Source organism: Equus caballus, chromosome 13 (genome assembly GCF_041296265.1).
Source record: "Equus caballus isolate H_3958 breed thoroughbred chromosome 13, TB-T2T, whole genome shotgun sequence".
Lineage (NCBI taxonomy): Eukaryota > Metazoa > Chordata > Mammalia > Perissodactyla > Equidae > Equus > Equus caballus.
The window spans coordinates 53,365,424-53,500,224 of record NC_091696.1 but is presented as its reverse complement, the minus strand read 5'-3'; the positions used below and the strand labels follow the sequence as shown (position 1 = coordinate 53,500,224).

The 134,801-nt window shown below is 60.3% G+C and overlaps 6 protein-coding genes and 1 non-coding gene across 48 annotated transcripts in view; all 7 read left to right on the top strand.

Moving 5' to 3' along the window:
- Window positions 1-35,593, top strand: part of RAB11FIP3 (RAB11 family interacting protein 3) — an 81,000-nt gene extending 45,407 nt beyond the window's left edge. The window contains exons 3-15 of one of the 7 annotated variants that reach the window (XR_011424424.1): window positions 3,030-3,118; window positions 10,222-10,433; window positions 14,984-15,133; window positions 16,819-16,953; window positions 20,955-20,990; window positions 25,310-25,403; window positions 25,791-26,715; window positions 29,874-30,014; window positions 32,048-32,129; window positions 33,007-33,144; window positions 33,414-33,569; window positions 33,723-33,863; window positions 33,942-35,593. Coding sequence is in view for 3 of the 7 variants with exons in the window: in XM_070231279.1 (XP_070087380.1) it covers window positions 3,030-3,118; window positions 10,222-10,433; window positions 14,984-15,133; window positions 16,819-16,953; window positions 20,955-20,990; window positions 25,310-25,403; window positions 26,612-26,715; window positions 29,874-30,014; window positions 32,048-32,129; window positions 33,007-33,144; window positions 33,414-33,569; window positions 33,723-33,863; window positions 33,942-34,055 (1,592 nt within the window). In the remaining 4 variants the exon portion in view is untranslated. Of the gene's footprint in view, window positions 1-3,029; window positions 3,119-6,565; window positions 6,872-10,221; window positions 10,434-14,983; window positions 15,134-16,818; window positions 16,954-20,954; window positions 20,991-25,309; window positions 25,404-25,790; window positions 26,716-29,873; window positions 30,015-32,047; window positions 32,130-33,006; window positions 33,145-33,253; window positions 33,570-33,722; window positions 33,864-33,941 lie in introns of those variants that run through there. The other 6 variants (XR_011424425.1, XR_011424422.1, XM_070231279.1 and 3 more) reach the window with 6 other exon arrangements.
- A 4,888-nt stretch (window positions 35,594-40,481) lies between these two features.
- CAPN15 (calpain 15) lies at window positions 40,482-66,160 on the top strand. Of its 11 annotated transcripts, none has more exons than XM_070231273.1 (14): window positions 40,586-40,704; window positions 50,468-50,759; window positions 54,283-54,356; window positions 58,768-60,217; window positions 61,076-61,284; window positions 61,362-61,545; window positions 61,628-61,851; window positions 62,614-62,739; window positions 62,832-62,984; window positions 63,399-63,560; window positions 63,642-63,874; window positions 64,018-64,184; window positions 64,296-64,474; window positions 64,541-66,160. In XM_070231273.1, the coding sequence occupies exons 4-14, from the start codon at window positions 58,790-58,792 to the stop codon at window positions 64,716-64,718; spliced, it is 3,243 nt and encodes a 1,080-aa protein (XP_070087374.1). In that variant the 5' UTR covers window positions 40,586-40,704; window positions 50,468-50,759; window positions 54,283-54,356; window positions 58,768-58,789; the 3' UTR covers window positions 64,719-66,160. The 11 variants fall into 11 exon arrangements, with proteins under 11 accessions (XP_070087378.1, XP_070087379.1, XP_070087373.1 ...); XM_070231271.1 differs by having other exon boundaries at window positions 64,018-64,190; XM_070231277.1 differs by lacking the exon at window positions 50,468-50,759 and having other exon boundaries at window positions 40,482-40,704; window positions 64,018-64,190.
- MIR9140 (microRNA mir-9140) lies at window positions 45,274-45,408 on the top strand. The gene has a single exon (NR_128174.1). It is a non-coding gene; the product is annotated as a microRNA mir-9140 (primary transcript).
- A 6,428-nt stretch (window positions 66,161-72,588) lies between the features above and the next one.
- Window positions 72,589-78,398, top strand: PRR35 (proline rich 35). Of its 4 annotated transcripts, none has more exons than XM_070232561.1 (3): window positions 72,589-72,882; window positions 76,132-77,258; window positions 77,526-78,398. In XM_070232561.1, exons 2-3 carry the CDS (start codon window positions 76,168-76,170, stop codon window positions 78,157-78,159), a joined length of 1,725 nt encoding a protein of 574 aa, XP_070088662.1. In that variant the 5' UTR covers window positions 72,589-72,882; window positions 76,132-76,167; the 3' UTR covers window positions 78,160-78,398. The 4 variants fall into 4 exon arrangements, with proteins under 4 accessions (XP_070088662.1, XP_023472501.2, XP_070088663.1 ...); XM_023616733.2 differs by lacking the exon at window positions 72,589-72,882 and adding an exon at window positions 73,020-73,139; XM_070232562.1 differs by lacking the exon at window positions 72,589-72,882 and adding an exon at window positions 73,322-73,362.
- Window positions 78,399-79,718: 1,320 nt separating this feature from the next.
- NHLRC4 (NHL repeat containing 4) lies at window positions 79,719-81,966 on the top strand. Its single transcript, XM_023616734.2, has 2 exons — window positions 79,719-79,991; window positions 80,514-81,966. Exons 1-2 carry the CDS (start codon window positions 79,837-79,839, stop codon window positions 81,493-81,495), a joined length of 1,137 nt encoding a protein of 378 aa, XP_023472502.2. The 5' UTR covers window positions 79,719-79,836; the 3' UTR covers window positions 81,496-81,966.
- On the top strand, window positions 81,866-99,392 carry PIGQ (phosphatidylinositol glycan anchor biosynthesis class Q). Of its 21 annotated transcripts, none has more exons than XR_011424414.1 (13): window positions 84,348-84,920; window positions 86,019-86,174; window positions 88,076-88,774; window positions 90,611-90,742; window positions 90,891-91,011; window positions 93,043-93,169; window positions 93,520-93,673; window positions 93,801-93,912; window positions 94,616-94,696; window positions 95,343-95,457; window positions 97,002-97,063; window positions 97,915-98,455; window positions 98,639-99,392. XR_011424414.1 is itself a non-coding variant. In XM_070231263.1 (12 exons), the coding sequence occupies exons 3-12, from the start codon at window positions 88,086-88,088 to the stop codon at window positions 98,065-98,067; spliced, it is 1,746 nt and encodes a 581-aa protein (XP_070087364.1). In that variant the 5' UTR covers window positions 81,866-81,966; window positions 86,019-86,174; window positions 88,076-88,085; the 3' UTR covers window positions 98,068-99,392. The 21 variants fall into 21 exon arrangements, 13 of the variants coding, with proteins under 13 accessions (XP_070087364.1, XP_070087367.1, XP_070087361.1 ...); XR_011424413.1 differs by having other exon boundaries at window positions 84,687-84,920; window positions 95,319-95,457; XR_011424418.1 differs by having other exon boundaries at window positions 84,687-84,920; window positions 95,255-95,457.
- A 6,608-nt stretch (window positions 99,393-106,000) lies between these two features.
- On the top strand, window positions 106,001-134,149 carry RAB40C (RAB40C, member RAS oncogene family). 3 transcript variants are annotated; one of them, XM_023616723.2, is made up of 7 exons: window positions 106,001-106,227; window positions 106,805-107,018; window positions 125,633-125,693; window positions 126,216-126,276; window positions 130,758-130,835; window positions 131,186-131,408; window positions 132,187-134,149. In XM_023616723.2, the coding sequence occupies exons 2-7, from the start codon at window positions 106,877-106,879 to the stop codon at window positions 132,465-132,467; spliced, it is 846 nt and encodes a 281-aa protein (XP_023472491.1). In that variant the 5' UTR covers window positions 106,001-106,227; window positions 106,805-106,876; the 3' UTR covers window positions 132,468-134,149. The 3 variants fall into 3 exon arrangements, with proteins under 3 accessions (XP_023472491.1, XP_023472493.2, XP_023472492.1); XM_023616725.2 differs by lacking the exon at window positions 106,001-106,227 and adding an exon at window positions 106,588-106,673; XM_023616724.2 differs by lacking the exon at window positions 106,001-106,227 and adding an exon at window positions 106,639-106,697.
- The last annotated feature ends 652 nt before the right edge of the window (window positions 134,150-134,801 follow it).

Genomic DNA, 134,801 nt, shown 5'->3' with positions numbered 1-134,801 from the left:
CAAGCGACACGCGTCTTGACCCAGTTTGCAGGAAAGTGCAAGGAGATTCTTACTGCCTCAGCCAGAGGCCTTGTTTCAGGAATAGAATGAGATAGGGAGGGAATTGTTACAAATAGGCCACTGTGCTGGCTCACCCCTCCCTGCAGGCTCTGCGAGAATAAGGTAAATGCACGTTAAAAACTTCCCCTTAATTGAAAATTGTTTTGGTTCTTATAGAGAAAACTCCTAGAAGAATGATGTGTAGTTCCCATCGAGAGTGTAACAACACCAGTCACATTCGTGTCTCCCTCTCTGCCGTGCGGGGCAGACTCCTGGAGCGTTTACCTCCACTGGGATCTGAGCACGTGTCCGCTGTGTCTGAAACCATGGGCTGTGCTTTGAGAAACTGAATTCTTTTTTGTTTAAGATTTTTTTTCTCCCCAAAGCCCCCCGGTACATAGTTGTGTATTTTTAGTTGTGGGTCATTCTAGTTGTGGCATGTGGAATGCCGCCTCAGCATGGCCCGATGAACAGTGCCATGTCCGCGCCCAAGATTCAAACTGGCAAAACCCTGGGCTGCTGAAGCGGAGCGTGCGAACTTAACTACTTGGCCACGGGGCCGGCCCCAAGAAACTGAATTCTGTGTTTCAGTTTTGGGAAGTGCAAGCAAGACTGTTAACATTCAAAAGGGGAAAGATAGGCCAAGGACAGTCTAGTCTTCTATAAAATATGCGTGCGGCCTCAAACAGCACTGGGGTAATTGGTCCTCGCCCACTCCCTTGCCTCAGAAACCGGGAACTCTGTCCACAGCAACCCTCTCCCCCGTCAAGGAAAGCACATGGAGTCCTGCTGAGGTCCATCTGTCCCGAAGGCCCACACCTCCCACGTGGGCATCCCAGCGCTGCAGCCGGTGGGTGGGCAGCTAGTGTGGGTCCAGAGGGCAGGGCTGCTCCGCTCTGGGTCGGGCCTGCCATGCCCTGAGGCTCCTTCACTCTGGCCACAGTCTGACCCCCTCAGATACAGTCACGTTCCCAGGGAAAACAAGAGAGAACAGTAGCAACGAAAGTGCCCACGGTTCTTAAAACAAAGGCCCAGCAGCGCTGCATTGGCAGCGGCGTCTGATAACACTGGGTCCTGAGTGTTTGAGTCGCACACTTGTTGAGGGGAAGCACCGTTACTCTGTTTGAACTGAGAGAGCCCTCTAGAAACAGGGCAGACAGCTGCATCCGGCTCTTGCTCTGTAGGGAGGGTCTTTCAATGTCCGTGCTCCCTTCCCGGTCACCCAGGCTGTCGTGGTGACCTCAGACCCTGACCCTTCAGAACCCAGCAGGGGGCTGTGGTGGCAGACGACAGAGTTTTCCCCACGTGTCCAGATGCCAAAGAAGAGTGTCCTGGACGAGGAAGCCAGCGTTGACCGTTTCAAAGTGCTTTCCCAGGAGGTCCAGGGGAGCTTGCTGTCCCATTTGGCCTGAAAAGACTCCACTTCACTTTTTGAATAGGCGATTGATGTTATGTTAGATTGTGTGGGGTATGCCAAATGAGTAACTGACATGTCCCAGTGCCTGATATATTTTAGACAAGCAGTCACTACTATGATCCGTTTTCTGCTCACGATGCTCCACACCCAGTGTGTGGGTCTTCCTCACCAAGCAGTTCTCCAGTTCTCTGTGGACGCCACCCGGGTGTCCTACGATTTAATTCATTGTGATACCAAATGCTGGAGTTAGCACAGACCCCACTTCAGGTGCCCTGGTCACCACACTTGACTGCCAGTCTGGGTTCCCACGACTCTTCCTCAGGTTGGGTAATTTGCTTGAATAGCTCACAGAAGCCAGGGAAACACTTTGCTCACTGTACCAGTTTATTATCAAGGCTATTATAAAGGCTACAAGTGAAGAGCCAGATGAAGAGGTAAATAGCAGAGATCTGGAAGGGTCCGGAAGGCGGGGGCTTCTGTCCCTGTGGAGTTTGGGGGGCACCACCCTCCCCGCATGTGGATTGTTCACTAACCTGGAAGCTCGCCAAACCCTCTCATTTGGGGTTTCTTATGGAGGCTCCCTTACATAGGCATGGTTGGTTAAGTCGTTGGCCGTTGGTGATTAGGTCAGTCTCCAGCCTCTCCCCTCCCCAGGTTAGAGGTTCGGGGTGGGCTGAAAATTCCAACCCCTTAATCACATGGTTGGTTCCCCTGGCAACCAGGCCCCCACCCTCCCAGAGTCGCCTGTTAGTGTAAACCCAGGTCAAATTAAAAGGGGCTTCTCTCATCCCACCACTCAGGAAATCCCCAGGGTTTTAGGAGCTCTGTGCCGGGAATCACACAGAGACCGAATGCATACTTCTTATCTGACAAGATGACAGTAGTGCGACAACACCAGGAAACGTACACATCTTCCCTCACTTGCATGCCCTTTGGAACGTGCTGCACCTGGACATTGCTGCGAGATTGTGGGTGCCGGGCCCGTCCCCACAGAAGGAGGCCGCTGCTGTGGGGACTGGTCCTGTTTGAGAAGTCATGTCTCCATTGCTTTTGTCAGAATTGCGTTCTGTCCATCATGAGAAGATAGATTTTCCTTTAAACTTTTTCTTATTATAAAATTAAACGTGTATTGTAGAAGATAAAGTTAAGCAAAAAAAGAAAAGCAAAACTGCCCTTTAGTCCAGCACCAGGGACAAATGTTACTTTGGTATCATTTCTTCATACCGACGCCTCTCCAAACACGTAGAAATTTTTTAAAAACTTACGTCTGGCACCTAATGCTTTCTAGAGCCATCGGCAGTGTCACAGAGCTTGGTGTCCCACCTTTTTTCTTTCACGGTGCTGTCCAGCTCTTGGACGAATCAAACCTTTTATCGTTTGGCCTCCACAGCCCCCTCAGAACTCGGAGTGTTGTTCCAGTGGGGACCCGCCTTCCAGTCTCGCCACACCGCTTTCTTCTCGGGGGTACCCCCGGCCAGTCCGCGGCCCACTCGCTTTCACCACTCCTGCACCTCCCCTTGGCCCCCCTGGGGAAGGTCTGGGTGGCCTGCTGAGCCTGGTCTTCTCTTTGCAGATTCCGATGGCCAGCTCTGCGTCGCGCCAGCCCAGGACGAGGCGCCACCAGCCTGCTCCGATGAGTTTGACGACTTTGTCACCTTTGAGGCAAGTGGGTTTCATGGGAGGGCTGAGAAGGACTTTGACGTTGCTTCTTCCTTTAGCGCTCTAAACCCTGCTTCCCTCAGTGTCCCCAGGGCATCTCTAGAAAGCGCGTGGAGGGCCTGGCAGCGTTCACTCTCCGGCCATGCATGCTGGTGGCACTCGTGGCCGTGGTGGTGGCTGATGTGGCTGCCCCAAGTGCTGTGCACCCAAGGCCGTGGCAGGAGACCCCCTCGGGGCCTGTTGTCAGCAGAGGGATGGGCTGGCACTTGGGGCTCTCTGGTGATGTTGCTGTCACCTTCTGCCAGGCCACCGAGCAAGGCCAGAGCAGGGGACACGTCGGTTTCGTTTTATCAAATTGCAAACCATTTTCTGGGTCTAGGGACATTTCACTAGCACCTCCCCCTCCTTCATCCCCTGCCCCCGTATGACTCCAGGGCCGCTGTGGTCGCATCACCCATGGTTGTGGGTGTCTTGTCCTCTGCCGCAGCAGGGAGAAGGTCTGCGCGCACGGCCACAGGAGACGGGCTGCCGTAACTGCGTCCCCCAGCTGGGGGCAGATGCCAGGAGAATCTGAGTGGCTGGAGCTGGCGTTTTTTCTTTTCTAAAAAGACGCGAGTCACCCTGAGCATTGAAGAGCTGTTGGGAAGGCAGTGGGGACCTCTCGCCCTCGGCCTTCCGTTCGTTGCCCAGCGAGGGGCGAGGGGAACAGGTTGGGCCTGAGGCCTTACACTTCAGTCCTCTGCCCCTTGGCTCCTTTGTCAAATGAGAGGCTGCACAGAATGGCTGGTGAAAGCCCCTCTGAGCTGAGCACTAAGGTACCACCGGATTCCACCGCTTGCCCTCAGTGTCTCAGGTCCCTGCTCTGGGAAGCTGCCCCAGGCGTCCAGCAGCCTCAGAGAGTGCAGGTCCATGTCCTGACTGTCTAGCCAGCGCAGAACCCAGGCCACCTGGGAGTGTTCACCCATCACAGCTTTGTCCCAAAGTATCAGCAGACCTGAGCCCCCGAGGGCAGGGCCCACCCGTCTTTGTCCCCCGTTTGGCTGAGGTTGGTGTCTTCATCCTGTGTTTAACCCAGGAGTGCCAGGCTCGGTCCTGGCATATGGAGGTCAGGTGCCCAGCTAGCACTTGTGCTGGCTGCGAGGCACAGTATGGCTGGGCGGGGGCCTCGGGTGTGCAGGACTGACATGTCAGCTTTCCAACAAACAGTCAGACCCCGTGACCATGAAGAGGCTGCTTTTGTGGCCTGCATAGGGCCCAGCTCCCTTCACAACGACGCGTGGAAGGCCCTTTGCGTTTTGACACACCTTGAGTTTTCCAGGAATGCATCTAGGTCAGGGGCAGAGCCGCCTTCTCTGTTCGGAGTGTCTAGGGAATTGCGTTCCCCGCAGTTGTAGTTGGTGAGTATCAGGCCCTTTATCGCGTCTCCTGGCAGAGTCAGGCCTGCGCAGTTATGTACTAGTACTCCCGCTTTATCACCCGTGTCTTTCGTTTCATTCCTCTTATGTTTCTGTTATGTTTCTGTGTAGGTGGGAGTAGTGGGCTGAATGGTGGTCTCCCAGAAGATCTGTCCGCCTGGAAAGAGCTCTTGCTGGGCAAAGTGGGTCCTAAATCCAGTGATGAGTGCCCTTAGAAGAGAAGGGAGGTGACACACAGGGGAGAGGCGGTATGAGGACGGAGCAGAGGTTGGAGTGATGCGCCACAAGCCCAGGACCCCCGGGAGCCACCAGAAGCCGGACAGGCAGGAAGGACCCTCCCTGGAGCCTCCGCTGGGCTGACCCCTTGATTTCCAACTCCTGGCCTCCAGAACCGTGGGGGGCTACGTTTCTGTTGTGTTAAGCCCCCAGTTGATGGTAATGCGATATGGCAGCCCCAGGAAACGCATTCAGTGAGTTTTGTTACTTGGGATCATAAAGAGGCATCAACACATTTGTACTGAAAGGGGCCCTTTGGTCTGAAAGGGTGAGAGCCACTGGTGTGGGCTGCCTCCCAAAGCCTGGGCTGAGCGGGCAGGGGTGCTGACCCACCCCGGCCCCTCCTGTCCTCTGCTGGTGGACCCCGCAGCTCTGGTGCTGGGCCTGTGGGGTGGGCTGGCTCCCTCCTAGTGCTTGGTGCCTCTGGGACCCCAGCGTTTCAGAGTATGAAAGGAGTGCTGCTCAAGTTTCTGGATCCTAGTTTTTTCAGAATGGAGGAAACATTTCTTTTTGAGTTTTTTTGGTCACTTTAAAAAAATTTAATAGGCTTTATATTTTAGCAGTTTTAGGTTTACAGAAAATGGAGCAGATAGTACAGAGTTACCATTGCATCCTCCCACGCACGCTCCGACTGGTTCCCCATCACAAACGTCTTGCAGTAGGTGATGGTACATTTGTTGTAACTTATGAACCAATATTGATACTTTGTTACTAACTGATGTCCACAGTTGACATTAGGGTTCTCTTTTGGTGGTATATGTTCTATGGGTTTTGACAAATGTGTATGACATGTATCCACTGTTGTATTATCATACAGAATGTTTTCAAGGCCCTAAAAGCCATCTGTACTTCCCTAATTCTCCCCTCCCTCCCGACTAGCACCCAGCAGCCACTGATGTTTTTACTGTCTCCGTGTTTTGCCTTTTCCAGACCGTCATACGGTTGGAGTCACAGAGCATGTGGCCTTTGCTGACTGACTTCTTTTGCTTAGATATACGTTTAAGATTCCTCATGTCTTTTTATGCTTTATAAGGTTTTTAGATGTAAGTTTTAGGGGAGTGGAAGTAGGTACTGTGAAATTTATAGAAAGATTGCTCCTTTTTTAAAAAAGCTTGCACATCATGTAATCTTAAAAAGCCAGTAAAAATATGAGCGGAGAGTGTGCGTTATCTCCAGATGTCACATGTGGAGATCTCTGCCCGTGATCTTCTGAGATAAGTAAGCTCTGTATTGGTCTTCTGGCTGGGCACACGACGTTGGTCAGGGGTACCCTGGGTGGTTAACTATGATGCACTCCTGCTCCCAGGTCCTGACGCTCCTGAGTTTCCCCTGAGCTTGTAACAGAACTCCCAGGAGAAAATTACTGATGTGGAGTTTCTGAGAAGAAGGTGAGGAGGTGAGGGGTGAATTAAGGTTTGTCCCTGGTGTTCATGGGATGGGAAGAAGCTCCTCATCTGAGACTCTGAGCGAGGCAGGGGATGAAGTGCAAGTTTCCCAGGATTTTTGGAAGGGCGGTGGGAAAGTCACAGAGAGATCAGGTGCAAACAGGGACAATAAGAAATGTGCCTCCTGTGCCTTCTTTGTCCCTCCCTCCTTCTCCCACTCGCGGCATCTAGAGAAGAGAGCTGCCTTCATACAGTGACGGGGAAATATGTCCTGTGCAAACTGTTATCAGAAAGGTTAGAAAGTCAAGAACAAAAGCTGTTTTGTTTTGAGATCTGACTAACTGCTTGTTAAACACTCAGCGAGGACACTTCCTGAACTTTGCCCCCTCCTTAGCCAGCACAGCAGAAGGTTTAATGGAGCGTGTCTGGGAGCAGGTTAAACTTTTTTCGAGGCAGGGATGTACCTTCAGGTGAACACATAGGTTTTGCAGAAACCCCAGCAGAACTAGCAAGAAGGAAGGCCACGTTGTTGTCGATTGAGAGAAGCCAGCCACTGGTCTGGGCGGAAGTCCCCATCTTCCGACACGATGGGGAGGCCATCTCCAAGAGCACTCCCTTCCCGGAGCCAGTGTGCGGAGCCAGGCCTCAGCCTGTGAGGCTGCGCGGGCCAGCGTCTGAGGGTAAGAGGAGGCTGCACCACGGAGGGACACGGGCTCACAGTGTTTCCAGCAGTCAGTTTCCCTTGGAGGGACCTTGACCTGGATGGTGGGCACCCCGGGCAGGGTTGGTCACACCTGAGTTCCTCGCTGATGGCTCAAACACAGACTTCCTTGTCTGTGCATGGGTGATCCTTGGTAAATGGTGATGGTAACGTTAACACAGAGGGAAGTTTTCTAAGATGCACTTCGATTTTCAATGAGTTCATCTTAACATGTGTCATTTCTAAACATTTTAAAGTTGATAGCATAGACTCCTGGGCTTCTGAGCAAAGCTCGGTCCGGTCGGGTGGCAGATATGAACCCATGGGGCATATCTGTGAGCTGTTCCTGTGTCTGTCCGGTAGACCGTGGTGAGTGTGCACCATGCTGTGTGAGCTGTTCCTGTGTCTGTCCGGTAGACCGTGGTGAGTGTGCACCATGCTCTGTGAGCTGTTCCTGTGTCTGTCCGGTAGACCGTGGTGAGTGTGCACCATGCTCTGTGAGCTGTTCCTGTGTCTGTCTGGTAGACCATGGTGAGTGTGCACCATGCTGTGTGAGCTGTTCCTGTGCCTGTCTGGTAGACCGTGGTGAACGTGCACCATGCTCTGAGATGATTTTTTGCCTCTCTTGGAGGGCAGCTGTTTACCCAACTGCCCTGGAAAACCCCCTGGCTTGCTGACATTTATTCATGGCAGCCTTGACCAGTAAAAGCTGATCCTTTGGGTGAGCGGCCGGGGGCGGGGGGAGCACCTATGCAATGACTGTCCCTGTCCTCCTGGCCCACTCAGCCCTCTTGGGCTTCATCCTGGGTCCTGCTCACTGAGCCGACAGTCCCCTGTCCCCTTGGGGCCACTCCATGTGCCTGCAGGCCGCTAGGAAGCTCTGGGTAAGAGGCTGTTTACTGCCCACACCCCCACCAGGGTGTCTGAGTGTTTGTAGCAGTGCTGTGGGGATGGGACCTCCAGGACCCCGTTTGTTTCTAATTTGGGGCAAAGTAAGGAGTAGATGCAAACATACAGCCTTTTTTGAAGTGGGAACCATTCATTTCTGTGTGACTCTCCATCAGTGCAGGAGGAGTGGGTTTGCTTTAGAATGAGGAGTTGAGGTGGGAGGCATTCGCCCTCCTGTCTGTTTACAGGCTGGTGAGCTGCCCAGGACTGAGCATGGGCATGCCCCTCTGTGGCCATTGTTTGTGTAGCGTCTGCCTCACGTCCCCGTGTCGGTGGGGAGTTGCTTCCATCCTGAACTGTGCTGTCCAAGCTCTAAGGAAGCTTGTGCTGCAGCCCCAGCCTCAGCCGCACTATTGATGGGAGCTCCCTGTGGGTAAAATTAACAAGCCCAAGTGCCCGGCCCTCCTTCCCTTTCTCAGGGGCAAACACTTAGCTTGGCGTTAAATCAGTTTGCTCTTAGAAGTGCTGAGCTGCCCATCGAGGGCATGGAGTCCATGCTGGTGGGAGCGGAGCATCCTGCATCTGTCAAAAGTGCCAGCTGTTGGCTTTTTAAAAGCTGGCCTCGAGAGTCAAGTTCTGTTCACTACAGGAAACCATCTCAGAGGGTCTCTGCCTGGTGCAGGTTGGGGTGTGTGGGCCCCGCCTGCTTCCTGGTCTGAGGACTGAGAGATTGAGGTGAGGGAGTCTCCATAGGACCGTCCTGCAGACAAAGAGCAGTGTTCTTTGAGGAGTTTCCGGCTAAATCCGGAATAGCTGATCTGGTCTGTGGCTATTGTTTGGAGTCAGGGGGAGCTTTCCTTGTGCTCTCGGGTGATTCTTGGGCAGTACCCCCATGTGAGTGTGCAGTGCCACCCCTCAGAGGACAGCAGGAATTGGCTAGGGATTTTGTGCCTGCTCTGCTGTGCCACCCTCTACGGGCCCAGCTTCTGGCAGACTGCGCCTGTCTGGCCCGGACAGCCCGTCTCTGCCTGTGCTGCCCGCAGGTGGAGTGACCAGCCGGCCTGCGCCTGCTCAGTGACGGTGAGCAGAGCTGGAGGGGGCGCCTCTTCAAGTGACTCTCTGGTTTCAGATTTTGAAGTGAACATTTTTTATGAATTTCTTAGTTACCTTAGGTTCAAGGAAGATTGGGTTTTCCCTTTGAAATATAGATGCTGTCACTGAACACCTGCAGTAGGTACATCTCATGTCATTCCCTACTTCATTCCAGCTTCACAGGTGGCTCCGCTCACCAGTGACACGTGAGCCCACAGTCTTTCCGTTTCTGATCCTCACCTGCCTGTGTGGTCTCTCTTGATCCCATGTGGTTGTGATGAGAGATCAGCATTTACAACTCCACTTTACAAATGAGGTAACAGGGCTCGGGGTGGTTGAGTCGTGTGTCCAGGATCACGCGTAGACCGAGAGTGGACCCTGAGCCTCTCATCGGCCGTAGCCGGCTCCCATGGGCTCGGGTGAGGATCCTGAGGGGGTGTAGCCGGGCAGGGCCCTCTGGTCGCCCTCCAGGTTAGCCGTGGCCTGGTGACCTTTTGTTACCGCAGAGCATCTGAGCACTGTCCCCCTCTCCTGATGCCAGAACCAGAGCGCAAAGGGCACCTCTCTCCAGCTGCTTTTCTGAAATCTTATTTGTTTGCAAATTGTTAACCTCAAAATCTTCTGAGCATGAAGTGTTTTGGCTCCTTTACCTAACCAGTACAATTGCATTTTAATTAAAGTCGAGATTATAAGTTGAAAAAATGGCCTGTTTAATGGTTCTTTAGTTTCATTTGTACAACCCACACGTATTTGCAGTCTACTATATGCCAGGCACTATGCTAGGCGCTGGGTCCATGAGAGTGAAAACAAAGACATGTTTAGCAGGAAGGTGGACATTTAACCGATGAACATAATTCATCGGTTAAATAATTGATTAATTAGCATTTTGAGGTTAGACCACATAATTGAATTTCAAAGCCATAGCCTGAACATATGTAACGTATTGATGATGACTTTTTAATTTAAAAAGGCATATTCTTACACTGTGGAATGTTAATTCTTTGGATACAAATAATTCCAATGTTGGAAGCCAAAAATGGGTAGTTCTGCTGGGGTTTATTATAACACGTCGGGATGCTTTCTGTCTGTTTTAGGTATATTTATGTAACTAACAAAAAATTACTCCAATAGTTTTCTCTGCTCCTGGACATGTGCCTGTTTTTCAATTTCTAAATATCGAATTGTTTTGTAAGCTGAAGTTTCTGCTTAGAAATGTAGTGGGGACTCCTCCCTGCAGTGGGGACGACCTCACGGTCTCTCCATGCCCACAGCAGTGCTCTTACTGTGCTGCACCCCACACGGGTGTACTCTTTCCCAGGGGCCGGACTGACCCTTGGCGCTCTCTCCTAGGCCAACGAGGTAACAGACAGCGCGTACATGGGCTCCGAGAGCACCTACAGCGAGTGCGAGACCTTCACCGATGAGGACACGAGCACCCTGGTGCACCCCGAGCTGCAGCCTGAAGGGGACACGGACAGCGCGGGTGGCTCGGCCGTGCCCTCTGAGTGCCTGGACGCCATGGAGGAGCCAGGCCACGGGGCCCTCCTGCTGCTCCCAGGCAGGTCTGTGCTCTGCCTCTGCTCGCTGGGACACCGTGCAACGGCTCTGATGGGCGAGGCGGGTCCATGGAGGGGTTTGTGTCAGAGAGTGGTTTAGAATCGTGAGGGGGCCTCCAGGAGAGTGTGGACCCTGCAGTGAGGCCTCCAGTCCAGGTAACAGCCCACACCCAGTGGCCCTGAGCATACCTGGTCACAGCTGACCTCCCTATCTGGGGCTGCTCCTCCTGCAGATGACACTGGCTGTAAGCATTGCACAACTTCTTTGGCTGTTGAGGTAGAAATTGTGGGAGAAAAACTTGGGCTCAGTCTTTTGGGTTTTGTCATCACAGTTCTTATAAACCAGGGCAAGACACGGTATTCAGGGAATGTCTTCCTGCAGGATCTGAGAACCCCTTAATCTTCACAGTACCCCTAGCTAGGCCTGCTCTTCTCATCTCCCCCCACGCCCCGCCCCAGGTGCGTCCCTGCATTTGAGGACCAGTGAGGGGAGGAGGCAGGCTCGGGAAGTGCCACGGGGCCACGTGGACCCGAATGAGAGCTCGTGGTTTTGCCCTGTGCTGCTGGGGAAGCCACCCTGCTTGGCAGCCTTGGAAGTGGTTTGGTTTTATTTTGCTTATTTTGTTTCATTGTGGGGTTTTTTTGCCCTCACAGGGTTTTTGGTCTTTTCTCTTTAATTGGAGTGTTCCACCCTGATTCGTGAGCACCCCTGTCTAAGTGTGCAGACGCGCCCGCAGCCGTGACCCCCCCACCCCCAGGTGCCTAGCTCCGCACAGCAGCCTCCCTTTGCCTGGTTTTGTCCCACACTAAGTGTCATCACACAGTGGGCACCCTTTTTACACCTCGCTGCTTTCACTTCATATTGTGGCTGTGAGAGCCATCCACATCTTTGTTCACAGTTGTAAATTGTTTACTTCCGTTATTAGGAGAGCATTCCATTGTGTGGATATGCTGCAGCGTTTTAATGTACTGTCAACAGCATTTGGGCAGTTTACAGTTTTGGGTTTTTGTTTTTGTTTTGTTTTGTCTTTTTGAGGAAGATTGTCCCTGAGCTAACATCTGTTAGCCACTCTTCCTCTGTTTTATGTGGGATGCCGCCACTGCATGGCTTGATGGGCGGTGCTAGATCTGCGCAGGGATCCAAACCTGTGAACCCTGGGCTGCCAAAGCGGAGTGCAAACTTAACCACTACGCCACCAGGCTGGGCCCTTACTGTTTTGGTTTTTTGAATAAAGCTGCTGTAAACATTACCTGTCTTCTGGTGGCCTGGTTTGTGCCCAGGAATGGGATGGTGGTGCACCTGGAGCACGCACGTGTGCTTTGTTACTGCACTTACTGCAGTTCAGTGACAGGGAGGGGAGGGTCGCTGCCCGTCCGCCGGCTGCCTGTGGGGCTCTGCTTGCTCCAAGCACCTGGCCTTGTCTGCTTTCTCGTGTTTGTTTTCTGGGGGGCGTGGGGTGGAGCATCCGTGCGGGATAGTTCTCATGTTCACTTCCCAGGTGACCCATGAGGGTGAGCACCCTTTCTTGCGTTTATTGCCCATTTGGAAATCCTCTTTTGTGAAGTCTCTTACCCATTTGTTTATTGCAGGGTCTGCAAACTTTTTCTGTAAAAGGCCAGATAGTGAGTGGTTTTGGCTCGCAGGCCACGTGGTCTCCGCGGCTACGATTCCACTCCGCTGTTGAGGCGCGAGGTGGCGCATAGATGCACGCTCGTGGTTCTGTCCCAGTCCTGCTCCACCAAACAGGCCACGGCTGGGACCCGGCCTCTGCCGTTTTCTTCCTGACTTGTAGGCGTTCCTTGTCTATTTTGGGTGTGGGTCTTTGGTCCAGCACGTGTATCAGAGGTGTCTTTTTCCAGCTCCGTGGGTCGCCCTTCCACTTTCCTCATGGTGCCTCTGAGGAACTGATGTTTTTAATGCTACTTCATTCAGTTCATCCATTTTTCCTTTGGGGTCAGCGCTTCTGTGCTCTAAGAAATCTTTGTTTACTCCACATCACCATGTTTACTTCTGCTTTCCTTTAAAAACTGTCTTGTTTCACCTTCACATTCAGATCTGCGATTTCTCCATTACTGATTTTTTGGGTGTGACATGAGGTAGGGGCCATTTTTCCCATGTGGATGTCCAATCGACTCAGCCTCATTTTTGAAAAGTTTCCTCCTTCCTCCACTGTCTGGGTGTCGCCTAGGTCCCACGAGGTGGCTGACTGTGTGGCCTGTGTCTGGACTGTCCACTCTGTTCTGTGTGGTGTCTGTCCACTCTTGGGTCAGCACCACGTGTCCTTGCTCCACCCTTGTCATAAGTCGTGCCGGCTGGTGGTGTGTGTCCTCCAGCCTGTGCTTCACGGTCACGGTGCACGTCTTGGCCCTTTGCGTTTGCACGTGGATTTTAGAATCAGCTTGTTACTTTCTGGAGAACAGCACCTGCTGGGGTTTGGGTTGGGATTGTGCTGGATCTGTGGGCGAATTTGGGGAGAATCAACATCTTCGTAATATTGGGTCTTCCGGTCTTTGGATGCAGTGTCTCTCTCCATGTATTTGGCTTTTCTTAAGCCTGATTGTCTCCTTCAGGAGTGACCTCCTGGTGGAGGTGAGGTGGGATATGTATCCACGTTGGGCCAGGCAGGCCCTTGGGCTCTGCTGGGACCTGGAAGTACACTTTCCAGGGCACAAGCCCAGCGTGCGTGGAAATGGAGCATGAAGCAAAGCCACTCTAGGTGCCTTGTAGTGATGGAGAAGGAGACACCACGACAGTCCAAGCGTGAGGATAAGACACAGAGGGGCTGGCAATGCTCCCTTTGTTGCTTTCTTATCAGTGTTTTTCAAGGTAATAAGCTAAATTTTTCTAATTTAATTTAACTTGATTCAAGTAATCAAAGAAAGCTGAAGAAATGCCAAATCTGGGAAATCATCCTGAGGTCTTAATTTTTCTCAGGAAAGTTTCAAACTCTAGGCTCTTGTGCTGCATAACACACTTGCCCTCGTGATTTGTCGAAATCATGTTAATGTCCAATTTGAGGAATATTTTCTGTTTTGAAAAGCTTATCAGTGGCAAGGATGCTGACTGTAAGCTAATGTCACTGGTTTTCTGTCGACTCAGTACGGAATCGCCATCCGGTTCCGTAACAGCTGCGTGACCCCCGGCCCCTCATTGTGACCCGTGGGGCCCTTATTGCTCTCCCGGGAGACATGAGGAAAACTCTCCCCTGGGAGCAGCAGCTACAGGGAGGCTGGGCTTTGTGCCTGCCCTCTTTCCTTCTGAGGGAATAGCAGGCTTTGTCCTTGCAGCCCCAAGGACGTGGGTGCTCCAGGCAGGAGGGGCTCCCGCAGTGACTCACCCTCCTCTCCGAGAGCAGTTTTCTCTCCTGGGGTCTGGGCTCATTGATAAACAAGCAGCTAATCTGACAAAACGGAAGATGGAGTCTTCTTGTGTGTGCTGAATTTAAAAGGGTGACTGTTGGAAGGAGTGGTTCCCTCTTGTCTCCGTGTGAGCAGATGAGGGACTGAGGGCAGACAGGGACTTGGAAGCACTCTGTTGCGAGCGGTCAGACGTCCCGAGGTCACCGTCTCAGTTTGCTCGGGCGGGGGCTTGAGAATGCACCAGGGTAATAGCACATGCGTTTTCGTTGCTCCTGGGGCACGTGCAGAAGTCATCGTGGTTCGTCCTGAGTGGCTTCAGGACTGCGCAGTGGACGTGCGCTCCGTGGGCAGGAGATGGGAACCTGCTCAGCTATTGAGCAGCCGTGTGGGCCCCGGGGAGCACAGAGACCACTGCCGTCCCTGACTCGGGGGCACTGGGTGGTCCCTTCTCTCCAGGTCTCGTTCCCTGGACGGCAGATCCTCATGGGGATTAGTGCTGATGAGTTTAACCTGTCACTGGTGCAGGGGAGCGGCCGTCGGCACAGCTCTGGGAGAGCACAGGGCTGCCAGGCTCGGCTCAGCCTCTGCCAGCCGAGGGGCAGGGGTGGCAGCTGTGCAGCTGAGCCCCCAGGACCCCATACCTGAGCGCCTTGCCTAGCTCCGCAGCCCTGCTCCCTGGAGGGTGAGCACGGAGCGGTGATCTCCCTCTCAGAAGGGCTCAGGTGCCGGCACACCTTCACTTCCCTGGTTGGGAGCTGCTGCTCTGGGTCTTACATGACAGCAGAAGCTTGTGCTCACGTCAGCCGGTGGCTGTGTGAGGACAGTGTGCCTAGACGTGGGTCTGCTCTCCAGCTGACGGTCTGCCGTGCAGGGCATTGAGCACTTGCAGCTTGGCTGTGTGAGCCTGTCGTGCTGGGAGAGCACAGCGAACACGAGGCTGCCAAGACTGATTGCGGAATAAAGAACATAAAAAATCTTGCTTTTGAAATCATCTTTTGGGTATGTTGGGCTAAGTAAAAAATGTTAAAATCCATTTCACCTGTTCGTTTCCTTTTATTCTTAACATGGCTGCTGGAACATTTGAATTCACGCGTGTGGCTCGCGGCACATTTCTACGAGAAAGCCCCGGCCACGCCCCCAGCCCTGGGGCTGCCCGCGGGTGAGTCAGAGTGTGTCTTTCTCTTCTGCCCCCGCAGATCCCACCCGCACAGCCAGTCGGTCGTCACGGTGATGGGTGGCGAGGAGCACTTCGAGGACTATGGCGAGGGCAGCGAGGTGGAGCTGTCCCCGGAGACCCTGTGCAACGGGGAGCATGGCTGCAGGGAGCCCACGTTCCTCAGCCCCTGGTAACGCAGCCTGCTCGGTGCTCCCCCTCCCCCCATCTCCCCTCCTTTGCTTGTGAGGAAGTGTCCCTTTGGGTGCATAAATTGGTGAGAGCGCTTGTTTTATTTTCTGTAATATAATTAAACATGCCGCAGTCAGTGTGAAGATTCATACCTGGGTGAAGGCTGGCTCAGGTGTCTCGTCCAGCCGTGTTCCCGGATTTCCGAGGCCTCAGCTCAGGCACGTGGCACGGAGCCCATCGGTTGTGGATCGCATTGCGGTTTATAGGCGACACTGAGGCAGCTTTGTGTGGGTCTGTGTGTGAGAACAGTCACGCTCTGCTCTCTTAGCAAGTTTCATTTATACAAGACAGTGTTGTCAACTGCAGTCACCATGATGGGGCGTTAGATGCTCAGGCCCCATTCCTCTGTAGCTGGGCGTTTGTGCCCTTTGACCTGCCTCCCCAGGAGGCTTTGGCATCACAATCGGTTGTTTGGATTCACATCCCCAAACTGTCCAGGATGTTCTGGCTTTGAATGAACTGAACTGTGGTATCTGGAGGGCGAGGCCTTCCTCACGGAGCTGTTTGCTCCCCGGCTCTCCTTCCCCTCAGGGCTGCGCAGGGAGAAAGCCGTCAGTTGTGCTGTGTCCCGTGGGCCTTGCAGCCCGTCGCTGGGGGCGGCCGTCAGAGGACATGCCTGCCTCTTAGATGAGGAACAGCCTGTCCGCCAGTCTCTTTGTGCTTGGTTCTTGAAATTCTCCATCTTTGCCAACAGCAGAGGCTGAGTATCTTTAAACCGGCGACTGAGAGGTTCTTCTTCACCCAGACTGTCACCTGGGCCAGAGGACCTGGGGCGGGCAGTGCCGGGAGGGCTGCTTGACGGGGCCCCCCTGCGTTCTCCGTGTGCCCTCCCCGAGACTGCCCGCCAGCCGTGCACCTGCATCTCTGGGAGCTGTGCGTGAGCAAACAGCGTGCTTGCTCCGAGCAGCCCTCCCATTCCGATGCCACGTTCATGGGGGTATTGAAATGAGGGCCCAAGGACCTGGCCTTGCTGTGTTGGTCATCTCTTCCCGTTTGTCTAGTTTGTCCCTGTCTCCTGCCCACTGTTTCACTGTTCATGTCTCGAGTGTAACTTCTGCGCTACAATTGAGGTTTCGCTTCACCCTTTCTTTAAATTGCACTCCCGCAGTGGCTTCCAAAAGCCCAGGGGCTCTCCTGCAGCAGCTCCTCACCAGGGCCCCAAGTGCCGTTGGAGTTAGAGTGCAGGGAGGCTGGTGGCATTCTGAGTTTCCAATGAGGTTCTTAAAAATGACAGAATCCCTGCTGCCTCATCATCCGCACGTAGCTTTGGTCCTGGCGGCTTTGAGAGCAGTTATAAGATAGTTGCAGCCCAGGAAGGAAGACTTCACGGGACACTGGGTGCTTCACCCCCACAGGGATGTGTTTCTGATGAAGGAGACACTGCGGTGTCCTCACTCACTCCGTGTTAACGAGGGGCTTTTGTTTACCATGAAGCCGACACTGCATCTGTTTCCTCTGAGCACCTGGGTCCTAGAGGTGACGAGGGAGGGGGGCTCATGCAGCCTAGAGGCCAGAGCCACCGTCCTCACAGCCGCTCAGCCGACAATGCTGTTGTCCGGCCCCGCGTCAAGTCACGGGCGGCCTGCGGTACTGCCCTCTCCTGAACTGATGCTCTCCTCTCTCCAGCGCTGACCCGCTTGCTGCAAAGCTGCGCAGCATCCTCACGGATGAGGCTTTTGAGTTTTATTGTAGCCAGTGCCACAAACAAATCAACCGCCTTGAGGACCTCTCTGCTCGCCTGAATGATCTTGAAAAGAATAGGTAATTGACAGAGTGCCTAGCCTTGCTCCTTGTTCAGGGGCGAGGGGACTCTGCTGCCCGCAGCCCCCACCCCGCCAGCTGGCCGCTCTGGTGCCCCCTCCGGAGGCCGGGCCAGTGCTGTGGTCAAGAGGGAAGCGGGCGGACAGCAGACTCCCCTCATGCCCTGCCCTCCCCTGCATGCGCTGAGCCTGTGTTTAGTGCCTGCACGCTCCTTGCTCCTGTGTGCATGCCCAGTCTCATCCGCTGCTCGGTCCCCACGAGTGGAAGCGAGCTTTGGACGCTGTGCGTCCTGCATGGGAAATCCAGCATGTGAAAGAAAGACTGTGCTGGGAAAGAGAGACATTTTTCATTTTACTGGAAAGATTTCTCTAATTGAGGGTCACGTGAAACAGCTCCGGGAAGTTCAAAGTAAGATTTGGTCGGTAAAAACAGATTTGTAAACAGCTATCAGAAGTGTAGTTTACATCAGGCGTGCATGCTCCAGGTGAGCACCTCCCTGAACTCGTTTGTGTAAGGCTGCCCCAGACTCCGTTACCAGAAGAATCCAGCTTTGCTACCCTGTTTTTAAAACACGCAGCCAGGACCCCAGCACGTGCCTGCTGCCCCCTGCCCTCTGCCAGTCCCTGTTTGGTTTCTTTTTTCCATCTCCCGGTTCTGGTTTGTGTCGAAGCTCTTGGCTTCCCTCTCTAGCCCCTGTACACAGTCGCAGCTCAGGTGAGTGTCCCGGGAGGAGACAGGTCCTTTTGCTGGCTCCTCAGAACTTTGCAAACTCCGGTTATAGAAAGCATTTTTGGGTGGTTTGTACATATCAACATGTCCTTTAAGGATGTCGTTGACTTGGCTGTTGTGTGAGCAAGCCCCTGGGTGGGCCCCTCTGAGGAGGGTCTGGAGAAGAGGCGGCGTGCGACCCACAGAGAGCTCTCATGCTGGGCAGGAGGGGTCACCCGTGCTGATCAGTGATGTGGACTCCTGGGCGGCTTCCTGGAAGAAGGGGCCTTGAATTGGCAGGAGGATATGTAAAAGATGGGAGAAAGTAAACAATCCTGATGGTTTCAGCATGTTTAGCATAGCCTTCTAGAAGCCACTGACCTATCCTGAGGAACCTGCCCCTTTAGAGCCTTAGCTGAGGCCAGCTTGGTGCCGTGGCCGACGGCCCAGTTGTGCCTGCTGTCCTGCCCTAGTTCCAGCTCCAGCACATGTGATGTCTTGATCCCTTTTCCTCAAGTTCTGTGTAACACTCGAAACACAGGCCGGAGTCCAGCAAATGCCCAATGGACCAGGTAGAGAGGATCACGGCGTGCGTGGCCAGTTGGCAGCTTCAGAGGGGAGCCTGGGGGTCCCAGCACCCTGATGAGGAGCTAGAAGTGTGCTTTAGGGGGGCCTCCCAGGGAGATTTGAGGAAGTGTGGCATCTGCTGATTTCATAGACCTGCTGGCCTCTGCTTCAGGGAAAGCTGGTTTTTGCCTCATGTGTGTTTGTCTGGGTGTCGAGTGCTTCAGGAAGATCACTCGACTGGCTGGTGAGGGGTCATTCGTCCTTCCCATATGAAGACTTGCCCTCCTGCTAAGTGGGTCTGAGTACAGGTGTGTCGTCTCGGTATTTGAGAGTAAACTTGGAGACACGCATCTTGTCTCTCCTCCTCCAAGGACTATTGACGTGGAACTGATCTTTTCCCATGTTGGGCACCTGCCCAGGATGGCCATGGTCACCTCTGCTAGGTTTCGGGGGGATGAGAACAGACTGGGACATGGCTAAGTATGACCAGCATGTCCAGCGGGGTCTCACTTCCAGCTACCCATTCCCTAAGAAAGACTCTGCCAAGGGGTTCCTGTACCATTAAAATCATTACAATCAGGACACAGCTGTTAGTCAGGAAGTTTCCCCCTAAGCACCGAGTTGAGGAGATCTGAATCTTACCTGTTGGTTTCCATAGAATTGCCTCAAAACATGCATTTGGTCATGGTTGGTGGGTGATAAAAAGTGATCTAGGGGCCGGGCTGGTGGCACAGTGGTTAAGTTCGCACATTCTGCTTCTCAGCGGCCCAGGGTTCGCCAGTTCAAATCCCGGGTGCAGACATGGCACCACTTGGCAAAAGCCATGCTGTGGTAGGCATCCCTCGGGTTTTATAGAGGAAGATGGGCATGGATGTTAGCTCAGGGCCAGTCTTCCTCAGCAAAAAAAAGAGGAAGATTGGCAGTCGTTAGCTCAGGGCTAATCTTCCTCAAAAAAAAAAAAAGTGATTTAGTCCACACCATATCTGGGAGCCTTGACACCAGATGTAATTTCTGCCCAGTGAGCCTCAGAATGTGCCGACAGTGTTTTTTATTTTCCAGGTACCTGGGAGCCTCTGTGAAAACAGTTCATTTTGTAGAAATTAAGAAGTCTGCTTTCCCCAGGGGTTTATTTTCAAATTCTAAACCCCATCGCTTTACTGCTGGTCCAGTCCCTGAGAGGTTGATTGGCAAACTAAGTCTGTCCTGTCCCGTGTCTCAGGGAGTCTCAGTGGTCTCAGCATGAAACAGATTTGTGTTAAAATGTACAGTGTCAGTCAAGGTCCAATCAGGAGAGGGGAGCCACTGCGTAATTTGAACATGAAAGTTGAATGGAAAGAATGACTGACTCTAACAGAGATTGGGGTGACAAGGCATCAGCTAGTAAGATAAAGAGGACTCGGAAGAAGGCAGGAGCAGCTGTGTGAGGAGCAGCACCCCCAGGGCTGAGACGGACCCTGCTGCACAGGGCATGGGCCTGGCAGGCTGGGCGGCAGAGATGTCACCATGGTGCCACACTGGCAGGACTTGTTGAATCTATCTTCTAGAACTTGCTGGAAATCTGCCCTCTGGCTGCCGGGAAAGCTGTTCCCTGGGAAGGGTCTCAGCAGAAGCACTCCACTACAAAACTGCCTGAGGGGATGTCGAGGGAGGCTGCTGGCCCCTGGGGGCTGCTGGGCGCCGGCACCCAGCAAGCTGCTCAGGCGAGATTTTGAAGCGTGACTGTCAGAGCCTCAGTTGAAAGCAAGGTGCCACCAGGGAGCCCCAAGAGCCTGCAGTAACCCTTCCTCCCACAATGTCTCCCCAGTGTGCTCAGCTGACAAAACCTCACCTTGCAAAGGGCCCGGATCCATTTCCACAGAACAAGTAAAAAGGATGAATTTTGAGCTGAGAGGCAGTGAATTGGTAACTGGTACAGCATGTATTTCTCCCTAAGTAGACTTTTCTACCCAAACCTTAAGGGAATCACAGGTGTGTGAGATGAGTGAGCTGAAGAGAGATGCAGCCTGTCTGGCTCTTCCAAGTCCAAGACAACAGTCATTCTTGTGCTTGGAGAGATGACTTTATCTTCTTGTAGGTTGAGGCTAATAGTTTAGCAGTTAAATTGGAAAATAAAACTGTGGACTTCAGAAATGAGAGGGAAGGTAAGTTGGGCCCTTTTTGCCACTGCAGATAATTACATCAGACGGACCATTTGTGATGCTCTGTTTTTACTGCCCCGAAATGGCAGTGGGAGAGGTTTTTCAAATCACTGCCAGGCGGGATTTTAGAGTGTGAAGTGTGGGTGCCTCAGTTAAAACCGACAACAAACTTTCGTGTTACAAACAGGCCCGGGTCACATTTCAGGCAGGGGCCTCTGGGGGCCAAGCATTTGGAGGGCAGTTTGGCTTTGAAAGCTTCTGGGATGTGGCACTGGCAGATGGCTCGGACCCAGCGCAGCGAGCTGGTCTGCCTCTGAACTCAGGTCTGGTTGTGGCTCCATCTGAAATTTCTTTGCGGGTGGAGTAATGCCACTTGCTGAGGCCTTGACAAGCCCCTGAGTTGCTCCCGTGTCTCTGGACGTTTTGCTGAGTGGGCCTTTCTGTGCATGGAGCTGCCTCGGGGCAGGGTGGTGCATGCCTGTGGACGCCCCCAGCCCCGTATCTCTCCAGCCTGAGTTTCCTGTTTCCTCCCGTTCCTCCCTGTCTGTTCGCTGACACTATTTTCCTGTTTATTTTGATTTTGCACAGTCCAGCGAAGCGGCTCTCCAGCAAGAAGGTGGCAAGGTAGGAGACCCTTGGTTCCTTACTGAGATGTTCTTCTGAAATGTATTGCTAATCGTAGCTCTTTAAGAACATGTTTAGAAAATACTATCTTCCAAGGTATTTTTTAAAAATTTTGAAAGTCACGTCTCACAGCTTGGGATTGAAAATAATTTGAGGGAATGGATTGTGAAAAGAATTTCCAAAACTTGGGGTTGGGACCAGGCTTTGTAACTGGGAAGTTTACGTTGAAAGTTTTTGGCGCTCCTCCTGGCTTATTGTCTTTACCAAGAGGTCTGGAAAGCGCCAATGGCCCTGCGTGTCCGCAGTAGGTTAACCCACCAGTAGGGAGGGTCAGCGAGGGCCCTGGCCTCCCAGCCCCAGAACATGACGGGGCCCAGGTCTGGGTCTGCTTCCTTCAAAGGCTGTGCCCTCGCTGCCCTGGCTGGTTCCCCGAGGTGAGGAAAAGGTAAAGGAGATACCTAGCTCCGTTTCTAAAGAACGTGCTTTTTTGTGGCCATTTCTTGCTTTCTCTGTTTTGGATACTCCCTAAGGGCTTCCTACAGTGAGAGACAGCTCGTGTATTCATTTTCCCCCCTGCCGGGCTGGCTCTGAGGGCAGGGTTCACAGGGTCTGTGAGGTGCAGCATTCCTCACAACGCATCACTGTTTCCTTTCTAGGGAAGTCATTGCTTCTCCTGGAGGCAGTGATTGCCTTCATATTTTCATTTGCTGCTTCTGTGCTGCTCCCCTGCCTCCACTGCCCAGCCCCTAACAGGGCCGTGAGGGAGCCCTGCCCCTGTCTGGATGTCGCCCCAGGGTGCCTGCCCTCCACACAGGTGCCGTGCAGGCTGCAAGGCTGGGGCTGTGCTTTCTCTCCCACTGATTCCCCTAGTTGTCTCAAGTGTCAGGTCATCTCGCTCTCTGATTTCATCTTCCTTTCTTTATCTCCCTCTTTTTGTCCAGCACATCTTCCCATATCTTCTCGGGAGGTGAATTTTTGGGAACTTCCTGGCTATTTTACTCTGTGGTTTGGCTTGTTGTGGAACTCTAGGTTGGACATCATCCCCCTATAGAGTTTCGAAGGCTTTGCTCCTCATCTTCTAGCACCAGCTTCTACTGTGAGCGCAGATGCTTTCTGGTTTTCCTTTTCCCTCTCCGGAAGCTTTTAAGTGTTTCTTTATCCCTGAGGTTCAGAAATTTTAGGGTGAATCTTGTGAGTCCTTTTTCTCATTAATTATGTAGGGCAGGATGAAAGACATGTTGCTTCAATCTGGAAGCTTCTGTCCCTTAGTTCTGGGGACCTTTCTTGAGCCATTTCTCTGATGCGTCCTCCGCTCCATGTCCCTAACCTTCTGGAGTTCCTACTCGGGCCCCTTGTGTCTCGTCCATACCACCCTGTGCCTCTGCTCTGCTCTGCCTGCTGTGACGCACTGCCAGCTCTTCCTCCCATGTCTTCCCTGGGTCCTTGCCCGGGTCCTGTCTTTCTTGTTAGAGGTTTCCCTCAAACGGCGGGTGGTGTGTCTGTTGGTATGGGAGCGATTGCTTGCACCCGGCACATGGCTGCTGGCAAGCGTGTGGCATGGACAAGACCCCATGTTGGAAGGTCTTTCCTCTGATCCAGCTGGCCGGTTTCCCCAAATGGAGTCCCACCTGTCTGCCAGTATTGGGGAAGCTGCCCTGGACCTCCATGGAGCTGGCCGAGTGTGGGTGCTCTCCCTATGAGCGGGCCCTGTGTCCCACGTCAGGGCTCCGTGGGGTCTAGGAGAGCCTGTCTCTTCCAGGGGAGTGGGGACCACCTCCATCCTCCATCTGCGCTCGTCTCTGCTGGCCCTTTCTCAGGCGCCGGTCCTTCCTGGCTTCTCCTGAGGATCAGCCAGCTTCCAGCGTCCCCTGATCAGCTGCAGTCCTCCTCCCTCTGCTTTCCAGGGCTTGGTGCCTGCGATGCCTCTGTTCTGCTGCCATTTCCTCTTCTGCACTTTGTCCTCGGGGATGTAAACTTTGGTTTTTCTTGTCTTGTCATCTTAAGGGCCTAGCATCCAGAGGAAGCAGAGGTGAACGTCATCAGTCCACCTTCTCCACTTGTTTTCTCCACCTCCTCTTTCAGAAAAGCCCTCAGGAATGTAGTATTAATTCCAGACCACACTTTGATTATAGTTTTAGCATCACTTTCCCTTTCACGCCCATCTTCTACCCCAGACAGGCCACAGCTGGTGAAACTAAGGAAGGTAAAAACCCGGCTGAGTCGTCTGTGCTCAGCCCCCACGTTGGAGATGTGGATGGACCGGGGCCTGCAGCTGTTGGGCGTTGTATCTGCTCGCTCCTTTAAAACACCCTCTGAGAGTTTAACTTCTCTTGACAGACACCCTTGGGTGTAGAGAAGCCCGGTCTGCAGGTACCTGTGGTTAGAGTTCACAGACAGGCTGCAGTCTGTGCACACACATGCATGCAGCTTTCATCTGCTGCTGCCCTTTCATCCTTAAACTGCCACCAGACTTCTAAGGAAACTCGAAACAACTGTTGTCCTTTCCGTGTGCGCGTGGCATGGGGGCTGGACTATGGCTTTGGAGCCACCAGCTCTGGCTCTGTGACCTGGCTGCGCCCAGCCTGGATGGAAATGGCTCTGGGGTTGGTGTGCCTGTGAGGACCCTGAGGCACCGGCACAGAGCTGGTCTCAGGACGGCAGGTAGTGCCAGCAGGGCCGGCGGTGCCCCCTGAAGGCAGGTCCCCGGTCAGGTGGCAGTTCATGTGCAGTTGGGCACCTGCCAGACTTTACCTGCCCCCCTTGGGGGTGGATCAGCATTTCCCACAGCCTCTTCTCCTTGTGTGTCTCCCGAGTGGGAGTGGGTTTACATAAACAAGCCCCCCAGCCCATGCCAAGGAACCTTGGCCTCACATGCTGGGCGCTTGGGGACTACGCACAACCTCCCTGTCCCCAGGTTCAGCCCTCGAAAGCACCCTGAGCCCCTGGCAGGAGCTCAGGGTCGTGTGACAAGTCCCAGGCCAGGCCCCTTCTCAGGGTGGTCTCTGGGTCTGGGGTGGGCAGCTTCCCACCGCAGCAGTGGCATCAGGAGCTCGTGTTGGGGTCAAGGTCATAGGTGTTCGAGAACACTGATCAGACGAGTACACGATGGCCTGTCCACCATTCTGTCTTTGGGTTCCGTGCCCTTCAGGGAATCAGATGAAATCCACCGAAAGGTGCTCCTATGTCCACCCGGGGCAAATGCAGGGGCCTCGCGGTCCCCGGGGTGAAGATGCCCTCTTTTCTGCTCCCGTTGGAACATTTCCGGAAAAAGAATTTTAAAAATGTACAAGCCCAGTCAGTACTAAGAAGGAACTAGAACTTCATACATTTGGTCATGTAGAAACCTGCAGTGTAACTTTTAATAGCATTTTATTGAATTCTTACTCTGTGCTGTGTCCTTATTGGAACTGTTCACATATATAACCTCATTTAAACCTCATAACAGCCTGCATTTTATGGGAGAGTAAGGCTCAGAAAGGGTGAGTGGCTTTCTCAAGGTCACACAGCTGTGAGCATCAGACTGTGGCACTCAGAGCCTGGATTGGTACCTGCAGACTTCCGGCTCTGCATAAATCTCTAAGAGTTTTACACACTCCAGGTACATTACAGCTGATACAGTGTCACCAAAACTAACAAGGCTGTCGCTAGGGTGACTCTGAACATGTGTTTGCTGAGTATCTGCTAAGGCACCAGGGGCTGAGGAGTGAAGGAAGTAGGCTGTGGACCCGCAGGGGATTTTGGCAGGGCCGTGGGGACAGTGTCCACCTGAGTCCTGGGCTGTGGGACACCCGACATGGCCCATAGGGCTGGAGACCTGTGTCCACTGGTCCCGGTCCTCAGAGCTGCTGCCGCAGAGGACTGTCACACCTGTGTGCCTGCCCAAGCTTAACCCCAAGAGAGACCCTGAGCGAGGCCGCCGGTCTCTTACTGTTACTGCCACAGGGAGAACTTTTGAAATCAAACATCAGGAACGTGTAGGTGACGTTGGTGCAGGAGTCGTAATCTGAGTTACTGTGCCAGGGCCTCGGGGGAAGATGAGGTCGTCTGGTCTCACAGGGAGCGTGACATGGTGGTGTTTTACTGCCTGAGCACAAAGTGCCCTCGTCCCATAAGCTGGCAGGGAGGGAGGCAGGGCTGTCGGGCTCCAGAGAGCAGCCACCAGCTCACCCCGGCCCCTCACTGGTGACTCTGGGGTTTGCTCCTCAGACTGCCCTGGAAATGCTGGTGTTTAAAGGACGCGTCCCTGGCTTTTCCCCCTTCCTTTCCGCCTTGAGTGTGCTGAAGGGCCTGCTCTGGACAGGGCTGTCTCTACTCCACAGGCACCTGCACCAGTCGGGGGCCCTGACCATGGAAGCCCTGCAGGACCCGCCCCCGGACCCCATGGAGGGCGTGGAAGAGGACATTGCTGACAAGGTAGGCCCTGGGAGGGGACCGGAGGGCACCGTGTGGGTCACACAGCCGGTCTGGGGTGTGCCGGCCCAGCTTGGGCACAGGTGCACACTGGGGTGGGCAGAGTGAGTTGCGTTTGGGGTGCCGGTCCCCATCCTGGCTAGCGGCTAGAGCAGGTGGGAGGAGGCAATGGCGCCTTCAAGGGCTAATTTGACCCCCCCCAGCCTGACATTGCCCCGCAGTTTCCTCAGGGCCCAGGGCTGTGGGATGGAAGGGCATTTCCTGTCATACATGGAGGAGTAGCCAGAGGACGGGCAGGGCAGAGAGCACTGTCGGTTCACATTTGACCATGTGGGTTCAGGGTGCACCAGGGCCAGGGCGCCGGATGGACGGGCTTCTGGGTTTGGGCAGGTGGGCATCAGCCTGCAGCGAGCACACCCAAACCTGGGTGGACGGCTGTTCCTGGAGCGCATGGAGCACCTTCTGGGCTGGAGCACTGCGGCCTTGCAACAGGAAAGTCCCAAGCTCCCCAGGGACCTGCTCCAGCAGAGGGGAGAAGGGAAGGCAGGACTCATGGCCCACCTCTTCCCTTCCCCCCACCTCGTCCCGTCCCCCAACCTCTTCCCGTCCCCCCTCACCTCCTCCCGTCCCCGTCCATCTCCTCCTGTTCCCCCTGCCTCCTCCTGTCCCGTCCACATCCTCCTGTTCCCCCGTCACCTCCTCTTGGACCCCCTCTCTACAGCACTGCCAGCACCTCATACTCTGTAGAGCCGTCCTGGCTCTCATGCTTGCCTTCACCCCTCCTCCTCCCTCTGTGGGTATCTGTCTCTCATCTAGTTAGTGAGCTCGCTGAGGAGGAAGGGACAAACCCCGGCCTTTCTGTCCCTCAAGCCCCCTGCATGGGCCACCTCCGTGACTGGGTCTGGCAGAGCAGCGGCCCTGCCTGTGGGACCAGGAGCCTCGCTGCCCTGTGCGCCATTGCGGCCTCACAAGGTGCTCTTGGGACACCTCAGGCCTCTGGGCCCCTGGTGGCATCTGCACTTGTGGTTTTGAGGCCACAGAGTGCTCCCCACCTTATGCCCATAGGGCTGCACCGCCTTGTGTATGGGGACAGTCTCCACAAACGAGGTGGACCCCCCTCCAGACCTGTGGATGCTGCCTCCTGAGCAGTTCACTTGGGGGCGCCCACTCTCCCACCTCCTTGATTCTCAAGCCGCCGTCTTGCTCCCGAGGTTGTTTTCCTGGAGAAGCGGGTGTTGGAGCTAGAGAAGGACACCGTCGCCAATGGGGAACAGCACAGCCGGCTGCGGCAGGAGAACCTCCAGCTGGTGCACAGGTGAGGGCCTCTGGGGCATGACCCTACCCCCCTCATTCTCGTCACCTCACAAGAAAGAGTCTCGGCTGGTGGGGCTCTCACTTGGAGCTGCCCCTCCATCCAGCCCCCGGGAGCCCACTCGGGATGGTGCCACGTGACCTTCCGAGCACGTACGTCCTGGTCTGCCCCGCATGCACAGGGCCCCAGAGGAAAGGGGGCACTGCCTCTCCGTTCAGCAGCAGCGGGGGCAGCACTCTCACTGCCTGCACGGGCACCTGGACTCAGGGCTTGGGTGCAGCAGAGGCCGCACAGGGTAAGGCTTGCTGGAGTCTTGCTTTGTGGGCCTCCAACTCGTGCCCCGCTGTGAAGAGACAGCCCCTACACCACCCCTCCTCAATGCAGGTGCATTCGCTCTGGCGGTGGCTGTGCTCGGCCCATGCCCCTGCCGTTGCTCACACCCAGGCAACCTCCCTGAGAGGCGGACACTGCCTCTGTCCCCATCTCACAGATGCCGAAACCGAGGCTCAGGGGCTTAGGTTATTTCCCCGGGCTCAGGGACAGCTGAGGGGCTTGGAGGGTGGGCACGCCAGTGTATCCAGAGCCCCTGAAGTGAGAAAGGAGCAGTCGTTGAGGATGCGGTGGGACTGCAGTCTGACTCCGACTGGGCACGAGTGCTAAGGCAGAGGGAGTCGAGCGGGAGGAAGAGGAACTGCGACGTTTGCACAGAGGAGGGGGCAGCTTTCCTACCCGTGTCTGGCAGAGGTTCACAGAAGCCTGTGGAACCTTCAGCATTTGGAAAGCAGTCGGCCTCGTAGCCTCCCGCCCGACTTGCAGTGATGCGTTCTGGTGCAGAGGACGCAGACGCAGCAGGAGCGTCAGCTCTCCAGGCTGTGCCGCGTGCAGGGGCACAAAGGGCCCTGCAGGGGCGAGGCCAGAAAGAGAGGCAGGAAGTGCGGCACATATGGGACCCATGCACGACATTCTGTCCTTGCCAGCTGCCGGGGCCTGAGCCTGGCTCTGCCACACACCCCGTGACCTCCGGCCAGGGCTCCGTCCCTCGCAGCCTCCGTGTCTTACCCACGACCCCAGTGGGTGGACTCCAAGCACTCTGAACAGTGCCGGACCCAGGCCCACACGCCTTCACATGGCACTCGCACTGTGGCCTGGCCCTTCCGAGGCTCCCGGGGCCGCCTACCGCGACGTTCCCGTGTTGGGTGGTGCTGACCTTCCTGAGCTGTCCTCCAGTGTCAGCAGGTCTGTCTGCTCTGCGGGTGCAGAGACTCAGAGTGCCCCATCTTACAGCAGGCAGGGCTCACACGTGGCTTTAACAGTAAACACAAGTTCTCTTGGTCAGTCAAGACCCTGGGCCTGGCAGCTGCCTGCCCCCAGGTTCTCACGGGAGGCCTGCCCCGCCTGCTGCAGGGCAGGGTGGCTCGGCCACGTCCATGGAGAGGCTGGGCTCCGGCCGCGCTAAGTGTGTGCTGCACCCGCAGAGACGTGGTTACTCCCGGTCCTTGCCTGGGGAATCTGTGGGGACCGTCAGCCCCTTTCTTGAGCCGATGGTGACGCTTATCCAGGGTGACAGGCATTTATTGGCTTCGCATGGCCGTGGTGGAAAAACCCCCTCGGTGCCTCGCCTGCCCTGTGGCCAGTCCCCAGCCCCCGGTAGCCACATCCAGTTCCTGTGGATGTTTCCTCTGGTGTCTGCCCTCGTTCTCCTCAACAACATGCTTCTGCTGCTGTTTCTAGATGTTTCCCATTTTTAATCCCGTCAGCCCATGCTGCACAGCTATTCTCCTTTTCCTGCCATCCCAGGAATCCCGCACTTTGTGTTCGGTTTTTTATTTTCTGGATTCCACGTTTTCTTCTTTTTGTACTTACTCACTTTCTGAGGAGGATGCCTCTATCCTTGCCCGGGAAAAGGGGCACAGGAGCCAGTTCCTGGAGACCTTGTGTGTCTGGAAATGTGTCCTGTCCCCCACAGTTGACAGCGTGGCTGGGTCTGGCATTCTAGTTGGAGGTAGGGCCCCGGAGCACTGGCAGGCGAGCTCCGTGCCTCTGAGCCGAGCTGCTCCCGGGGCTGCAGCCTTATGCTCCCCCTGCACACAGGCCTCAGCATTTCCTGTGCTGGGCGAGTGGTTTCCAACCTGTCAGTCTGGAAAACGTGTCCCCCGGCTTCAGGAAGATTTCTAGAATTATTTCTCCGTGCAGTTTCTTCCATTTTCTTGCCTATCTGAACTTCTGTTAATCAAACCTTAGACCCTTGAGGCCTTTTCTCTCATTTTCTTTACTTCCCTGTTCTCTAACTCCATCTGTCTTCCTTTTTTATGTAATATTCTTCGGTAGTTTTCTCCTTCACCTTTTCTGTTGAGTTTCGCCTTCTTTCTTCTCGTAGTTCAGCGTCTGAGAGTTCCTCCTGGGGCATTGCTCCCGTCTCGTGGGTGTGGGTCTCACTCTGAGGGGGTGAGTTACAGGCTTTGCCTGCACGACCTGTTTCCTTGGTGGGAAAAGCTCTCCTGTGGTGTCCAGTGGTCTCTAGCCGTCCGTTCACTCTTAGGTGTGAGGTGCTAAAGAGCAGATGAGAAGCCCTGTGTGCATGGACAGCTTGGGGGCATGGGCTGCTCTGGCCGTGGGCTGTGCTGGCCCTGGGCAGGGCCTGGAGCCCTCTGTGGGTGGGTGTGCTGGTCTGGGAGGAGGCCAGAGTCGGGGCCCCCATGTGAGCATTCCCTTTGTCTCGTGTCCTTGCTGTCACCTGCCCTTACCTCTGCCATGGGTAACCTGGGTGTAGCTGCTCTGTATACCAGCTCCCCAGCCTGGAGTGCCAGTGCAGGGTCCCTGGGGTGGGCACCTGGTCGGCTTGTGTCCACACACAGTGAGCAGGCGGTGACTGTGGGTGTAGGCTGGGACGGGGTGAGCTCCCGTCTGAGACCAATGGAGACTGGCCCTGCCGTCATGACCGTGTGTGTTTCTGAAGCCCTGGGTACCCTCAGTGGGGGGTGGAGGCTGTTTGGGGCACGTCCCCTGCTTCAGAACTGCCCTGGACCAGTGCTGCGGGTGGGAGGTCTTGCTGGCCTCCTGGCCCTCCCCCCGGTAGGGCAGGCTCTCTCGAAGTCCTGATGCAGCTTCCAGGCGCTGGTGGGAAGGGCAGAAAGTCTCACCTCCTGCCTTTGCCTCTGCAGAGCCAATGCCCTCGAGGAGCAGCTGAAGGAGCAGGAGCTGAGGGCCTGTGAGATGGTCCTGGAAGAGACACGGAAGCAGAAGGAGCTGCTGTGCAAGATGGAGAGAGAGAAGAGCATCGAGGTCGAGAACCTGCAGGCCAGGTAGGCGGGGCCTCGCGTCCTTCCAGAACAGTAGCGAGGAAATGTAAGGGATACCCCACCTGCCCAGGAAGGTGCGATGTCCAGGAATACGTTTGATTTTAGAAAAAGTGGAAAATCTCTGTGAAGAAAACCATAAAACTCTACTAGAGACCACAAAAGATATGAATTCAAAGACATACGTGGATGTCCGTTTCTCTAAGTCTCTCTCTAGTCGCTGTCATCCCAATCAAAATATCAGTCTTTTTTTAAGGCAACTTGACAAAATTACCTTTATGCTCACCTGAAGGCATGAGCCTCCGATGAGTCAGGAAAAGTCGGGGAGGAAGAAAAAGGGGATGAGAGAGTCTGTGTGAAACACGCCGCGGAGGCCCCAACGTGGTGCTGGGTGCATGACAGCAGGTCCACACTGGAACTGGCTAGGGGGCCATGGCCGTTTACACCTGCAGGTGTGAGTCCTGAAAACGCCATTTATAAAAGAAAACCCACAGACAAGGCATTTCGCTGTCATTGGCAGAGAAATGGTCGAAGGTCATCTTGGAGTTCCCACCTGTTCTCTGCCCAGAGCCCCTCTGAGTGGGAGTGAAGGAGGGCATGTCACAGAGCCCTGTGGGCTGAGCCGTACCTCTGGGATAATTTAGAGAGAGCAGTTTCATGTCTGTGAAGGAGGCCTCCAGTTCTAAACTCATGCTCTCTCCCAGTGCTCAAAGCTGGAAGACACACTTGACTTCAGCCAGGAAGAGCTCCAGGCATTTTTGGAAGTGGGGTGGGGGGAGGAGGCCACAGGCAGAGCTGTCCCGGGTCGTCCTGGACGGGCAGGCCGCCTCACTTGCAGACGCAGGGGGGTTTCGCCACCTGGGATGGCCAGGCCCGAACCACCAGGACAGCAGGTCAGCCCCTTGTGGTGGGCAGTAAGGGGGACTGCAGAGTCAGAGGATGTGAGGATGCTGGATTATGGAAGGATCAAGGGCTCCTTGGAAAAAGGGCTGAGGCTGGAACAGGGCAAAACTCAGTGGAGCCTGGAACATCCCGTGGCCCCAGAAAGCAGGGAAGTGCTCAAGCGCACACGAAGATGGGGCAGGTCACGGGGACACGGGGGACGAGCGGGAAGAATCACCCCTGACCTGAGCCCACAGTTTGACCCCACAGCAAGTGGCAGTGCTGGAGCCTGACCCACGGTGTGAAGGAGACGACTGACAGATAAACGGGAGAAGATGCAAATCTTCCTCACGGAGGATTCCATGGACACATGGAGACGCCCCTCGGGGGAGGGGGGAGGCACGCCGAGTCCTCTCATCCCTGCAGTGTGGGCTGGACTCAGTGACCCTTCCAGAGGACAGAACGCACAGGAAGAGTAGAACCTGACAGAGGAGATGCTGGCAGACACACCTTAACCAGGTGCTGCAGGTCAGCATCGCCCAGGATGAGCCGTGTGGACTCAAGTGCCCCTGACGTGGGGACGAGAGGGGCCTCTCACCTCTGTGGGATTCTTCCCACACCCATGGCCCGCCTAACATGAGGAAACAGACAAACCCAGCCTGCGGACATTCTACCAAATGCAGGAACAGAACTGCTCAACACTGTCAAGGTCACAAAAGACCAGGAAACTCTGGAGACCGCCACAGACCAGACGGGACAGGAGACGAGACGACTAGGTGCACTGTGGTCCTGGGAGGGATCCTGACGGGAGATGGGCCTGGGTGGAGTCCGTGGTTTAGTGACTAGCGTGTCCCAGTGTGGGGGTGTGGACCGTGACAAACACACCAGATGAGCAGATGCCATGAGGAGAACCTGAAAGGGGCCGGGATCCACGGGGACTCTGCACCATGTCTGCACCTTTCCTGTAAACCTAAAATTACCCCCAAACCCCAGTGCCTAGCACTTGAGTGGGTGTGTAAGACCAGGCTGTGGGCATCGGGGTGGCTTCTGTGCGTCCCCAGGTGGCCCCTAGCAAGGTTTCCCAGAAGCTGGACCTCCTTCGCCCTGAGGAGGCACGTTTCCGGGGGAGCGGGTCCCAGCCTTGTTGTGTGTCCTAGGCTGCAGCAGCTGGACGAGGAGAACAGCGAGTTGAGGTCCTGCACACCCTGTCTGAAGGCCAACATCGAACGCCTAGAGGAGGTGAGTTGCCGGCTGGGAGCTCTGGGCAGGCGGGCCAGGCCCCACACTGCGTGGGCACCGAGGTCAGCCAGCCAGCTCAAGGGCTTTCCTCCACCCTCTGCACCTGGTACCTGTTGGGGGATTGAGATGTGCCAAGAGAGGGTTTCCAGAGTGGGGCAGCCACACAGCTGGCTGTTGAGCCTGCAGGGGTACAGCTGGCCAAGTGTGCGCCCACAGGCTGGGGAGCGGTCCTGTTCCAAAGAGTGGGCTGATGGCACTGGGCCCTACTGGGCTGTGTGAGGGAACATGGAAGCTCAGGCCAGCCAGCCCTTTGCTTGAAGGCACTGGACCCCGAGCAGCTTCCTGGCTTTCCCAGGCATCCTTGGGCCCAGAGAGTCACGCTCACGTGAACCCATGCTCCAAAGCCAAGGCTGATGTCCTTGAGGGGCCGACTTCAGCTGGACCTCTCGTGCCCCGTCCTGAGATGTTCCCAGAGGGGCCTTTCCTCCCCCATCCTCCCCTTCCTGCCAGGCGTCCCCAGGAAGCTCTGGACTCTAAGGACGTCCAAGACCACCTGGACTCTGGCTCCTGGGAGTGACTCCCGCTGAGTGGCTGCAGTCAGGTCCTGCTCTTGCACAGGTCCTTCCTGCCCTGCCTCCCAAGAAACAGTCCCCTTGGCCTGTGAGGACGCCCCACACAGGGCACCCCGGACCCACCTGTTGTGTGGAGTCAGTGCAGGTGCTGAGAGCAGTGTGCTCACATGTGCGCACCTCGGCCACGACAGGACAGTCAGACGTGGCCCGTGGATGCCAGGGACCTAGAGACCATCAGGGCAGGGATGGCCAGGGAAAGCTAGGGACAGGGCGGGAGGCGAGGCGTGTTCATGGTGTCCTTCCAGGAGAAGCAGAAGTTGCTGGACGAGATCGAGGAGTTGTCCCTGCGGCTCAGCGACGAGCAGGAGAACAGGAGGAAGCTGGGGGACAGGTTGAGTCACGAGAGGCACCAGTTCCAGAGGGACAAAGAGGCGACCCAGGAGGTAAGCGTGACACCCCGTCCCACAGCCAGCTCCTGAGGCAGGGCAGGGCCTGTGTCTGTGGGCCCCTGGAGGGAGCTGGGGATCTGCAGCCATGCCCCTCATGTCCTAGACCGTTTTCAGCTGTGTCATGCTGGGCGCGTGGTGGCGTCATGGAAGCGTGGTGTTGTCATCCTCCCTAAGAATGTGGCCAGCCCGCCCCGAGGTCCTGAAGCCCAGGGTGGGCTAGCGCTTGCTGTCCCGGAGCCCCGCTTACCCTGGCTGCCCCGCAGCTGATCGAGGATCTGCGCAAGCAGCTGGAGCACCTGCAGCTCTTCAAGCTGGAGGCGGAGCAGAGGCGGGGCCGGAGCAGCAGCGCTGGCCTGCAGGAGTACCACAGCCGCACGCGGGAGAGTGAGCTGGAGCAGGAGGTCCGCCGGCTGAAGCAGGTGCAGACAGCCAACCCTGTGCCCCTGCTGCAGCTCCGGAGGCCAGCCCGGGGAGGGGGGCGTGCGGAGGGCCTGAGCCGGACGTCCTCCCCGTGCAGGCTCAGCCACCAGCGGGCCGCAGCCCCCGGAATGATGCTGTCGTGTCCCCCCCAGGACAATCGTAATCTGAAGGAGCAGAACGATGAACTCAACGGGCAGATTATAAACCTGAGCATCCAGGGCGCCAAGAACCTCTTCTCAACATCCTTCTCCGAGTCCCTGGCCGCAGAGATCAGCTCGGTCTCCCGTGACGAGGTAACATGCCCCCAGAGCGGCCCCCCGCAGGTGCCCGCGGTCCAGACGCCTGGCGCTGACCCCTTGCTCCTCCTGCAGCTCATGGAGGCAATTCAGAAGCAAGAGGAGATAAACTTCCGCCTGCAGGACTACATCGACAGGATCATTGTGGCCATCATGGAGACCAACCCGTCCATCCTGGAGGTCAAGTAGAGACAGGAAGGCCCAGCCCAGGGTGGATTCGGGACTCCACCCAACCCCAGAGACGGCCGAGCCCGACAGGCCCCAGCAGACCGAGCCCAGAGCACACAGCTGGGCTAGGGCACAAAGATGGGGCTGCAGGGGGGGCAGGCACGGGGAAAAGGAGGGGGGCCGGGACTGGAGCCCACAGCAGGTGTGGCAGGCGGGCCTGCCCATGGCTCTGGCCTCCCACTGCCCCCTCCTCTCTGTGCAGAGATGTGGGGACCGTTTCTCAGGCTGGGGTGAGCTCACTCTCATGTGGCAGACCCTCCCGCTGTCCCACCCTGTCAGGGAGGAAAGGAAGGAGGCGGGTCCCAACCAGGTGCTGCCACCTGCACTCACGCAGGCGCCATGACCTGGTGCCACCCGGGCCTCAGCCATACCCAGACAGCGCAGAGGCCCCAGCACCTTACGCCAGATGTGGCGTGGGGAACACAGGCGGGCGAGGTCGGTGCGCGTCAGGCTATGGCCAGGAGCTGCAGGCTCCCGCTCTCCTGGGACCGTGTCCCGCTGGCACTGGCCTGCGTCTCCGCAAGCTGCTCAGGCCCTCCCCAGGCCGGAAGGGCACCTGTGTCCAGCTTCAGGCCCAGGGGTCTCCAGGCCACATGGCTGTTCTCACGGCCGGACCCCAGCTGCACTAACCCTCAGGGGCTCTGACCCTCCTGTGAGGGCTGAGCAGGAGCCCCCGCTCTGAAATCAGGACTTGAGAGTAACCGTGTGGGATGCGCCGTCTGGACGGGTGGATGTCGCCAGCCCCCTCTGCCTCAGGGTGTAGGCGAGGCCGTGGCGAGGGGCTGCCTCCCCATGATGTGGCCTTCCTGGCCTCCTGGTGCCCTCCCCCCGGGCAGATCTCGGTGCCCCTGGAGATGTCCCGGTTGCCCAGCCGGAGTCCAGCTGTCAGGGCCGTTTCCTTTGGGTGTTTGCAGTTGTGAGCAGTCACTGTCCTTCCCCGAGGTGCGTTTCACAGGAGGCCGGGCAGGGCAGCTCTCCAAGCACACAGATGAAGAGCCGAGAACCAGGCCTTCCTGGTGGCTTGGGGGTCCCTTCAGGGAAGCCCTGCCTGGCTCCACGCCGTCCTGCCCGGCGCCTGCACTACAGGAGCGGCAGCGTCTCCCCCGCGACAGCTGCTGGGCCTGCCCCTGAGCCTGAGCACGGCCAGGAGCCGCCGGGTGCTCCGGGTGGGCCGGGATCCCGCACACAGGCTGGCCACTGCTGTGTGCGAGTGCGTGCGTGCGTGTGCGTGAGCGCGTGTGTGCAGGCGTATGTGTGGCCCCGCGTCCCTCTGTCCTCCACGTGGCCCACCTTCTACACTAAGATTTAAGACGTTGCCTCGCATTGTACATTTTGGGGAAAGCCTTGGGTGTAAATCAGTGTAAACTTGAGGAGAGATTTTTCTATCATGTAGAGTAGGTATTTTTTATAGATTGAAGGTTGATCAATTTTTTAATACTTCCAAGAGAGAAAACTATCGGGGTATACACATGAAATATATATATATGTATGATCATAAATACTGGGACTCTGCTTTCCGCGCCCCGCCACCCGCTGGCAGACATGGTCTGTTTCTAGGCATCCCTCAGTGGTACGTTACTGTCAGCACGAGTTGCCAGGAGACGTTCCACACAGACGCCCAGCACTGACCTGCACGCTGACCCTGCTTCATCCCCTCCAAGACTCTTCTAGGCAGAGCAACAGCAGCCCTGATGTGGAGGGCGAGGCCAGGGTGGTCTCCCCAGACTGAAGCTGCAGCTGCACACACAAAGGCCTGCTCCTTCCTCTGCAGGGCCGAAGGGCAGAGGATGGTGCTGCGGGCCTGGCCTAGACCCCACAGGCATTTGGGGGTTGGAGACCATGTGCCCGACTGAGCCCAGACAGCAGGAGGCCTTGTGGTCAGGCCAACCCCTCCTCGCCTTGGTGTGAGCCCCCCACCACCAGAGGCCCTGGGATGGCACCTCCAGGCTGGACTCCCAGCAGAGTGGCCGAGGGGCACTCCTGGGGTGGGGCTGCTTGATGGGGCTCCAGCAGCCATGTGCTTATGGTAGGCCAGCCAGGCGGAGGGGCAGCAGTGAAAGTCTCTGGGGCTCATTATGAATGCGATGTCCCCATGGGACATGCAGTTGGGGTGAAGGAGGGCCCCACACAGAATGACCAGATGGGATTGGGCTGCAGAAGTGGGTGAGGAGCAGAGCTCAGGTGCCACCACAGGCATGGCTGCCACCAAGAAGGTTCTAAGGGTAAGTGACCAGATTTGATTTGAAGGAGGATTGTTAGCTAAAAGTCCTCAAAACTTGATTGCCCAGCCATCCATAGGAGCAGCAGACCGAGCATCTCCCATCCCCCTCGCACTGAACCACCTGCATGCCAGACACAGACAGGGAAACCAAGGTCCAGGGAGCCCGAGAACCCCACCAGGCAGACAGGGCTGGAGCCCAGGTCTGCTGCCCACTCGCCCCGGCTGCTGCCCACAGAGCTGATGGCTCGAGGGCCATGACGGGTGGACACAGCCTGGCCTGCAGCCAGCAGGATCCCCCAGGTCTCACCTCAGCTGGGGTGTGGCAGGACTCTCAGGGTCACCAGGGTCAGGCCTCGGAGCCCTGGCTGCTGCTGGGCAGCATGGAGGAGGAAAGCAGGGGGTGTGGCCGTGTCCAAGGCCGAGCTCCTGCCCCAAGCCCCTCCCCACCAGGATGCCCGAGGTGGGGGCGCCCTGCATATGGAACCAGACAGCCCCCCGTGCTCCCAGTGCTCAGAGAGGGCAGCTCCTTGGAGAGGCACGCAGCACCCTCTTGTCAGGTCCATTAGCAGGACTGGTACCTGGCCACCTCAGGGCCCAGTGTTCACCAGGTAGAACCCGTGGCCACGAGGCGAGAGAAGGTGGCATGGTGCTGGGGCCTGGGGGGAGTCTGCACCCAGGGCCTGCTCAGTACTGGGGTACGCCAAAGCACTGCCACAGGTTCCTAAGGTTAGGGGTTCCGGGAGGGCCTTGTCTCCAGCCGGGCTGCACTGAGGGGGTCTCTGCTGGCCCAGGAAGAGGCCGGTGCCTCTTTGCTTTGACACCTGCCCTACCTCCAGCCCCACAGCTGTTCGTCTGGAGCCTGCGGGGCCGTCTGCCCAGAGGAGGAGCTGCAAGTGGGCAGGGGGCCAAAGCCAGGAGGGGAGGGGGGAGCTGCCAGTCCCCCCGCTTCATTCCCACCCTTAAACCTGTGGGGGCCTGTCTGCTGTCCAGCTGGCCCCACCAGCAGCTGATGCTGATCCCTGCCTGGGCCCCCAGCCCAATAGGGAGACACAGCCCCCACACGTGAGGAGAGTCCACTGTAAATGCAAACGACAGCTCCTGGCTGCCACCTGGGAAGGGCTCCCTGGGGTGAGGGGGGTGCCCAGGGAGCATGCTGGAGGGCACTGCAGTGGGACCCATGAGGTCAGTGTCAAGGCCTACACCCCCTAGGCCTGAGTGCGCCCCTCCCATGTGGGGCCGTCCACCCCCAACCCCGAATCAGCCTGGCCACAGGCTCCCCACTGGACCCTGCCTCAGGCTGGCCCCTCTCACTGCTGGAGAGCCGCTGCTTGAACGTCCTTAGTCAATTCTGCATGACTCCGCGTGTGGGAAAAGCTGGGAGCACGGCTCCACCCTCCCCTGGAAGGCTGCTGGCAGGTGGGCACGCGGCCTGCCTGGTTCCTCCTACTGTCCCACACACACTGCCCGGCCCCTGGTCGGGCCTGCTCCAGCCTGTCCACACTCTCAGCCCAGCTGCCCCACGTCTGCCCCTCCACCTGCTGGCAGCTCAGAGACTAGGAGATGGAGGCCCAGAGAAGAACCCCCTTTTGCAGAGGGAGATTCGCCCTAAGCTAACATCTGTTGCCAGTCTTCCTCCTTTTTCTTCCTTCCCCCCGCCTCCCGCCCCCAAAGCCTCAGTATATAGTTGTGTCTAGTTCTTGTGAGCCGCCACCACAGTACGGCAACTGACAGACGAGTGGTGTGGTTCCGTGCCCGGGAGCTGAACCGGTCCGCTGAAGTGGAGCACAACGACCTTTAACCGCTAGGCCATGAGGGCTGGCTCAGAGTCCTCCTTTTTTGCCTGTGAGGGCACCTGCTTTCCTTTCTGACCTAGGTACAGGGGTTCACAGAGTAGGTGATTACAGGCCATTCCATAAGATGGGCCAGAGCACAGGCGCGTCCAGCCCTCAGCCTGCCTGCTGGCCTCGGCCCCCGGTGCCTGTCACACAGCGAGGGTCCCTGTGCCCTCATCCACTGGAATCTCCGCTCCAGAGGGCATGCTAGTAGGTCTTGCACACTGCCAGGCCCCAAAGCCAGGAACAGTGTGGGCACGAGGGGGATTTGCACAGGGACGCTGGAACTGTGCCGCCCACCCCCACACCTCCTACCTGTCACCGGCTCTTTCTGCACGGCTGCTCCCCCCTCTCCAGCCTCTCCCCTCGGGGCAGCTAACTCCTGTCTCTTGAGCTGTGAGGATTGTGTCATCCAGCCAGGACGGCACTGGCCAACAGCCTGGCCGGTCGATTGTCACTTACCTTCTGCCTTATAGTTATTTAAATTTAAGTCTGCATGCCTCAGAACATCTAAGAGGACCCCAGGTTGACTCCAGATTCACCCCTCGTCTTCCTGCTCTGGCCAGCCTCCTCCTGCTCCCAACTGCACACACAACCTGTTCCTTCTAGCTCGCTCCTCAGACAGGGAACAGTCTTGAAACTCCTGAGGCCCCCTTCTGGTGACCGGGCTTTCTCCCCGACCATAGACCTTGACCCCTTACTGGGGAGGGCTGGGTGCTCCTGCTCTCTCCTCTTCCCTGTGTAGGGCTTGGCGCCACAAAACTCTGCAGTGAGCAGGCAGGACGCTCGGCCATCAGGTCACCAGGCTCGACTTCAGCTGTTTCTCTTGTCGGGAGGTTACAGGGCTGTGGACACCAGTCCTGACCACCACCCCAGGCACGCCCAGGCAAAGGGGCTGGGGAGGGAAGGGGACCTGTGGTCACTGAGCCCCCAGTGGCACTCGGCCCTTGACTCCATGCTCTTGTGATTCCGCAGCCACACGTGGTCAGAGGCTGCTAGTCATCACCTTCGTGCAGGTGAGGAAGTTGGCGGTGGGTCCAGTCACTCCACAGCCCTGTGTCCCTACAGGCAGCTTGTCACCGCGGAGCACTCAGGAAGCAGCTGTCTTGGCTGCAGCTAAAGCCCAAGCCCCCACGTGGGGACACAGGTATCCCTGCCGCAGCCTCTAGAGAGTAAGACGAGGCTCTCCTGGGGCTTCAGTGTTGGTCCAGGAGCAGAGCCCTACCCTGTAAGTCTTACTGAGGTCAGCTCAGACTTTCTGGGCACTGGGGCAAACCCCACCCAACCTCCCAAGGGTACAATTCCACTTGATCTCAGGCAGAACTGGACCACCAGACGCTCCCCGGATCTCTGTGAGCGGAGGAGCCTCGCTTCTGGGTTTCCTCCTCCTGCACGGCCCCCACCGTGCTCTGCGCTCAGCATCCCCGGGTCCCTCTCTGCAGCCTCTCTGTGCAGCTGATGAGCCGCTGACGCCGAAGCGCATCCGGGCGACAGGGCAGAGGAGCCCGGAGGAGGGTCTGCCCCGCAGGCGGGCGGCTGCCGGGCGTGCGGACCCTCAGGGCTGCCGAGGGGCAGCATCAAGGGAGGGACGGAGTCGGGGAGGTCATGCGCGGACGCGGCGGGTGCTGCCAGGCCGCCGCGGAGCGCCCCCCTCCGGGCTGGGCAGCACCTCCGCGGAGGGTCTCACTCCGACCCCTCAACGACCCGGTTGGAGCCGCTTCCTCTCGCTGACCGAGGCGAGAACCGAGGCCCAGACCCAGCTCGGCCCCCGAGCCTGGACTCCAGACCGGGAAGCCCTCGAAGGGCACCGAGGAAGAAGACAGGCTGCAGAGGGCCTGGGAGGGGCTAAAGGGTCTGCGACCCGCGGATCCAGGACGGGGACCAGCCAGCCAGCGGGACACCCCTCTCGGCCCGCAGGCGCAGCCGGAAGCGCCGAGAACGCGGCGGACGTGGAGGCCCCGCCCCTTCCTCCGCGCAGGGCACTCTGGGAGCTGTAGTCCCAGTCCTGTCCTCGGCGCAGCTTCTCGGCGTTCCGCCCCAAACCCGGCACGCAGCGCCGCCCGGGGCCCGGGGCTTGGCCATCTCCTGCGGCGTCGGCGGGCAGGGCGGCCAGGGGAGTCGGCGGCACTCCGGAGGGCGCCAGCCGGAGCTGGTGTTGGCCGCCACCCCGAGGACTACAGCTCCCGGCCTGCCTCGCGCGCAGGGCTGCCGCGAGCTTCCGGCCCGACCTCGCCGCGCGGCCTTGTGGGAGCCGTAGTCCGCGCGCGCGATTCACAGCGCCGCGTGCGCCCCGGGCGCACCGTAGCCGCGGGGACCCGGCCGGGCGCTACGCTACGGAGGCGGCGTAGGGCGGGCGCCGGACGCTGGCCGGGCCGGGCGGGTCGGGCGCTTGGCGGCTCCGCCACTCAGCGCGGGAGGCCGTCGGGGCAGCGGCCGGCGGCAGGAGGGGCGCCCGCCCGCCCTCCGGAGGCAGAAGTTGTGGCTCGGCCGGCGCACACGAGCGGGCCCGGGGCCGCGCGGGCTGCGGGAACGGAGGAGGCGCCGCCAGGGCGCGGAGGTGAGTCCCGCCGGCCGGGCAGGTCGGGGCCGGAGCGCGGGCCTGGCGGGCAGCGCCGGGAGCCGCCCGGCCTCGGATCCGGGGTCAGCCTGCTGCCCCGCCGGCGCCTCCAGCGGATTGGCCGGAGCCCGGGCTGGGCTGCGGGCGCAGCCTGGAGGGGACCGGCGGGGACCTGCGTCTTCGGGTCCCTGGGAGACCAGCCCGGTGCTGCGGACACAGGGGGCGGCCTCGGCCCCTGCCTGCCCTTGAGCGCCCTTACTCCGGACGGAGTCCTGGTCCCGCTGTGTTAGGGGATGTGCCCGCCGTGCCCGCCTCCCTCTCCAGCTCGGGACTCGGGCATTGCCGGGGCGGCCCACGGAGCGGGCAGCGCAGGCGCCTGTGTGCCCCCTGGCCACCCCACTTCCTCTTCTCTGCTCCTCTTGGCGCTGGCGCCTCACAGGGAAGTTACAGAGGGTGGCTCCTGGGAACGTTTGCCAGGCTGCTAGGCGGACGGGCTCTTCCTGCCGGTGCAAAAGGAGCCCTTCTGGTCCTGACCCGGGAACCCTTATTGTGTGGTCAAGTGGCACGGACTGCGCTGACTGTCGTGGGGGGGTGGGGGGGGGGCCCTTATCGCACAGGAGTTTGTGACCAGACTGCAGGCTACAGGACCCCTGTGAGACCAGGCCTGGGAGTTTGGGGTCCTGCAACATGGAGCCCTGGTGTCCTGTGGGGAAAATTGGGGCTCAGCTGGGTGCTGCTCCTGAGGCCCCTCCCCGGGCCCAGGTCTGGAGGGCTGTGTGAGTCACAGCAAGGTGGGGAGAACACCCAGAATCTCTCTCGGCCCCACAGCCTGGGCTGGGGAGGAGCTGGGGTGGTTCCGTCTTGCCACTTCTGAGCAACTTTCTCAGATGTGAAGAGAGAAAGAGTGCGTTTCCCTGGCTCAAGGCTCAGGAAGAGGGCCCCAGACGTCAGGGGAGCCCGGGAGCCACTGCTCCGCAGCCTGACTGTGGATGCAGGTCTCGCAGGAAGCCGGCTCAGCCTGGCCGTGGGGCTGGGCGCAGGAACGCTCTTCGCCCTTCCCTTGTGCACCCGAAAGTCCCTGGAGCTGCTTCTCCTGAGCAGACAGGCCAGTGACCTCGTGACCTCCTGAGGGCCAGGTTTAAGCCCTGCTGGTCCCAAGGCTCAGGGCCTCCATGGCGGTAGGCAGGGACGCCCTGTCTCCGATCTTGTGTCGCTGCTCTGAGCCCCAGACCTCGGGCTCCAGATGAGGAGGAAGTGACCTCTAATCCTGCATCTGTGAGGGAGCTGTGCCTTTCACCAGGGAGGCCGGCTTGTCTGGCTTGCTGGCGGGGATGTTCGCTGAAGCTGCTCTCAGGCCCTGCGCCGAGCTCTCTGGTGAGCCGAGCCGTGCTTTACAGACCAGGAGACTAAGTTGCTGCTCAGGGAGGGGTGGAGGGGGCTGCACATCCAGGTTCCGGAACCTTGAGGCTGCCTTTCTTCCTCCTCCTCCTCCTTCCACCGCCTCCTGTGTTTGTCTTCCACACGTGGCAGTCAGAAAGAAGGACTCTGCTGCCCTAGAAGTCCCCAGAATCACAGATGTCATTCATGGGCCTGACCTGGTCAGTGAAGAGCCCGAGAGTGCGGCCACCCGCGGTCTGGTCTGGCCTTCCCAGGGCGGGCCACTTCCTCCCACCACCCTATGCATGGAAGGTGCTGGAAGGGCACATGCGTAATTAAATGGAACCACAGCCACAGAAACCCAGGAAACACCGGTGACGGGTCACATCCATGACCGTTCTGGGTTGCCGCTTTGCCCTGGACTGTGCGGCAGAAGAGAGATGCCCCTGGTCCGAGCGCAGAGAGGCACAGGCGGGTTTGGTGGTTTCTTCAGACCTTAAAGTTCTGGGCCCTGATCCCGAGCAAGGAGGCTCCCTGCCCTGGGCGCACGGAGGGGGCTCTGGGCTCGGCGGTTGGTTCCGCCTCTCTGGCCTGGACTGCTGCCTCTTCACTGTTCTGTCTTTCTGGTCCGCCCTGTACCCCGTTATTTGGCACCCGGCACCCACAGGTGTCCCAAAGCAGGAACATGATCTCGTCTCTCATCTGTTCTCCTTTGCCAAACTCCTCGGTGTGGATGCAGGCTCCCCCCCTCCCCACTCTGCGGAGAAGGCCTGGGAAGTCTGTGCCGAGCTCTGACGTTGGCCCCTTGGGCCCCATCCGCGGCTCCCCCTGCACACACTGACCCTCGGTGCCCAGCCCCGTCCATCCACGCCAAGTAGATGGTCCGTGAGTATCCTCCTTCACTGCTCACTGGCAGGCAGCTCAGTCACCGCAGCTCTGAAGTCTGAGGGGAACTCCCAGGCAGGCCAGAACAGCACCCTGCAGCCTCTGTGGGGATGAAGATGGACCTGCTAGCCTTCACCTTCTTTGAATGAGCTGCAAGGAGACTGTTGAGGTTGAGGTTGGGCTGCCTGCGCCTCTCGGGCTTGGGGACCTGCCCAGCCATGCCCTGTCACCCCATGGGTCACAGCAGTGGCCCAGGGACGGTCTGAGCAGGAGCTCTGCAGGTGGCTGCGTTGGTGCCACCAGGCCAGGGCCTGCTGCCAGGGCTGTAGGAGGACGGGGTGTCCCAGCCCAGCACAGAGACCCCTGAGGGGCAGTGCGGGGCCTCCTGATACCCACAGGAGGGGCCACTCATGGGGCTGTAGGAGGACGGGGTGTCCCAGCCCAGCACAGAGACCCCTGAGGGGCAGTGCGGGGCCTCCTGATACCCACAGGAGGGGCCACTCATGGGGCTGTAGGAGGACGGGGTGTCCCAGCCCAGCACAGAGACCCCTGAGGGGCAGTGCGGGGCCTCCTGATACCCACAGGAGGGGCCACTCATGGGGCTGTAGGAGGACGGGGTGTCCCAGCCCAGCACAGAGACCCCTGAGGGGCAGTGCGGGGCCTCCTGGTACCCACAGGAGGGGCCACTCATGGGGCTGATCAGCGTGGGGTGCCAGGGTAGTATTCACACGAGATGGTGGATGCGTGCGTGGCCTCACTCCCTGTCCTAGCGCACGCCTTCAGGCTCTGGCAGCTGTCCACACCCGGCTCTCAGGCTTTCCCGAGGTCAAGGGGAGCTGCGAGGGCTGTGTGCCCCCTCCCTGGTGTCCGTGCTGGGGTCATGCCTGGATGCTGCTGCAAGATCGCGGGGGACACGGGTCAGTGGTTGCTGTGTGGAAGCCTCGCGCTGTGGACGGTGGGCGTCATGGCTTCCCGCCCTCCAGTGGCAGCGCAGCCCAGACCCGCAGCACAGGGAGTTCCTCCTCGTGCCTGTCCCCCTCACAGCCACACTGCTTCAGAACGTCGCCCTTGGAAATAGATTCATGCAGGCAGGTTGGCCTCTGGGAGCTTCTGCCTCACCCCCATTTGAGAGGAAAGGAGCATGTCCTGGACCTGGCTGTACTACAGATGTGGCTGCAGAGGGGCCCCAGCGTGTGGGATCAGCGCTCGTGGGGCCGGCCGCATGGCTTCCCCAGCTCCCTGTCCGCCTCCCTTTGGGGTGAGCTGAAGGGTCCGGTACCCGCCGCCCTGTGAAGCCTGCTCAGCCACCAGCTCCCTGGCTGGGGCTGCTCCTGCCATCGCTCGGCGTGGAAATACGGAAGCGCCGAGAGACGAGATGCCCATCTGTTGCCCCCTTTCCTGTTGGAAGTGGTGCTAAGCGTTGGTGAGACTGAACATGTGAACTAGAGACCGAATCCTGAGAGCGTCCGCGTTGCTGACGGGACTGGGTGGGAACCAGTTTCCTTTCTCATGATGCACGACTGGGGTGTGTGCGACTCCCAGGGCCCGGCCCCCTCCTTGGAGGCAGCCCCGGACCCGGTCTACTCTTCCCCGGCCTCCCAGCGTGAGCTGCTCCACTGCGGGTTTGATCCAAGACGCCCGTCTTCTCCCCTCCCACCCGGAAAGCAGGTGCTCGGAGGGCCCAGCACGTCTGGTCCACGGCCAGTGTTCACCTGTGACCGGCATCGACAAGTGTCTCCAAGGTGTCCTGAGCAGCCGAGGACACAGGGGCTGAGCTGCAGGGCAGGGGCCCTGCCTTCTGTCCGGAGCTGGCGGCTCCGGTTGCTTTTGGGGACTGATGCGACGTCCAGAAACCCCAGCAAGAGCCCCTGGCTGCCGGGGAGCACGTTCGTTTGGGGAGCGGCTCCCAGTTGGAAGGCAGGCGCGTTTCTTCCCTGGCCCGGCCCCAGGGGCGTTTGTAGTGATTTCAGTGGAGCCTTTGCAGTGTGGACTGTGCCCGCTCTAGGGTGTGGCCCGCAGGGCAGGGGTGGCCGGCCGGCGCTTCATCTGAGGGCAGCAGCACATGTGGAGGAGGCCACAGCAAGGTGGACGGCACCCAGGGTGGTGGGGGTGTGAGAGCCCCTGCCTGCGACGGTCAATGTGTGGTGAGGGCAGCAAAGCCCCCGGCTCTGGGGGTGGTGGCCCGTTGGCCGTGGGAGTGGCCAGGTGTTGCCGGAACCTGGGTCCAGGCAAATCTCGATGGCGGCCTGGCTGCTTGCCCGCAGCCCTGCCCCACCCGGCACCTCTCCCTGGGGCCCAGGATCTTGAACAGCCCCATCTGTCGTAGGCTGGCCCAGGGGTGGCCGGGGACCTTGGACCAGGCAGCAGGGAGTGGCTGAGCCATGCTGCACCCTGGGACCTCTGGCCTCCCGGCGAGGGTCAGATGCCCCGGGATGGGGTGGCTGCTGAGCCTGGACCACGTGGCTGGTCAGCACCACTCTGCCGTGGACTCGCTGGTGCTGAGGAGCCTGGGGGCGGGGTCTGCTGTCCGGGGCCAGAGCCCGGGACCATCCAGGAGAGGCCGTGCCCTCTGGGTGGACGTGCCGTAGGCAGGACTGCTCTGCTGCTGAGAGTCGCTTCCTGCGGCAAAGACCCAGGCGCTAGTGTTGGTGGAGCTCAGGCCCCTCGGGGTGAGTTCCTTCCCACGTACTGTGGGCTCTTGTGGAGCGGCTGGCAGGGGTGCAGCGTGGGTGCCCGTGGAGCCCCGAGACCTGCTGCCCAGACTCCTGCGTTGCGGAGCCTCGTGGCCAAGGCGGCTGTGGCCCTGTCGTTCGGGGCGCACTGCAGGGAGATGTGTCTGCCGTTCCTTTGGTCCCCCAGATGGAACCCCTCATCCTTGACAGCCCATTCCCTGACTGTGCCCGCTGTCCTCCTGCCTCAAGGGGCACGGGCCCCTGAGCTGCTGGTGTAGGCGCCTGAGCCCTCAAGAACGGAGCGGCCGTAGGACATGCTGTCCTGCAGTTCTCGGGGTGGGGAGCTCGAAGTCTGGGCCGTCCCCAGGGTGGGGTCCCGGCCTGGCTTCTGGTAGGGATGGGAGTCAGGGCTCACTCACTGTCGTGGGTGGGGGTAGCCCTCCCTCAGGCTAGGGGGTCCCACCCACAGACCGCTGGGCTCTTGGTTTCCTGTCTGGGGGCGTGGTTCTCAGGTACAACGCGGCAGCCATGGGCACCCAGAAAAGCTGGATGTCCCCTCCGCGGGCGGCTCTCCCTGTCCCTCCCCTGTATCCCCGTCCTGAGGCTGGTTTCGGGCAACCTGTCAGGGCTGCTGCCATGTGAAGGTGCCGTTGTCCCAGGTTGGGAGACAGACCTTGATAGGGTCTGAGACCTGCTCCCTGGCGTGCGTGGAGCGCTGTGTGGCCGGGTTCACCTCCTCACCTGCACAGATTAGCAAGGTATGGGGAGCGTGTGTGCGGGGGTGGCGCTGGCGAGGCGTGTGCATGCGTGTGGAGGTATCATCAAGCACACACGTCTGTGCAGAGCCTGGGCCGCCACCGTCCCGTGGGGCTCAGATGCCTCCTGTGCCCCCAGGGGCAGCCTGTGCTAATGCCCGCACAAGCTCACAGCGTCCCTGGGAATGGGGGAATTTTCCTCCCCTGTGCCTGGGGCAGGGCCGGGCATAAATTCCCACTCCCTCCCTGGGGGGCACCTGGGCCATGGCCCTTGTCATCTCCCACGTCTCCTCTGCCCGCTTCCCCCTCCCCGTCCTCCCTGCTCCCTCCCTCCCCCGCCTTCTCCATCCCTCTCCCCCTTCCATGGCCTCTGTTTGCCCCCAGGCTTCTTGATCCACCCCCTGCAGGTCCTGGGCTGGGTAAACTGTGACTTGGTGGAAGCAAGTCACCCGCCCCTGCTCCACGGCACCCGCCCTCTGTGTGCCTCCGATGGGCTCGGGCCTCAGCACCCCTTTCAGAGGACCCGCAGGGCCCTGGGAGGGCAGCGGGCTGGGCTGAGGGGTGGTGGGTTGTTGCCCTGGAATTGGCCTGCCGGGACCCAGACAGGCATGCCCCAGGCGGGGTCTGGGGAGGGTGTCATCCTCATCTGGCCCTTCGTGCGCTCCTCCCTCTGGGTGGACGGTCCCTGCTTCCTCTCGGTGCCACGCTGGGCATACACCTCATGCTGGGCTGGAACAGGCCGCCCCTGCTGACTGACGCCTTGTCCTTGGGGGCCCTGCGTCCACGCTTCCCTGAGGCCAGAGCTCGGCTGCAGCCCTGTTTAAATCTGGGGTCACGCTTCGAATGAGGGCAAGGAGCCCCCTGCGAGCCCGCCAGAGTGTTGTTGGTGCCACATTCTCCACCTGAAACGGCCTGAGGCGGAGGAAGGAGCCAGGCAGAGGAATGAATGAATGAATGGGCCTGGGCAGAGGGCTCCAGGGCGGCAGGAGCAGCCCTGGGGGTTTTGCCCGCCCCACAGTCCCTGCAGAAGTGGCAGCTGGGGGATGGCACGAGGCTGGCCACCTGGTGCTAGGGTGTGCTCTGCTGCGGAGGCCCCCCCTGGGCGCCGTCTTGGGGACACAGCCATCTCAGGGATGGCTTGCATGGCGTGTTTGTGAAAGACCCTGTCCCCGTAATTATGACACGGAGCCAGGACAGGGTGGGTGGACCCACGCCTCACCCAAGCAGGTGGGACCCTCGGCTTACCTCCAGGCCTGCTGCTTGCTGGGGAGCCCATGCTGTGCTTGGTGGCCCTTGTGGGGTCCCACTCCCAGGATCCCTCCCTGCTGTGGGCAAGGTGGGGGGGCACTGTCGTCCCAAAGCCCCAGAGAGGCCCTTCTGGAGACACTGCCCGGGGGCATCGCCTTCCTGGCCGCCTCTCTCTCCCTTCTCTTCGAGCCTCAGCGAGAGGGGCCTATGCTGCCCCTGCCTCCCAGGAGAGGCTCAGAGACTGCCACGCGGCAGCGCCAGGTGAGGCCTGTAGGGTCAGGGTCTCCCACAGGCGTGGCGGGAGGCTGACACAATGCCACAGCTGCTGCCAGGGTGGGGACAGACACGCCCACGCATCTGTGACAGGGCTGTGTGCTCACTGCCCCGGGGCAGGGCCTGTGAGGGGCATCGGAGAAGAGCAGGTGGGTCCTCCCTGAGCTCGTGCTTCAGGCCACACATCCCGTCTGCACCTGGCCTTGGTGTTCCTTCCTCCCAGCAGAGCCCAGCCCTTGTGGCCCCGCAGACTCCCCTGGGAGGCCCAGGGCTGCATCCTCACTCTGTGTCGGCTCTGCCCACATCAGATGCACGTAGTGGCGTCACCTTGGGGCACAGGGCAAGTGCCAGCCCTGAGCTGGCTGCACATGGCAATGTCTGTCTCCCCTACCCTCTCGGCTTTGGGGTTCTCGGCCAGACTTCCCTGCCCCGTTCTCTGCTCTCACCGTGGACGTGGGCAGAGCTCCTTGTTGGGGACAGACCAGCCTGGGGTCCCGTTGTGAGCAGTTCTGCTGCTGAGCCTGGCTCCCACTCAAGCCCTCCCCTGCCCTCCCCACTGCCCAGGATTTGCCTGCTAAAGGGGAGACTCAGCAATGCCTGAGCCCTTTCTGCACAAGGGGCTCCCGTGCGGAATGCAGCTCAGGAGTCTGGGCCGTTGTCGCTGTCCTGTGTCCAACTTGTAGCCATGGGAGAGGCAGGTGTCTTGAGTGACCCTGGTTGACGTGCTGCTGACCGCTGGTGAGTGTGCTCTGTGTTCTGGGCACCCCGCAGCTGCGTTCACTGAGACCAGCTCTGCGCGCTCTCTAGCGCTGCCCGGGATGGAAGCCACCAGGACATGGTTCCTGACCCAGAGCATGGCCCGTCTACGTCGGGATGAGCGTAAATCACAGTGAGAGTCCAAAGGCCTCGACTGAGAACAGGCAACTATGCCCACGCTGGCTCCATCCGGATCCACACCCGTGGCCCACGCTGGTTCCGTTTGGATCCCCACCAATGTGATGGCGTTTGGATGTGTTGGGTTACATAAGATGCATCATCGTGATTCCTTTACTTGTTTCTTTTACTTTTTCATGTGGCTGTCAGAGGACTAGAAATATCTGTGGCTCGCGTGATGCTCCTACTGGACAGCGTTCCTGTAAGCCAGGGAAGCGGGCGTTCCTTACGGGGCCTCTGCCCCAACTGCTCAGCTCTGGTCATGCTCTGTGGGGGAGGCCTAAGCGGTGGGTGACTTGTGGGGTCACCCGGCTAGTCAGGGCTGATGCTGTTCAGTCCTGCCACGCCTCCTCCCTGGGAGCACAGGCAGTCCCAGGGGACTCGGCTGGTCTGACCGAAGCCCCCATCCCATACTGGTGGCGCTTGGCTCCACCGGCCTCTAGAGCAGTGTGCGCTGCGGGTCACTCTCAGGCTTGGGGAGCCCTGCCCAGCCCCCAACACACGCCCTGGGCGCCCACTGGCCTGTCTGCGCTGCAAGAACACGTGCCCCCAGCTCCACCCCAGCCGTTGGCTCCTGTGTCCAAGGGACTCAATTGGAAGTGAGGAGTTCGGTGTCAGTGGGTGAGAGCAGACCCGGGGGTGGAGGCTGCTGGTCACCTGCACAACCAGAAAGCCAAGCGCACGCCCATCTTGGCCCAAAGCCTGGCCCGGCAGGTGAGCAACAGCCATGCTGGCATCTTCCCTGAACCTGACCAGGACTTCCCTCTTCTGAAATTGGACACGGCCGGCCTTTCTCTCCAGGCGACGCTCTCAGGCTAATTCCTCCCCCTCGGCCCGTGGGAGTAACACAGCCTCCCCAAGCACAGGCGTGCCTCCCTGGAGGCCTGGCCAACCTCCTGGGTCCCCGTCTCCTCCTGGGACCTTCCCCGGCCCCAGCAGCTTCTCTAGGGAGGCCCTCCCTCCAGAAGGCTCCAGAAGGGCATATGGGTAGGACTGTGGTATCGTGCGGATCTGGTTTGGCTGCGTGGTGCCTGAGTGCCCTCCTGAGGCTGTCCCGCGTCCCGCGAGGGCTGCCCTCACTCCGCTGTGCCCTTTCCCCACCTTTTTGCCTTTCCTTTGGTTAGACATCCCCTCGATCCTTTTTTTCTACGGTACAACAAAATCTTGGCGTTTTCTTTTCTCACCAAGGACAAAACCTGCTCTGAAGACAGCAGCTACAACCCTAAGGGTGGCTGATGGTCCCTGTGGGTTTTCTGGAGCAGAGACGGGGCGCTGGTTACGGGGTGGGAGGCTACCTGCAACCGGCTCCTGGCCCCGTGTGCCAGGGGCTGCAGATCTGCCGAGTCTGGGCCCTCGGCCCTGCGGGGACCCCTGGCCGTGGGAGCCCTGGGATGGGCACCGCAGGACACCTGCTGTGGGTCAGACACAGGCCCAGGGCCTTTCCTGCCCCAGGTCGCCGGTGCGGGGGACCCTCTGGGCCTAGTGTCTTTCCCACCCTGGGTCATCCACGCTGGGGGACCCTCTGGGGCCCAGGGCTTCGTTCCCATGAGTCATGCAGTTTCTCCTCTTTCTCTTTATTCTCTCTGTCTGTTTTTGTTGGTGTCGTGTGACTGTGACCAGCACGGCCGCCCTTCTCCGGCGTGGGTGCTGCCCTCCCTCCATGCCGCACCCTGCTCGCCGGCCACATGTGACGAGGCCTGGCCTTCAGCGCGGCCGCCGTCGCGGGGGCCATGGGGAGCTCCGCCTCCTCGCTGGCCGCCGAGACCGAGTCGGACCACGGCTTCCCTGGGGGACCGTCCTACCCGGGGCCTCCGGGAGCGGCCGGCTGGTGTAGGAGCGGCCCTGGGGGGCCCGTTTGGGGCGGCACCCTGGTCACCCGGCAGCACCAGCCCCCACGTCCCCGGGCCCGAAGGTAAGCCGGTGGGGCAGGGCCCCGAGGGGCGGGAGCTGGCTGTGCTTGGCAGAGGGGCTTGCAGAGAACTGGAGTCCCTGCTCCTTAGCGTCCTCTGGCCACTCACTTCCGCCCAGGGGACGAGACCCCACAGGCTCGGGCGTTGCCCACTCTTGGACACCGGCCGCTCTCATGCGGGTCGCAGATGGTAGTGGGGTGGGGACGGCATGACCTGTTCCCTCTGATGCTTGTGCTGAAGCTGCTTCTGGAGCTTCTTGCTGGGGGGTGGGGGTGCCGACCGCAGGCCCGGGTGGTGCTGGAATGCGCCAAGAACGCTGGCTTGCTTCCCCTTGGATTGGGGGGACACTGCCCAGGCCCCCGTCCGTGTTTGTGTGGTGCCCCTGCTCTGATGTGGCTGCCTGCAGGGGAGCAGTGGGGCTGCAGGGCTGCACTGGCAGACCTTCCTGGGCCGGCTCCCTCCAGCTGTGGCTGCAGCTGCCCACAGCAGGTGTCTCAGACCAGGCTGCCTGTCAGTTCCCTCAGGTGCTGGGGTGACTGGTGTGGGGGTGGCTGGGCCCGGTGTCCTCTGCTCAGGTCTGGGAGGGCCGGGCCCCGATATCCCACCCCACGCTGATGTCCCTGCCTTCAATCCCTGTGTCCCCGCTGGTGCTCAGCAAACACTCAGGTCCGGACCTTGGGGCAGAGACGGGGTCATCCCTGCACGCTGGACGCTTGGGTTCTGCGGATAGCAGATGCCCTCCGCTCTCTCGAGGGCATCGAGACCGCAGCTGCTGCCACTTCGCACAGACACGGCTCACTCGTGCAGGACGGATTCCTGGTGTCTGTGGACCCAGGCATGTCCTGGCTCCCCGGGAAGGCGGGCAGCAGGCAGGGTCCTGATGAGCGTGCAGGAGGGCTGGCCTCCTGGGGAGGCCTGAGCCCCGCACACGAGGCACCTGGGGGCAGTGGAGTGTGGGTCTCGTCCGTTCCTCTCGCAGGCCGAGCCGTTAGGGGCTGGAGGTTCAGAGGGCTGTGTTGGGAAGCGGGACCACAGCGGGGCCAGTGAGAGGCAGGAGTCACAGTGAATTATTAGAGTTTCCCCGGTTGGTGCGCGAATGACGCACTGGTGAACTTCTCCGCCTTTTCGCAGCAGCCTCGTTGAGACTTAACTTCCACTCTGTCAGCCGCACTGCTCGCAGGTGAACAGGCGGTGGCCTTACCCCCTCAGGGCCGTGCAGCCATCACAGCCCAGGTTACAGCATCTCCGTGTCCCCGAAAGATCCTGCTGTTTGTAGTCCCTCCCACCCCCCACCCCTGGCAGCCATCCTCTTCCTGTCCAGGGACTTGCCTTTTCTAGAAATTCCACACACGCGGAATCACATCACATTGTTTTGTGTCTGGCTTCTCTCGCGGAGCGTCACGTTCCCGGGGTCCATCCACATTGTAGCATGTTTCTGCCTGTTCGTCTTTATGGCTGGGGCACGTCCCGCCGTGTGGGGAGAACACACTGTTTATCCCCAGTTGACGGCATTTGGGTTGTTTCCACTCAGTTCCGTGAGTCCTACGCTGTGAACATCCGTGTCCAGGGCTTTGTGTGGACGTATGTCTTCATTTCCCTTGGGTTGGTTCCTAGAATGGAATTGCTGAGTTTTGTTGTAAATTCATGTTCAACTTTCTACGGAGCTGCCGGGCTGTTTTCCACGGCAGCTGTGCCATTTTGCATCCCACCAGCAGTGCGGGGCCTCTGGTTTCTCCACGCCCTTGCCAGCCACGTTGCATCTGCCTTTGATCCCAGCAACCCTGCGGGAATGAGATGGTACCTCCTGTGCTTTGATTTGCATTTCCCTGGTGGCTGGTGGTGCTGAGCATCTTTTCGTCCACCCACACACGTCTTTTAATTCCCATTGTTTATTTCCTTAGGATAAATTGCCACGAGAAGCATTGCTGGGTCCCAGGGAGGGAGGCTGGACCGGGGCTAGAGGGCTGAGGTGGGACTGTGGGGTTGCTGGCAGCTCCTCAGAGCACCGAGGGGCGCGTGTGAGTGCTCATGTTGGGTCTCAGTTTGCTGTCCAGCCAGGCGGCCTGGTGAGTGGTGTTGCCCTTTCACCTTCCCGGCTCCTGCCAGGCTCTCCTAGTGGTGCAGCCACAGCAGGCTGGGTGAATCTGGAGGAAGTGCTGTTAGCGACCTTGAGGACTACGCCGACGCCCAGGCCAGAGATGGGGGAGCAGTTGGGGAGCTGGGCGCCGTGGGAGGCAGGAAGAGGGCGGCACTTACCACACCCTGCACACAGGCCCCGGCAGGACCCCCCACATCCATGCCTGGACACGTGGACACACACACATGGCACTCAGCCAGGCACATGCATGGGGACAGTCCACAGACCCCTCCCTGACTCTGACGGGCATGGGGCAGAAGGGCAGCCCCTGGCGCTCACTCGCCGAAGAGGCTCACGTCTGGGCCAACCTTCCTGACCAGGGCCGCCCCGTGCACTGATGACACCAGGTGTGGCGTGTCTCACGTGCCCACCACCAGGCTGGGGCAGGGGCTCCAACGACCTTGGCACCAGTGGGGGGTCGGGTGGACACAGCCAGGCAGGGCCTCCACACCTCCTGGCGTGGCCTGCCCGGGAGCCCAGCCTCAGGTCTGGTGGCCTCACTGAGGTCCTCCTGTGCGGACACCAGAGGGAGAGGAAAGGCTGCTTTCCCAGGACTGGCTGTGCCCGTGCAGGTGCCAGGCAGCCTGCACACTCCTGTGGGGCAGGCATGTCCTGGGCATGTGGACTTTAGGATGTGCCCGAGGGTGCCTCCACCACCTCCCTTGGGATTGGAGCCGAGTGTCAGCACTTGAGGATCTGTGAGGGCAAAGTGGGGTCAGCCTTCTCTGGCCAGGTGACCTGCATCCTGAGGCAAGTGACGAGTCATCCTCCTGAGCAGCCAGCCTCCCCGATGACGTGATCACACCTGTGTCTAGGCGCACAGGGCGATGGCCTCTGCACAGCGCTGTGCGTGGGGACTCTGCTCTTGACTCCGGGTCAACGCTGGTCTACCATCCGACCGTTGGTGGTGGTCTGGGTTTGCCTCCGGACAGCCTGGGGGTTTGAGGTCGCTGGGCCTTGTGAGTGTCTCGAGTCCTCGGCCCCTACCAGGCCCCACGGGTGTTCAGGATGGCTGTGAGGGGGACCCTGGGGTTGTGGAGGCCAGAACAGGTGAGCGCAGGGAGGCACAGGCACTGAGCCTCTAGCAGGCCAGCTCTGGTTCCCTGCTCCCTGACCAAGCCGCTTCTCCTCGGCCTACCCAGTGATGGGTGTGTATTGTGAGGTGCAGGTCGGTCGGTGAGCAAGCGCAGTGCCGCCTGCTGCCTGACCCAGGAGCCCTGCAGCCGTGCCACCACCGCCATCCCCAAAGCTGCCTTTCAGCCTAGGGGCCACCACTTCTGCCCAGCTGGGTCTGTCTCCCCAGTGCTGACTCTGAGTTTTAGTTACTGTTTTCAATTAAACTTTTCGGAACTCCAAATAGGATCTCCCTAATTCACCTTGTCCCCCAGGACGGCTGTGAAACCTGCCATGACCCCCGGCGTCCCAGGTGCTGGCCAGGTCAGGCTGGCTGGCGGGTCACGAGGTAAGCAGCACGTGGGCTGGGCTCCCTTTGTCCCTGGCGTTTGCAAGGCTCTCCTTGCTCCATGCGTCCAGGACCACCAGGGGCCTGGAGCTGAGGGCACGAGTGTCCTAGGAGGGCCGCGGGCCTACCTCTCCTGCACTGGGGGTCGGGGCCTGAGTCTTCTTCCTGGAGACCCTCCCAGGAGCGGGTGGTCCATGAAGGGTCAGACCAGCACTGTGGGCCCCCGCGACAAGGCTGGTGGGTTTGCAGGGGGAGTGACCATCCACTGAGCCTGGGGCCAGGGCAGAGGCTGCCCAGGACCCAGTGCATGCTGCACACATGTGCACATCTGTGTGTACACGCCGTGCCCCCAGCCTTGACCGTGGGCCCTTCTCTGAGTATGGAACAGCAGGGAGTGTCCCGGTTGTCTCTAGAAGAATTTCTTAGACATTTTGGAGCGCAGAAGCCAAGGGCAAAGCTGACCTGGACCCAGCCCAGGCCCACTCTGTGGTACCGGGCCCGCCCGCGTGGACGCTGTCCTCTGACGAGGCCCCACGGGGCTCATGAGCCCCAGCCGCACGGGCCAGGAAGGCGGTTTCAAAGTCTCTGGGCCCCGGGAGCAGTCTGGTTCCTCGGGGGGCCTCTGTTTGTTTTTGAAGAGGCGAGTTTCCTTTCTTCCTGAACCAGAAGAGTCTGATTGGAACACGGCATTGGAAGCACCGGCTTTGTGCCTTGGTGTAAAGAACAATTGATTTTTCTGCCAGGCGTAGCAGCTACGATCAGTGTAGGAGGCTGTGTGTGTTGTGGAGTGTGGACACCCCCTGGCACCTAGGTTAGCCCTGAGAGGCGGATTGAGGGGCCAGCCCATCCCGCCTCCAGACCCCTGGCCCATCTTGGGCGGGGGGGAGTCAGGAACATCCCACCTGCCCTGGTGCAGAGGAGCAGAGGCCCAGCCAGGGAGAGGTGGGCAGGCCCGGTGCCCAGGAGCCCAGCCGGCAAAGGGGCCTGTGTTCCAGGCTCCCAGCGGCCAGCAGGACAGACCGTGCAGGGGACTGGCGGGTGGGAGGTGGGTGCCCCGCCCCCTCTGTGTGTCACCAGCAACGTCTGGGAGCCAAGTGCAGCTCCCCCAGCTCTGACTTCCCCAGCCAGTCCTTCAGCCCTGCCCACTCTGCCCTCCACACACCCGGCCTGCTGCCATGCCACAGGCCAGGCAGCTTGGAGACACCGTGTCCTCGATGGCCATCTCTGGCTCCAGGCCCCCGGCTGTGTCTGACAGCAGCCCTCTGCCCCCCAGTGCACAGCCAGAGCTTCCTGGGACAGGAGCTTCAGGTGGGTGCAGCCCACCTTGAGTGTTCCCAGCTTTGCAGCCACAGACAGGCGCCTTCCCCAGCCGTCGCCACCCACCCCGAGAGGGTCGTGTCCTGCCGCACACGGGGACGCCCTCAAGGTGTGGCCAGCACTTCAGGACAGGCTGGTGGTCATGGTGGCCCTGCCCCTTCTCCCATCTTCTCTGACCTCAGACCGTCTCCTCAGGCTGGGCAGCCTGCCCTCCACCCTCCCCGCAGCCCCGTGGGCTGCCAGGTGCAGAGCCAGCCTTGCCTGCTGGGCCCCCCACCTCAGCGCACGCTGAGAGAGCAGGACGGGGTGTGCCTGTTGCCACAGGACACGGAGCTGCCTCCGTGAGCCTCGGCCGGGCCGGGCTGGGCCACAGTGGTTTGGGTTGGTGGTAGGCAGGCGAGTCCAGGGCATCTCTCTTTGACCCACCTGTGCCCAGGGCTGGCCACCAGAGGGGCCGCTGAGATGCAGGTGGGTCACCACCCACAGTCCCGCCAGGAGGCTGTGTTGTGGCTGGAGTTGGTCAGTCCCAGGGCCTTGGCCTGGGACAAAAGGCCTCAGGACTGAGCCTGTGTCCTCAGCCCGGCAGGAATGTCCCTGGGAGCAGGCCAGGAGCACTGCCAGGTATGCCTTTCATGGTCCGGTGCCTGCAGCCCCTCAGCACACGTCAGAATAGACCCCTGCCTGGGGTCCTGGAAACACCAGAACCAGAGAGCCAGCGCCTGCCCCAGCTCACAAAGACGGGCAAGCAGGAGAGACGCAGCTTGGCTAGGCAACCCAGCGGGTGGCCCTGAGTCCGGTGTGACCCTGCTCCTCACTGAGAGAACCATTGATGCTTCCCTCCCCCTCACGCACTCACGTTTCTTTTGAGATGAAATTCACAAAGCTAACCATTTCAGAGTGGACAACTCAGTGGTGTTTAGTGAATTCACAGCGTGCAGCCCTCACCTCTGCCTAGTTCCATGTCACGTTCATCACCCCGAAGGCAAACCCACGCCTACTGTGCCCTGGCTCCCCGCCCCGGGCACCACCCGTCCTTCTGCCTTTATGGATTTGCCTGTCTGAGCATTTCATATAAATGGAGTCACTTAGCATGTTTTCAAGGTTCATCCACGTTGTAGCGTGTCCACATTTCGTTCATTCTTATAGCTGTGTAATATTCCACATCTTGCATATCTGTTTATTCATTGATGGACATTTGGGTTGTTTCCACTCCTTGACCATTGTGAATAGATCTGCTACGAACGCATGTGTACGTGTTTGTTAGAGTCCCGGTTTTCAGTTCTTCTGGGTGCGTACCTCGGGGTGGAGTTGCTGGGTCATGTGGTAATTCTGTCTGACTTTTTGAGGAACTGTTTTCCACAGCGGCTGCACCATTTTGCGTTCCTGCTGGCATTGTTGGGGGCTCTGGTTTCTCCACATCCTCACCAACACTGCGACCATCTGCACTTCTGATTCTGGGCCCCCTGGGTGGGAGGGGTGCCTCCTGCGGGTGGGTTTGCGTTTCCCTGATGGCTCGTGCTGTCACGCGTCTGTCCACATGCTGATCGTCCAGGTGTGTCTGTTCCCTGGAGAGATGTCTGCTCAGAGCCTCTGCCCATTTTGAGTTGGGTTGTTTGTCTTTCGTTGAGTTGTGGGAATTCTTTATACGTTCTGGATACTAGTCCTTTCTCAGACATACGATTTGCAAATGCTTTCTCCCATTCCGTGGGCTTTTTCACTTTCTTGATGACATCCTTTGAAGCCCAGAAGTTGCTCATTTTGAAGTCTGATTTTTTTTCTTTATTTGCTTGTGCGTTTGGTGTCGTCTCTGATAACCCATTGCCAGATCCAAGCTCATGAAAATTTACCTGTGTTTCCTTCTTCTTAGAGTTTTATAGTTTTTGTTCCTATGTTTACGTCTTTCATCCATTTTGAGTTAATTTTTGTATGTGGTGTGAGGGCCCAGCTTCATCCTGTAGCGTTTAGATCTGGTTGTCCCAGCACCATTGTTGAAGGGACTGTCCTGTGGCGCCTTGTCAGAAATCATTGGCCTGTACGTGCCAGGTTCACTTCTGGGCTCTCCATTCCGTTCCGCTGGTCATAGAGCCCACAGCCAGATGTATACCACCCTGTCTTCATTTTCTGCCTCTTTTTCAAGATTGTTTTGGCTCCCTGGGGGCCCCTGCAATTTGATATGAATTTTAGAATTGGGTTTTTCCATTCCTGAAAGAGAAAAAAAGGCCACTGGGGTGTTGATGGGGCTTCACCGACTCTGTGGATCACTCTGGGTGCAGTCATGAGCCCGGGATGTCTCTCCGTTTGTTTGGGTCTTTAATTTTTTTCAGCAGTGTGTTGTAGTTTTCAGGGCACAAATCTTTCTCCTCCCTAGTTAAGTTTCTTGCTAGGTATTTCATTACCTTGGAAGCTGTTGTAAGTGATGTTGTTTCCTTAGTTTCCTTTTCAGATTCTTCATTGCTGGCATAGAAGCAGTACTGACTTCTGTGTGTCCATCCGCTGCCCCATGACGTTGCTAAATTTGTTTTTTAGCTCCAGTGGGTTTTTTGTGGATTCTGGAGCTTTTCTGTGCAGGGCCTCACGTCATCTACAAACACACAGTTCTGCCTCTTCTTTCCCAGCTGGAGGCCGGTCCTCTCTCCTGGCCCGTTGCCCTGGCCGGAGCCCCAGGATGTGCTGACGCAGCGGAGGGCCTGGTCCTGGGAGGAAAGTGCTCAGTCTCTCACTTTTGGGTGTGGGTTTTTGTAGACACCTGTTACCCTGTCCAGGAAGTCAGCCCCCACTCTTTCCTGGAACTGACAAGACTCCCGCTACACCAGGGCCCCGTGGCCACCAATGTAGTGTGGCTCAGCCCCATCCCTCTGTCCCCACAGGTCCACCCCTCTGGAAAGGGTCTGAGGACAGAGCTGTGGGATCCCTCAGAGGCCTTGGGGGGCCTCTCCCTCCTTAGAGTCCTCGAGCCCCTCACAGGCTGCCCTCCTGAGCCTGGCGTCATCACAGCCCAGAGGGCACAGATCCCTTTGGCTCGACCCCCTCATCCCAGGCGGAGGCTTGGGCCCCCATCCTGCAGGCCTGCACTGACCGGGGCCTTCCCTTGCAGCCATACGCACTCGCCCGGGTCCATGGCCGCGGTTGGGGAGTGGTCCTGTGTGCGCTGCACCTTCCTGAACCCAGCCGGCCAGCGCCAGTGCTCCATCTGCGAGGCCCCCCGGCACAAGCCCGACCTTGACCAGATCCTGCGGCTCAGCGTGGAGGAGCAGAAATGGCCGTGTGCCCGCTGCACCTTCCGGAACTTCCTGGGCAAGGAGGCCTGCGAGGTGTGTGGCTTTGCCCCAGAGCCCGTGCCCGGCGCCTCCCTGCTGCCTGTCATCAATGGGGTCCTGCCCAAGCCACCCACCGTCCTGGTGGAGCCCAAGGGCAGCTGCAAGGAGGAGGCAGGTCCAGCGCGGACAGCGGGGCTGGCGGCCGTGGAGCCGCCTGGGGGGCGGCCGGAGGAGGAGGAGGAAGAGGGGGCGGCAGAGCCTGGGAGCGGCTGGGCCTGCCAGCGCTGCACGCTGCACAACACACCAGTGGCCAGCTCCTGCTCTGCCTGCGGGGGCCCCCGAAAACTCTCGCTGCCCAGGATCCCTCCTGAGGCCCTGGTGGTCCCTGAGGTCCTGGCCCCTGCTGGCTTCCACGTCACACCCACCCCACCCCAGCCTGGGGAAGGCACGGAGGCCGACCCTCCCTCTGCATCTGCCCAGGATTCCCCGCGGGGGCTGCCCTTCAGCCCCTTCTCGCCCACCCTGCAGAACAACCCTGTGCCTCGCAGCCGCCGCGAGGTCCCCCCCCAGCTGCAGCCACCGGTGCCTGAGGCTGCCCAGCCCTCACCTCCCGCAGGCTCCAAGGGGCCCCTCCAGGGCCCAGGGTGGGCCGGGGCCGGCGCCTCCCGCCTGGCAGAGCTGCTGTCGGGTAAGCGGCTGAGCGTGCTGGAGGAGGACGTGGCCGAGGGCGGCCCCGCATCGCGTCGGTGTGGCTCCTGCTCAGCACCCAGCCCCGCGAGCCCTGCCCGCTGTGAGGCCTGCGGCTCCACCCCAGGCAACGATGTCATTGACCTGGCTGGTGACACCGTGCGCTACACGCCAGCCAGCCCCTCCAGCCCCGACTTCACTACCTGGTCGTGTGCCAAGTGCACACTCAAGAACCCCACAGCGGCCCCCAGGTGCACGGCCTGTGGCTGCTCCAAGCTGCACGGCTTCCAGGAGCACGGCGAGCCCCCAGACTGTGGTGCCGACAGGCCTGGCTCCTGCTCAGCCCACAAGGCCTGCCGGCCTGTCCCCACGGCGCCACCTGAGCGCCCAGGCCAGTGGGCCTGCCCCGCCTGCACTCTGCTCAACGCACCCCGGGCCAAGCACTGCGCTGCCTGCCACACCCCGCAGCTCCTGGTGGCCCAGCGACGGGGCGCTGCTCCCCTGAGGCGCAGGGAGAGCATGCATGTGGAGAAGCGGCGGCAGACAGACGAGGGCGAGGCCAAGGCCCTCTGGGAGAACATCGTGGCCTTCTGCCGGGAGGTGAGTCCCTGGCATGGTGGTCCGCACTCGCCTCCCCCGGCCCCTGATCAAGGACTTCCTCTGCCTCTTCTGAACCCCGTGGGACCTTCTCTCTTGGAGAGAGGGGCAGCACTGTCCTCCCCAAGCTCTGAGCCCCAGCCTGGCCCTGAGCTGGGTTGGGCCTCCAAGTTACCCCTTGCCTGAGTGTGGCTGGTCCCCACTGCCTGTGTGTTGCCCCTTCTTCCTCTGTCCTAAGGGTCTGTGACCCCGCAGTCTGTGGTCCTGACCCCTCCCAGGCGCGACTTCCCGTTGACAGTGAAGCCAGAGGGAGGCTGGAGTGGCGCTTTTCCGGCGTGAGACCCTGCTGGCACTCAGGGTTGGGACGCTCCCTTGGGCTCGTCTGCCCCTGGAGCTGCAGGAGGCCTGAGCTCAGGGAAGGGTCACCCCCAGGGTCAGCTGGAGGGGCTGTGTCCCCACTGCCCCATCACTGCCAGCAGCCCACCCTGACAGCTCATCCGAGGGCTTGAGTTCTGGCTTCCTTGTCCCACCAGGTGCCCCACCTCTTTTCCTGGGGCCTTCAGTGCAGTGGGCTGTGGGCTGGGCGTGGGCGCCACCCAGGTTCCCTGTCCCCAGCACCCACACCCCTTCAGCCTCCAGGCTGGGGGCTGCGCCTCCCACTGACCTGTCGCCAGCTGGTAGTGTCCTGGTTGGCTGCGGTCCCCCATGTTCTCACAGGCCCGTGTGGGTCACACAAGGCCGTGGCTGAGCCCTGCACACACTCACCCCCTTCCTTCTGGGGCTCAGGCAGCTTTTCCGGGGTACTCCCTTGGGCGGTGGGCCGCCGGGCCCAGCCTGAGCACACACCCGTGGTGTCTGCAGAACAGCGTGAACTTCGTAGACGACAGCTTCCCCCCTGGGCCCGAGTCTGTGGGCTTCCCCGCAGGCGACAGTGTCCAGCAGCGCGTGAGACAGTGGCTGCGGCCCCACGAGATCAACTGCTCCGTCTTCAGGGACCACAGTGTCTCATGGTCCGTGTTCCACACGCTCCGGCCCTCAGACATCCTGCAGGGGCTGCTGGGGAACTGCTGGTGAGTTGGGGCGCCCGCTCAGGCCGGGTGGTGCGTGGTCCAGCTGCATTCACCACGCGGCCCCTGGCTCTGCGCAGGTTCCTGAGTGCGCTGGCGGTGCTGGCCGAGCGGCCCGACCTCGTCGAGCGGGTGATGGTCACGCGCAGCCTGTGCGCGGAGGGCGCCTACCAGGTGCGGCTCTGCAAGGATGGCACGTGGACGACGGTGCTGGTGGATGACATGCTGCCATGCGACGAGGCTGGCTTCCTCCTCTTCTCACAGGTGGTGGGGCGGGCAGCGGACGGCGCGGGGTGGGCACGGGGCGGGTGGCAGCCGGCCCTGCAACTCCAGCCCCTCCTCGCAGGCTCAGCGGAAGCAGCTGTGGGTAGCCCTCATCGAGAAGGCGCTGGCCAAGCTGCACGGCTCCTACTTTGCCCTCCAGGCAGGGCGCGCCATCGAAGGCCTGGCCACACTCACCGGCGCCCCCTGTGAGAGCCTGGCGCTGCAGGTCAGCTCCACTAACCCCCGAGAGGAGCCCGTTGACACTGACCTCATCTGGGCCAAAATGCTGAGTTCTAAGGAGGCTGGGTAAGAGGGGCGGGCGCTGTGGTGGGCAGCGGTGTTGGGCAGAGAGGCGAGGCGAGGGGACGGCCGGGCCGGGGCCTGGAGCGGTGGGAGAAGTAAGGGCGAGCGCTCTCTGACCCACACCCTGCATTCACAAGATGTTTCTGGCATGGGTTGACCAGAGCGAGGAGGCCTGGCTGGCAGCCCTGTCATTGCTCACTGCTGGGCCGGCAGTCCCACCTGCCCAGGAGGGGTGGGGGGCAGGCAGGATGCGGCCATTGACCTGCACCATCCTGACTTGGGCCTGTGATGCCATGTGGAGCCACGGGGAGTGAGCCCCACGGGAGGCACCCGATGGGAGTAGGGGGTGCCTGCCGAGACCCAGCACACACTGGCCAGCGTGTCTGTGGGGAGGGCGTGGAAACCTAGACCTGGAAGGGCCAGCTCACTGGTGCCGAGACCCTGCCCTCAGCTGATACTGGGCAGTAGTGCTGCCCCACCCCCTTGGGGAGCCGGACCCTGAGCTGGCAGGACCAGCCAGCGCCAGGAAGCCTCCAGGGCCCAGGCTTGCCCATCTCCCAGCCCAGGCCCTCTGAGTTCGTGGGCTGGGCCAGCACTTCTCGAGTCCCATGTGTCTCCTCTGCGTCCCCAGGATCCGCCCTCCCCAAAGGCCCCCAACCCCACCCCCGTGTTGCCCCTTCCTGCTCCAGGGCAGGGCCAGAGCCAGCGGGGGCCCCTGGCAGCTGAGCCCCTGCCCTGGTCAGTGAGGCTGATGTGCCCGCACAGGTTCCTCATGGGCGCCTCCTGCGGGGGGGGCAACATGAAGGTGGATGACGCCATCTACGAGAGCCTGGGCCTGCGCCCACGCCACGCCTACTCCGTGCTCGATGTCCGCGACGTCCAGGGCTCCAGGTAGGGGCCGAGCCAGGCGGGGCAGCGGGGGGTGTGGATGTGTGGTGGAAGCTGTGGAGGCCTGGTCATGGCCTCGGCCTTGTGGTCCACAGGCTGCTGCGCCTCCGGAACCCGTGGGGCCGCTTCTCCTGGAACGGCAGCTGGTCAGATGAGTGGCCACACTGGCCGGAGCACCTGCGAGGCGAGCTCATGCCCCATGGCAGCAGCGAGGGCGTCTTCTGGATGGAGTATGGCGACTTCATCAGGTAGCTGGGTGCTGCAGGGCCGGGTGCCCGGTCTGCCGCACCTGCCCCCTGCCCCAGCTGCCCTCACCTCGGCCCCCCTGACCTGTCTCTGCCCCATACATGGCAAGTTCTTCCCTGGGGAGCCCAGCCTGTCCCTCCCACCGCCCCAGGGCCTGGGCCATCCCGGGATCTAGGTCAGCACAGGGTCGCAGGGCTCTGCCCTTTCTGGCTCATTCTTGGGACCCGGCACCCCCTGGTGGTGTCCACGGGCAACAGGCGGGGCCGGGGCTTCTGGACGCCAGTCCCAGGAGATGCAGAGGGCATCGAGGGGCGGGGCTACGGGAGGCACCCCACGCCTGCTGGGGTCACTGGGCGCCCTGTCGGTCCGTAGCCAGAGTCGGGGCTGCTCAGTGGGGCCGCCCTCTCGCCATCCAGGTACTTCGACTCCGTGGACATCTGCAAGGTGCACTCGGACTGGCAGGAGGCGCGCGTGCAGGGCTGCTTCCCCAGCTCGGCCAGCGGGCCCGTCGGGGTGACGGCACTCACCGTGCTGGAGCGCGCGTCCCTGGAGTTCGCGCTCTTCCAGGAGGGCGGCAGGTGGGCGGGGCCGAGGGCCGGCGGGTGGGCGGGGCCCCCTCCCCGCGGGCGGGGCGCCAGGTGACCACTTGTCTGCCGCAGGCGCGCGGACGCGGTGGACAGCCACTTGTTGGACCTGTGCGTGCTGGTGTTCCGCGCGTCCTTCGGCAGCGGCGGTCGCCTGAGCCTGGGCCGCCTGCTGGCCCACAGCAAGCGTGCCGTCAAAAAGTTCGTCAACTGCGACGTGATGCTGGAGCCCGGCGAGTATGCCGTGGTGTGCTGTGCCTTCAACCACTGGAGCCCCGCTGCACCCGGACCCCCGGCCAGCGCGCACGGTGACGCCTGGGCCACTGCTGCCCCGCCCTGGCCACTGTGGCCCCTCCCCACCCCACCCCACCCCACCCCGGCCACTGCTGCCCTGCCCCAGCCACTGTTGCCCCCGCCACTGACACCCCCCCCCGACTCACTCCCCCCACAGCCTCCAGCCCCTCAGCCGGGGTCCCGCGCTGCGCCCCAGAGCCACCCGGCCACGTGCTGGCTGTGTACAGCTCGAGGCTGGTCATGGTGGAGCCGGTGGAGGCCCAGCCGACCACGCTGGCCGACGCCATCATCCTGCTCACGGAGAGCCGGGGCGAGCGGCACGAGGTTGGGGTGGGTGGGGGAGGGGGGTCGGGGGGAGGAGAAGAGGGAAGGGCCGTGGGGAGGGGTGGGGGAGGGGGAGGCCCCGCCCAGCCCGCGCCTGCGCTGTGTGTCCAGGGCCGCGAGGGCATGACGTGCTACTACCTGACGCACGGCTGGGCGGGGCTGATCGTGGTGGTGGAGAACCGGCACCCCAAGTCCTACCTGCACGTGCAGTGCGACTGCTCGGACAGCTTCAACGTGGTGTCCACGCGCGGCAGTCTGCGCACCCACGACAGCGTGCCACCCCTGCACAGGTGGGCCCCGCCCCCACCCTTCCGGCCCCTTGGCCTCCGCTGGCCCTCACCGGCCCCCTCCCCCAGGCAGGTCCTGGTGATCCTGTCCCAGCTGGAGGGCAACGCCGGCTTCTCCATCACCCACCGCCTGGCGCACCGCAAGGCGGCCCAGGCCTTTCTCAGCGACTGGACGGCCTCCAGGGGCACCCACAGCCCCCCACTCACGCCCGAGGTCGCTGGCCTGCACGGGCCCCGGCCGCTGTGACCACCCTGCCCTCACCTGCCTGCTCCCCATGCGCACTTTACAAGGGAGACCCCAGCAGAGGACGCTTGAACCAGAATCTCAGGACCCCACCCAGGGAGCTGCCAGCCGAGGGGCACAGCTTCCCCTGGGCCTTCCTTCCTGTCCTTCCTTCCTGTCCCGGGCCTCCCAGCCACCAAGCAGAATACCTCGAACCCACCTCTAGTGCATAGGGGCTGTGCACCAGTTCCTCTGACCCACCCACCTCGAGGTCAGGTTCAGATCACCAGTGCCGAAGTGAGGCTGTCCCTTCCCCGTGGGCCTGGGGCCTCCTGCCTGGGTGAGGTGGTCAAGAGCCCCCTTCACAAAACCAAATCCCGCAGGTGAAAGGCCAGGACCCCAGGGTGAGGAGGGACCACCCCCATCTGTGGGGGTCAGGCTAGGGTCCTGGGGTGAGCAGGGACCACCCATTTATGAGAGTCAGAGTCCAGGACCCTGGGGTGAGCAGGGACCACCCTCCTCTGTGAGGGTCAGGCTAGGGCCCCAGGGTGAGCAGGGACCACGCCCTCTGTGGGGGTTAGCTAGGGCCCCAGGGTGAGCAGGGACCACCCCCTCTGTGGGGGTCAGCTAGGGCCCCGGGTTGAACAGGGACCACCCCTCTGGGGAGGTCAGGCTAGGGCCCCGGGATGAACAGGGACCACCCCTTGTGGAGCACAAGGTCAGGAGCCTTCTCTCCCTGGCTTGCCCCCAGAGCCCATCTCCCCCCCAAGAGGCAAGCAGGGCTCCCTGGAGTCCCAGCAGTGTGTCCCAGGAGACAGGTGCCTGGCGACCATGGGCTCTGGGTGGGGATGGGGAGGGTCCCAGCTGCCCTTCTGGCGACACTATGCAATTCCTGGAGCATTCGCCAGGATCGAAGCCATGCCCTGGAGGCTGCGGGTCGAGAGCTGCAGGTCGGGGCCAGGCCCACCCTGCCTTGTGCTGAGTATGTTCGTCCTCAGCACCACCTGACCTCTGCCGGGAGGACCCAGGTCCAGCAGAAATCCTTGGCCAGCCCTGTCCAGGCACACACAGGGCACGGCCCCTCTCCCGCCCCAGAGGCCCAGGGAGCTGAGCCGCTACAAGCTGTCCTGCCTGCAGCTGCTGTCGGGCCAGAGTCCTGCATCTGCCCCACTTCCTGGGGGCCCGCCCAGCCTCACTGCCCACAGCCCCTCACTTCCGCTGGGGCCTGCGGGGTTTTGACACCTGGAGAAACCCCGGGAAGCACTACCCTCCCCTTTGGGCCTCCTTTATATTTCCCTCTTTTAGTCTGAGCTGTGAATATTTTTAACCTTGTACATATGGCCAGCTCTTCCAACACAGAGACTATTTTATCAATTGTCGGCCCCTTCCCTGTAGGGTGATTCTCCATGGGTGTTTCCAGACTCAGGCTCCGACGGACCAAATAAAAATGTTTTGTTTTGTAACAATGCCTCCTCGTTTGTCTGTCGCCTCCTCCCAGGGTCTGCAGCCCCACGCCTCCCCTCCACAGGCAGAGCTGTGCTGGGGGCACCCAGGCCAGCCTGGTGACAGCGCCTCAGCGGGGGCTGGCTTGCGGGTGCCCAAGGTCAGCCTCATGAGGAGACTTGGGGTGTCCTGCTTGCTAGCAGCCTGCGCCCAAGGGAGGACTGGGCATCCAGGCTGGGCAGGGGCTTGGGCCAGACCCTGCGATGGCCAGCAGGCTGGTCCCCAGCAGCCCCAGCGCCACGCAGACAGAGGGATGGGCGTCTGCACAGCCCTTCCTGCCTGCGTTGGGGTGGGTGGGGCCTGTCTGAGTGCGTCAGTCATCGGGCAAGGGCAGATGGAGCAGGGGGCTGCACAGGGGGGAAAGTTTGTGTCTCCAGCGGGTGGCGGCCCTGCTCCTGCTCGGCCCCACGTCCCTTCCAGCCCATTCAGGAGGCGCCATCCCCGTTTCACAGGTGGCAGCTGCGACCGTCTGCAGTCTGTCGAGGCTCCTGGGCGGCACGGGCTGCCCTCCCTGGACGGAGGGCCGCCGAGTAGGGGGCTGGGGTGCAGAGGCCGGCTCTGGCGGGTGTAAGAGGCCTGTCACGGGCCAGCCTATTGAATGTGAAAGCAATTAAAGCCACCAGCAGTGTTCGCTCCGGGCGGGCCTCGGGCAGCAGGGGAGCTGCCACAACGCATCTCACCTCGGCGCCCGGAGACGCCCGCCCCGCTCCACCGCGGCTGTGCCCAACCCTCTCCTGTGGGGCAGGGGCCAGGCTGCGTCCCACCGCCCCCCGCGGCCGCACGGAACTGGCTGCCTCACCCCTGGGGCATCCAGGCAGCCCAGACCCATGTCCCTCCAGCCCCGGTGGGCCCAGGAAGTGAGACAAGTGAGGACAGCCGGTGCCCAATGTCCTTGTGGTGTCAGACTGGGTGGGGGGGTCTCCACAGCAGGGCAGGGGGCCGCCTGCCCACCCCTCAGCCAGCCTGGAGACCCCGCTCGTCGCAGCCAGCACCTCGTCTGCCCAAACCCCAGCGTGCAGGGGAGGAGCTTCCAGCTGGGAGAGGTGAGGGAAGGGGGCCAAGTGCCCCCAGCCCCAGATGGCAGAGTGTCCGAGGAAGAGTTGGGGGGTCTCAGAGGTGAGGCCCTGCACAGAATGGGGAGTTCTGGGGAGGTGCCGGCAGGGGTGGACCCAGGGGCTGCGGTGGGGGCGTGGCCAGGGTGATGAGGGCTTCCTGGGGGAGGCGGTTGGTGGTGAGAGGATCAGGGGAGCCAGCCAGGCAGGCCTGAGGGGCCGACTCTGCCCACCACAACCGCGGCCATCACCGGCCAGCACCTGGACCCCAGCCCGGTGTGAGGAATGGACAGACAGGGCAAGCTGCCCAAGTCGGGAGTCGGCCCAACACATTGGGCCCCAGCTCCCCACCTGGGTCCACTGCCCACTACCGTGTCCCCTGCCCTTCTCCTCTCCTGCCCCCTTCCCCACGTCCCCAGCCCCCTCCCCATCTCTGCCAAGCCCGTCGGCCCTGTGTCCCCCCACGGTCCCTCTCCCGGCCCTCAGCCAGGCCACCTTGCTGCCCACCGTCGGCCAGAGGCTTCCTGGGGTGGGCGGGGGTGTGTTCGCACTTGCGAGGCGTCCCTGTCAGAAGCACTTAGTGTACAAATTAGCCGCGGCCTCCGCCTCCCTCTGCAAAGCTCTGGGCGCTGGGCTGACAGGGCCGACCCCGGGCCTTGCCCGCCCGCCCCGGGCGCCCGCAGCCACGTGCACTGCTGGCTGCCTGCCTGCCACCGCGCAGGAGGGCCGGTCCCCACCAGCCGACCCAGGCTCCTCTCAGCCCGGCCTTGAGCCAGCCAAGGGTGACCCAACAGGGCGGGGCTTACAGCAGACATTGCGGTTCTCAAGCTCGGGACCCAGCACCCAGATCACCCAGAGCGGCAGGTCCCGTGTCGAGAGCCAGTGGGGACGGCCGGAGCCAGTACACAGCCTCCGCAGCCCCCGCCTGCCCCGCCCGCTGGCCGGCCTGCCACTCAGGCAGGGAAAATCGTCTGTGACAGGCCCAGGAAGGCCGGGCCCCGGGGGCCGCAGAGCGACGCACATAGCTCTTCTTCCAACATATGGTTGCTGTCGGCCCCGGGCGCTGCTAGGCCAGTGCCGGCTCGGAAGCTAGGCGGGGGCTCAGGCAGTCCCAGCCTCTATCCCACCCGCCTGGCCGCACCGCTCCCTCAGTGATTCACAAGGCCCCTACTCCAGCTCACATGCCTCCCGTGATGGGGAGCTCACTCCCGCTGCAGTCCCTCTCAGCCCCTTCAGGGAGTGTCCAGGAGCCCCTCCATCCCAGGAGCCTGAGGCATGCAGAAGGTCACCCCACACCCCACACTCCACCCCAGGGTGGCCATGACCTAGCAGGTCTGTGACGGGGGGAGCACGTGGGGAGGGGCTATCAGGGGCTTCCAGAGGAGGCAGCCCTACAGCTAGTTGGGGGAGAAGGCACAGCGAAGCAGGCATGGGGCAGGCTGCGGCCAGCCACCTGGCAGAGATGAATCCACAGCCCCAGGGGAACTGGAGCCAGAGGTCTTCTCCTGGGGTCTCTGGTTCCAGGAGCCTCCCAGCTGGATCCCTGTCCCTGAGGGTGAGTCCAATCCATCCCACGTCCCTAGGCCAGCTTGTCAGCCCCCCTCACAGACTCCCTGGAGAATTCCTGGCGTCCTACATGTGCCCCGTGGCCCATGATCCGCCCAGCCCTCAGCAACCTGCAGTGGGGAACCCCCAAACCTGCTCGCAGCCCTGTCCACACAGTCACCCAGTCCCGTGACTCTGCTTCGCTGCTCCCCTCACAACCCTGCTGTGAATCTGCTGTGGCTCCCTGTGCTCTAGAGGTCTCGGGCTGGCACCCAGGGCCCTCAGGTTCGACCCTGCCTCCTTTGGTCAAGCCCTGGGCCCGCCCCTCTAAGCCTGGGGTCCCTGAGGCCACCTCAAATGAGCAAGGAGGAGGAAGAGGCAAGGGTGACCCACACTCTGGGCTCAGGGGCTCACAGACACTCTAGGGGCTGCAGGGGCCCCAGGGCTCATCAATGAGTGGTGAACACGAGCCATGACCGTCATCCTGCCTGGCACTAACCCCCCCCTCAGGGGCTCCCAGACCCTGCCTGGGGGCTCCAGCCCCCCCATCCCTCCGCCCACCAGGAGGGCACAGGCTGGCCTGGCCCCTGTACCTGTCCTGGCAAGGGCCATGTGTGGACACTGAGGGAATGAGACAGGCCTGCCCCAGGCACCACGCCACCACCCCCTGCCTTCCCTGGGCCCGGCCAGCCATCCTGCCCACACGCCCCCCTGGCACACACGTACCAGCATTAATGGAGGTGACAGGCGGGCGGCCACAGGCAAGCTGGGCAAAGGAGGTTAATGGCCAAGATGAGGATCTGGCTGGGGGCAGAGGGAGGGGCTGTGGGTCCCCACGCCACCTGCACCAAGACCAGCTGAGGAGGGAAGGCTGCTCCCCGGGCTCCCACTGATGCCAGAAGCTCCTGGAGTCTCCCACCACCTGTTCTTCAGATCAGGAAACTGAGGCCCAGGGAGCGTGGGCTGTGGTTTCAGGGCTCAGGGCCACATGGGTACCAAGCCCCAGAGCCACGAGGGTCCCTGCCACTGCCTCGGGAGCAGAGGCCACCTCCCTGGGCCCAAGCTCACCCCCGACACATGGAGGTGGGTCCCAATGGGCAGGCTATGACCCACCCCAGCCCCACTCCCTGGTGGAAAGTGGGACAGGCCCCGGGCACAAGGCTTGCCAGCTGTAAGGGCAGATGTGACCGCACGCCTCAGGCAGACAGCACCGGGGCACAGCGGTGGCCGTGATGTCCCGGCCCCACCTGGCTGGGGGTGGTGGGGATGGCCATCTGTGCACCTGACAGTCTGACTCACAAACCCAAGCACGGGCCACTGGGCTGTGGCTGAGGTCTCGGGACACCCCGGAGCAAGCTCGGGTCCCCTGCAGCCCCCCAGCACAGGCCCCTCCTGGAAGCTAGAAACGCAGCAGGTCGTGCTTCTTGGGTGCTGCCAGCTCTCCCCTCACCCACGTCTCTGGAAAAGCCCGTCCATGGGGGCTTTTTTCCCCACACCCCAAAGCCTGGCCCTCTCCCCGCTCTGGGGGCTCCTCCTTCACCTAGGCTTCTCTTCATGCTGACAGGCAGGGCTGCTGGAGATGAGGGCTCTGTGATCCATCCCCTTCTTGCCCCCGGACGATGGCAACAGCCTCCGACCAGCCCACCCCCTGTGCTGGCAGCCATGGCCTCTCGCAGGCCCTTAGAGGGGTCACCCAGCAAGGAGTGGGGAAGCACAGAGCAGTCCCTGGGACCCAGCAGCCAAAGCCTAGGATCCCCACTCCCACAGTCTCAGGTGACCTGTGTCCCCTGTCCTCTCTGGGCAGTGCCCGTGACGAGGGGCCTGGGCCTGGCTGAGCACGTCCAGAGTGGGGTCTGCGTGCAGAAGGAGCAGGCCTCCCGGCCCCCACTCTCCACAGGGCTGCTGGCGTGTCGGCCGCTCAAGCTGTCTCCCGGCCTGGGGCTGCCTGCACGGTCAGCTGGTCAGCTGGGCCAGGCCAGGCAGGCAGAGAGGAGAAGGCTGGCATGCTGTGCCACCCGCAGTAGCCCTCCCGGCCCCGTGGACTTGATAGGGAGAAGTGGGGACCCCTAGGTTGCACCGGGGAAGGTGGCATGGGGGCAGGAGGGAGACAGAAGCAAGCACTCGCCCTCACGTCAGTGTCCAGAACCATGGGGCCCTGCTCCTTACGGACGCCTATCGTGGCTGACCAGAGCCCCAGGAGTCCTGTGCCAACCACAGGGCCATAGCCTGTCACCCTCCTGCACAGATGGGGAAACTGTGGCCAGGCTCACAGGGCCCAGGAGGTGCAAGACTCTGGATCCAGTGCCCTCCTCTGGTGACCCCTGGAAGTGCCTAGAAGGAGCAGGAAGGTACTCCTTCCTCTCCCAAGGCACCCCTGCCCCCCAACACTGAGCTGGGGACACCCCAGGAAGCCTCTGTGCCATCACAGCACCAGCCTGAGCAGCACTCACTGCCCTGGCTGCAGACCTCGTCCTTGGCCCGAAATGGCACGCCACACGTCTCTGGGTCAAGGTCCTGCCCCTGAATGAAGGCTCCGCCTCTATGTCCAGAATGACATCGCCGGTCAGACAAATGTCTACTAGGACACAGCTGAGAAGAAGTGGACCCCAGGCCGTTAAGTTCTGACAGCTTGGGGCACGACATGGAACCTGGTATATCCTGGGAGGTGCGACTGGGGGCAGCTCTGGCCATGAGGACGTTAGGGGACGAGGTTTCATGGTGTGCTGCTGAGACCAGCTAGGCAGCCAGCCGAAGGGGCGGACGGAATTAATAGAGAGAACACAATCTGTATTATTCAATGGGACGGGGACCATCAGCCTCAAGGACTGAGGTGAGGTCCCTCGGATCGCCACATATTTATTTGCGGGTAAAGAATCACAAGCAAGTATAATAGCAGAAACTCATGCCTGCAGGGACACGCAGGCTAGAGTCCAGAGGTTCTATTCTTCATCCCCCGAAGCACACCAGCCCATCCCAGTCATTCCCTTGGGGAGTATCTTAAGGACAATCAGCAAGGTATGCAGGCAGCGTTCTGTTCCTGCAAGGGCCAGGCGTTCCTAAGCCCCTTGCCTTCATGCCCGATAACATGTTCCCCTCCGGCCTGAGAGTCCAGAGCACAAGCAATCTGGTGTAATGATTATGAGGATCAGCAGATCACACATCCCCCCAGTCACCCATTTGGAATTTCTTTTTCCTTAGGCTTAAAGCCTAGCAAGAATGCTGCTATGATCTCCTGCAGCAATGGTGGGTCCGACATATCTAAGCCTTTGCCCGGCCCTGCCTCACCCACACCAGGTCCTCCCAGGAGGTACTGCCAGGGGACAGGAGTCCTGCAGGCAGCAGGCAGGTGAGGGCCTGGCGGTGCAGTCTCTTGGGGCACCTTGGGGGGTGGGGGGTGATGTTTCTAGAAAGGGGGTGACCATCCTTTCCCCAGCCGGTGGCTGGCAGTGGGCAGGGCAGGGGTTTGGGGGTGCAGATCCATTCAACCTCCTGCTTGGAGAAGAGGAACCAGCACTTGCTGGACGCAAGGCTTGGCCAGGGAGACTGGCCGGGCAAGCAGACTCGCTCCACTGTCGGTGCGCCAGGCTGCGCTGCTCGCTGCGGCTCCAGCCCTCCCAGGGCTGGGCTCTGTCTCCTCCCTGGTCTGGGCTCTGTGCTCTTGCTGCTTGGGCTGCAGCCCTCCCCAGACTGGCTCTGTTCCCCACGGCCCCCCCTGTCCCCAGGCTCAGCCCCCAGGCCCTGGCTCAGGTGGGCGGTTGTCAGGGGCCAGAGCCCTGCCCTGACGGATGAGTGCTGACGGCCCCTCTCCGTGCGCCCTCGGCCGCTGACACCCCATCACATCGCTGCGGGGACCCCGGGAGACCTGGCCGCCTCTGCGCACCCCCGCGGCAGCCTTCAGGCGACGGGGGCGGGGACCTTGCCAGGCGCCCCTCAATCCGCCGCACACCTGCGCCTCCACCCCCGGCTCCTCCGCGCCGCTGCCCGTCCCTGCCCTGCTCGGGCGGTGCCACCGGTGTCACCGGCCACCGCTCCATCCAGAGTTGCCGGCGCTGCAGGGAGAGCGAGCGGGTCCCGTGCGCGCGAGGCGGGTGAGTGCGCGCGAGGGGGCGACTGTGGCAGGGGGAGGGGAGACACGGCGGGGGGTGCACCTGGGGTGGCCAAAAGGAGACTGTACCCGGCGCTCGCGCGCCCCCTCCTCCGGTGAGCCTGGGTCGGAGGTCGCAGCGCCCCCCGGAGCCCGGCGCCGTGGCGCACGCGCGGCCGCTCCTGCTGCCAACTTCGGTGGGTGCGAGTCGGCGTCGGGGGGACGCGGTTCGCGGCAGAGGCTTCGGGGGCTCGCTGCGGAGTAAGTGACCGCAGATTGCAGGGGACGCTCCCGGCGCCCGGCCTCAGTTTCCCCTGCGGGGTCCGGGTCGCTGCCCGAGAGCCGGAGCGGGTCCCGCGGGGCCCGGGGTCGCAGCGGGCGCCGGGTGGGGAGGGGCCGGGCGGGCGGGGCGGGAAGTTTCCGCGGGTCCTGGGGCCACGCGCAGACTTCGCGGGCGCAGCAGGCTCCCTCGGCCGGGGCGCAGGTAGGGCGGACGCGGGCAGCGGCGCGTCCGGTGAAGTTTGGGGGCCACCTGGGGCCCGGCCGGGCGCGAGCGTCGTGAGGGGTGCGGGGCGGCCGGACTCCAGGACTGTGGGGGCGCCGGCGGAGCAGCCCCAGCCCCCACGTCCCCCGCTTCCTGGCGTCCAGGCTCCGCATAGGGACAATCCGGGCACAGCAGCCGTGTCCCTGCAGGAGGGCAGGGTGGAGGGAGTGGGGTCTGGACTTCAGCCAAGGAGGGGGCTGATCACCCCCACTGCACCCTGCCTTGTGGGGTGCTCCCCAAGTCCGATAGGGGCCAGTGGGATGCAGGAGCTGTAACCCCTGGCGGCTGGTGGTGGCTCCAGGTGCTGGGGCCCCCTCTCCCACCCTGGGGTGGGGCCTCCTGCTCCTGGCCTGCACCAGTTCTCCCCCAGACAGGGGCAGGTTAGTGGGCTGGGGGTCTGGGCCGGCATACTGGGGTGCGGGTGGCCCTCAGAGCTGCACCCAGTCACGGGTTGGGACACGTGTGTGAATGAATATGCCTTTGGGTGTGTGGGGGTGCATGCTAGTGTCTGGAGGTATCTTCTGCTTGTGCACAAGCATGCCAGGCAGGTGCCAGGCGTCCTCTGGGTTCCCATGGGGTCAGCAGCTGCTGAGATGGCTCCAGAACAAGCCCCCCACCCCCCCAGGCGGCTGATCTGAAGAAGGAGCAGAGGAGGAGCCTCCCGCCTCCAGAGTCCAGGAGCCTAGGAGGAGCCTCCCCAGTCCAGGGGCCCGGCTAGGAGGTGGGGTGCGCGGTGGCACCAGGCGGCACAGCTGTGTGGCTCCCAGGGCTGGGTGATCGATGGCCCCAGCACAGCCGCCTCTGTCTCCCGAGAGCACATATACCCATTTGTCATCTGTATCTTGGGGGAGGTGGGGGGCAGGGAAGGGGCCTGTCTCTGCACCCACCACCAAGTCCAGGGGGCGTCTACAGCCCCTCAAGGAGCCCTAGGCCCTTTCCTGGGCCCAGCCCCCTCCTCCCAACCCCTCTCGGAGCCCCATCCCCTCCCAGACATGGACATCCACAAACCAGTCAATTAGCCTCTGCTTGTCCACACCCCCCCACGCCCCGGCTGTGGCCATGCTGACCCCCCTCTGAAGGGTCCCTTCGAACGGGCAGCCCTCTCCACCCCTCGGGCCATCCCCATAGTGGGGGTGCTCACCCAGTGTTTGGGGGCAGCAGACATGACTGCCTGCCATGTGCAGAGCCCGAAGGCCAGCAGGGAGGACAACCTGCTCCCAGTGGCTGCCCAGCTGCCCCAGCCCCACTCTGCTCAACCCACTTGCCATCCCCGGGCCCTGGGGAGCAGGGCAAGTTGTACGTGTCCACATCCACAAAAGTGTCCGTGACCGTGTGTGTCTTTGGGTGTGTAGTGTGTGTGCATATGTGTGCACACTGCACCTGAATGTGTGCGAGTGCCTGCTCCCCCCCCCCCCCGCTGTGCTGTGAGTGTGTTCATGGGCACAGTGATGGTGTCCACTCTGAGTGGCGTGTGCATGTGCCATGGCCCTGTGTGTTTTGGTGGCCCGCTCTGCTCCGAGTCTGCCCAGTGGTGCAGAGGGTGACCTCCAGGTGCTGAGTGAGGGCTTGTCGGGAGCCTGGTACGCTTGCACGGGCATACTCGCCATGCACCCCACGAAGATGCGCACTGGGGTGGTGGACGGCCCAGGTGGCGGCCCAGATGGAGTGCGGAGCGGGTTCTGAGTGAGCGTGCGGGGTGTGGGGAGAGGAGGGTCTTGGCGGAGCTCGGCCACTGCAGGCTTAGCTGCTGACCTGCCGGCAGCCACCCAGATGGAGCCAGGCTGAGCAGGTGGCTGTGCCGAGGGGCCGTGCTGTGATGTCCACGCCCCCCAGCCTGGCCTGGCCCCACGTGAGGGTGACCCCCTCAGAGACCTCCAGTGCCCACCCGACACCCTGCTGGAGCAAGAACACACACACACACACACACACACACATGTGCGCGCATTAACCAGCCGCTCAGAGCCTTCTGCTGGCTTCTCATCTCAGCCGGAGGGGAACAAGACGAGGCAGGGCTGATGTCCCCCGAGAAGGCGCCTGGTTGCACTTGGCTTGTTCCAGTCCCTTACCAAATGCGCATCGGGTAGGCAGAGACTCAGGTGGGGGCGATGGGCGTGGATGGAATCACCCCAGACATGAGCCTGCGGGCGGAGATGTGTGCAGTGTCACCTGATAAAATACGGGACGCCTAGTTAAACTTAAATTTCAGATAAGCAATGAACGGTTTTTTTAGTGCACCTTGCAAATATTGGCTAGACCATCCTTACACTAGAAAAGTTTACTGGAGTCAGGTCTAAGGGTCTAAAGATTTTCTGTTTTTTCCTTTTTCTCCCAAAGTCTCCTGGTACTTAGTCGTGTATTTTTAGTTGTGCGTCCTTCTAGTTGTGGCATGTGGGATGCTGCCTCAGCGTGGCCTGACAAGCAGTGCCATGTCTGCGCCCAGGACTCGAACCAGGGAAACCTTGGGCTGCTGAAGCAGAGCGCACGAACCCAACCACTTGGCCACTGGGCCGGCCCCAGTCCGGCAGTTCTATCTGCTGTGTCTGTCGACCCTAGGAGCGGGCGTGGAGAAGGACTGAGGGGCGGGCAGCGGCCCAGGCCGTAGGGCAGAGGCAGTGCCCCACTCTCGCCCCTGGAGCTCTGGGAGCTGTGGATGGAAGGGCAAGGGGAGGGTCAGAGGGGTCGGCACTGATCGAGGCCCCCCGTCTGCAGGTGGCCATGGTGCCGGGGCCTGCCCGCTAGCAGGCCATGTCCCGAGAGGCAGGCTCGTGCCGCGTGGGCCCTGGGGCTCGGGCGCGGGCGCGGAAGCCCAAGAAGCCACACTACATCCCGCGGCCCTGGGGCAAGCCCTACAACTACAAGTGTTTCCAGTGCCCCTTCACCTGCCTGGAGAAGTCGCACCTCTATAACCACATGAAGTACAGCCTCTGCAAGGACTCCCTCTCGCTGCTGCTCGACTCCCCCGACTGGGCCTGCCGCCGCGCCCCGGCCGTGCCCCGGCCCCGCGCGGCCACCCCGGACGGCCCTGAGGATCCCACGGACCCCGGAGGCCAGCCCCAAGGAGCGTGGCTCCCGGATGCTCCCACCACACCTGACCTCGTCGTCGCTGACGTCCTCTCCCTGCGCCGCTGTGTCGGGGGCCCCAAGCCCAGGGCTGAGGGGTCCCCAGGGACACCGCCCCCTGTGACGAGGGACGCCCAGAAAGGTGCAGGCCACGGCAGGCGCCTGGCCGAGTCTTGGAAGCCGGGGCCAAGTGGGGGCCCGAGGGGCATGTCTGTGGTGGACGCGGCAGTGGCTGGCCCTGGGAGTGGGGTCCCTTGCTACCCCCCGCCCACCCCTGGTGAGTTCCCTGAGGCCCAGAGCCTTCACCTGTCCCTGCTGGGCGTCAACTACCCTCTCGGCCCTGGCCTCTTCTCCTACCTGGGGCCCTCCCTGGCTGCGGCAGCCCACATGCCCTTCCTGGCCTCAGCCAGCCCGCTGCTGCCCCCAGCCACGGCCTTCCCTGCCCCACAGCCCCCAGAGCGCCCTGCCCTGTTCCCCCGCCTGTTCTACCCCCTGCTCCTGGAGCACACCCTGGGGCTGCCAGCAGGCAAGGCTGCCCCTGCCAAGCCCCCCGCCCCCCCAAAGGGGCCCCCCGGGACTCTGGCACCTGGGCTGCTGAAGGTGCCGGCACCTGGGCAGGGCGGGCCCTGGCCCCGTGGTGCCCCTGAGGACCCAGGGCAAGATAGGGAGCTGGAGCGGGCTGCCCAGAGTGACCCCAGGAGGAAGCTGCCTCTGGGAAGCAGGCTGGAGCCCCCGAAGGCCCCCTCCAGTGTGGCGAAGTTCAGCTCCCAGAGCAGGTGGGTGTCAGCATCTCTGGGTCACGGGGGGCGGGGGGCGGAAGTGTGGGAGGAGGGCTGGGCAGGGTGGCTGGGCCCTCAGTGGCCGGGAACATGGGCTTCAGGCCACAGCAGGGAAACCGAGACCAGAGAGTCAGCCTGTCTGTCCTTCTGGGGTCCTGAGGCCCTAAGCCAGGTGACAGGCTGGACAGGGGGCATGAGGGGGGAGTGGGGCAGGGGCTGGGGGCACAGGGGCAGCGCAGCCTCCTGACCGGCTCCTATCCCTAGCCTGCAGACCGGCCCCTCCATGATGCTCTGGCCTGAAGACAAGGAGCCAGGGGACCCCAAGACCCCTGGCCCTGTGGCCCCCCTGCCCCAGCAGTCGCTGGGCCTGGCGCTAGGGGTCCCTGGGCATGTGAGCGAGGACCTGACGCGGGTCCTTGGCGACTACGCCAGAGTGGAGCGGCGCCTGGGGCAGTTGGTGCCTGCGGGGGGCCTGGCCCCACGGCCTCTGCGGGAGCAGCTGGGCAAGATCCGCCGGGAGCTGCTCACCATCCACCAGGCACTGGAACGGGCTGTGCGGCCCCCGGATACACCCCTCGACCTCTCTGTGAAGCGGGCGCCCGCCAAGAGGTCTGAGGCCCCCTTGGGGGCCTGGGGGCAGCCAGAGCTGGGCTCCACACTGGCCCGGGGGACCCCTGAAGCTCCCAGCATGCTGGGCCCCACAGCGCCTGAGCCCTTCTCTGGCCACACCACCAAGTGTGAGGCTGACTCCAGTGTCCCACCCCCGGGCCTACCTCTCCAGGCCCCAGAGGACCCTGTCATTCCTGGCAGCAGCTGGGGTACCCATGGCGGGGTTGGGGGCTCCTGGCCCCCTGAGGCTGTCGCTGGCCTGCAGAGCCCCCCGGGCGCCGAGGTCTGAACACAGCCCCTACTGCCACCTCTGTCCTTAACAGACAGCAGCCCTTCTCCAACCCTGTGCCCACCACCTGGCCCCCCACCCACCCCTACCCAGGGGCTGAGGCCCAGAGCCTGTCCAGCATGCCTGTGGATGGACCCCACCTGCCGTGGCTGTGGCCTGTCTCTGGGGCCACGCAGGGAGAGCAGAGGGTCACGGCTATTTATTGATCACAGTTGTGGACATTAAACCACCTTTACACACCCCGTCTGGGCCGCTCCAGCATCACCACTGGGACACCTTCACTGGGCAAATGTCCCTGGTCTAGACATCTGAGGAGGCCAGGTCCCAGGCCTCCCTGCCAGGCATCCACCTCCAGACCGTGACCTGCCTCTGGGAGACTGCGTCCTTCCTGGGGGGCTGCAGTCTGGGGATAGAGTGGGGGGCTTTGCATTGGAGGGGTCGGAGCAGGGAGAGGTGGGCGTCGGGCCTGTGTGTCCATACGTCTATAGTGGGCAGGGACCCCTGAGTGTGCCCCCAGCCCCCGCGTCTGGCAGGGCAGCCCCAATGTCAGATTCACGCTGGAGGCTGCTCGCCTGTGGTTCAACGGAGCCCCACATTCTGTGGCCCAGCGCTGCTCACCCAGCGTGGCCTCCGCTGGGCCCCCGCCAGCCCCTGCGGTCATGATAGGCATCGGTGGCCTTCACAGCTCGCTGCCTCCCTCCCAGCGCGGCCCAACTTGGCCTTTCCCACGGTGGGGGGGCGGGGACCGGGGGCAGGAGGGGAGAGGGGCCCCTGGGGACCCTCGCACCCAGCTAATCACTTTTCTCCCCGGGAGCTGGCCACGCCCCTGTGCCCACCCAAGAATGGCCCCAGGGAGGGCAGTTCCTGCCTGTGCCTGGCTCCCCACGCTGGGCCAGCCAGGCTGGGGCCAGTCACAGCAGGACCCGCGGCTGCCCCATTAACCGCGATGGGCAGCCGATAGCATTGGCCACCCGCCCCACCCTGGGGCATTCCGAGGCAGCGTCCAGAGCTGGGGTGCAGGCCGGCCAGGTGGGGAGCAGTGTGGTTGCAGACGGCGGCTGACCCCCCCACCTTCCAGGGACCTCTTAGAGGGGCTGCAGGGGGCTATGGGCTGAGTTAAGAGTGTCTGGAGAATCCCCAGGTCCTGAGTCTGAGGGAGACGCACACCTCCTTGGCCTTGTGTCAGCACCCTGATGTGTCACCGCACCCCAATTTCTTATCACCCACTGGGCAGACATGAGCCTGGCCCTGCTGGGGGACATCACTCCAGCTTCACAGGTGCAGAAATGGGATCAGAGAGACAGGACCCAAACTACCCAGTCGGGGGCGGCAAGATGGTCCCCTCACCTGGACCCTGGTGGGTGACCCAGCCAACAGGAAGGGGTGCAGCACCTTCCCCGAGGTCCCGACCCTGCAGTCCTGGAGGACGTCGGGCAGGGCTGCCGCACACACAGACATTTGCTGGCACCACCTGAGAAACAAGCCCACAAATTGCATTACAGGGGGTTGTGGCGGGCTCTGGGGGGTCCCTGGGAGCGGATGGCTGGGTGGACCATGAGCGGCATCCAGCCATGCAGGGGCAGCAGGAAGAATGTCCAGAGGCCAGTGCAAAGGCCCCAAGGCAGGAATGTAGCAGCACTGTGGAGTCCCTGGGGGGTTAGCAGCTAGCTGAGTGACATGACTCCGGAGAGCTCCCTTGGGCTGCTGCTCAAATGTGGCCACAGCCGGCGTCCTGCCCGCCCCCTCCCCCCAGCAGCTCCTCCCACTCTCTCAGGCTCTGGTTTCCAACAACAGAGACTGCAGGCACAACAGGGCCAGGAGCCTGCCCCCAGGTAGGAGATGCTCCCACCGGCCTCTTTGGGGACAGGGGAGGTGGAGAGTCCTATGAAAGGACCCCTGCCTCACATGCAGGGCGGAAGTGTCCCAGACTTTGTGGGGGCAACCTGCAGGGGCTCCCAAGAAGGGCTACTTTCCTGCCTGAAGGAAGAAGGGGTTCCATGGACAGATGAATTTGAGAAGCACTCCTCATCTGTCACCCCCCACTCCACCCGACCTCAGGACATCCCAGTGCCCTTGAGCTCATTCGGGCCCCAGGGCAGAACCCACGGTGACATTCGTGGGTTGTGTGTCTCCCAGAATTATCTCCTGGGGGCCTGGAGACATGGCTAGCTGCTCGGCTTGCAGACCAGGCCAAGCTCAGGACCTGGTGGAACTGAGTTCAGATCAGCTTCCCACTTCCCTGTGCCTCAGTTTCCTCGTCTGTAAAACAGGAGGATGCCAGCGCTGCCTGGAAGGGCACAGGGGGATCCACATGGCTGCTCCTTGGTGCAGAGGGGGTGTTATTTCTCTTCCAGCCCCAAACTTGGCCCAGCAGCAGGAACTCTGCTCAGAGAGGCTGAGTCTGCGATCTTGGCCCACCTGCCTGCCCTCCGGCCTCCTGCTCCACCTCCTGGGCCTCCCCCAGGCCAGCTGCCCCCCCGGGGCCTGCACCTCATGCTGGACCCGCCTGCAGAGCCCATTCGCTCCTGGCAGCCCCGGCTGCTGGGGCGGATCCCGGTGCCCGCAGGGGCTGCAGGCGGGCCCCGGGGCCTGCACTGCTCCCTGGATGGCCTGCTCTTCCTGACAGCTGGGGCTGCGCCCTGCGTCCATGTGCTGGACCTTGAGGGACGGTCCATCTGCCACCTGCCCTGCCACGTGCCAGGGGCTGGGACCTTCGTGCCCGAGGACGTGGCTGTGACGGCTGCTGGGCTCGTAGCAGTCAGCGACCTCGTCCACGGAGCTGTCCACGTGCTCCAGCACACTGCTCGAGCCCCACAAGGCCGCTGGGTGACAGTGGGCACCTTCCTGGCCCCCCGGGGGCTGGCCGTGGACGCCCTTGGCCGCCTCCTGGTGACGGACTATGTGCCTGGGGCCGTGCACAGCTTCACGTTGGGCCCTGCTTTGCAGCCGCTGGCCCCAGCCTCCGTGCTGGGTCTGCAGGGCCCCTGCTGGGTGGGCCCGGGGCCTGACGGGGGCCTCGCCGTGAGCGAGGAGTTTGGGGACGTGCGGCTGTTTGGCAGTGCCCACCAGCCCCTGGGTACCCTGGGGGGTCTGACGGGGCACACCTTTGGCAGCCCAGCGGGCGTGTGCACCGACGCTGAGGGCGGCGTCATTGTGGTGGATGAGCAGCGGCGCCAGGTGACCCTGTTCCCCCGAGCCGGGGCACCCATCTGCCTGGTGTCCGAGGGGCTGAGAAGGCCCCTGGGTGTGGCCTGTGCACCCCAGGGCCAGCTCGTAGTGGCAGACGCAGGGGACGGCTACATCAAGGTGTACCAGTACCACTTGGAGCCAGCCTGACCCGGTGGGTCCTGGGCCACCATGGAGGAACAGTCAGGGCTGGTGGGGTCTGGCAGGGCTGCTGGCCGTGCCTTCCTGACCCTGCTCATTTGTGACACCTGCTGGGTCCGGCCAGGCTGGCCTCTTGTCTCCTACGTGCAGCGTTCCTGACGTCATCAGCAGCCACGAACCCACTGCCCCCGACTCCCCTGTGACCAGTTCAGTGGTCCGTTGCTCACTACCCCGTGTCCACTCAGGCCCGGCCCTGCTGGCTCCGGGCCCAGGAGGCCCAGGGTCTGGCCAGCTGGAGCCCGGGGATCTTGGGCGTGGTGGGCTGGCCGCCAGCACTTGCCCAGGAGCATCTCCCGCCCAGCGAGGCCCCTAATCAGACAGACACAGGCGGAGGGTGCGGCGGGGCGTGGCCCTCACTGTCCTCATTCACGCAGGCACCCCCAGTGCCCGGCCTCCTGCAGCGTCCCTGGGCCCAGCGAGGTAAGGGGAGGCAGAGAAGGGCGCTGGGGGCTCATGGCCAAATTGGGGCCTCCGTGTCCGCTCCTCCTGAGTGGGTATCTCGCGGCTGGGCCTTCGTTTCCTCCTCTGCCACCCAGGATGCAGCGGCTTGGTGCTCCCGGGGGGCCGAGGGCTCCGGTGGGTCCAGGAGAGGCTCCTACGAGGATGGAGCCCCTGCTGGAGGAGCGGGACAGGTGGGGAGCGCGGCCACGCTGAGTCCCAGGAGAGGTCCTGGGGGAGGGGATGCTCTGACCATCAGCAGGACATGGGGGCCTGTGTCCAGGCCACCGCCTCTCACACATCCCTGCCATGTGTCCTGGCCCTGCGGGTGGTGTGAAATGGGTCGGTGTAAGGAAGTGTGTGCAGTAGGCACTCAATAAAGGCTAGCCGTTACTGCTGGCATCAAGGCGTCGTTCCTGACACCTCCTGACGGTCAGATCAGACGGCCGCACCTTCGGGCTGCCCTCCCAGCCCAGCCCAGCCCATCTGGCCCTGGGACCCTGGGGGTGCCGCTCTGCAGAGGCTGGCGTGCGAGGGGGCCGGCCTGGAGCTGGGGGCTGGCACCTCGGAGTCCCATGCAGGACCTGGGGGCCATCACTCTGAGAGCATGGAGGCAGCCTGGGGACGGGACCCTCAAGAGCCCAGTCACTGCCCCTCAGAGGATGAAAGCAGGGAGGGGGGACTATGGGGCAAGGGTGTGGGGGATGCTGTGAGTGGACTAGAGGGGAGATAAGGAAGCTGGAGGGGACAAGGACGCTGAGGGGACAAGGATACTGAGGGGACAAAGATGCTGAGGGGGGACAAGGACGCTGAGGGGACAAGGATGCTGAGGGGGGACAAGGATGCTGAGGGGACAAGGACGCTGAGGGGACAAGGACGCTGAGGGGACAAGGATGCTGAGGGGACAAGGATGCTGAGGGGACAAGGATGCTGAGGGGGGACAAGGATGCTGAGGGGACAAGGACGCTGAGGGGGGACAAGGATGCTGAGGGGACAAGGACGCTGAGGGGACAAGGACGCTGAGGGGACAAGGACGCTGAGTGGACAAGGATGCTGAGGGGACAAGGATGCTGAGGGGGGACAAGGATGCTGAGGGGACAAGGACGCTGAGGGGGGACAAGGATGCTGAGGGGACAAGGACGCTGAGGGGACAAGGACGCTGAGGGGACAAGGATGCTGAGGGGACAAGGATGCTGAGGGGGGACAAGGATGCTGAGGGGACAAGGACGCTGAGGGGGGACAAGGATGCTGAGGGGACAAGGACGCTGAGGGGGCACAAGGACGCTGAGGGGACAAGGACGCTGAGGGGCCACGGACGCTGAGGGGGGACAAGGACGCTGAGGGGACAAGGACGCTGAGGGGACAAGGACGCTGAGGGGACAAGGACACTGAGGGGACAAGGATGCTGAGGGGGGACAAGGACACTGAGGGGACAAGGACGCTGAGGGGACAAGGACGCTGAGGGGACAAGGATGCTGGGGGGACAAGGACGCTGAGGGGACAAGGACGCTGAGGGGACAAGGATGCTGGGGGGACAAGGACACTGAGGGGACAAGGACGCTGAGGGGACAAGGACGCTGGGGGGACAAGGATGCTGAGGGGGGACAAGGATGCTGAGGGGACAAGGACGCTGAGGGGACAAGGATGCTGAGGGGGGACAAGGACGCTGAGGGGACAAGGACACTGAGGGGACAAGGATGCTGAGGGGGGACAAGGACGCTGAGGGGACAAGGATGCTGGGGGGACAAGGATGCTGAGGGGGGACAAGGACACTGAGGGGACAAGGACGCTGAGGGGACAAGGACGCTGAGGGGACAAGGATGCTGGGGGACAAGGACGCTGAGGGGACAAGGACGCTGGGGGGACAAGGACGCTGAGGGGACAAGGACGCTGAGGGGACAAGGACGCTGGGGGGACAAGGATGCTGAGGGGGGACAAGGATGCTGAGGGGACAAGGACGCTGAGGGGACAAGGACGCTGAGGGGGACAAGGACGCTGAGGGGACAAGGATGCTGAGGGGACAAGGATGCTGGGGGGACAAGGACACTGAGGGGACAAGGACGCTGAGGGGGACAAGGATGCTGAGGGGACAAGGACACTGAGGGGACAAGGACGCTGAGGGGACAAGGATGCTGAGGGGGGACAAGGATGCTGAGGGGACAAGGACGCTGAGGGGACAAGGACGCTGGGGGGACAAGGACACTGAGGGGACAAGGATGCTGAGGGGGGACAAGGATGCTGAGGGGACAAGGATGCTGGGGGGACAAGGACACTGAGGGGACAAGGATGCTGAGGGGGGACAAGGATGCTGAGGGGACAAGGATGCTGGGGGGACAAGGACACTGAGGGGACAAGGATGCTGGGGGGACAAGGATGCTGAGAGGACAAGGATGCTGAGGGGGGACAAGGACGCTGAAGGGACAAGGACACTGAGGGGACAAGGATGCTGAGGGGTGACAAGGACACTGAGGGGACAAGGGTGCTGAGGGGGGTACAAGGATGCTGAGGGGACAAGGACGCTGAGGAGGACAAGGACGCTGAGAGGGACAAGGACGCTGAGGGGACAAGGACGCTGAGGGGGACAAGGATGCTGAAGGGACAGGGACAGCGAGGGGGAACAAGGATGCTGAGGGAACAAGGATGCTGAGGGGGCACAAAGAGGCTAGGGGACAGGACGCTGCTGCGCCCGGGCCGCCTGCTCCAGAGCGGGAACGTTGCGCGCCCGGAACGTTCGGGCAGGGCCGGCGGCAGCTCGGGGACCTTTGGGACTGGACCGTCGCGCGGCAACGCCGGCGCCGGCGGAAATGGGGCTTGCGTCCCGCGGAGCGGCCGCGGCGGGGTGGGGGCCGCGAGTGCTGCCGTCTGCCCCGCCCGCCCGACGCCGGCCGCAGCCCCGTCCCGATCCCGCTGGCGCGCGTGGCCCTGGGCGGCAGCCGGTGAGCGCTCGCGGAGGGCGGAGCCCTGCGGTGGCGGCTGAGCTGGCGGGTGGCCCCCGGGGCCCGTCCCTCCCAGAGCCAGTCCCTCCCGGAGCCGTCCTCCGTCCCCTTCCCCCGCGGAGCCTGTCCGCCCCCATGCCCCCTTCCCTGGGGCCCGTTCCTCCCTGCAGCCTGTCCCCCCGGGCCCATCCCCCGCCTCTCCCGGGGAGCCGTCCCTCCGCGGAGGACATCCCAGCCCAGGGAGGCCACAGGACCCGTGGCAGCACCGTGCTCCTAGGGGTCCGGTCCCCACCTCCCGGGCGTGCAAGGGGCTCATGTGCTCCCCCTGACCCACCCACCAGGCAGGGCCTGTGAAAGGACATCAGGGGGATGGAGCTGCAGCCCGCGATTTACAGTTGTGCCTGACTGCAGAGGGGAGGAAAGACAGAGCCCTGATCACCTCCGTTCTCCTGAAATGGAGGGACAAGCACTGTCACCCACTGCAAGACAGTTGTCCCTGTCCTCTCTGAAACACAAGGGGCATGGAGTGACAGGTGTCTCTGAGCTCTGGAGGAGCAGTAATGGGGAAGTCCCCGGCCCTGTGACTTCAGAGTCAGCCATGCCGGGAGGGGAGGGGAGTACAGCCTCCACTTCCTGAGGTCCACTCGACCTCAGGGTCTGTGGGGAGGGGCATCCCAGAGACCCGGGTACCTGACCCGTCTGAGGAGGACCTGGCTGGTCCAGGGAGGATCCCGCCTGTCCAGGCAGGGCCTGGCCCTTCTGGAAAGGGGCTGTTCTTAACAGAGGAGGCTGTCCAGGCACATGCCCTGTTGGGCATCACAGCCTTTGAAGACGCGCATGTTGTCCAAGTCACTGCCCCGCTTTCCTGCCTGCCCCCTGCTATCGACCACCTGCTCTTTCATCTTCCCCTGCCTGTCTGATCTGAGCAGCCTTCTTTGTGTCGGTTGCTCCCGGAGGCAGAGGTGGGAGTGGGGCTGGGGGTTTGGCCTGTGATTTGTTGAGTTCTCTCTCACTACCCCACGGACAAGAAGAACATCAACTTCTGCCCTCCGCTCTTCTTCCTTAGACGTGAAGAACCGCTGCTTTTTAATTTTTTAGGTAAACTTTGTAGAAGAAGTGTAATACACACAGAGAAGGTGCACAAATCACCTGTGTGCAGCTCGACGAGCTTTCCCAAAGTGAACGCACCGTGTGAGCGGCTCCCGAGGGCGTCTGTTCACTCTCAGCCAGTCGTGTTCTTTTCCGACAGGAGCGGTGAGCCATTTTCCTTAGCTCCTGTGAAAGGAGGCCCCAGGCAGAGTGTGATGGTGTCGGTGGGCTGTGCTGGTCCCGACAGGCTGGACTGAGAGGCTTGGACCGTGCCAGCTGGTCCCCCATGGTGGTTACCAAGCCAGCCATGCCACGGCCCTCACAGGCACAATTGCCCTGTCCAGGGGGCAGTCCCTGCAGAGGGTCAGGAAGACAAGTTGGCCCTTGATGCCCTTGGTGGTGGCCACAGGGATTTGGCATGTGCTGCCGTCGGGCTCTGGGCCTTCCCCTGCCAGTGCCCGCTGTTGCTTGCCCTCCATGGTCACTGGGGGGGCGGGGCATTTGGGAGTCCTACTGCTGCTCGACTCAGAGGGATCCTTTTCACTTGGAATCCACAGCTGTGAGAGGTCCCTTTAACAAGCTGGCCTGAGAGGCCTCGACCCCTAGGCCGGGTCTGGGCTGCTGTAGATGGGCTACTGCAGTGGGGGAAGGCAGCTGCCCCAGTGGCCTCTTAAGCCGTGAGTGTTTATGAACCCCTCCCAGAGCCCCCTGACACTCAGGAAGGGGGTCCCTGCACCTTTCACAACGCCGCCCTGTCCCAGCTGTGCCGAGGGCCTGGGAGCAAAGGGGCGCTGGAGGCCCAGGCTCAGTCTGAGGCCTGTATCCCACCCTCAGGTGTGGGCTCTCACTTGGGGGTCTTAGCTCAGGGCGGCCACTCTGCCCTTTGTGCCGAGGTGGGGGCAGGCAGTGTCTGAGAAAGGCATGCCCCCAGGCGAATCCCCTCAGCACCCTGCTGCCCATCAGGCCCCATCTTGGGGGACTTGGGGAGGAGTGAGGTGCTAGCTGAGAACCCCACATCCCCAGTGAGCTTACTTCTGGACAAGCCAAGGCTCAGGTCCCACAGAATTCAGGAATCACGGCCGCTTGGGGCTGTGCCTGCTGCTCAGAGGCCTTGTGAAGGTTGGGAGAGGCCAGAAGGCCGGTGTCCCCTTAGCCTGCGGGATCTCCCCATTCTCCAGGGCTGGCGGACTTCCTGCCCCATTTCTAGATGACTCCCCGGTGGGAGGGATGCTCCCGAAGGAGGCGCTCAGCTGTGACAAGAGGACACTCCCTTGCTCGGAGCCCTGCCCTGAAGTGGCAGGTGCAAGGACTCCTCCTGGGAAGGGTGGGCAGGCCAGAGGCCAGAGGCCTGGAGGGTCAAGAGAGGAAGAAGCCCCCTGAGCACCGAGAGCCGAGCCTAAGCCTGCTCCCCGAGCGCCGAGGCTCCTCTGGGGCCTCACTGGGCAGGGGTGGGCTCGGGGCACCTGCACCAGTTCCCAGGGCCGCTGGCAGTGTGCACGCGCCTGGCTTCCCTTGGACAGCAGCAATTTGTTTAAATTTTCATTTTATTCTTGCTCACTTAGTAAGTAAATCAAGTTTCGTTAGAGTTTGAGTTTGTATTAGTTTAATTGTTAATGAGATTGTACGTTTTCCCATGTGCAACACATAAAAAGCCCTAATCAGGTTCCTCAAAAACAGAAACAAAACCTTTGTGTGCCCGCACACCCTGTGAGTGGTCCTGAGCAGGTTGTAGAACCTCGCCCTGCTTCAGCCTGCTTGTCTCTGAAATGAGGGAGTGTGTTGACCTGCCTTGGGGTGGGGACAGGGGCACTCCGGGCTGGGCCTGCACTCACAGCAACCCAGGGTGGAGGTAGGGGCAGTACCCGAGGGAGACGGACAGCAGGGAGCCCCCACCAGCCTCTGCGACCAAACCCAGAGCGGGGTCGCCCCGGTCCACGGGTCCTGTGGCCACGTAGATGTGTCCTTCAGGGCAGTCTGTGACACCGTGGCTCACGGCCTGCAGCGACAGCACTGCCAGCCACGCTGGGGTCATCAGTTCTGAGCTGAGCCTCTCCCGTCTCTTCCAGCATTCCCAGCATGGTGCTCAAGGCCTTCTTCCCCACATGCTGCGCCTCAGCGGACAGCGGCCTGCTGGTTGGACGGTGGGTCCCGGAGCAGAGCAGCGCTGTGGTCCTGGCTGTGGTGCACTTTCCCTTCATCCCGATCCAGGTCAAGGAGCTCCTGGCCCAGGTGCAGCAGGCCAGCCGGGTAGGTGTGGCCGTGCTGGGCACCTGGTGCCACCGCCGGCAGGAGTCCGAGGAGAGCCTAGGCCACTTCCTAGAGGGCCTGGGTGCCATCTTCTCCCACGAGCCCTGGCTGCAGCTGTGCCGGGAGAGGGGCAGCAAGTTCTGGAGCTGCAAGGCCACCCACCGGCAGGTGCCCGCCTCCCTGGGTGCCCCTGGCCAGGACCAGGTCATGCTCATCTTCTATGATCAGCGCAAGGTGCTGCTGTCCCAGCTGCACCCACCTGCAGCTCTGCCTGACCACCAGGCTGGGGATGCCACGGCCAGTGCTGGGGGCCTGGCTGCTGTCTTTGACACTGTGGCACGCAGTGAGGTGCTCTTCCGAAGTGACCAGTTCGACGAGGGTCCCGTGCGGCTGAGCCACTGGCAGTCAGAGGGCGTGGAGGCCAGCATCCTTGTGGAGCTGGCCAAGCAGGCTTCGGGGCCCATCTGCCTGCTGCTGGCCTGCCTGCTGTCGCTCATCTCAGCTGCCAGCACCTCCCGGTAGGTGCCCACCCCCTGGTGTGCAGGGAGCACAGAGGCCCAGACGGGCCCTTCTGAGGCTCCCAGCTGCCCCCTGCATGTCCCATACTCTCTCCCCTGGTATCTCAGAGGACCACCTGGTAGTGGCTGCTATTCTGGTGCCCCTTGCTCCCAGGGCAGAACCAGGCTTCCTGGCAACCTCAGTAGGGATGTGGGGCCCACCAGGTAGGGGTACAGGGTGAACCTTAGGGCGCTCGGCCCTGAAAGGGAAACCAGATGATGAGCAGACCCAGTTGTTGCCCCGCAAGGCCTGCCGTGTGTCCTGCCTGGGAGTCGTTTGTCCCTCTGAAGGCACGTAGGCCGCCCGCTTCCCTGGCCCCGGCACTCGCGGGAGAGGCAGGCCTAGAGGCTGTGGAGTGGTGTCCATTCACTGACAGCCGTGGGTGTGGGGTGGTGGTCCCCAGCCTCAGCGGCTCTCCAGGATCCCCTGGAGCACTCCTGGCTGTGGGCCGAGGGATTGTAAAAGCCCCCGAGGGCCCTGGAGAGTGGTGGGGTATTCTGGCTGGTTACCCAGGGCCGGAGCTGGGCTGCAGGGGCCCTCTCTCCCTGGTGGCACCACCCAGTGGGGAGCAGCTGTGCTACACCCTTGGGCGTCCCTCCCCTAGATCCAGGCGTTCAGGCTGTCAGGGTTAGGGACTGGCCTCACCTGCTCAGCGGGGGCTCCGGGAGCCCTCTGTCCTGTCCTGGCAGAGAGCCCTGGGCAGCTGTGTGTGGACACTGCCTGGGGTTGTGGGAGCCACTGGGGCCCTTGACATGAGAGCTGGGTTTGGGAGCCTCAGGACTCCCTTGGAATGAATTACGTGAAGGTGTGTTTGGGCTGAGGTGCAGTTTTGGGGAGAGAAAGTCCTAGACTTTCATCGACTTTCAAAGGGCCCAAGAAAGGCTAAGAACTGCTTGTGTGCCCCCCATCCTGCAGTGCCTGTCCAGCAGCTGTTGGTCAGTGACCAGTGGTGACATTCACGCCAGGCATAGCAGTCGCTCGGCAGGAGCTGAGCCCCCCGCCCCGCAGGGCAGCCACAGGGATGCTGTTGGCCCCAGTCTGCCCAGGGCTGGTCTGAGTCTTGGGGAGACCTCTGCACGGGTGGGGGGTTTCTGCTTGATTGGAGTCGGGGGTGCGGGATGCGTTTTCTTCTCAGAATTTGTTCCGAGTCACTTGGTTGAAGACACAGGCTTTCAACCTTCCAAGATCAAGACCTCCTCCCTCCTCCTGAGGGTCCAAGCCTGGCTGGTGGTGGCCCTGCACTTTGCAGGAGCCCTTTGGGTCCGTCCTGCCACGGTGGGCTCTGCACAGAGACCAGGTGCACGGCACTCTCTGTACCTGTGCTCATGAACACCTCCCCTCGGTGTCCAATCGTCTGGAGGCGTCTCGGGGCTTCCTTTCTCTGTGAGAAGTCAGTCTCCTTGGGCAGCCAGAGACTTGACGAGGGTGCCAATTGGGCAGGACAGGGTGTGTGTGGCAGGAGGCACCTTAACATCCACTCCTGGGCGTGGTCTTGGCACTCGCTCTGGGTGTTTCTGGGTCAGCGCTTTCTGACCCAGAGGAGGTTGAGTTGCCAACTCATGCACTGTGACCCCTGCCAGGCAGTCTGCCTAGGCCCTCCCATTTGTGTCCCTGCCCTGCTGAGTTCAGGAGTGTGACCTTCGGTGTCTGGGGCCACCAGGGCCTTGGGCCAAGCCTGGCCTGACCCTTCCCCTCTGAATGGTGAGGTGTGCTGGGGAGAGCCGAGGAGGCCCTGGCTCCCTGGTGGACAGAGCCCCAGGAGGAACTGAGGCCCTGCCTTCTCTGCTCCTTCCCAGGGTGTTCAAGCTGTGGCCACTCTCCTTCATTTGGAGCAAACTCTCCACATGTGAGCAGCTCAGGCACCGGCTGGGGCAGCTCACGCTCATCTTCAGTACCCAGAAGGCCGAGAACCCTGCCCAGCTGATGAGGTGCGGCCTGCCCTGGGTCTCCTCCACAGCGGCCAGACGCACCTCGGTCCCCAGCCCTCCCCACCCCTTCTCTGCACCAAGCCCACCATGCTGACACTTCCGGCCAGGCAGCCCTCACCACCCATTCTCATTGGACCTCTCCTTCCAGGAAGGCCAACATGCTTGTGTCCGTGTTCCTCGATGTGGCCCTCGGCCTTGCGCTGCTGTCCTGGCTTCATGGGAAGGACCGCATTGGGCAGCTGGCCGATGCCCTTGTCCCCGTAGCTGACGTAAGTTGGTTAGGGTGGAGCCAGGTCTGGACTCAGAGCACCTGTTTCCCAGGGGTGGGGGGTGGGGCCCTTCCTGGGAGCAGCAGAGGCCCCTCAGCTGGCCAGAGCCCCTCTTTCCTTCCACTCGGTCGGGCCAGTAGAGCAACCCTCGTCCCTGACCCCAGACAGGTCACCTAGGAGCCATGGTGTCTCTCAGGGTCCCAGGGCTGCACAGACTCCTGCCTGCTAGGTTCCCAACCTCCCACTCTGGGTCACATCTCCCCTGGCCTCTACCTTGCCTTCCTGAAGGTGGTCGTGTCTGGGGGACACGTCGTGTTGAGGCTTTTAGGGGGAGCCCACCACCCCTGCCAGGCCCCGTGTCACGCATCCCTGTCCCTCTTGCCCCCATGTCGTTTGTGCAATCCTGGCTCTTTGGGGCAGCTGGCTTTTAGCTTGGGCCCTCTGCATGGTCAGCATCGTGGAAACCTCCCCTATGTCCAGGCTGTCTCTGCGGTCGAGTTCGGGCCTCCCACCCTTAGGCAGTCATGCAGCTCCCAGCATTGATTCTGCAGTCCCCTCCTTTGCTGTGCTCCTCAACTGCCCCTGCACAGTCTGTGCAGCATTTCCAGGGCCTGGGTACCACCCTCCCCTCCTCTGCCCCCACGGTCACCCTCGCAGTATCCACCCTGCTGCATTTCTGCATCGTCTCCACGCCTTCAGCTTCTCTGTCTCCCTTCTCAAAGCCAAAAGCCCTCTGGTGGGAGCTTGTCTTCCAGCTTAGGGCAGTCCCTCTGGCCCCTCAGGCCATCCCTAGGCCTCTGCGGGGGGCCTCCTAGCTCTGGGTGTGGTCGAGCAGCTGAGGCCTGGCTGGATGGTCCTTGTGGGCTCAGCCTCTGCCTGCTGTCATCAGCGTCCAGCCACCGGTGTGCACTGGAGCTGCTTGTAGCCAGGCCAGGACCCCGTGGGGCAGGAGCCCTCACAGGCCAAGTCCCCATGGCTTCTCGGGGAGGCCTGGGCCCAGAGGAAGAAGGAAGGAAGAAGGCTGGTGGCTGGGAAGGGGGCTCGGCTGCCTCACCTTCGCTCCTGCACACTCTGCCTTTTGGCCAGCTTCATCCTAGACCTCCCTTTTGCAAAATTGCTCAGAAGTATAAATATTTAATTTAAAAATGAAAGCCTCTTCCTGCCGCCAAGCTCTTGTCCTTTAAATATTAGATAAGCTCTATTTATAAAGAGCGTTCTGTTCCTCTTCTCACTGCTCCTGACATGGCTGAGGTCTTCACACAGGGTTGGGAGAGGCCTGCATGGTGGCGGGAGGGGGTGGCGGACTCTGATGATGGGGCCTCAGGAGTGGTGACGAGGCTGGGGGTCCTCAGGGCCTGCCCACTGGGGCCAGCACAGTGCCCAGACATCCACTTTCCTCTTGGGGTGGCCAGATGCTGGTCAGCTTCCCTGCCCATTTGTGAGGGTCCTCATGCCATCTCTGGCCCTTGCTCAACATTGTCCTTGATTCTCAGTTCCCATCTGTCCTTCACTCAAGGGGACCCTCCAGCCCTCCCACCTGCTACTTCAGCCCCTGACAGGCTGGACACTCTCATGCTACCCGAGGCCACCCACCTAGGGAAGGCCCGGGACTCTGATGGCAGGTGGTGGAGTGGGGACCTCGGTCGTGGAGGACTGAGTGGGCCCACGGGCTCCCCCAACAAGCTGCCTGGTGAGCTGGAGTCAGTGCTATGTCAGGCATCTGGGCCAAGGGCCTGAGTGATGAGAGGAGGGAAGGACGCCTCGTGTGGAGGTTGATGTCCATCAGAGGCCATGTGTCCAGTGGGCCAGGGCAGCCTGTCGGCCTCGTAGGTCATGACTCTGAGCCCCGAATCCCAGAGCATCTGTGGAGAGGTTCCGTGGCGGACAAGTGTGGGCACCCCCTGGGCCTGTGATGTCAGGAGGCAGCAGTCCAGAGACCTGGAGGAAGGAGCTAGGTCTGCCTTGGCGCTGCCCAGACTGGCAGCCGTGGGGCCAGTCTGTGGACAAGGCGCCCCTCCTGTGTCCTCACAGCACGTGGCCGAAGAGCTGCAGCATCTGTTGCAGTGGTTGATGGGCGCACCTGCTGGGCTCAAGATGAACCGGGCGCTGGACCAGGTGCTGGGCCGCTTCTTCCTGTACCACATCCACCTGTGGATCAGTGAGTGCTGGCGGCCAGCAGGGGGCTGGGCTGGTTGGGCGGGACTTCGCCTGGCCCCAGTGACTTCCAGTTCGGCTCCTGAAGCCTGTGCCCCTATGGACACAAGCATCAGCTGAGTGGGGCAGGGGGGCCCAAGCCAGGCCCCACCCCTTGGTCCCTGCTTCCTCCCCTCCCAGCATCCTGCATGTGTGGAGCCCTCCTGTGCTGGGCTGGCTGCTCGGCCATCCGGGCCTGCAGCATAGTCTGTCCCTCGGTTTCCAGAAGCCTCGGGCTCTCATCCTCAGTGAGGACTTGAGGGGGACCAGGGTGTCCCTGGGTGCCCCCCTCAGGGCCAACCCCCATCCCGCCAGGCTACATCCACCTCATGTCCCCCTTCATCGAGCGCATCCTGTGGCACCTGGGCCTGTCAGCCTGCCTGGGCCTGACGGTGGCCCTGTCCATCCTGTCGGACATCATCGCCCTCCTCACCTTCCACATCTACTGCTTCTACGTCTACGGTGCAAGGTGGGTGTGTGCTCCCTCGTCTGCAGGCTGCCCGGGCAGCCCTCCAACCCGGGGCACCATGGACAGGCTTCTGGGGCTGGGTGGGTGCAGGGTGGCGTGGCGCCCTGACAGCTCCCATGCCCTGTAGGCTATACTGCATGAAGATCTGTGGCCTGTCCTCGCTCTGGCGTCTTTTCCGGGGGAAGAAGTGGAACGTTCTGCGCCAGCGGGTGGACTCCTGCTCCTACGACCTGGACCAGGTACTGGGCAGGATTGCAGGGGAGGGGGCACCCCGGCCCTGACTGGCCAGCGTGACCACAGCTGATCATCTCCCAGCTCCAGTCGGGCTGGCCCCTCTGAGTGGGCCTGGCCAGTGCAGCTGCTTAGGTGCCATGAGTGGGCAGCCACACTCCTGTCCTATAGCTCCCCTGCCACAGGGTCAGCATCGACCTTGCAGGACATGGGGAGTCTGCGATGGGTAGGGTGCACTGGGGCCCTCAGACAGACAGAACCTTGACCCAGGTAGGAGACAGACCCTGCTCTCAGGGTGCCGCAGGGCCCCAGGGAGCCACCAGACAGTAGTGGCCAGGCACAGAGCCTTAGCTTGCTCAGACCTGACACTTGGCCCTCGGGCGCCGTCCTCCAGGGCACGTTTCTTCTGCCTGACTTCCACAACTCTCCTGTCTTTGGTGTGCATGGCTGCACACCTGAGGGGCTGGTCCTGTCTCCCCTTGTGTCGCCAAATCTGGAGGGCACACAGACGCACCCCTCCCAGTACTGAGAAAGCTGTTATGAGCGGGCTCTCCTGAGTTGTCTCAGGAAGCCAGTGTTCTGCCAGCAGGTGTCCTGTTTTTGCTCAGTTACAGGATGGGCTTGGTGGGGATGGGCAGCGGGATGTGGCTGGTGCTAGTGGGGCTGTCCCCTGGCCTGGGCCATGCTGATCTGGTGTCCTTCTCCTGGCAGTTGTTCATCGGGACTCTGCTCTTCACCATCCTGGTCTTCCTCCTTCCTACCACGGCCCTATACTACCTGGTGTTCACCCTGGTGAGCGAGCACCACGCACCCTGGGTGTGCGGGGCGTGGCATCTGGCCCATGGGCCTTGCCCACAGTGTTTGGAGGGGTCACTGCCAGCTCTGGCTGCCAGTGGGCATACGTGGGCAGGCCATCTACCCCTGCAGGCTATGTGGGGTGTGACCGTTCTGGATTCTGGGCAGTGTGTGCTGGGCCCTGGAGCAAGCAGGGGTCCTATGCTGGGGGGACACCACCTGCTGCTCTGGGACATGCAACTGGGTGTGTGGAGGCCAGGACCCATGATGGGCGGGTCATGGTGGTGGTCTCCTCTTAGTGCCTGGTGCGGGGTCGAGGCGCACAGACGGAAGGGCACGGCACCCAGGTGGCCCAGGCTAAGGGCCAGTGGCATGTTCCCTGGATCAGAGTGCCGTCTCCTTTGACCCGTGGGAGAGCCGACTGTTCCCCGCCTACTGCTTCCCTGCCACCTCGTGTTTAGGCCTCAGGTTCAGGGTGGAGCCTGTGCCCTCGGTGTGTGGGGGGCATGCTCTCCCCCAGGCTCTTGTACCTGGTCACCTTTCGTTGTGGCCCAGCACGATTCGGCTGCTTTGCTCGTGAGTGTGCCGGCATGGCTCTAGCCACGGGCCTGGCTCCGAGGCCCTGAACACCATCTGTGTGCAGCTCCGGCTCCTGGTGGTCACTGTGCAGGGTCTGATCCATCTGCTCGTGGACCTTGTCAACTCCCTGCCGCTGTACTCACTCGGCCTCCGGCTCTGCCGGCCCTACAGACTTGCAGGTAGGTCTGCATGCTGGGCAAGCGGGCAGGGAGGACAGAGAGCCCCAGTTCTGGGGTGGCTGCTGGACCAGCTGCCTGCAGTGAGCTGGAGGGAGTGGGCCCACCTGGCACCCAGGTTCAGAGGCCACAGAGGCAGCTCTCGTTTCTGCCACCCTTTTTTGTGACAAGCGTGAACATTTGCCCTGAGGTCTGCCCGCAGGAATATAGTGGTGCCTGAATGTGGCTCAGAGAGGATGCAGCCCCATGTGGTCATGTGGAGCTCCATGTGCCTGCTGGTGCCCCTCAACCTTGGAGGGGACAGGCCAGGGTGGAGGACGCCGGGCTGGCCACCTCCATATGATGGGAGCACCCTCCTGCCCCACCCCCAGCACACCACTGCCTGCAGGACAACAGCCACCATCCCAGCTGCCCTGGCCGTGCCCTCTGCAGGTGGCTGACCCTGTTTGCAACCACTGGGTTGGCCAGACACCTCTGAGGGGAGACTGGCCCCACTGGTCACAGGGTTGTGGGTTGGCCTATCTGGTTCAGGGGCTTTGAATGTATCAGGGAACTTGGGGAGTTCCTGGCACAGCTTCTGTCGAGCAGCTGTTCAGATGGCCCCCAAGGTGACCAGCATGCCCAGGAGGCCCTGCACCCCGTTTGCAGCTGGGCAGCTCGGGCCACACACCAAAGCTCATGGCAGCTGCTCCTGGCAAGTGTGGAGCCAGAGGACATGAACGTGCACGTTCCGTGGGCTTGGACCTGAAGGCTGCCTGCTGGATACACTCAAACCCTCTTTCCAAGGCATTTTCCCCGCAGACCCCCAGGTGGCCGAGGCCAGGGACCCAACTACAGCACTGCCCACCTCACTTGGCTCCCAGCCTCCACTGACACCCCAGCATGCCAGGTCCAGGCAGGTGGAAAACCCAAGAGCCAGCACCTTCCTCCCCAGCCCGCGGCTCCCAGCCAGAGCAGAGTCGTTTTAACTCCACTTGAAAGGCCACAGATGCCGCTGCCTCTTTTCTTCACTGACTTTGCCTTGGGGCCTCTTCATCAATTGATAATTAGCTTCTCTTTTCAAGAACCTTCTGCCTTGGGAATCCCCAGGCTTGAGAGCCCAAACTGCGGGCCAAGAACCTGGTGGGTCCCCGAGCCATGTACGCAGAAGTTAGAAGACGTTTAGATGCCAGCAGGGTGGCCGCCGCCTAGCAAGTGCCCCATCTACTCTGTGGGAAAACCCACATCCCGTCCGGAAAGCAGCGTAGCCTGTGCTCCTGCCACCTGGCCGGCTCTGCCATACCTGCCAGGCCCTCGGCTGCTGTCTAGGTGAAGCTTGGCAGCAGGCATTCATAGCGGTCAGGCAGCCAGCTCAAACAGGCAGACGGAAGGAGACGAGGGGCCCCGGTGGCCTGCAGCCCTCTGAGTGCTGCTCTGAGATGAAGGCCCGGTGCCGTCGGAGCCCCTCTGTCAGCTACAGACATGAGGACGGAAGGGGCTGCCTCAGGGCCCTGGGAGCCCTGGGAGGGCTGCTGCTCGCCCTCATGGGCACCTTGCTCTCCTTGCAGCCGGCGTGAAGTTCCGAGTCCTGGAGCACGAGGCTGGCAGGCCCCTCCGCCTCCTGATGCAGGTAGGGCTCCATGGACCCCTCACACTGCTGCCTGTGGGCAGGCCCCCACCCGCCATGGTGCTGCCATGTTCCAAGGCAGCTAAGATCAGAGCCCCTCTGTGCTGCCCTGGGTGTGGGGCCTGTGTGGGGCTGTGGGGCGACTCCCCCACCCCCTAGGTCTCTGGGCACTGTGACCCGCTCTGCCTGCAACTTCCCTCAGCAGGGCCTGATCCCCTGTGCTGTCAGATGCCTGCAGCCACCCCAGGTCCTGCCTGCGTGGCCCTGTGTCCCTGTCTCCTGTCCTGGGCCCCACGGGCTCCCTTTCCAGGCAGGATGGCACGTACTTAGGACACATAGGCGTTCTCTGTTGGGCTCCTTTATCGGAAACAGTTTTGGGGGCCCTGGTGCGAGAGGGAGCAGGTGGGTTACTAGGTGACTCGCTGGCTGCCAGGTGTCAGGTCCTGGCAGGCAGGGTTGGCCTGAGGGTAATACCTAGCAGCCTGCTCATGTCTTGGGGAGAAGCCAGATGCTGAGGCAGCCGGGGCCCTGTGTGGTTTTCTCGGGGTACAGTGTGTTCCGAGTCCCACCCAAGGAGGCTCCTGGGAGCTGAGTGAGTTCTGGGATGGAGGGGTCTGCGCCCCACCAGCCCGGCCTGCCTCCCCTCCCTGCAGCCTGCCCAGAGCAGAGCACGCCTAGCCGCACCCTACGCCCCCTCCTGAGTTGCTCCCCTGCCCCCTATGTCTGGACAGGGCTGGTCCTGCCCCACACTCGTCCAGCCTAGGGACCCCCCGAGTGCCCACCAGGCCCTGAGAAGTCAAGCCCCAGGGAGCTGGGGGCCAGGCCCTGGCTAAGCGCTGCCCTTGTGTCTCCAGATAAACCCACTGCCGTACAGTCGTGTGGTGCACACCTACCGCCTCCCCAGCTGTGGCTGCCACCCCAAGCACTCCTGGGGCTCCCTGTGCCGCAAGCTGTTCTTCGGGGAGCTCATCTACCCCTGGAGGCAGAGAGGGGACAAGCAGGACTGAGGGGCTCTGGCCATTGGCCCACCTAGCACCAACGCCCAACCACAGTCAGCCCTCCACACTGCCAGGGTGCTGCTGACCATCGGGCAGCTTGCGTCCCACATGGTGGCTGGGCCCCGCTCTTTGCCTTCCATGCCCCCAGCTGTCTGGGGCCTCCACAGGCCCTGCTGGGGCCCTGCCTGTCACATCTCCCAACTCCGAGGTCGTGGGGGTGGTGAGCAGGAGGATTCAGGGGTGGCCAGCCAGGCCAGCCAGCCTGTACTCCATTCCTAGAACTGTTTGCCTTGGGACCCCTTCCTGATCTATTGTGATGGCACTGTTAACCCAGTGCCCACCAGCCCCCCAGGAGCCCTGCCCTGCCCCCTCACCTCACTTCCAGACCCCTGGCAAGGTTTGTAGAACCCCCACCTCTGCCCACCATGCCCGTTCCTGGTGGGGTGTGCTGGCAGGTCTTCCTGGTTGCTCCCCAGTGGCCACACCCTGTACTGGGGCAGAGGAACCCCTCCCAGATGTACTCAATGGTCCTTGAGACTCTGACCTGCAAGTATCTCCTCCCTTTGGGGTTTTTCTGCAGGGTGCACTCCTGGGTCCCTGATATCTTCCAGCTGCCTCAGTGGCACAACGGCCAGTCAACCTGGGGATCCAGGCAGCTGCTGACGCCAGCCTAAACCTGCAGCCCCAGTGAGCAAGGGCCCTCCGGGAAGCTGGGTGGCAGCGCTCCTCATGCCTGAGTTCTTGGTGCTCCCCGGAGAGATTTCTTTGCAGGAGGAGCCACTCGCAGGCCTTTGGGAGGCCCTGTGTGCAGCCAGGCCATGTGGGGTGCCTGAAGCTGCCTTGTTGGAAGCCAAGCACCTGCCCACCTGGCTGCCCCATTCCTGCCCTGTGCCCCACAGGAATAGGCCCCTTGGGCAGATCTTCATTCCCCTTCACTGGCTCCTCAGGGAAGCAGGCAGCTCCTGGGCAGATGCTTCTGCAGCATCCCCTGGGCAGGGGCGGGGGTGTCCAGCACTGTGGCTGCGTCTGCCTGCTGGCTGCCAGCAGAATCTAAGTGTGAGTGAGCCCCGGAACCTGGGGGAGGAGGCCTGGAGAGGTAGAGGGTGTCACGTGTGGCTTGTCATCTTGGAGTTGGAAACATCCGTAGGCAGGGGGCCAGTGCTCCCTGTCCATCATGGGCACTTGGGACTGTCCACCTCTGCTGCCTGAGCCTTGGTGCAGACCACAGTGGGGGGCCCTGAGCAAGTCCCCACCAGCTAGAGTCAGGCGGGACAGGTCCCGATTCTGCCTTTTTGTGCTGTGACAATAAAGTTTCCCGCGTGTTTGGAGTGTGAGCTGTGCCTTCCAGTAGCCACACGGGCCGTGAGTGTGGGAAGGCCCTCACTGTGGCCGCACACCTTCTGCCCCAGGTGGGGATGGGGCGGGGCCCCCCTTATCCTGGGGTGCTGGGACAGCTGGCCCCCCATTTGTCCTGAAATGATGACCAAGCCACGGGGCACTGGGCACCCTGTACCCTGGAGCAGGCCTCTGCAGGTCTCGTGGGTGGGTGTGTAGGCTCTGGCCCCTTGAAGATGCCCTGGCATGGGTGGCTGAACCCAGGGCCACTTGCTCTCCGGTTTCAGCCCTACCCTGGCATGGCGGGCTCCCAGGGCAAGGCTGAGGGCAGGGGTGCAGGCCCCTCTGGGGACCGCTCCTGGCTCTGATGTGTGTGTCATCGCCTGAAACCCATGGACTCCATGCAGGGCAGGGTGCTCCCTGCCTGACTGCCCGTCCTGTGGCTGCCTTCGCGTTTGCTGTCCTGGCTACGTACGGGAGGGGCTGAAGCCGGAGAGCTCCTTCAGCAACTCCCAGGCCTGCACCCCGCTGAGGGTCTGCAGAGGCTGGCTAGGGAGCCCCAGAGGGCCCTGCATGGGGCTGGCAGGCAGGGCCTGTGCCCCTAGAGCCTGCTGAGAAGAGCCTCCATCACCTGTGTCGCCAGGGCCGCCTCCCCTGCCGCCAGATGCCGGGACTCGAGCTGGCACATGGACCTGCCATGCCTCCTGCTGACTTCTCCCCCACTCTGCCTGGTGCGCCTGCTTGTCCTTCAGGTGCCCGCTGTCGCCCCTCACCCCTTGTCTTGGGGCCCCTGCCAGTGAGGATCCTGCTGCGTGGCCCAGCCCACGGCACAGCGGTGGCCTTGTCACAGGCCTTGCCCGGCAGCTATCGCTCTCGGTGCTGGGTGCTGGGCTGCCTGCCTGTCTCCCAAGGACCAGCCCAGTCCTGGCACCAGAGCTAGCCAGGAGAGCACTGGACACTCCAGCCACTTGGGGCCACCAAGAGATGCCACCTGCACCTCCCAGGCTGCTCCTGTCCTCAGTGTCCTTTCTTGTGCCTGGACCTGCACAGCCCTTGCCTAGAGATAGCCTTCTCCTGTGGGCCCCTTGTCCCCCTGCCCCCTGCCCCCAGGGCTGTGACCGCCTCTGCTGTGCGGACCTGGGCGGAGCCTGTGCTGCACCTCCTCCAAGGCTGAGCCTCAGGCCACCCTGAGAAATGGGCTTTCCCCTCTCAGGGTTACTCACAGAGAACTGCCTTCACATACAGTCAGGAGACAAGCTCAGAGAGGGACGGTGGCTTGAAGGCCACACAGCAAGCAGGTCTGAGCCCCACAGTTCCCTCCCCACCAGCTTTCTCCTGTTTTTGATAATGTGTTATTTTGACGTACTTTCAAACTTACAGAAACATAGCAAGGATAATGGTATTTCTCAATGCCCGTCACCCAGATTCCCCACTGTTAACGTTTTGCCACATTTGCTTTTTCATATTCATACTCGATTTTTTCCTGAACCATTTGATCATCAGTTGCTCCTAATTTTACCCCTAAAATGTTAAGTGTGTATCTTGTAAGGCCAAGGACACTGACTTGCATGACCGCAGCACGGTCAGGAAAATTGGGGATGCCACATGGGGAGGACCACCCTGCTCGGATGTCCCCAGGACCGTCTGCAGCAGGTCCAGGGCCACGCTCCCACTGCTCCCAGGCGCCCGTCCTGAGGGCCCTTCAGCCTCAAGCTCTCCACAGCAGTCTTGGTGTCTTGCAACACCGACGTTTTAGAAGATACTCAGTCAAGTGTCCCCGCGTGGGGCTCCTCTGGTGACTCAAGAAGGTCCAGCTCACATGCGCTTGGCAGGAACAGAACGTAAACCTGTGTCTTTCCCAGCGCATCATCCTGGGGAACGCATGGTATCTGTTTGTCCATCCTGGTGACATTAACTTGATCCACCAGGTTCTCTGCAAAGCTGCTTTTCCTTTTAACAAGTAATTTGTACGGGGACCTTTGTGACCACGTAAGTATTCCATCTGTTGTCACCCTCTGGCCCACTAGTTGCTGTCCCCTTGTGGGACTGTAGTGGGGCCTCCTTGGCAGCAGGCCTGGGCTGGGGGATCCAGAGTAACTGAACCCTTTGTGGGTGCTCCCAGAGAGCCTGGGCACAGAGCTTCGGGGCTAAGGTCTGTCTGCCTCAATGGGTGACCCCCAGACCCTTCTTGGAGAAGAGGGCTTGGGGCCCAGTGTAGAGGCCGTGAGTATCCCCAAGGGGAGGGGCAAAGACCCCCAGACTTCTCCTTTTGTCCCCCCACTCCCGACCTGGACAGAGGCTGGGTCTGGAGGCCTGGCCCCATCCTCACCCAGAGCCAGAGCCAGTGGGTGTGGGAGCCGCAGGGGCACTGTCAGTGTTCTTCAGACACTTCCCAGGCCTTGAACGTGCCTAGAATTACCCTTGACCACCCAACACGTGGGCACCTCAGCAGGGCTGACCCAGGACTCACGAGCAGAGGCTGTTCTGGGCTGTTTCGTCCTTGGCCTAAGGTCCCTCAGCGGCAGGGAAGCTGTCCTGTCCCTTCCCTGGTCCCTGGGGCCAGGCTTAGGACTAGTGGCACCCAAGACATCCTTACAAAGAGCATGCAGCTGTGTGGGAGGCCACCTCCTCTGTCCATAGGCCTCCTGGACACCAGGGAATGGCACCCCTTAGGCCCGCCCTCCACTAGGCCCCGCTGCCCCAGACCTTGCGGGTTCCTGCTGTGCCTTTCCACTCTGAGGCTGGGAGGTCAGAGGTCAGAGGAGACAGGAGCAGTGCAGGATCCGGGGGAGGACCACAAGCCCCTGCCAGGAAGTGGATGGAGCCTGCTCCCAGGATCACGCCCTGTGGACAGGTGCTGGCCTACGAGGCAGGGATGGTGGTGCCTGATCCTTAGGCGCTGCTGGAAAGGCTCACTGTGTGCTGATGCCACCTCCCTGCTTTGTCCTGGGCGACGGAGAACTGAGCAGTGGGGCCATGGCTGCGGGAGCCCGTTCAGGGGAAGTCCTGAGAGTACGAAGGGTGATTTTGATTTGAATTCTCTGGAAGGGGACGATAATAGCTTTTCAGCCCCTGTCCCTTCTGGGCAGCCTCTGAAACCAAGAAGGAAACATTAACCCTGGTGCTTCCAGGCCCTGGAGAGGGGCCTTGGGGACTCCAGAGCAGAGAGGGCAGGGCCAGGTCAGAGGCAGGCTCAAGGCTGGGTGCAGGGACCCCTGCAGGAGATGCCTGGCCTGACAACCCCCAAGAGCCCTCCCTTACCTGCCAGGTCGAGGTTTGGAGTAGGCAGGTGGGGGACAAGCACCTGCTGCCAGCTCCCGCATGCTGCTCCAGTCAATGCTCAATTCCTGTCCCCTCGGGGACTTGGTACCGCCCCTACCCCATAAGCCTCTGCTGGCTGGCTGTTGTTTCTGTAAGCACTGTGTGTTGTGGGTGATGTGCCCTTTCTGTAAACGCTCGGGGCTTGCCCGCTGTAACCCAGTGTCCAGAGAATGACCACTCCTGGGGGGGGAGAACATGGCTTGAGCCAGCGCACAGGCAGGACCGTCATGAGCTGCATGCCCTGCCCATCCCTGGCCAGCCTCTGCCCTTGAGCGTCCCAACTCCTTGCTTCCCCAGAGGGCCAGGAGGACACCCGGAGGGCCTCCCCCTGAGGCAGAAGAGGAAGGCCCAGAGCTCCTTCACCAGGTGCTACCCACCCAACAGAGGGGCCACTTCCTCAGGAAGCTCCCAGGCCCTGAGCCAAAACAAAACGGCAATGTGCACACGGCGTGCTGCCCAGTAAAGGCTCGGGGTCACCCAGCATGGTGCTGCCCATGCAGAGGTCTGCTCTCTGTGAAGACCACCTGCTGCTGGAGGCACGGCCCAGGTTCAGTGCCCGCTTAGGAGGAAAGTTCTTGCCACCCCGTTCCTTGCCTGCTGGGAAGAGGTGCAGCTGGGTTGTCCTCAGCACAGCACTGGGGTGTGGTCATTGTGACAATGTGCTTGTTCCCTCTGCAAAGATCTGCTTTGTAGGGAGCCCTAACTCTTGTGGGGCCTTTCCCTAGCAAGTAGCATTCAGCACCTGATCCAGTAAGGGCTGCACTTGACTCAGCTTTGGCAACTTATTCTTTTTAATAGCTTTATTGAGGCATATTTTACATATCATAAAATTCACCCATTTCAAGTGCACAATTGAATGATTTTTAGTAACTTTGCCAAGAAGGAGACCATCACCAACTTTAGAACATTTTTATCACCTCAAAAAGAAACCTGTACCCATTAAGCACTCACTCACCATTGCCCCCTCCCCCAGGCCCTGGCAACCACTAATCTACTTTCTGTCTATAGATTTGGCTGTTCTAGATGATTCGTATAAATGGGACGCAGCACGTACTTTATTCCCTTTCCTGGAGGAGTATAGCCATTGAGTGGACAGACCACATTTGGTTTATCCATCCATCTGCTCATGGATGTTTGGGTTGTTTCCCCCTTTTGGCTATGGTGAATAAGGCTGCTATGAACATCCATGTCCAAGTTTTTGCGTGGATGTATATCTTCAATTCTCTAGGAGTGGAAATGCTGCGTTATATGGTATTTTTATGCTTAACTTTTTGAGTTACTTATTATTAGTTACGTGCTGTATGTGAATATATTCTCATAAAAAATGTTATCAATGAAGAGAAAGGCACCCTTGATCTTCAACCTGAGGAAAAGATGCTGTCCCCGTGGTGAGCTTCCAGATCTTACCCTACACACGCATTACATTTCTCTACACGTAAATCTAGAATGAAATGATGTGTTAGTTTCTTTTAAGCATAAATATTGGCATTCTACTGGAGAGACTGTGCTGTCGTTTGCTTTTCTCTCACTTTGGTGTTGTCAGCACCTTGCCGTGTTGGCTCTGGGGACTGCATGAACCTGGCTGATTTAACAACTTTCTGTCAGGGACTCTGGATGGTTCCCCAACTTTCACCGTCACTACAGCCCTGCAGTGAAATTCTTTGGTCTCGTTTCTGAGGACTTCTCCAGGCTAAATGAGATGTGGAATTATTAGCCTGTCCAACCTCCCTCCCAGAGAGCTCTTCTCACATCATGGCCCACAGCAATGTTGCCAATCTGACAAGTGAAAAGAGTATTATTTTGCTTTAATTTCCATTTTGCAGAGTGAAACTGCATCTTCACATGTGTTCACAGGCTTTTCATACTTCTCCTTTGCCCATTGAGAAAAATCACCCATTGTGGAAATTAGTACCAGAAACCTTTACTAAACAAGCTGTGCAAGGCCTGTAGGGGGAGCTGTCACCCCTATCGCACATCGTGAGTTACACCAAATGAAACCCACAAGAAAGAGCTAAAGTCTTCCCTGGAGCAAAAACTTTGAGATGAGCTTTGATAACTGCAGCTATGTATGTTCAGCATAATCACCTGTTGTTTACAACTAACCAGGTCTTTCTGTCCCTTCTAGTATATGAGTGAGCTGTCTTTTCCAGGAAGTCAAGGTCCAGACGTCAAGATTCAGCCTCACAAGGCCAAACGCAGGCTGAAGGTGAAAACTAACCAGAGAAGTCCAGACAGTCAAGGGAAAAGAAATTCAGTCTTCAAGGCCAAACGCAGGCTGGTGGGAAGGCACCAACCAGCAAGGCCACACGCTCCCTCTCTCCTACCTAAATCCCCAGCACATGCTCTCGCTCCCCTACCTAAAACCCCAGATAAAACCTCTACCTTTTGCCTTCGCTGGATCTAACTCCCATCTCCTTGTCTGGCTGCTTTTCAATAATAAACCTCTTTCCTTGCCACAAGCCTGACGTTCCATTTATTGGCCCTCCTGTGCAGTGGGTAAATGAACCTGTGTTTTTGTTGGTAAGACAAACAAAGAGTGGACACTTGCATCTCCGGCAGAAGTACAACTACTTTCCTACTGAAGGAAGATTTCTCTCCCTGCCCGGCAACAGCTCAGCCAATGAGAAACGCTGCAGCCCAGCCAATGAGGAGCCATCCCCACCCTGAACTGTCACTCTTCCCCAATGGACTATCCTCTAGAACAGCCCCGCCCCTCCCTCTTTCTCTCTATAAAGGCAGCTCCGTCGTTTGTTTTCCGGATTGGCCTATGGTGCACCATAGCATGCACATCCGGCGTTACAATTCTTTTGACTATTCCCAAATAAACTCGTTCTCAGATGGGATAAGAGACGAATTTGCCTTTAAGTTGACACCATCCAGCCTGTAAACACCCCCAAAGTCACGTCCTCCTGGAGACCTCCCGGGTCAAGCCGCAGCGCTCCACGGCCGGAGGCACCACGGCCCTCCCGGGTCGCCCCCTGGTCTGAGCCTGGGTGGGCCGCTCCCAGCCCGTGCTGCCGTCATCTCCCAGCCGCAGAGCAACAGCCCCGGAGCCCGAGGTTCCAGCCCGTCAGGCCCTCACCGCCGTGTCGTGACCTACGGCCCCCGCAGGGTGAGGGCGGACCCACAGGTCGGGCGACCGCAGCTCGCGGGCCACCGCGCCCGCCGCCCCGGCGCCCGCCCCGCGCCCACACCTCCCCGCCCCGCAGCCCCGCCGGCCCGCCGCGCGCGGAAGTCCCGCCCCCGGCCCCCCGAGTGCCATTGGCCGCTCTCGCCCCGCCCCGCCAGGGCCACGCCCCCGCCCAGGAGGGGGCGGCTCCCGAGAGCTCAGTTCCGGGGGCCACAGCGCCTGCTCTGGGGTGTCTGCGGAAGCAGCGGCCGCAGCTTGCTAGGGCTTTTGTCCTCTCGGACGTGGCCGCGCCACCTCACCCCGGGGACCACCACCATCCTGCCCGAGTCTGCGAGAAGGAAGGGGGCGTATGCAAACAACCTGGACTTCCAAGCTCCTGATTGGTGAGCGTGTGTGGCGGGGGGGGGGGAACGGAAAGCGGGCCGTGATCGACGTGCGGTCTGCCCAGTGGTTCCGGGGAAATGGGGGGCGAGTTGGCCAATAGCGACGGCGACGAGGCGGGGCGGCCGGAATCTCCGCAGCGCTATGTAGGGAATGGTGGGGGACGGGCGGTCATGACGGACGTGTACGCGAACCAATGGCCGCGGGAGGCGAGGCGACGGACGACCAATGGCGACGACGTGGAGGCGGCCATGGGGCAGGGCGACCGGAGGCTTCGCGGCGCTGTGTGGGAAACGGCGGGGGCGGGGCGGTCGTGACGGACGTAAACACGGACCAATGGGCAGGGGCGGGCGGGTGGCGGGGGCCAATGGCGGCGCGCGGGCCGGGGGCGGGGCGGCGGGGCTGCGCGGTGCCGTGCGGGAAGCGGCGGGGCGGCGGCGGCGCGGAGGTGAGGCGGGCGGCGGCGGAGCAGGTGCGGGCGGCGGGCGCCGGCGGGCGGCGGTCCGGGGCAGTCCGGGGGGGTCGGGGCGCCGGGCCCGGGCCGAGCGGCCCCGCTGACCGACCCCCGCCGCCCCGCAGGTCGGGCGCAGCCTGTGGCCGTGCTCGCGGCGCCGGGGGCATGCGGGCGCGGCGCGCGCGCGCGTGAAGAGGATGGGGACGCAGGGCAGCCCGGTCAAGAGCTACGACTACCTGCTCAAGTTCCTGCTGGTGGGCGACAGCGACGTGGGCAAGGGCGAGATCCTGGAGAGCCTGCAGGACGGCGCGGCCGAGTCCCCGTACGCCTACAGCAACGGTAAGGGCCGCCGCCCGCCCGCACCCCGGGAGGCGGCAGGTCCGCGGCGGGACCGGCTGCGCGGGGGCTGCCGAGGGCGGAGGGCTCCCCCGCGGGGCGTGACACCGGCGGGGAGGTGCGAGCGCGGGGCTGTCGGGCCGGGGGGCGCGGGGGTGCGGTGCGGGCGCGGCCGGCGGGTTCTCACGGCCCCGGGGCGCCTGCGCGCAGAGGGCGGCTCCTCCGGGGCTGGCTGTCCCCGAGGGGCGCGCTCAGTGCTCGGGGTCGGCCCGGCGTGCGGGAAGACAGCGCCCCGTGCGCGACGCTGCTGAGCGTCCTGGCAGCCTCTGTGGCCCCTGATCAGAGTGCACAGCACATGCACCTCGCTGACGACGTCTGCGCCTGCCTCGACTTACGCGTTGGACGTGGCCGGGGAGGTGTGGGGCCGGCGCCCCTCTGCACTGGGCCGGGCCCCGCCGCGAGGGGTGTCGCCTTAGAGGCAGCGCCCTGCTCATCGCAGGCGGCGTCCAGGCTCCTGGAGGTGCCGTGTTTTGTGGCCGATGTTACTTCCTAAAGCCCTGCCCTCTGCGGCGCCTGTTGCCTTGTTTCCTGGGCGCCGCGCCGTCGGTCCTGTCTGACCGCTCTGCGCGCTGGCTCTTTGCTGAACCGCTTGCCCCTGGGCAGCTGAGAGCGTGAACGCTCCTTTGCCGACTCTCCCGTTTAGGGCTCGTCGGGGTGGTTGGATTACCTGGTCTGGCTGGACGCCCTCCCGCTGGAGCAGCTTCAGCAGTGGGCACCTGCGCCAGGTCCGTGCTGCCCGCCTCCCGCGGCGCGTGCGCTCAGCCCCAGCTCGGAGGAGACGTCTCCGAGGGCGAGAAGGGAAGAGCCCGGGTTAGTTTTTAGGTGAGAGAGGAAAGATTTGAGGCCCCCCCAGGGCTGTGACAGGAGGGTTCCTGTTGGGCTCTAGCCGGGCGCTCTCCTGTCCCTGCCACCTAAGTGGATACTTGGCGGTGACTGTTGGAGGAGTTCTTCTCGACTCAGTGGGCGGTTGAGTCGCTTTCCCAGGGGCAGTGTTGCTTCCTGGAGCCCCGTGCCTGGCAGGCTCGCAGTGCCAGTGCGCGGTGTGTGTTGTGCAGAGCGTGAGACGGGTTGGGTTGCCTCGGGCATGATGATTTGCACTTCTGAGCGTCAGCTCAGCTTCACTGTCAGGTGCTTTAGCCGGGTGCAGTGAGTGCCCAGGGAACACAGAGCCGCTAGCTGGAGAGAGAGGACCCACCTCCCGTCCTCTCTGTCAGGTTGGGTGCATTGCCACACTTCCTGTGACACACTGACCGAAGCGGCACTGGTGTTGAGTAAAACGTGGAGACATGCCGGAGATGGCGATGTCAGAGACTCTCAGGGAGTTGGTCCAGTGGAGGGTCCTCTGCCAGAATGCTGAGGCAGGTCCGCTCTCAGAAAGGCTCCATGTGCTGCTGGGGCCGGAGCACAGTCACCGGGCCCTGCAGGCCACCTGTGCCTAGGGGTCGTCGAGGTTCACATGTGCGCAGCATGAGGTCAGGACATCAGCTCCTGACCCTAGGGCCCGGTGCTGTTTATCAGAGTGGAGGTGGGGGATTGGAGAGCACTTCTTTCTGCTTCTCCGAGGTCTTCCTAAGGGAGAATGTTGCGGGTCATGGAAGCTCTGAAGCAGTTGGTTCTCAGGATTTGACATCATGTGAATTTGTGAATTTGAGTTGTGATATTCAGGAGTTTTTAATTTCTGATTCTCTTACAAAGGGTATATGTGTATTTGTTTTTGTTCTTTATTGTTAAAAGTCCTCAGCATGCTTCCAGGCTTCTTGTTTTCGGCCTAAACTTGCATGGTTCCTCTAACCAGGAGCAGATAACCTGTGGTGGCAGGGAGGTCCCCACCCCATGAAGGGCGTGTAACCAAACCTCCTTCTTTGGACCAACCAGATTGCTAACCTGCGTTGAAGTCTTGTCTAGCTTGTTCTTCAGACAGGTACGTGAGTGCATGTCGCTCTCTCCAGCTTCACAAACATGTGAGTCATCAGACTGGCCTTTTCTAGCGCCAGCACCTGAAGCAGTGACAAGCCATATATGACAAGGTGCCGACACCTGTGGCAGCCCACAGCAGGCTCTTGGCATCTGGTAATGCTGATGCACGCCATGTTTGTAGGCCTCCGTAGTTCTGGAAGCTTTCATCTCGGGAGGAGATGTCCTTTTCTTAATACATAGCCGTGGTTTGAGGGGAAGGACCTTTGCTCTCCCTGGGACAGAGCAGAAGATCACTTTGCGTAGAGATTCCCCTGGGGCCATCTGCTGGGGAATTATGCTCCAGAGCAGAAGCAGCAAGCAGTCTCAGGTGTAAGAGTTGGCAGGAAGGAGCTTCGAGTGTTTTGTGAGCAGCTTCTACTCCTGAGTGCACTGCCAGATCTGCCTCTGCTCTGGGGCGCTTGGGACTCTGGGGTGGTAGGTCCATGTTGACCCCGAGGCAACAAGCTGGGTGTACCTCAGAGCCCAGGAGGCGTCCTGCTGTGGTGCATGGGCCTGGTCCAGTTCTCCTGAGGGTAGTGAACATCCTCGATTAAGGCAGTTATGTCCTTTGTGCCTCGGCTCCAACAAATCTTCATGTGAGGGTTGAGGGCCAACAGGATACAGATTATAGTCGATATGCCCACGTCCTGGAAGACTTGAGGGTGGGCATAATTCCATCTCTCTCTGCTCCTCTGGGGGTGCATGTTGCTGAGTGTATAGGACGCTCGTGTCCTTTGAGCCCAGGGTGTGGCAGGGAGGGGAGAAATGAGGTCCAGTAGGTAGGAGGAGTGAGGCGGTTGTGATGGGTGTGGACAAAGCTGGGCAAGCGTCAAGGTCTGCAGTGATTGATGTCTGGGACCTGCTGGTTATTTTTGTGTTTGTGGGACCAAACATGCCTGCTGTGCCCATGGGGGGAGGAAGCTATGTGTCTGCACCCCTAGCCTGCCAGAGTGTGGGCCAGGGCTTGTGTCAGCGACCCAGCAGCCAGGCTGGAGCTCCCTGCAGCCCCGGCTGTGCTGTTTTTCACTGGACAAATGTCTGTTCTCACCTGGCGGAAGTTGTTTTCTGTCCTCAGTCCAAACCCAGGGGAAACTGCATCTTTGGACGCTCCCCATGCTGTTTTCCCGAGTCAGGATGTGTCTCTGGACTGTGTACTGTTGGTGTCTTGTCTGTTGTGTTGTCCCCAGTGCTAGTATGAGACTGCACACAGGAGGTGCTAACTGAATGTGTGTTTTAAGTGAACAAGCAGCCTGTGTGCAACGTCCCTGTGCTGGCGGCCACCTGATGTTCGTCACTCAGTCACCACGCAGCCCCTTTCAGTCCCTTCTCTTCCTCTCTTCTTGGTTGGGCGCTTATGTCCTGGATTTCACCCATTTTCTGGGTGATTATTGGAGTTTGCTTTTCCTTTGGCAGATACGAGATGTGTGCCAGTCTTGGTGCTGAGCTCCTCCTCTGCTCTGCTCCTTGTCTGGTCCTCATTGCCACCCTGCAAGGGAGGCACCGTCATCATCCTGTTTTACAGATGAGGAAGTAGGCTTAGGCTGAGAACCTGCATCCGTCACGGGCAGCACAGGCCTTGCTCCCACTGTCTTCCTGGGTACTGATTGCCTGACCCCCTTCTCCTGGCCCTGGGCTGGTGGCTGGCCACTGAGCTCCTGGTTGATGCTTTTCTCTAGCCTTCCTCAATCAGAGCGGAGCCGCCAGGAGCCTGGCACTGGGATTGTCCAGGATGACCCTCTTCTTACCACGTGCCCTTGTACCCTCACCCTGACCTCCCCGCTGTACCTGGCTCCTCTTTCTGGTGACCACAATCCTCTTCTCCAGCACTTCCCATATCTTTTGTTCTCATGTCCTCAGTGCATCTCAAACTGAACTCTTTCCTTCCTCCGTGTACTTTCTCGCCCTCCTGGCACCTCTGTCCCTGGTTCTGGGGCTGCCTCCTCCCTCTGCCCTGGGGCCTGGGACCAGTCAGAGGCCCATTTGTTCTCCCTTCATTGTGCTGCTTCTGCCCTGGCTGCACCCAGCAAAGCAAAACCGTGAGAGCTCCCTGGGTCAGCCACCAGCCAGGGCAGCAAGCCACCCGTTTCCAGAAGGCCACAAAAGGCGGTGCTCAGACCCATCTGTGCATGTGGCAGGACTCCTCCTATCTACCCCTCTGTCGGAGGCCCTTGCTCTCTGTGGTGTAAATGTCAACCCACCCCTCCCTCAGAGGATGACAGGCTAGGAAGGACAGGGTTCAATATCTGCTTCAAATGCTGCTAATTAGGCTGATTTATAATTTGGACTGGTGTGGCTTTTTCTGGATTTTCAGGAAACGGTTGAGTAGGTAGGATATTTTCAATTTTGAGTTTTTTCCTCAATCTTTAGTACTTGCCGTAAGCTCAAGCAGATAACAGCAACAGCGCAGAGCCAGCTCACTCTGGCAGGGGTGTGCAGCTGCAATGACATTGCTGTGTCGTGCTGTGTACATGTACTGTCATTGTTCCCATCAGCAGGAATGTTCATGGCTTGGATGATAAATAGAACTGTGCTCCAGGAAGGAATCCCTGACAGGGAGTTGGGGACATAGGTGGGAAGGGTCCTGTGGACACTTTTGCCTCCTGTTGTATTTGAATTGTAATTGGCAAGGTGTGAAATTGCTGGTCCCTGAAAAGCTGTCCCCCTAACTGATCTGAGGCCCTGCAGCCTGTGAGGAGAAGGAGAAGGGGCTGGAGTCAGAGCCAGGCTGGGGAGTGGGCAGCACCTAGTGGGGGACACGCCTCTTGATGGGGTGTGGTGGGGCCACATCAGTCAGGGCGTCTCCATCAGGCATTTGGAGAGAGCGGCGAAAGGTCCCGGCATCCAGCACCTGGCTTGGAGCAAGCTGCAGAAGGAATGTGAGAAGGGAAGGAAGATGACTTGTGGGACTGAATTTACCGTCCTGGGTATTTGAGAGGATGTCAGGACTGTGAGAGCTGGTGACAGAGACCAGGAAAGGGGCTGGCCGAGCTAAGACTGGGGGTGTGGGGTCATCCTTAGGGTGGGAAAGTCGGAATGAGGGTAAACACAAGTGAATCAAGTGAACTTGAACCTTGAGCATAAGGAGGTAGCTGAGGTTGTCTGGTTATGATCATGCTCGCGTCGAGCTGACAAGCAAAGTCTGATGTCCACAGTGCACAATTCTCTTCTTCCAGGATCAGCATAGTGAGTACTTTGTTGACTGTGGACATGTGTTCTTCAGAGGGTAGAGGAGAGATGGGGGACAGAGGTGACTGTGTAAACCCAGCATTGATGGTGGTGGTGGGGACCCAAGGACATGAGCGGGAACGGTGGGGCATGACCATGAGCTTCGGCCCCTCAAGGCTCTAGGTATTCATATAGCAGAGTGGTATGGCCCTTTGGCTAGGATGCGTAAGAGGGAAGTGATTCATGCAGGATGGGGTGCTCAGAAAGATGGGCATTTAGGATTGCGAGGAGGAAGGGAAGGCGAGGAGTGGTCCAGTCAAGGTCTAATCAAGAAGGAGTGCAGAGGGCGTGGTGTCAGGAGGCCAGCATCCCAAGAGAGGACGTCCCCATCCTGAGAGAGAAGATGTCTGCATTCTGAGAGAGGACATCCCCATCCCGAAAAAGAATGCCCCCATCCCAAGAGAGGATATCCCCATCCTGAGAAATAGTTGTCCCCATCCTGAGACATCCTGAGAGAAGACGTCTTCATCCTGAGAGATGTCCCCATCCCGAGAGAGGATGTTCCCCCATCTCAAGAGAGAGATGTCCCCATCCCGAGAGAGGGTGTCCCAGCATCTCTGAGGAAGAACAGAGAATGGAAGTACTGGAAATGGGCAGGCACTTCACAGATTTTGGAAAGTGTCCAAATGCAGTCAGCCAGGTGCCAGATTTCTGGGCAAGTGAGTTAGTCTCAGCCCTGGACGGAGATCTCGTCTGGGTGATAAACACGTGTTTGTGAGCTCAGAAAGTCATGAAGGTGGGTCAGAACACACTGCTTTGGTTCCCAGGTTGGGTGACAGTGCTGTGGCTGAGGCAGGCCTGCGTTCTGTCTGGCGGTTCTTGGGATCGTAAGCTGGGTTGTCGCTAGCCTGGACCTTCCTGGGCAGCAGTTGTCTGTCACCTGGGCCACAGTAGGGGGACTGCCTGCTAATCACGTCTGTGTGACACCTTGCTCGGGGGATGGGTCATAGGGTAAGTGACAATTTTGGGACTTAGGACGCTTTGTACAGCCTTGAGTGACTGAAGGCATACGGGGACACCTAACAGAATACCGAGGAACTGTGTTTAGGTCTAAACATCACTGTGGAGGTGGGAGCTCTAACCGCCACCCACCTTGCCCGGGTACCGGCACTGGGCCCAGTGCCGCCTAGCATGGTGCTCATTCTGCGCAGCTCCAGGTCTTACCCGATTATTTTGTATTGATTGCTGTGTGCCCTTGTTTGAGCCTCTCTCTTCCGGGGTCTGACCACTGGAAGGTGTCGGGAGCTGAATCTCATTTTCTTATGCACGCAGTCTGGACAGGAGAGAGGTGTCCCTGAGCACAGATCTCGGTGCAGTGGGGCAGGTAGGGTCCTTCGTCAACATGCAGAGGCTGCCGCGGTCGCCCTGGGAGCCAGCGATGCTGGGTGCGTGCCACACATGTGCACACGCTCACACACCCCACTGTCACACACTGACGCACAGCTTTCTCGATCACTGGACTGGAAAGTGATTTGATTTGGGTCCAGATCAGCAGTGACCAGATCCCTCAATGAGGGGTAATAACTTGGTCATGGTATCGTTACTGGGAGTATTTCCTCATTGAACTCACCTGGCCAAGGCCACACAGAGTCCTCAGAGAAGAGATTCTGATGAAAAACATGTGGAAAGATGTTTAACCTTAAAATTACATGGAATGGGATGCTCCCTGTGAGTTCGTCATGGAGGATGTCTGGTAGACGCAGGGGTGTGCATGTCACGCTCGCTCTCAGGGACTCAGCGCTGCGTATCTGGAGCCGTGGACAGTCCTCCCATTTGACCAGTAGTTAGGAATCTCTCCTGCGGAATAGCAGGGACGCAACTAGAGAAAAACAAGGCTGTTTTTGTTAATTAAAATGAAAAACCTGAAACAGCCTCAGGGTCCAGCTGTGGAAATATGGTCTCTTCATAGAGTGAGGTTTATACAGCTTTTAAAACTGCTGGTGTGGAGGAATAGTTCATGAATATTCAGTGATGTGGGGAATTCTCTGATATCTTGTTAAGTGGTAAAAGAAGTATGTCTAATTATATGGTGTATAAATGTATGTGAAATGAGAGAATTGTGGAGTGAAATACATGAAAACATTAATGGAGGTTATCACTGAGTGTTGGAGTTACGAGTAGTTTTGTTTTTTTTTAACGTTCCGTATTTCACTAAGTTTTGCGTGCAGAGTGTGCTTGCTCTTCATGGAAGGCAGAAGGCTTGGCTTTGCTTTGGTCTGGTCTGGTTTCTAAGGCATTAAGGAAAAGCTCTCCCTTCACAGGAAACCAGTCCACAGATGGCCCTAGAGGCCCTCCCGCGAGCCAGCATGCGGTGTAGACAGGCGTTTTGAAATTTGCTAGATAACTTCGGCTCCTTCTCCCACCTTCACCAGGCAACCCCCTTCCTCCGCTCTGAAGCAGCAGGCCTGTGTGCCCTGTCGTGGCAGACCTCGGCCGCTGAAGCAGCAGGCCTGTGTGCCCTGTCGTGGCAGACCTCGGCCGCTGAAGAGCAGGCACTGTGTGCCCTGTCGTGGCAGACCTCGGCCGCTGAAGCAGCAGGCCTGTGTGCCCTGTCGTGGCAGACCTCGGCCGCTGAAGAGCAGGCACTGGGGCCAGCAGATCGTCCTTGTTCCAAGAATGTCCGTGTGGTCAGCACCTTAGGGGATGGGCATTTGCATCGGGCTCTGATCTGTATTCAGACCCATCTGGGAGGGTAATTCAGCCCCTCATCATCGAAAGGCCTTCTGATCCAAACTCCAAGAGCAGGTCAATCCCTGTGGGTTGACGTTTTGTAAAAATTAATGTTATCAAGATATAGTTTACATGCAGTAAAATGTACCCATTTTAAGTGGGCGGTTTGTTGAGTTCTGACACATGTATGTGCCTCTGTAACCACTGATCAAGATAGGGAATGTTTTCACCTCCCCAGAAGTTCTCCCATGGCCCTTGGGAAGTCGGGCCCCAGCCCCAGCCCCCCTGGTCTGCATCCTGTCACCGAGGTTACTTTGGCCTCTCCAGAACTTCCTGTGAACTGAAGCACACAATGTGGCCTTCCTTGTCTTTGGCATGTTCACTCCGCGTGATGTATGTGACATTCATTCATGTCGCACGTACCACTTTATTCCTTTTTGTTCCTGGGCGGCATTCCTTTGCACAAATATGCCCCGATTGGTTTATCTGTTTACCTATCCATACAGTTTTGATTATTTCCTGATTTTGGCTATGGTGAATAATGCTGCTATGAACATTCTTGTACAAATGCTTTAAAAATTTTTAAAAATTTATTTTTGTGGTAAAGTATGCATATTTATCACGTTGGCCATTTGTAAGTGTATGATTCAGTGGCATGAAACACATGCACCACATCCTTGTGTGGACATGGCTCCAGGAGTGGTGTTGCTGGGTCACACATGTGTCCTAAAGCTGTGCTGTCGTCTTGAATTCCTACCAGCAATGCCTGAGAGTTCCCCTTGCTCTGCATTCCTTTTACTCAGCTTTAGGAAGGTGTAATTTATGTACCAGAAACCTGTATCCATTTGAAGTTCGCTGAGTGTTGGCAGGTGGCACACCTGAGGACCCATCGCCACACTCAGTCCTCCCGCTCTCTACAGCCCACCCCTCTGCTCCGGGCCTAGCAGCTGCTGATTTTATGTGACGGACGAATTTGCACTTCTGGAGTTTTCCTGTGAATGGAGTCACACAGTGTGTACTCTGTGTGTCTGGCTCTCTCTCCCTTTTCTGAGATGCAGCCACGTTGGTGTGTGGCTGTAGTCTCCCGTCTCTGTGTTGTGACGTTCTGCTTGTGAGTTGGGCAGTGTGTTCATCTCTTCTTCTGCACGTGGGCTTCTGGGTGGTTTACATGTTCGGGTTGTTCTAAATAGTGCTCCTGTGAAATTCTCATAGAGGTTTTTGGCGAACAGAAGTGCCCGTTTCTGCTGGGGCTCCCCTGAGGAGCGGGCTTGCTGGGCTGTAGAGTGTGCGCGTGTTCAGCCTGAGAAGACACCGCCAGACAATATTCCACAGCAGGTGGACAGCCTCTGCCCTGTCAGGAGGGTGTGAGAGTCCTGCTCGCTCCACGTCCTGCTTTTGTTCAGCCGTGCTGGTGGGCAGGGGCTGTGTCTCGGTAACAGCTGTATGGCGCTCAGTCCTGTGGGTCCCCTTCTGTGGTGTAACCGTTCCCAGCGGATGGAGTTTTAGTTTGCATCCAGTGTGTTTATAGTAAACATAGTGCTTCACTAAGTAGCCTCTGGCTGCTTTTCACCTCAGTGCTCCTTTCCTGTCCCTGCTGTGCCGCATTACCTTGTGGCTCTGTGGGCCACACGTCAGCAGTTGAGGTGCTGGCGGGCCGCGCTCCTTGCCGCAGGCTCTAGGGGACATTTCTTTCCGTGCTCATTGAGTTGTTGGCAGAACTCAGTTCTTTGTGGGTGTAGGACCGAGATCTCTTTCTTTGCTGGCTGTGAACGCAGGGCTGCCCTGGCTTCTGGAGATCCTGCACTCTTCACTTGTGTTTCCCTTCCTCCATCTTCAGAACCTGCTCAGGGCCCTCCCAGGCTTTGAATCTCTGCTCCTCCTGCCCTCTCATCTCTCTGACTCAGCCAGGAAAGGCTCCCCACCTTTTAGGACTCACGTGATGACCTTGGGCCTGCCCAGGTAACCCAGGATCCTCTCTCCTCTCTCCTCATGGCCCCATCACATCTGCCAAGTCTCTTTGACCTGTAGGAAGCATGTTCACAGGCTCCAGGGATCAGGACATGGACATCTCTGAGGGGCCATTATTCTGCCCACCACACCCTCATGAAAGTTCTTATTGTTTGGCTTCCATGGGTTTTTGTGGGCACAGTGGCTGTTCAGAGGAGTGCCTGTTTGTGTTAGTATTGGTAATACTGCTGTATTAGTTATTGCTGTGGACTAAATGTTTGTTCACACGTTTAAACCCAACCCCCAAAGTGATGGATCATGAGGTAGAGCCTTGTGAATAGGACTAGTGACCTCATACAAGAGACCAGAGAGCTCCTTCGCCCTTCTGCCACATGAGGACACAGCAAGGTCGGCCATCCGTGACCCAGGGAGCAGGCACTCACCAGACACCAAATCTGCTGGTGCCTTGATCTTGGACTTCCAGCCTCCAGAACTGTGAGAAATAAGTTTCTGTTGTTTATGAGTTCCCCAGTCTGTGGTATTCTGTTATAGCAGCCTGAGCTGACAAAGAAATTACTGCAAACTGAGTGGCTTAAACAGTGCCCCCTTATTAACGCGCAGTTTCTGTGGGCTGGGAATCCAGGCACAGCCTCTCTGGGTCCTCACAGGGCCTCAGGGTCTCTCACAGGCTGCAGTCAGGTGCTGACTGGGGCACGGTCCCTTCCAAGCTCACGTGGTTGTTGGCAGCACCCAGCCACCCTTGGTTCCTGGCTATATGGGCCTCTCCATGGGGCAGTTTCTTTATCGAGCCAGGAAGGGAGAAACCTGCCCACAGGACCGTCTCAGGTGCCTTGGGCCAAACGCATGTCCAGGAGGACCTCCTGCGCCTGGGACTGCCAGGACGGCTGTTGTATGGATCCTGGGCACTTCTGCATGTCCACCTGTCGTACAGAAGCTTTTTCTTAGAAGACCCAGACAATCCTCCTCTGCTTTTCGTCTGTCTCTGGGAACTTGGTGGGAGCTCGTTTTCTCTCCCTAACAAGTAACACTAAGAAACAGCCGCTGCCGGTCTTGGGTTTGGGGTGGCATCCTCGCATTACGCATTGGATGCTTTGTTGGAAACACACCGGAGTGCACATCGCTTGTTCAGACAGCCTGGCTGGGGCCATGCTTCCCAGGAGGTGAGACCTGGGAGTTCTACGTAGAAAACCAACGACCTGGGCTTTCAACACAGCGGCATCTCCTGCCAGTATCAAAGGGCCATGTTGCTGCTGGAGCCTTCCATGAAATCATTGGGTGACCTTGGCTCAGCTGGGTCACTGCCTGGCTGTGAGGGCATTTGTGGTCCACGGTACCCAGGAGCACTTTCAGCCCCATCAGGGAGCCACACAGCAGGAAGAACCTGCTGGGAATGGCTTCCTTTCCCTCAGACACTAGCTGGCATTCCAGTTTCAGGGGCTTGATTTAAACGCTGTAAAGAAAGACATCAATTAGCATTGTCTGTTTCCTTCTTTCTTTTTTCCTTTTTCTTTTTCTTTTTTTTAGCTGAGGAAGATTAGCCCTGAGCTAACATCTGTGCCAGTGTTCCTCTATTTTGTATGTGGGTCATTGCCACAGCATGGCCACTGACCAGTGGTGTAGGTCTGCACCCAGGAACTGAACCTGGGCCACCAAAGCGGAGCATGCCAAACTTAGCCACAAAGCCATGAGGCTGGACCCTATTTCATTCTTAATCCAGTCTTTTATTACTCATTTTTTGTTCATTATTACAAATTTTGTTGTTCTTGTTGTTTTGCTGAGGAAGATTTGCCCTGAGCTAACATCCGTGCCAGTCTCCCTCTATTTTTTAGTATGAGGGCCGCCAGCACAGCATGGCTGATAACAGAGCCATATAGGTCTGCACCCAGAACTAAACCTGGGCGGCCAAAGTGGAGTGCACCAAACTTAACCACTAGGCCACTGGGGCTGGCCCTGTTAGGAATTTTTTAGAAGTCCTCTTGTGGCTTTTAATTATGTTGGAAAGTAACTGGATAATTATACACGATGCCCTTTCTTCCGTGAAGATTGGAACCTCAGACGAAAAGGAAGTGGCGGTGAATGTGCTCTCTGGGCGGGGAGTGTCCCTCTTTGCGTGTCCCCTTCAGGTGGGTCTGAGTTGAGTCTGGACAGGTGTGTGGGAAATGCCCTCACCCAGAGGTCAGCTGGGTTGTGCGTAGTGGCCTTCATTCTGACCCGCCCCTGCTCCCTCTCAGCAGTGGAAAATCGAATTTAAAAACATCTGGCAATCTTGATTTACACACCCAGAATAAGGCTGAGTCGGCAGGTCTGAGCGGACAGCTGAGAATTTCTGGTTCTTTTTTGTGTGTGTTTGTTCCCCTGGCCCCAACTACCTTGTGACTTCCTGGGGTGCAGTGAAGATGGACTTTCTCGGGGTTCTGTTGACCTGAGTCAGGGCTGGGCACCGGGGAGCTCTGGAGGAGGGAAGTGGGGGAGGAAGGTGTGGCTTACAGCCTGCTCCATCCAGTGGCTCCTGCTGCAGCTCCACTCCATGACTGGCCTGCAGAGCGACTGCTGTGGGGCCCTGAGTGGAGAAGAGCCAGCCCGAGGAGAGTGGCTCTTGTACCAGATTGTTCTTGACAGGCTGGCCACAAGGCCATGGATGCCCCACTCAGGTGGCAAACGTCCCACTCCTGAGCATGGAAAGCCGGGAGGAAACAGAGGGTGGTGTCCTCTGGTCAGCGCTGCCCAGTGCTTGGCCTTCCTCCTGTGGGTCCCCACAACTCTGCTTACACCTACTGGTCAGGTGAGTCCCAGGGCAGGAGGAGGTACCCTGGTGAACTCCTCAGATCACCAGGGTGTGGGCGACTGTGAGAAACACAGTGATGTTCCAGAGAGTTGAAACTCTAATGAGTTTTTCTTACCATTCCTCCTCCACCTCCTTTCTCTGACTCCGTGCTGTGAAATCCTCTGAAGGGCGGCAGAGCCAGCAGCCAGGTGATGATAATGTCCCTGCTCCTTCAGCCTCCGTCAGCACTTCCTGGAGCCAGCCAGCTGCTCTGCCTCACTCCGCCCACCTCGGCTGTTGTCAAGGACCGGGACACCAGGCCAACGAGGCGGTGGGGCCGTGTCAGGAGGCCATCACCTTGTGCCACCCTCGCACATCAGGCTTTTCTGAGACCAGCGCTTGTCAGCGCTTGGGTACAGTTGTACTAGATGCTGAGGAGGTGGCAGTAAAAATGTACCTGGTGCGGGTGTTTCTATGGGTGATGTAATTTTTTTTCCAAAATGGTGAGCAACTCAAAATTCTGAACAAACTAAAACACAGTCTCCTGTGATTCACAAGGGGTGCCCCCCCTGCAAAACGTGGTGCGACAGTGGGCACACAGGTGCTTTCCCAGTGTGGATACCTGGCCGGGCCTGGAGCATCGGTGGTGGTCAGGACGGTTCCCTGTGGTGCAGAGCGGTCACGTGCATGTGGTTCACCTGGAGTCCCTGGCCTGTGCCTCCTGAGCTTACGACAACAGACGATGTCCCCACACATTCCAGACATCTCCCTGGGGGGACCCGCTGCAGCTCCTGGTCTGGGTGCAGGTGCGGGACAGCTGGGCAGCAACATGAGCCCCTTCAGCTCCCCAAACAATGCCTGGTGTCTAGTTGGTGTCTAGTGGGGATTTACGCAGTCATTTGTGTCAAGTGAATTGGTACACCCCTCAGCAGCCCCACTGAAACGATCGAAAAGAGATCCCTAGAGCCTAGTGTGAGTGGTCAGGAGAGAGGGGTGGCAGTGGGAGGTGGCGCCATTGCCATGCTGAATGCAAGGACCTGAAGCCTGGGCTGTGAGGGCGTGGCAGGGACCCCGTGGCCCTGGACCTGGCACCCTGTGCCCCCAGGCCCCTCTGAACTCAGCGCAAAGAGGACTAGTTGGTGTCAGGATGGGGGCTGAATGGCTTGGCAACACCCAGCAGGGACACAGGAGGTCTACTGTATGGGAGTATCAGGCATGGTCGAGGGCTGAGCACAAGTCCATTCCACCTGGGGAGACCCTGGCTGCTCCCGCCTCTAGTGCTGAGGTAGGAGCCTGAGGCAGCAGAGGGTTCTTTACCGGAACAGTCATCAGTTCAAGGGAAGCGACCACCATACATCCCGAGGCATCTGGTGGCTCCATCATGAACCCCAGCTCACAGCCAGAGTCGCCTAGAACTTTCTGCAGCTTCTTAGGGTCTCTGAGGGCGAGTGGACAGCCAAGGGCTGGTACAGTGTGAGGAAAGACATCTGAGAACCTTCATCTCATAATCAGTGTTGTCTGAGATACAAAGAGATGACCGCATCCTTGTACTAAGGACAGGGCGCTATAAGAAAGGAACATTCGGAGACCAGAAAGCTTTTAGAAATTAAGTTGAAAATAGCAGAATTTTTTGAAAGGTCAGAGAAGGGCTGGAAGATAGAGTTGAAGGCATCTCCCAGAATATGCAAGACAAAGACAGAGATGGGGAAAAAGCTGAGAAAACTGGCCAGTAGCCCAGCGGTCACTCCCTGGCTAATGGGAGACCAGGGACAGAGGAGCTCTGCGGGCTCCCAGCACAGAGAGTGAAAAAGACCCCCTGGAACACTGGGTAAAGAAAACGCCCTAAACACTTTCAGAAAAAGAGAGGAGAGCAGCTCCTGTCTGCCCTGGGAGCCTCTGGTCACCTACCACTGGCTCCTGTGGCTTCCCCAAGCCCTGCGTCCATCTAGGGAGTGTCCGCAGTCCTAGGTTCTGAGACCCGGTCACCCCACGTGACCCCTCCCCGTGTGTGAGCTGCTCCTGCCACCTTGGGGGTTAGTCACGGGTGCTGGGTGCAGGGGCCCAGCCCTTGAGAGGCCTGGCCATCCCTGTGTGTGCCCAGGCAGCTGCCCTGGCTCCCGGGAGCAGATTTCTGTCCTGAAGGGGCATGCCTGTGCTGTGTGAGGTGTTAAATATTTAAATGAAACCTCTGGTCATCATTTTTTTCAAAGAGCTGCTCAGTATTTAAGGACTGATGGGGTGAAGTGAGGGAGGCTCAGGGGTGATTGAAATTCTCCAGCGACAAATCTTAAGACCTGTCAGAGCTGAGTCAGGAGTGGAATTTGACGGACGCCTGTCCTTGTGTGCAGCGGGGGATTCTGCCCTCTCCTGGCCGCCCCCTTTTTGGACTTACTATGTCTGTCTTTTCTGTGAATTTATAGAGCACGCTGTTAAGTTTTTACCCAGATTTGGGAGGCAGGGGTGAGAGACAGAGTGAACATGAAGAATATATTTGAGATTTCTTGATAACAAGTGACCATGTCAGCCTAGGGGCTCGCCACCCTGTCTCGACCTCTCGGCATTTCGTTCCTGGCCGGCTCCTAGGCTGTCCTCAGCTGGACCCTGCTGTCTGCTGTAGGGATCTGCCACCCACTTTCCTCAGTCCCCTCACACAGGCCACTCAACCTTCCTGGGGCAGCCCATGCCAGTGCCAGGCCGTGGGCAGCCACCTGTCCCCAGAAGCCACAGCCAGAGGGCTCCTGGGCAAAACTTGGTGGGTTGCACTCTGAGTGCACGGCCCGTGTCTGAGTCTGGCTCATTTCAGTGGTGAAGCTGTTCCATCATCCGTCTCCAGTTCTCCTCTGCAGTGCTCCCTGAGAAGCCTGTTGCCTGAGGAGCCCCCGACCCAGCTCTGTGGGCTGTGCAGAGGAGGGGGTTGGGAGGAGAGTGGACCCCAGCTCTGAGTGCCTGTCCCACGGAGTTCACTTGTGCATTTGGCTGAGTGTCTAGTGGAGCCGCTGTGGCAGGGACTGGACATCCTTTCTGAAGCTGATAGAAGTTCAAGTCCTGTTGTGATGAATTGGGTGGAACTCGGGCAGGTGGGTCACTGAGGTGCCCGGTGCTCATGAGGCTGGTTATGGGAGAAGGCCCAGCAAGGCGCTGCTGAGCGCCATGGCTCTGTCCCCCGTCTCCTCCTGGGCCCTTCCTGGGCACCCCCCTCCTCCCTGTAGCTCCTGGCTGGGCCTTTGGGCCACGGTGCCACCTCAGGGTGGCTCAGCAGCAGGGCTGTTCCTTTTGTGGGGGCTGGCCTTGGGGGAGGCCCTGAAGCAGTCAGTGTCCAGTCCCTCTACCTAAGCCTGCTGGGCAATCCCTCCTTGGCAGTGACGTCACCTCGAGGATGGGCATCTGCATCCACAGCCTTCCTGGAAATCGCTGTCTCCAGCATTATCCTCCCGGGGTTAGTCTCACTGGAGCATAGAGCTAGGACTGAAAGGAGGCAAGTCCTGGGCCAGAGCTGTGCTTTCTGTTTGACAGAAAATTCCTGGAGCTTCCACCCCGAGAAGCAGGTTATCAGCAGATGAGAGCTGGGGGAAGGGCAAGTGCAGAGGAAGGACGGGGGGGACAGGCCTGATTGTGTTTCTTTCTGAAGAGTGTTTCTTTCGCTTGAGAATGTGTGCAAAAGAATCTTCTGTCACTTCTTAAAAAACTGTGATAAAATATACCTAACATAAAATTTACCATTTTAACTATTTTTAGGTGTACAGCTCAGTGGCATTAAGCACATTCACAGTGTTGTGGAGCCATCCCCACCCTCCATCTCCAGAGCTCTTCATTGTGTAAAACTGAAACTCTGTCCCCGTTAAACACTCACTCCCCCTCCCCCAGCCCCCGGCACCCACCCTTCTACTCTCTGTTGCTATGAATTTGACTCCTCCAGGGACCTCCTATGGGTGGACTCATACAGCATTTGTCCTTTTGTGTCTGGCTTATTTCACTGAGCATCATGTCCTCACGGTTCATGCACATTGTAGCACGTGTCAGGATCTCCTTCCTTTTCAAGGCTGAATAATATTCCATCATGTGGATGGACCACATTGTGCTCCTCCATCCATTGGTTGTTGGACACTTGGGTTGCTTCTGCCTTCTGACTGTTGTGAATTATGCTGCTGTGAACATGAGTGTGCGAATACATCTTTGATTCCCTGCTTTCACTTCTTTTGGGTATAAACCAGGAAATAGAATATCTGGATCATATGGCAATTCCATGTTTAATTCTCTGAGGAATTGCCAGACTCTTCCACAGCAGCAGCAACATTTTACATGCCTACCAACAGTGTACAAGGGTTCCAGTTACTCCACATCCTTGCCAACACTTGCTATTTTCTAGTTTGTTTTTTTTTCTTGGCTGGGAAAGATTTGCCCTGAGCTAACATCTGTTGCCAGTCTTCATCTTTTTTTTCTTTTTCTTTGCTTGAGGAAGATTGTCCCCAGGCTAACATCCATACCAATCCTCCTCCATTTTTTGTATGTGGGACACTGCCACAGCATGGCCTGGTGAGCAGCATGCAGATCCACGCCCAGGATCTGAACCTGCAAACCCCAGGCCACTGAAGCAGAGCATGCAAACTTAACCAGTACACTGCCAGGCAGGCCCCTGTTTTCCTGTTTTTTGTAATAACCATGTAATGTGTGTGAGGTGGTACCTCATGGTTTGATTTGCATTTCCCTGGTGATTAGTGATATTGAGGATCTTTTCATGTGCTTATTGTCGTTTGTATATCTTCTTTGGAGAAATGTCTTTTCAAATCTCTTGCCCTTTTTCTTTTTTTTTTTGCTAGGAAAGATTTGCCCTGAGCTAACATCTGTTGCCAATCTTACTCTTTTTCTTTTCCCTCCTGAAGCCCCAGTGCACAGTTGCATATTCTAGTTGTAAGTCCTTCTAGTTGTTCTGTGTGAGCCCCTCCCCAGCATGGCTACTGACGGACTAGTCGTGTGGTTCTGTGCCTGGGAACCGAACCCAGGCCACTAAAACAGTGAGAGTGCTGAACTTTAACCACTAGACTATGGGGCTGGCTCTCTTGCTCATTTTTTAATTGTTTTTGTTGTTATTGAGTTGTGGAATTTCTTTATGTATTCTGGATATCAGTTTCTTATCAGATTTGTGATTGGAAACTATCTTCTCCCATTTCATGGGTTGCGTTTGCATTCTGTTGAGTGTCCTTTGCTGCGTGGGAGCTGGGTTTTGACAACATGGTTAGGAGGTGGCCCGGCAGAATGACAGCGGGAGGAGGCACTGCTGCCTGAGGGAGTGTCCCTGCCTGTGCAGACCTCACACACATGGTGAGACTACACCTGCATCTACGTGACCATTCCCAAGCCATTTTGGAGCAATTGTTATAAGAAGCTGAGAGAGTGATGACATTTTTAAGGCTTAAGAGAAGAGGAGTTAGTTAAGACTGAGCTTTTAGGAAGTTTCCAGATGACCCATAAACCAGTTGAAGATCTTACCTGTAAAGTAACTGTCCTGCACTGTCCCTGCTCCTACCAACTTCTCTTGGACTTTTCCCCTAAAAGTATGAAAAAATAAAAACTGCAGCTATGCAAGCATAGGTTCTCCAGAGAGCTCTCCAGAGAAATGGTGTCTTAGAAATTACTTTACCCTTCCTAATGCTCCACGCACGCTCCAGTTGTCAGTACCTGGGGGCTACAGTGAACCCAGAACTCGGAAATGCGATTAGCCTTTGTGAGTTCAACTTTAAGATCCGCATGAAGTAGGTCAGAGCAGAGATGCGCTGTTCTCCTGCGGGCGGGCTCGACTCCCCTCCCACGCAGCCTGCCCTGTGGCAGGTGCTGTCAGCGCCCTGTCTAGGCCCTCTGGGATGACACAGGGCCTCCGCCCGACTCCACTCAACTGCAGAGACTGAGCTCTGGTGAGGTGGATCCTGGCAGGCTCATTCCCACGCATCGCCTTCAGCCGCCCTCTGCTTCCTTGCAGGGATCGACTACAAAACGACCACTATCCTGCTGGACGGCCGGCGGGTCAAGCTGGAGCTCTGGTGAGTCAAGGGCAGTCCGGAGCTGAGGTGCCTGGGGGCAGGGAGTACAGCACTTCAGAGTTATTGCGTGGGGCCTCGGAAGCTAAGTGAAGCCAGTCAGGAATCCTTAGAGAAACAGGAAGGCGTCCTATTTACATTGCACTTGGAATCACTGTTTAAACAGGCCCTGTGTAAACAGGAATGGATTTGCTCTGTGATGCAGAAACCAAAAGGGCCAGAGCTGTTTGTTCTGATAGAGCCCAGCTCTCTTTTGCCCATGAAGACTCGTTTCCACAGTGGCCGCGGCCCCTCTCCTCACCCTTTACTGGGCTACACATTAAGGAGCATTTTCTGGAACCTCAAAATTGAGATGTGGTTCCCACAGGTTTGGGGTTTCCAGCCTGGCATGGTGGTCTCACAGGGTACCCAGGCCTGGGGAGGTTGGCCAGGGTGAGCTGTGGAGCAGAGGGGGCGGGCGGCGGGTACCTCACGGGAGCACGCTGCGGTCCCGTGGGCTGCATCCCCGACCCCCCTGTGTTTCAGGGACACGTCGGGCCAGGGCAGGTTCTGCACCATCTTCAGGTCCTACTCCAGGGGCGCACAGGTAAGCCCAGCAGCGGTGCCACTGCTGTCCTCCAGGGGACGCCTCTCCGTGTGCCTGCTGTGCTCTCAGACCCCGTGGGTGTGATGCTCTCCAAGGACATTTGACATTTGAACATCAGGGGCCTCGGCCGTCAGAGGGCGCCAGGGCTCCACTGTCCAGCTCCGTCCCTGCGGGCCCCTGTGGCTCTCAGCACCAGGAAGTGCCTCAGGAGGCATGCTGGAAACCTGTGCTATGGGGATGTCCCTCAGTCACCTGGTTCACTAGGAACCAAAAATGACTCCCCTGTCACCCAGGACCTCCACGTGCTGAGCGAGGAGGCTGCCGGGACAGCGAGGCCCATCTCAGGGCTGGGGCTCCCGGGGTGGGCCCAGCCGGTTACTGATCGGGACTGCAGGGTCGGAGCACTGGGCCGCTGCGGGAGGGGCTGCTGCCGTGCTCAAAGACAGCAAGGAGCAGGAGAAAGGGCTGTCCCCTGAGGTTGCCGTGGACAGGCACCCAAGTTGGAGGGCATGTGTGGGGACACTGGGGCAGTCCAGGGTCCTGCAAGGGCATGCTGGGAGGGTGTGCAAGGGCATGGGGGCACACCGGGAGGGTGTGCAAGGGCTTAGGGGCACGCTGGGAGGGTGAGCAGGGGTGTGGGGGCACGCTGGGAGGGTGTGCAGGGGTGTGGGGGCATGCGGGGAGTGAGCAGGGGTGTGGGGGCATGTGGGGGATGTGCAGGGGTATGAGGGCATGCAGGGGGTGAGCAAGGGCATGGGGGCACGCTGGGAGGGTGAGCAGTGGCATGGGGGTATGCGGGGGATGAGCAGGTGCATGGGGGCACACGGCGTGTGCAGGGGCACAGGGGCAGTCTCAGGGGCATGGTACCTCATCCTTCTCTCTCCTCTGGACTCCCCCCGACATGCTTGCACACTGACTAGATCTCTGTGTAATTCAAGGCTGGAAGGAGAGGGGACAAGTAGGTGGGAGAACAGACCAGCAGCTGTAGACTCTTGCTGCTTTGTCAAGTGAGGGCCCTGGACACAAGACCAGTCCTGTCTGTGATGCAGGACGGGCCACAACAGCCCAGGCTTTTGGAATTGCTGAGGAGACCCTTGAGGCCGGCCCTGCCCAGCCCCCGTGCAGGGTCGTCTGCCGGGAGCAGCACACACTCATTCAGGGAGGGGGCACTAGGGCTGTGTGGGGCACGGGCTCCATGGGCTCTGCACTCAGCAGGAGCGGGGACTGCGTATCACCCCTCACTCTGGCTTGGGCTCCTGGGGAGCCCCCAGGGGCGTCCTTGTTGCTGCGAGAGCAGGGCTTGAGGCCTGGCACTCCTCCCCTCTTGCCGGTCTCTCTGCCCCTCAGGATCAGGGGAGGCCAAGAGGGAGAGAAGTCTGTGACAGGTGGTGATGGGGACACCTGGCCCAAGCCTTTCTCCAAGGCCTTCCTGAGCGGGAGCCTCTCAGAGGGTGAGCGGCAGGGGGCTACTGAATGTGGCCAGTGTCCACTTCTGCCAAGGGTGGGTGGGGGACCCCCCAGGCTGGCCTTGGCAGCTCCTATCCTGGAGGCTCCCAGAGAGGTGTGGGCGACGTGCCTCAAGCCGCTAGCTTGGTGGTGCCACCTGCCGGCGGCTCTGTCCCCCAACGTGTGCCCAGTGCTGGGGGCCACAGAAGTGGTGCCTGACCTAGCAGTTCACCGGGAGCAGCTGGTCCTGAGTAATCACAGGGACTGACAGACCGCAGGGTGTGGACCACAGCCTTGGGGCATCTGGCAGCTCCCCACATCAGCACAGAGAGGAGTTAGGCACTGGGAACTGCCCGGAGAGCCCGTGCCCCCTGGATGAGGCACCGGGAGAGCTGGAGCGCACAGGAGCACGTCCACGGGTCCTCTTTTGAGTGGAGGGACTGCACCCATGATGTTGCACATGCGAGGAAGACGGGAAGGCTGTGTTCCAAATGGTGGTGTTCATTGTCTCTGGACAGTAGGATGACTGATGAGTTCTCTCATCTTCCTTTTGCTGTTGAACATTTCCTAATTTTTCTACAATAAACGCATGCTGCTTTTGTAATGAAGAAAAGGAAGAGATATGTGGGTAGTTACCTGGGCTATGAGAATAAAGGCAATTAGGACACTTTGAGAAAGGCCCTGAGAGGTGACACCTGACAGGTCCAACTGTTTGCTCGCTCTGAGGGTGACAGGACAGGCCGCAGATGGGCCTTGCTGTCCAGCTGACAGGCCAGGCATCAGCCAGGTGAGACGCTTACAGGAAGCCAACATGGCGTCACCATGTCTGCGTTCTGTCCAAGACACCCAGCCCGGTCAGTTGTGTGTGTGTTGTTGCTTTTGCTTCATTGATCCTGGAGGTTCTTGTCATTTGTGGTCTGGAGGAGCCAGTTGCAGATCCCCGGCCTGAGTGCAGGCAGCCGGGCTCCGAGCCGAGAAACTGCCCCGGCTGCTCTGGTCTGAGTGGCTTTGCTTCGCCCCGTGTTGTTTGCCTCCTGCTGGGGGGACAGTGAAGAGGTGAGGGTAGTTCTAGAGTCAGTGCGGACCCAATTTTGCAGCAAGGCAGCTCCGTGCAGCCCTTACAGTGAACAGACTGGCACTGCTGTTCCTCCCTGGGGCTGGTGGCGGGCGGCTCTCCTCTGCCATGACCCTGACCTGTCAGATTGGGCAGCCCTGGAGAGGCGGTGCTGGGCAGCAGCTGGCGCCGGCCGGGAGGAACAACCACAGGCTCCCTGACTGACTCGGGTGCACGTGAAGCTTGTGCTCAAGAGGTGGGCTTCTGCTCGCATGTTGGAGTGTTTCAGCGTTCCACAGGGAGGCTCAGCAGGGAGCCAGGTCCCCCCCAGCCTTTGGGCCTGTGGTGACCGAAGTCCATGGAAGCCTCTTCTGTGAGGTGTGTTGTATGTTTATATTTCTATTTTTAAAAAATTGTGCTGCACGTGAGGTTTGGGATCAGTGTTTCTTACCACATGATCTCCTGTGTATCACCCACCCTCAGCACGGATGCCTGCAGCGGGCTTCCGTTCATTTCATCGTTGGCGTGCTGTCTGTCCGCGATGTGCTCAGCAGTCCTGGGGAACACACGTTTAGTTTGTGTCCAGTTTTTTGTTTTATGGACAGTGCTGTGATGAACATCCACGAAGACTGGTCTTTGGACACATCCTCCGTTAGGGCATAGAAGGAGCATTTCCAAGTTGGAGGGCCGTGGACCCCGCCCCCACCCCAACACCATGCCACAGGGCTTTGTTCCCTGTGCCCAGGCAACAGGATGAACTCCTAGCCGTGCGGCTGTTTCTTTTCAGTGTAACTCTGTCGCCCTCCAAACTGGTTTCTGCTCGTTGAGTTCAAGTGGGTCTATCTCCGTTGGCTGCCTCAGGGCAGCTCTCTCCAGGCGTGGCTGTTCCTCCTCAGTGAGTGGCCCTCCTCGGGTGGAGATGGCTCTGCCCCACTCTGCAGGAGTCACCGGGCAGCGGTTAAAGTAATTGCGACCTCCGTCTTAGCAGGACCCAGGGGCTACCCTAAGGCTTCCAGAATTTGGGCTGAAAAAAGACTTGGTGGGACGGGGAGGATGTGAGTCCTGCTCAGGGATGGGTTCCGGCTCCTAAGCCTGCTTCAGCGTGGAGGGTAGGGCCCGAGACAAGCAGTGGGCCTGGGGGCTGTGCTGCGTCAGTGGAGGTGCCTTCCTGAGGCTCACGGCAGGTCACTGCTGAGATACACAGGGCAGGAACAGCCCGAGAGCTGGGCAGCCAAGACAGCCCAGAGCTGAGCTCCAAGTAATTGGTCTCTAAGGGATGTGACGGGAAAGTCCCTGTAGCAAATCCTCTGCCCAGCTGGTGAGGCCTCCACACCAGCTGCTGGAGTGACTGATAGCCTACTCTGCAAGTTTGGGTTGGAAAACCCAGAAACACCTCTGCTCAACTCCCCCAGGTGCCCCCCGGGGAGAGTGCACTGTTGGACAAGGTGTTGGAGATGCCACCCCACAGCTGCCCACCAGGATTGTCCTCAGGACCCATCCTGCACCCTAGCCCCACATGCACCTGTCGTAGTGACCTTTAAATGGCCCCAGGGTAATGCCTGTGATGTGCCTGGAGGAAAGAAGTGGAGAAATGCCAGTCTGTCCCAGCCGCGTCTCCAAGGGAGGGAGGGGGCAGCACTGAACCCACCAGACCCCCAACCATCAGGTGACATTGCTGCCACCCACATGGAGGGCATCCAGGGGCACACAGGGCTGGCCACAGGGAGGAGACGGGCGGAGCTGGCCGAGTCCTGCGCATGGTGCCCCTGCCAGAGGGATAGGGAGCCTCAGAGCACATTTTCATGGTGCTGTGTGTGAAGGAACCTGTACAGTCTGCCTGAAAGCTGGCTGGCTGGTGCTGTGTCCCTGGCCCTCCCTGTGGTGGGAAGGAGCACTCTGAGGCTGGGACTCCCTGCAGGGAACAAGACCCCTTCCGTCTAGGTGGCCCCTCAGCCTCGCAGAGCGTGTGTCTCCCTTGCAGGGGATCCTCCTGGTGTACGACATCACCAACCGCTGGTCCTTCGACGGCATCGACCGGTGGATCAAGGAGATTGACGAGGTAGGTGTGCGCCTGCAGCCACCCCCTTCCAAGGTCACCCACTTCCCAGGGCGCATGTGCTCCCATCCCCCTCAGGCAGCTGCTACGGCCCCTACTTGCCACCCCTCCCGTTGCCCCAGCTCCTGTGCATCCTCTTGCACACTGACTGCCATGGCATTCGAGGGCTGGGCCCCCTGCCCTGAGGGGCCATGGTTCGCGGGGCTGAGCTCCCTGCTCTGCCTTCTGGCCTGGCCCCACCCCATCACAGAATTAATGCTGAGGACTCTGCCTGCTTTGGGAGAGGGGGTACAGCACCGAGAGGGGGGTGGTGCCTGGCATTGGTGCCTCTGCTGAGTCCTGTGCCCCTCAAGCATGCGCCAGGGGTCCCCCGGATCCTGGTTGGGAACCGGCTGCACCTGGCCTTCAAGAGGCAAGTCCCGACAGAGCAGGCACGCGCCTACGCAGAGAAGAACTGCATGACCTTCTTCGAAGTCAGCCCACTGTGCAACTTCAACGTCATTGAGTCCTTCACTGAGCTGTCCCGCATCGTGCTCATGCGGCACGGCATGGAGAAGATCTGGAGGCCTAACCGAGGTGAGGCAGGCCCCTGAGGCCGGGAAGTGCCGAGAGGGTAGAGATGGGAGTGACAGCAGCCTCTGAAGAGCCTCCCAGGTTCCCCCCAGAGCCATGGTTCCTCCCAGGGTCCAGTCTCCTCGAGTTGTCAGGCCAACAAGGTCCATGCTGCTTCCATGATTCACTCTGGCTGAACTAGCTCGCGCCCTGTCTCTGCTTTGTTTGGGGGCCCTGGTGTTACAGGAGGGGACTGTGCGTTACCCCCCAGTGATGCCCTTGTCTGCGGGAAAGCACTGTGGACTCTGACGTGTCCCAGGGCGAGCAGGGGAGCAGCTCCCAGGCCTCCCCTCTGGAGCTAAGCCGTGGAGAACCTGGCTGTGCACTCCCCTGTCCCTTGGGGCCACATCCTGCCAGAGCTGCCAGAGGCCAGGGTGGCTGGAAGCTTCAGTTTCCTGTCCAGGCACTGGGGCAGAGCTGGCTGAGCCCTTGGGCCCTGAGAAGTGGGGCCCCCAGGGCACTTCTGTGGGCAGCTGGAGGGAGAAGGTGGGAGCAGGGCGCCGCCCAGTGGCCGCTTCTGGCAGTGCCCGACATCCAGACCCAGGGAGTCCTGGGAGCTTGGTAGACCTCACTCCCCGACACCGGGCGAGCGTCACTCGTGCCGCCCCCTCGGGGCCTAGGCTCCAGGATCTCCTCAGGCCTGCTGCCCCTGCCCTTCCACGATCTAACCCCCCTACCCCCCCCCGCCGCCTTCCCCCCATTCCCGTGGTCTGAGCCCTGTCATCTGACCCCTCGCCCGCAGTGTTCAGCCTGCAGGACCTCTGCTGCCGGGCCATTGTCTCCTGCACCCCTGTGCACCTCATCGACAAGCTCCCGCTGCCCGTCACCATCAAGAGCCACCTCAAGTCCTTCTCCATGGCCAATGGCATGAATGCCGTCATGATGCACGGGCGCTCCTACTCACTGGCCAGCGGGGCAGGGGCCAGCGGCAGCAAAGGCAACAGCCTCAAGAGGTCCAAGTCCATCCGGCCCCCGCAGAGCCCGCCCCAGAACTGCTCTCGGAGCAACTGCAAGATCTCCTAGCGGGCAGGCCGGGTGCCCCCTCAGATGCGCTCTGGGGGCTTGCACTTGGAGAACGCTCCTGCCAGGCACCGGGCACAGCACTGTGTGCAGGGAAGACTTTGGCCACACAGCCCCTCCTGGAAGCAGGGGTTGCACCCAGCAGGCTGGTGGTCTCTGCATACGAGCTGCCTGGGACAGTGGGGGGCTGCACTGCAGGTGTCGCGTGCAAAGTGGACGAACCTGGGACCCCGCTGTGCGGCTAGAAGCTCCCAGGAGGCAGCTCTGCCTGCCCCAGCCTCGAGGGGGCTATCCCTGGGGCCCCGGGACGCCTGGTTCACCTTTCTTATTTATATAGAAGACATTCACCCTTTTTGTACATTTTTAAAGGGCCAGAAGGGAAGCCTCGATGCAGCCACATAGTGAGCCCATGTCAGCTGTGGGCCTGAGCTTTGGGACATTTGGAGAGGGAGGGGATTTGAGGTAAAGATGGGAAGGAATCTGCCGTCAAGGCTTGACTCTGGATTCACATACACTTCACGTGGGCTTGTGGGCTGTGCAGGGGCCAATGGGGACACATCTCAGAGCCCCGGCTACCCAGCCTTTCTGAGCACAGTGGTCAGTGTGCCCACCATGCAGGCCGGGTGGCCATGAGGGTGTGGGCTTTGGCAGCCTGCATGGTGTGGCTGCAGCTTCTGGCTCCCGTTGGCCTTCCTAGACGATGTCCCTGCATGTCTCAGAGTCACGGGCTGAGAGCTGGGGGCAACTCACAGGTTCCCAAGTGGAGCGTTGACGTTTCTCAGAGAGGGGGAGGCGGGTGCGCCCCGTACATCCGTCCTGGCTCCCTCCCTCCCCACTTGGGGGCAAACAACCCTCCCTCCATGATCCTGTCCCTTCGGTTACGTTTACATCGGTTGCCACGTGAAACGGGCCCAGCGTCTCCCATGTGCCGATGCAGAGCTGTTTGTAGACGATAAGTGGTCACGGGGCCACCAGGCCCTCTGCAGATCTGCACTGAGTCCACCGCCCACTTGCCTCTGGGAGCACATGGACCCCACTCTGCCAGCTTCTGTTCTTTAACCTGGGTGTGACCCCATAGCTGCTCCTTGCCTGGCGTTGCCGCACCTCCATGAGGTTACATGTCACCAAAACCATTCTAACTGGTTTCTCAGTGATGCCTCTTGGAGCAGCTGGAGAGGTGGATGCCCCTCCTCGAGGACCCGCCAGCCAGCCCTGAGCCGGGGCCTGGCCTCCTGCCCACTTGGCTGGTGACACAGCCACCAGTCACACTGGTGCTCAACTCTACCTCCTGCCCCTGGGGCCCCTCCCTGGGCCTGGGACCCCCCTTGCTCTGGGACTCTTCTGCAGTGGGCGTCCCCCGGGGGCTGTCCCATGCCTGCTGTTCTGGGAGGCGAGGTGGGGAGGGGGCTGTGGCCCGCCTGTGGGAGCAGGGGCACCAGGGACCCTGGCTGAGGCCTGGCCACTAGCAGGTCAGGTGGAGGAGGCCCCGCCCATCCCATCCTGCCAACGAGGCCCCTTTCTTTGGACTTTGAACGGAATCACATGGAGTTTGTTTTGAGGACAAGGATGGTGCCCTCTACACCATATCAACACTACCCTTCGCTGCTGTCTGACACTCGCACTATTCCTGGGCTCATTTTGGACGGTTTTCATTTCTTTGTACAGTAAATGTAACTCAGCTCTGACCTACAGACTGCGTTTTATGTGAATTAAAGTCGCTGGTTTTAACTGGCCGAGTGTGGGTGGGTCGGTGCTTGGCCACAGTAGGTCCTGTGCTGCTTTGTTGGCCTGTCCATCCCCCACAGCTGGCCTCGCTGACCGCTGCTGACGTCCTGGCCGAGGGCCGAGCAAAGCTGCAGTGGCCCCTGCAGTTACAGGCTGAGCTGCGTTTCTCGGTGGGCCAGGTGGGCAGCCCTCCTCAGCCTGTCCCTCCCTGTGATGTGGCACAACAGAAGGCTGGCCGCACACCTGCTCCCCACTGCCCCCGAGGGCTGGAACCTGGCACACCTGCCAGGCATGCTGACTCGCTGACGCCTGAGTTCCCTCTGCTATCTGAGGGTGTGAGCATGGAGCTGGGGATGCCTTGGATGACCAGGGTGGATTATCCCCCACAAGTCACCACAGCCTCCAGGACTAAGGCTCTGGAGTCACACCCTAAGCCAGAAAGCCACCTGCTGACGGGGGGTGTGGGGCTTGGCCCAGGGGTGCTGCAGGTGCCCTGGAGGTCAGCTGGGCAGTGGGAGGGGATCTCTCTGAACGTGGCCCCCACACTCGGGGACCGTGGCCTCTGGCTGCAGCCTCGTCCAAAGTCTGGCCCAGTGGCCGCCCATGCCTGCA

Coding starts and splice junctions, on each gene's coding strand:
- CAPN15 (XM_023616736.2), top strand. CDS start 50,578: ATGGGGAGCTCCGCCTCCTCGCTGGCCGCCGAGACCGAGTCGGACCAC. Junction 50,760..58,767: donor CCACGTCCCCGGGCCCGAAG/GTAAGCCGGTGG, acceptor CTTCCCTTGCAG/CCATACGCACTCGCCCGGGT. Junction 62,740..62,831: donor CGCGACGTCCAGGGCTCCAG/GTAGGGGCCGAG, acceptor TGTGGTCCACAG/GCTGCTGCGCCTCCGGAACC.
- PRR35 (XM_070232561.1), top strand. CDS start 76,168: ATGTCCCGAGAGGCAGGCTCGTGCCGCGTGGGCCCTGGGGCTCGGGCG. Junction 77,259..77,525: donor AAGTTCAGCTCCCAGAGCAG/GTGGGTGTCAGC, acceptor TCCTATCCCTAG/CCTGCAGACCGGCCCCTCCA.
- NHLRC4 (XM_023616734.2), top strand. CDS start 79,837: ATGACTCCGGAGAGCTCCCTTGGGCTGCTGCTCAAATGTGGCCACAGC. Junction 79,992..80,513: donor GGCCAGGAGCCTGCCCCCAG/GTAGGAGATGCT, acceptor TTTCTCTTCCAG/CCCCAAACTTGGCCCAGCAG.
- PIGQ (XM_070231260.1), top strand. CDS start 88,086: ATGGTGCTCAAGGCCTTCTTCCCCACATGCTGCGCCTCAGCGGACAGC. Junction 93,170..93,519: donor CCACATCCACCTGTGGATCA/GTGAGTGCTGGC, acceptor CCATCCCGCCAG/GCTACATCCACCTCATGTCC. Junction 93,674..93,800: donor TTCTACGTCTACGGTGCAAG/GTGGGTGTGTGC, acceptor CATGCCCTGTAG/GCTATACTGCATGAAGATCT.
- RAB40C (XM_023616725.2), top strand. CDS start 106,593: ATGGCGGCGCGCGGGCCGGGGGCGGGGCGGCGGGGCTGCGCGGTGCCG. Junction 106,674..106,804: donor GGGGCGGCGGCGGCGCGGAG/GTGAGGCGGGCG, acceptor GCCGCCCCGCAG/GTCGGGCGCAGCCTGTGGCC. Junction 130,836..131,185: donor GGATCAAGGAGATTGACGAG/GTAGGTGTGCGC, acceptor GTGCCCCTCAAG/CATGCGCCAGGGGTCCCCCG.